Below are 144,179 nucleotides of genomic sequence, written 5' to 3'. Positions count from 1 at the left end.
GGAGAGGGGAATCTGAGCCGTGAGCCCTCATCCAGAGCCTTAGGTTGGGCAAAGTGCCTTCCTGCCAGGAGGTAGGACGGCCCAGCAGAAAAGCGGTTTCTATTTGACAGTAGGTAATCAAGGAATCATGTTTAAAGGGCCGAGTAACTGAATAGATAATTTAGATGACCAGTCTCTAAACCTACTTCATCAAACCCTTTCCCCTGTTTCTGCTGAGTCTCTTACCATCTGAACTTTATAAGGAAGTGGTGCTACTCATGACAAGAGGCAAGTATGAGAAATGGATGTGATGGAATAAAGAATAATGGAAGTATCATTGATAGCAGCTTTGTCAGAAGTAGTTGTGTAAACCACTTAATTTCTGTTTCCTCATCTGTAAAATGGGGATAGTGATAGCACCTGTCTCCCAAAGTTGTGAAGATTCAGTGAGATAGCCTAACTGCCATGCTAGCTGTCATGATTTCCAATCCTGCCATTAATTATATGGAATCTTGGACAAGTTATTCTACCTTTTTTTTTAGGTCCCAGTTTCCTTCTCAGGAAAATCAGAACATGTTAAACTAGCTTTAAGATCCCTTTTAGGCTCGTCTGAACTAATTTTTATTGTGAACTTAAAATTGTCAAAAAAACATTTCAAATTACAAAGAAGGATAGGGAAAGAAGATCCTATCAACAATATTTGACTTAGTTTTTATAAGTAATTCAGTGCTTTAAACCTTAGATAGAAAATGCCATCTGCATCCAGAAAAAAAAAGAAAAATCATTTAAGAAATCAAGCTTCTCTTACTTATTTTTCTTACCCAGGTTTTTCTAAATAAATATATATTAAGTTTAACAAGAATTGCTCTGTTTGTGCCCCCTTCAGTATTTTATTTATTTTTTTTCTCTTTAGGATTGGAAGGGGTCTTGGTGGCCACCTACTCTCACTGATAATTAAGAAAGAATTCCCTCTGAAACATACTAGAGAAGTGGACATCTTAGGTTTTGCCTGAAGACCTCCAGTGAGAAGGAGCTTTACTCTCCAATGCATTATATTATTTTTTTGGATAGATCTAGTGATATTGCAGTGATTAGGGAGCCATAATTTGCCTGTTTGAGCTTCCATTTATTTCTTCTAATCTAGGAAGAAAAGTGTTGATTAAAGAGAAGCATCTGGACTTCATCCAGAATAGTTATGCCAGATCAACTTCATTTTCTGTTTTTTTCAAGAATATTAAACTAGCAGATGAAGGGAAAGCTTTGGAAAGACTTTATCTAGATTTTAGGAAAGCTTTCAATAAAGTATCTTTAATAGTTGAACAGTTGTAGTTGAGAGGATGGAGAGATACAAATTACACTGTAATAAAATCAGATAAATTTTGAACTGGTTGGATTGCTGGACTTGTTCATTGTCAATTTGCAAAAGATTTCCAATGGAGTATCCTAAGAATCTGTACCCAGCCCTGCACTGTTTATTATTTCTATAAATTCCTTGGATAAAAGCATAGATGCTCATCAAATTTACAGATGACACAAAAATGGTTGACAGCTAATACACTAGATGATAGAGTCAAGATTGAGAAAGATCTTGACAGTGTAGAAGACTGGGATGAATCTAATAAGATAAATTCAATAGGTATAGTCTTGCACTTGGATATGAAAAATCAACTACATAAATATAAGATTGAATTTCAAGAAATGAATGACAGTTGTTCAGAAAAGGATCTTGGATTTTTAGTGGACTGCAAGTTCAATAAACCAACAGTGTGATGTGGCAGACAAAAAGGCAGATGCAATCTTAGACTATATTAACAGAGCCAAAGCTTCCAGGAGTAGGGAAATGATAGTACCACTGTATTCTACTCTAATCAGACCTAATCTAGAGTATTGAGTTCATTTATGGGCATGTTGATTCAGGGATGCTGAGAAGTTGGAGAGGCTCCAGAGAAGGGCAACGAGAACTGTTGAGTTCATGACTTACATGGATCAGTTGAAAGAATGGAGTATATTAATTGGGTTTTCCTGGATTCTTTCAAGTCTCAGATCAACTCCTACTTTGTATAAGAATCCTCTTCTACTTGTGATGAAGAGAGTCATCTACGGCCAAAGAAAGGACCATGGGAACTGAGTGTGGATCTCAGCAGGACATTCTCACTCTTTTTGTTGTTGTTTGCTTGCATTTTGTTTTCTTTACAATTTTTTCCTTTTTGATTTGATTTTTCTTGTGCAGCAAGATAATTGTATAAATATGTATGCATATATTGGACAACATATACATTTTACCATGTTTAACATATATTGGATTACTTGCTATCTAGGGGAGGGAGTGGGGAGAAGGGACAGAAATTAGAACTTAGGGTTTTGCAAGGGTCAGTATTGAAAAATTATCCCTGCATATCTTTTGAAAATTAAAAATATTTAATAATAAAAAAGGAAAAATAAATTCATCCATTTTTGATGATCAAAAAGAAGCCTCTTTTATTTCTCCTAGATGCTTGTGCCTTCCTTCTGAGATTATGTACAATTTCCATTATATATATCATATTTGTACAAAAATGTTATTTCTTCCATTAGATTGTGAGTTTCTTGAGTCCAGGTATTGTTTTTTCCCCTATCATTGTATCCTAGTACTTGGTACATAATAATCACTTTGTATACCTGTTGACTGACTGGTAAAGAGTCCAGTCTGTTTGACTGGTGGGGAATGTGAAGCTGAGTTTAAATATTTGAAGGGAGGCCATGAGGAAGAGGAATGTTTGGCCCAGAGAGCAAACCCAGGAGCAATGGGAAGACACTGTGAGGGGGTAAAGTTAGACTGGATGTCAGGAAAAAATTTTAATAATTAGACCTGAGTAAAAGTGAAAAAGGCTAGGAGGGTCAATGTATTCTTCTTGGGAGCCTTTAAGCCAAAGCTTGATGATCACCTGTCAAGTATGTTATAGTGGGGATTCTGTTTTGTATCATTTGGACCATAAGAGCCTTCCAATTCTAAAGTTCTTTGCTTCTGGGATCCTTGGGGAACAAATAGAACAAAGTTGATCCTCGTATGTGATATCATTTGAATACTTGAAGATAACTTTCATAAACCAATCAAGTACAAGAGTATTTCTCCAGCCCAAGCATCCTTAGCTCCTGCCAGTGGTCCTCATGTCAGCATCCTGGTTGTCTTCTGCTTGGTACTGCATTAAAATTTTTTTCAAAGCATGTGAGTCTCTCAAATTGATGGCATTGGTCTCATAGATGGTGAGGATGAAGTTATGTTTTCTTCAAGCACCTACATCTCACAGAACCACATACAATTGTCATATTATTCTCCGATCAATACATATGAGTGTAGGGAGTATAGATGATATGGAAGGTGATATCTAGAGGGAGGATTTTGGCCCTATTTTCACCAAAATGAAGTCTCAAAAGAATCATCTCAATTTAATTCAATAAAAGCTTGCCACAAAAAATTCCAATAGACTTGTGGTGGAAAATGTCATCTACATACAGAGAAAGAATCCTGGAGACTAAACGTGGATTGCAGTATATACTATTTTTACTTTTGTTTTTCGTTCTCATGAGAAAATTAGAGCATGTTTTTCTCTCACAACATGACTACTATAGAAACATGTGTAATATGATTGTACATGTATAACATATATCAAAATTTCTGTCCTGGAAAGGGGGGGGAAAATTAGAACTCAAAATTCTACAAAAATTAATATTGAAAACGATCTTTATATGTAATTGAAAAAAATAAAATACTCTTAAGAATGCTAAAAAAAGAAAGGTTTGCTACTCACCTATTATGTGCTAGGTACTGTGCAAGATGCTAGAGATACAAAAACAGACACAAAAACCCAATTCCTTCTCTCAAATTGCTTAGACATTCTATTGGAGCAAGGCAGATAGAGAGCTAATCTTGGAGACAGGAAAGTCTGAGTTCAAATTCTGAGTCAGATATGTACTAGAAAAGTCGCTTAAAATTCCTTAGCCTCATATATAAAATGGAAATAATAATAGCATCAATCTCGAGATCATTCTGAAGATCAAATGAAATAATATATGCAAATTACAACCCTTTAAAGCACCATATATGTGTTGTGATGATGATGATGATAGTTGGTGGTGTTGATAATAATGACAATGATCACAATTACAATAATGATGATGAACCAACTTATCGACAACTAGGACAATCAGGAAAGATTTCCTGCAAAAATTGGCAGCTGAGCTAAGTCTAAAAGGAAGCTAAACAGGAATATTTTGGGTGGAGTATATTTTATAGTTTTCTATATTATTGCTTTCAGATTTATGGTTAACCCATCTGACAAACGCAGAACTCTTTAAAGTGAAAAATTACACTTCAAAAAACTATTTCTTTAGGCCTCAAAAATTGGATGTTAACTTAAAAGAACCACGGGCAATGGGACACATGCCAATCAAGAAAGTAATCTAATTCACCTTGCTGCTTAATAGGTCCCTTTTACTTAAGATCTTACCATAGCAGTGGGTTGCTATATTCTTTCTATATACCTAGGGCCTCTTCTCTCTCATTAAGTATATACAAACACTGAATGCCTTTCCACCTATGGGGAAAATCTTTGTTAGAATAAGAAAAAAACGCTATATCTTAACAAACAACATAGACCCTTTTGTTTCCTAGATTTCTAGTGCCCGGGCCTGCTTTGAAGAAGGCTTTGTTTCTATAGCTATGGTCTTGCACAGATAGGAGAGAGAGAACAGATGTTTTTATCAGATTACTTTTATCAGTTATTGCTCAGAATAGAACTGAAATATAAGCTATACATTAGATGACATGCCAGGTTGTCCCCTTATCATAAGCCTAGATTTATTTGTGTGGGCATAAATATTTCAAAACTCCCTTTTGTTTGAATCCTTATTTCTTGAAGCTCTCTTTCTTTCTGTGAAATCGTTTCTTGCAAAGAGACCTAAATAGTCGGGAAAATAAACCCTACCCTTCAAGAATGTAATAGTTTTTATTAGATTTTTTCTTGCTATTCAAAGGTGGGTCAGCTAAATGGTATAGTGGATAGAACACAAGTCCTGAAGTCAGGAAGACTCATTTTCCTGAGTTAAAATATGGCTTTACACACTTACTAGCTATGTTACCTTGGTCAAGTCACACAACCCTGTTTGCCTCAGTTCCTCATTTATAAAATGAACTAGAGAAGGAAATGGCAAATCACTCCAGTGTCTGACAAGGAAACCCCAAATGGAGACACAAGGAGTTGAGCATGACTGAAATTATTGAATAACAACCACAAAATTCAAAAGTAGAATTATATTAAGTAGAAAACATGTATAATTTAATAATATGGATATTATAAAAAATTAATGTAAAAGGTTCAAACCCAGGTCATCTGACATCAAATCCAATACTCTTTTACTATACCATTTTGTCTGTTTTTGAGGATGAAATTGTAAAGTCATTTTGTTTTTTTGTCCTACAAGATAGACCCACAGGTTGTACTTGTGGATTATGGGTCACCAATTAGCAAAACTCCTAGGAATTCTATTTAGCTTCATAAGAACACTTTTGAGCCCTGTTCTTAAACTCACTATTGTGGGTAGCATGGGAATAATAAGGCCCTCCCAAAATATCCAACTAATCTTGAGATTTATTGAATTTGCCAGCAAGACATATGTTCCCCAAATGAGTTTACACGGGACTTATATATTAAACCAAAAAGGAGAGGGAAGGATCCAGACAAAAAGGCATTGAGAGAGGGTGTTGTAAGAGCTGGATGATTAGATAAGATGTTTATTAATCTGAGTAATTAATCTTATTTCTGGAATTGGAGAATTGTTGAAATATTCCAAAATCAATAGTATCAGAACTGGATGTTTTTTATGGATAGGTCTTGGGGAAGGTGAGGGTGACCAGGATAGTCTTTTATTGATTAGTTAAAACTTAGTACAAGATGGAGAGAGTTGTGCTCAGTTCCCCAAGATGGTGGGAGTTGTATTCAGTTCATGATCCCCACTCTCTATATGTCTGTGTTTGGTCTAGCCGTGGACAACTGTAAATACTACATCCAACAATAAATGTAGCTTCAGATAAATTCATGTGGGGGATGCTTGAACTTTTTTTTGGTGTATTGGATGCACCATACCCACCTACACACACACACACACACACACACACACACACACACACATATACACACACACACCATCCATTTAAAAAGAATTTGCTACTAAATGGTGGGGGAAATAGATATTGAAAGTCGATTGCCTCTGTCCATCCAACTCCTAAGCGATGATTAGGGGGTCAAGAATATACTTGGAATATACTCCAAGTATAGAGGACACTTGATAGAAGGCAGGTAGTTGGATGATACCACTTTAAATTCTTGGAAAGTAGGTCAGTTTGGTTAAAAGTAGAAGTGTTTGAAGGAGAATAATATAAAATTAATCTGGAAAAGTTAGCTGGATTCATGTTATAAAATGGTACCACCTATACTACGTTTAGATTTCTTTAAAATTCCTCATCATATCTCCTTCCCCAGGAAAATCATTGTTGGGAAATCTCATTATGCTCCAAGTTTGAGTCTGCCTGATATTTACATTTCATCAATACCCTCTGTCCTTGTGACTGGATCCTTTTGTGGAATCCAGAGCCTCTACTTAAAGAAAGGGGTCAGTATAGTTCTCCTCCCCAATTCCCATCAGCTACACTGCTTTTGAACCTCTTGGAAGTGCTCTTCCCCACACCCTCAATGTTTTTCAGCTTTCTTTTCTGTATTATCTTCTCTTGGTAGATTGCAAACCCCTTTGACTGTCTTCATTTTTATTTGCATTTGTATCCCTAGCACTTAGTACAGTGCTTAATAAATATTTATTGATTGACTGGCATGCTGGAAAATTTCTATTTTATTCTATAGCAATAGGAAGCAAGTAAATATTTTTGGACGGGGAAATGACATGATCAGACCTGAATTTTGGAAATAATTTTGTATTATTGCTAAATTCTACACTTTCCACAGGAAATCCTTACTGATTCTTGAAGTTGTTCATATGTTGGTGGTCTCTCCCTTCTCTATATCTATTGATCATAAAGGACAGAGTGCTGGGTTTAGAATTAGAAAAGTCAGAGTTCAAATTCTGCCTGTGAGACTAGTTTTGTGATCTTAAGAAAGTCACTTAATTGCCCTTAGTCTTGGTTCCTCATTTGTAAAATAGGGATAATAATTTTGACACTGTTTTTAACCCAGTGATTTTGGATTGTTTTGGCAGTGATTTGAAGAATAGATCAAAAAAAGTAGAAGAGGAAGACTAAAGAGGAAGCTATTAATGATGATAGAGACAATATAGAGCTGATAATTAATGCAACAGGAACTGCTGAGATCACCAATAATGTGTAAAGATTGAGGAACAGAAGTCTTAAAGCCCTGGGGGACATCCAAACTTGATTAAGGATGACCAATGTCTAGGGAATAAGACTAAAAAGTATTGATTAGACATGTAGGAGAGAAACTGGAAGAGAGCGATGTTACATAAGCCAAAGAAGAAGAGAAAAATCAAAGTTGAAGGGTTGGTCTATAATGTCAAAAGCTTCAAAGTGGTCACAGAAATTGAGGACTGAGAATAGATCACTGGATTTAGCAGTTAAAAAGTCACTGATAATCTTAGAATGAGCAGTTTCAGGTTTGAGACAGAGATGGAGACAGACACAGAGACAGAGACAGAGTTGGAGACAGATACAGAAACAAAAAGTGACAGAGACAGAGAAAGATAACAGGATCTAAAATTCCAAAATGATCTCGACAGTCTAGAAGACTGGATTGAATCCAATAAGATGATATTTAATAGGGTCAAATGTAAAGTCTTAGGCTAAATCCAAGAAACTGACTTCATGAATAATACAAGCAGAGAGATAGGGAGGCAGAGAGAGAGAGAAAGACACAGGAATTCAGAGACAGAGTCCCATGGGACATAGAAAGAGATAGGAAGAGAGAAACACACAGAGAGACAAAGAGGTAGAGAAAGACAGAGATGTACAGAGAGATAGAGATAGAAACAAAGAGGCAGAGACAGAGAGACACAGAGAAAGACAGAGAGACAGGGAGAGACAGAGGAGGAGAGAAAGGGAGAGGCAGGGAGGGAGAAGAAGACAGAAAGAGAGAAAGAGAGAGACAGAGACAGAGACAGATTCAGAGACAGAGAGACAGAGACAGAGACAGAGACAGAGACAAAGGAGAGGAGAGAGGAAAGAGGAGCGGGAAGGAGGGAGGAAGGAGAGAGGGAGAATGGTTTAGGGAGCACTTTTCCATAGGAAAGGGGGAATAGTAAGGTCAGAGAGAAAAACTACTTCCTATGAAGTTGAAGCAAAAAAAGAGAAGACAATGGGGGATGCTGCTGCTGAGATGTAGAGTGGAGTAGAGACAATAGAGAATAGCCTAGGAATCAGTGGATTTTGGTTCCAATTCAGTTTTCTGTTTTAGGGGAAATGATCTTTGAACGGGAACGAACAGAACAAAAATGGCTGATGAGTTGATACTCTAGACAAAAAAGGAGGTAGTAGGAGAGTTTTTTACTTGGATACTGAAGGAACTATCCAGAGTGATGGCTATGCTACCATCAATGATATTTTGAAGACCTTGGAGATTATAAGAGATACAACAGATTTATAGAAGAGAATATATTGTCCTAATTTTTCAAAAAAAGGGAAGATAATAGAATTTGTAAATTGTATACATATAAACTTGACTTTGGTTTCTGAGAAAATTCTAAAACATATTATTTAAGTTGTGGTCAGTGATTTAGAAAAGAAAATGCAAAATGATCATAAAGAGATGACATGACTCCATCAAGAATAAACCACAGATTATTCTAATTCCTTTTTCAGACTGTTATTAAACTGGTGGACTAAGATAAATAGAGTTTGCCTGGGATCTAACAAAAATTTTGATAAAACATTTTAGAATTTTCTTGTGGAAAAGATGAAGGAATGATTTGTGCTGGATTATAGTATAAATTGAATGATTTGGAGCTATGTGAATGGCCACACTGAAAGAATATTCACTAATTACTTTTTGTTGTCTTGGAAGGAGACCTTCAAGTGAATACTCCAGGGATCTGTATTTGGATCTATTCTATCTATCACTAAAATTAATAAATAAATGATTTGAATAGAGGGATAGATACAAACATTATCACCTTTACAGAAGAAATAAATTTGGGAGAGATTGTTTACCCACTAGATTTTTGGGCTGGAGCCAAAATGGTCTTGACAGGCCAGATGATTAGATTAATTCAATAGAATGATATTTAATAGGGATAAACATAAAGTCATAGGCTGAGTTGAAGAAGTTGGCTTAATGAATAGAAGGTTGAGGATACATGGGTGGACAAGAGTTCCTTTGTCGAAGATTGAAATAGGAGATTTAGAAGACTAGAAGCTCAAAATAAATCAATAGTATCAGGAGCATTTAGATAGAACAGTTTCCATGAGGAAGAGGCAAATAAAATGATTGTATTATTTCTTGTGCAAAGTACGTCTAGGTTATAGTATTAATTTCTTCCACATATTTTAGAAAAGTCATTGATAGTTGGAAATTGTCCAGAGGAAAGCAACCAGACTAGATAAGGACCATGACTGAGCAACATGGGGATATTTAGCATAGAGAAGAGAAGACTTGAGAGCAATATAACTGTCTTCAAGTTGTTAGACATATTCTGTTTTGTCTCAGAAGGTAGAATTAGGAGGAATGGTTGCAAAGTTATAAAGATAAACATTTATTCTTGATATCAGAAAGAAAAACAAATTCCTAACAATTAAAAATATTTGAAAGTTAAATGACCTGCCTCCAGAAGTCAGAGGTTCCCTTTCATTAAAAACTAAATTATTACTCCAGTAACAATATGTTTCTTTTTTGTATGGGGTGGAACAAGATATCTGGCAAAGTCCCTTTCAAACCTAAAATTTTGTCAGCAAATATCCAATTTGTCTATAGTGTATATTGAATAGGTGGAAATAATGTTTAATAAAGTAAAAAAGTAGGGCATTACTACTTATTTTAAAAACACTAGGATGTCTTTGAATGCTAGGAAGAGAAATCTGAGCTGCTTGGGACACATTAGGGAGCCACTAAAGACTTTCTGAGCATAGGATCAATGAACATACTTCATCTGTGTATAATTTCAGTTCTGCAAATAATTCTAACTCTGCTACTCTCTGGGTGACCTTCATCTCCATGGATCTCAGTGCTTTTATTTGTAAAATGAAAACTGCTGGATTAGACGCTAAACGCTCTTAAAAATCTATGAGACCTCCTTCTACCCCCTCACCCCATCCTAACCCTTTCCTTCCAAGAAAAGATTTTTTGGACTGAAAAAGTCCCAGACTAAAAGAGAATGAGAATCCTTGATTGACGAGGGGAGATGTGTGTGTGTGTGTGTGTGTGTGTGTGTGTGTGTGTGTGTGTGTGTTGACTGTGCATATCTAAGTAGCAGAAATGGAAGCCCAAAGTGTGTTTTGCATGATGAACACACATCAGGAATGCATTTTACAGAGTGTTTTTCATCTTGAATTTACAAATAAAGTCTTCTGGAGTAGCATGGAAAATGTTTGCCATTTTGTTTAACATTTGATTGCCTTAACTCCTATAAATACAGCCTATTTTTCTGCTTAAAATACTGAATGGAAAACTCCCTTGTATATTGTTGGTCTATTATGGAAATACTTAATCAAATGTGTTAATTTGGCTGCAATGTCATTTAAAGGGAAAAAACTGTGAAAATGGCTTTGGAACATTAACTTTAGTTACTTGAAGAGTGCCTACTTTTAAAAAAATACACTTTATATTCAGATACATTTCTATTAATTTAGAGAAGACAATAAATAGCTGAGAAAATAGACTTTCTTTTGAATTTTTATTTTTGTGTATGGTCATTGTAAGTGATAGCTTTTGTTCTCTTATTAGTTTTTATTCTTCCTTTGTTTTAAAACTTAGACTGACATCTAGCTTTGAAAATGATAGTATGCTTTATTTTCCAAAGATGGGGGATTCCTGATAGTGCTGTTTAGTTTTGTACTCTTTGTATACATTTGATAAATTTTAAATTTGTGCTAATTGGAATTATAGGAACTGGAAAAAAGAAGAATCCATAAGATTATTTTTGGTATTAAAATTTTGTTAGCAAATATTTATTGGGAGAGCTAATATTAAAGTAGATAATATTCTGATCTTGTACAGCTACCAACTGCTCCTTTGTTATTTTTTTCAGTTGCACTAAATTGTAGTCTCTTAATTTTCATTAGCTTCTGGGTAACTTCCTTAGAATTTTTAAGACTCTTGATGTATGTGTAATGTCTCTGGAATTAGATGTTTTGCCTGGAAAGGGGGGAAGTGGAGAACGGGGAGGTGTGGAAAGGTGATTATAATTTCCTCTATATTTCTCTCAGTACCTGGGACAGGGCTGCACCTATAAGTAGCTTATAATTGATATGTGGACAGACTTAGTTCCCCACAGACAGAAAATCTTGTTTGTGGAGGGTAACGCTGTCTATCTTTTTCTCCCAAGATCATTCACAGCTTCAGAGCTGCTGATGTGGGGAGTCTTTGACAAAGGAGTCTCTTTCCATTATGACAAGAAGCACATGATTTTGTGTGTGTGTGTGCCTGTGTGTGTGCCTGTGTGTGTGTATGTGTGTGTGTGTGTGTGTGTGTTTATGAGCCTGGCTCTCTCCCAGCTATATTTGAGGGCTTTTTGCCCTTATTTATGCTCTATTTGCCTTGTGTTTTATGCTTTGGGCAAAGAGATAAATCTAGTCAGGTGAGATAGAGCCTGCCATAAAGGAATTATATGCAATTGTATTTTATATGTGGGTTTTACTGTCTGAGAAGCATGTCTAAGAAGGTGAGACTGGAGTCCCATTGAGTATTCCTTTCCTTGAGCAAGTGACCCTATGGCCTTATGTCTCCTTTCATTGAGTTGCCAATAGAACTGATTGAACCTTTTCTCTTTTATGAATCTGGAGCTAAGGTTTTCAAATTTCCATAGTCCTGGGCCCCGCCCCCCTTTCTCTAGGATACAGTACGCATTACACTGTCCTTTGGCTGGTATGACTATAGGAACATCTGATCCCTGCTTCAAAATTTTAACAAAAGTTTATTAAGGACCTGTATCTATTATCCTGATTATCTATTGTCCTGACAATGGGAGAGATAACAAGTTAGGTAAGAACTGGTATTGTAAAATTCTGTTATAACTTGACATATGCATTCCTAAAAGGCATTGTGCTTTGCAAAATCATGCAATAAAACTACAGGGTTTATGATTAAAATGACATTAAGTAGGCAAAGCTCACAAACTTTATCAGTGACATTTAAAAAAGGGATAGAAACTTAATTAAAACAGTAGCTTATTTTTATATAGCTAAAATGTTAAGAAAAACATTAATATTTGAAAAAGAAAAGAAAAATATTATTATAAAAAACAATGGCTATGTCTGAGGTTTCCAACAACTGGTTGGTAGTACTCACAGATGGGTTCCCATAAGCAAAGCCAAAGTTGGGCAGGCCAACACTCTGAGTTTAGGTGGTTGAAGGTCATAACAAAAAGATCAAGGATGGTCCAGACTTAGCCCTCTTCTGTCCACAACTCTTACTGTACTGAACAATAAATATGTTACATTACCCTAAAGTTTGCTTACCTGGAAGTTTGAGTCAAGAGGATTACAACTTGTAAATTATTCTGAAATATTGCAGTTTTTTGAAAAATATTTTTCAGGGATAGCTAGATGGTGCAATGGATAGAGTGCTGGCTCTGAAGTTAGGAGGACCTGAGTTCAAATCTGGCCTCAGACACTTAACACTTCCTAGCTGTGTGACCCTGGGCAAGTCACTTAACTCCAATTGCCTCAGCAATATATACATATATATGTTTCACTATTTCTCAGGAAGAAATCAAGCATAAACAAACTTGAAATCTGTGTACTGCTTAAAAGTTAAAGTTTCAATTGTGTTGTAACAAATTTGAATTTTTGAAATAAGCAGATGTAACTGTAATTCTTACCTTCTCAGTGCTTGCAGTCTAATGGGGAAGATCACACTTATGTAGTTATTGTAAAATGAAATATATTGTCTACTTCAGAAAGAGAAAAGCAATGCTCCATGTAAGGTTCAAAGTAAAAGGATCAGGGAACCATTCTTAGGAGAAGTGTCCTTTGAGCTGGTTCTTAATGAATAGCTTCTAATGATGCAAACTAAGGAAATTTTAAGAGAAGAACATTACAGGCCATTGACACTGATATAAGTAGAGGTTTGAAGATAAAGGAAAAAATGAGTTATTTGCCAGAGAAACTTGTAAAAATTTCTAGTCTCCTACTTTCCTTATGATTTTGGCTACATTGGCTTTGTTTGTGCAAACTTTAATTTCATAACACAGAACTATCCAGTTTGCCTTCCATGATCCTCTGTATCTCTTATTTGATCATAAACTCTTCCTTTATCCATAGGTCTGACAGGTATTTTTCATTTTTCCCCTATAATCTTTTATGTCTAAATCATACCCATTTTGATCTTATCTTGGTATATGATATGAGATGTTGGCCTATGCCTCGTTTCTTCCAATCCATTTTCCATTTTTCCAGAAGTTTTTGTCAAAGATGAATTCTTTCCTCCCAAACTTGACTCTTTGGGCTTAACAAACACTGGATTACTCTGGTCATTTACTAATGCATATTTTGTACCAAGAGTATTTCACTGACCAACCTCGCTATTTCTTAGACCATTCCAAATTGTTTTGATGATTACCATTTTGTGAGATAATTTGAAATCTGCTACTGCTAGGCTTGCTTCACTTTTTTTCCATTATTCACTTGATACTCTTAATCTTTTGTTCTTCTAGATGAATTTTGTTATTATTAGTTCTAGTTCTATAAAATAATTCTTTGGTTATTTGGCATGGTACTAAAGCAGCAAATTGATTTAAATAAAATTGTCATTTTATTATATTGGCTCAGCCTCCTCATGAGCAATAATATTTTTCTAATTATTTAGATCTGCCTTTATTTTGTGAGAATTTTTTTTGTAATTGTGTTTATATAGTTTCTCTGTGTGTACTGGCAGATAGACTTCCAAGTATTTTATACTGTCTATAGTTACTTCAAGTGGAATTTCTCTTTCTCTCTCTTTCTAGTAGGTTTTATTGATAATAGGAAGTGATACTCTTGAGTTTTAACAAACTGATTGGGGAAATTAAGGGAAAGAGAAGAGACAAAGATAGAAGCAATTTTTTTGGCATGGTTCTAAAATTAGTTTGATACAATAACAAGAATACTGTACTTGTAATCAGAAGATCTGGATTAGAATTATGTCCTATACATTTACTATGCGCATACACACACACACACACACACACACACACACATATTTATTGACCACATTTACTGGTTCTCTTGTCCTGAGAAAGTAATTTAGCTTCTCTGAGCTCCAGGCAATTTTCCAGGCAAAACTATAAGTTACAGTTGTGTAGCAACTTTCATCAGTGGATGGAATTCTCACACCAATGAAATCATAGACTGAATATAGATAAGACTTGAATCAAATTGTCTGAGAAATTGCCTGAAAGCTCAATATGAGTTCACAGTGTGATTTTTGTGGCCAAGAAAATTAATATGTTCTTAAACATAGCTTCTAGGGAAAAGGAGGTGATATTGCTGCTACAATTTATACTGGTTAGATTAAATATGGAGTGTCATATCTATTCAGTTTTCATTGCTAGAGTTTGAGAAGGGTTTTAGTTTTGGTATTCACAAATTATTGGTACCCTCAATACCTTCTGTTTCCTTCTCAATGGAGAATTGGAAGGAGGAGCAAAGAACTTCTCCCAAAGTCTTCATATAAAGAAGACTCCTAGGTCATCTCTTCCTTTCTCACATGATTGCACTATTTTGAGTTGGATTCTATCATTCTTCCTTTCTCACCCCAACCCCCGATTTTAAACTTCCTTTTTGTATTTTGTTTTCTTTCATTAGACTGTGAGTTCCTTGAACACAGAAAATGTCTTTCTTTTGCATCTTAGTATTCCAGTACTTAGTAGGCATTATGTACAAAATAGGCACTTAATAAATGTTTATTGACTTACTGAGGGTGTCTAAAGGAGAGCATCTAGAATAGGGAAAGACCTAAAAGTCATGACATAAGATGATTATGAAAGAAACTAGACATGTTTAACCTAGAAAAGAGAAGACTTGTCTTGTCTAGAGAGGTGGGTGTGATACTTATAAGTTGTTACTTGGAAGAAGGATTAAGTACTTTCTATTTTGTTTCAAAGGAGAGAGCTGAGATCAATGGGTAGAAATTGCAAACAAACAAATTCAGGCTTGTTGTTAAAAATTGTTTTTATAATTAGAATTGGGAAAAAGTAAAGTGAGCTACTTAAGGAGTTAGTGGTTTTCTCATAACTGGAAGACTTTATAAAAGACTTGATGTCCAATTTTTTCTTTCTTTCTTTCTTTTTAGTTTTCAACATCATTTTTGTAAGATTTTGTGTTCCAAATTTTTGTCCATGCCTGCCTATATTCCCCCACTCCTCAAGACATCAAGCAATCTGATATAGGTTAAACATGTGCAATCCTTTTAAACAGATTTCTACATTTGTCATGTTGTGCAAAAAAAAAAAAAAACCCAAAAAATAGACCAAAAGGGGAAAAAAACCACAAGAAAGAAAAAGCTAGCAACAAACAAAGGTGAAAATACTATGCTTTGATCTCCATAGTTCTCTTTCTACATGCAGATGACATTTTCCATCTCATACCTATTGGAATTGTGTAGAATCACCACATCGCTGAGAAGAACCAAGTCCATGACAGTTGATCTTCACATAATCTTGCATTTCACTCAGTATCAGTTCATGTAGATCTTTCTTGGCTTTTCTGAAGTCAGCCTGCTCATTTCTTACAGAACAATAATATTCCATAACATTCTTATACCATAACTTATTCAGCCATTCCCCAACAAATTGGCATCCACTCAATTTCCAATTCCTTGCCATTATGAAAAGAGCTGCTACACACATCTTAGTGCATATAGATCCTTTCCCTTCTTTTATGATTTCTTTGGGATGCAGACCCAGTAGTGACACTGTTGCTTCAAAAGATTTGTAGCCAATTTTATATTGGAAATAATTCCAAATTGCTTTCCAGAATGGTCCGCTCATTCACAACTCCACCAACAATGGTTATGTCATAGACTGGATTATTTGGGGGAGATAGATTGGATTAGAGTAGATGACCACTGATATTCTAGTAAACTGAGATTTGGGGATTACCATTGCTGTTCCTGCTGTTCTTCTCGCATGATTTTACATCTCTCTGACGGTCATCCCTCATGCCTGGAATACTCTTTCTCCACTTCTTTGTCTCCTGATTTCCCTGTTTTCTTCAAATTTCAGATAAAGTTCCCTGTATATATTTGTTTTCATGTCTTCCACATTAGATTGTAAGCTCCCTGAAGGCAGGGATTTTTTTTTTGTCTTCTTTTGGCAAATCCAGAGCTTAGTATAGTGCCTGGAACATACTAAGTGCTTATTTATTAAATGTTTATTGAATTGAATTGAACCTTTTAGAATAAACCTTTCCTAATTTTATTATTAAACTGAATTGTTTATTAAATTGAATTCTTTATTAAATTTAGATGGACCTTTTAGAGGAAAACTTTCCTATTCTTCCTTTATCTTAGTACCTTCCCTCTTGAGATCATTTTCAATTTATCCTGTTCTATATACTTACACATCATTGCTTGTATGCTGTCTTTCATATTACACTATGAGATTCTTAAAAAAAAAGGATTTTTTGACTAGTCTTTGAATTCAGAGTTAGCACAGTGACTGGAAGATAATAATAAATTCTAGTTGACTGATTGGACTTCAAAGCTCAGCTCAGATGTCAACTGTACTTTGAAGCCTTCTCTTCACCTAATGGATAATATTATCTTCCTCCTTAAAGCACTTTTCATTCATGTCTCTGTGTACAAGTTTTATTCCTCCAATACATATTTATATATAGCTTCTGGAAGGGAGGGATGCCTTATCCCTATTGACTAACAAAATATCAGGCACACAATAGGTATTTAATCATTATTATTGTTTGTGACCCCAAACTTTCCTAGTGAGCCACCAGCTAATGCAATGTTGTTTTGCTCTGTGTGGAAAACATGTAGATTACCTTCCTTACTCCATTCACTCCAAACCAACTCACTCACTCCTCTTCATAGAAACATTTATACATCTTAACAATAATTTTCTGAGGATAGATTCCCATTGTTGTCCCATGCAAAAACATCTTTTCCATGATTTCAGTGAAGATGCCAGGAATTTCTGGTACATTCAAAAAGGAGGAGAACATTATGGCAGGACAATAGAAAGAAATAATCTAGAGGCAGATAGGGCCCCTCTATGTTTTTGGTTCTGTGTTTCTTCAATAAGTAGGGCTTCAGCCCCAGACTTCAGAACCTAGGCCCTTACTTTTAGATATTTAGGCTTACTAGCCTCTGGGTTCTCTATCTTAAGATACTCAAAAGAGAAGTTGTTTAGTAATAGCTGCCTTCAGATGCTTTTCATTCGTCAAATCATATAAGACTATTGGACATCTCCATTTATTTTTTAGGTCTTCAGTCTACTCTGCAAGCAAGGGGCAATTCCTAAACTCTGCTGTTAAGGCAATTTTTCTTTTTATTTAACCTAAATCTCTTGTTATGTAAATCAAACCTTGTTCCATTCTCCATGGGAATGGAGAATAGCTCTCCTCCATGTTACTATATCTCTTTGTGCATTTTTGAAGGGATGTCCTCAGTTTTCTCTAACTCCAGATTAAGAAAAGAATTTGTCAAGAAAGGATGGCAAGCCTGTCAAGATCTCAGCTGGCATTTTCTCTTTCCATGCTTTGCATTCTAAAGATATTGAAGAACTGGAAATTCATCTCTTCCTTGGACAATAAATTAAAGAAAAACATGTGGTGGTGCTGGACTGGGACTGAGGATTCAATAGTTAGACTTCTTGTCTGGGGAATTGCTTTATGAATTTTTTCTACAGACGGAAGTGAGTAACTTAAGAATATGTACAAGTAGGGTAATACCTTGTGGCCGAATGGGGGAATTGTGACTTGTTTTTTTCCGAGCACAGAATAAAGCTCTTCTTTTATGCTTCAGTGATCTTAAATTCCAATTTGTTTCATTTCAGTTTTCTATGGAGATATTTATCCCAAAAGATTGTGACTAAAACAGGAATTAATAGTGGGAATATTTTTTGTTATAGGGAACTGCCAAAGAGTAAATTCCCTCTCCCATTACATATTTGCATCTCCTCTGAAACTTCTAGTCTCAGTTGTTTAGAACTCTGAGAAGTTTAGACTTAGCCAGGATCACTGAGGCAATAATATGTGTCTAAGACAGTATTTGAATCCACATCTTCCTGAAACTCTGCCTCTATTTGTAGAAAATAGCTTAAAGAAAATGATCAGTGATACAAAAATATCATAGTACACTTCTAGGCACATTTTGGGACCGCCTGGCCACAGAGAGAGCTGGACAGAATTGGGGAAGCCAGATGTCAGCCAAGATGACTGATCTCCCAGACAAAAGGGCAAATGTCCTGAGAAAGGTTCGGCCACTGAATTGCCCCTCATGCCCTATTTCACTGCAGGTTGACCCACCTGGTAGCCCTTCTCATACTCCTGCCCATCAACTTCATGCCAGCCTACAAACAGTGCCAGATGCTGGGGAAGCCTCCCTCCTGTACTGAGAAGACCAAGTTTGCCTCACAGATGCCTGCCAGTGTGTTTGCAACATTTGGATTGCACAAGGTGTTACAAGGCAAACATGTTTTTATTGAAATATCTCTGCCCTCCAGCGTATTTATTTTATTTTATTTTACAAGATTCAGCTTCCTGCTGATCTGCCAGTGAGGGAAAATGAGCTTTTGAAAATAGTTTCCTTTTTTATTTTTAAGCACTTACAAAAGGATATTGGGGCAGCTGAGCCAAGTGATGGGCAGAGTCCAGAGTCAGTATTGTGCAAAGATAGGGGAATAGATGAGGAGTTAGGAGAAGGGAGTTGTATAATTTACTTTTTCTTTGGGGTTCCAGGTATTTAGTCTGTAAAATGGGGAATTTGAAACAGATGATGCCCAAGCTTCTTTCCAGCTCCAATGGACTTTGTGACTATGATCTTCTAAGCATAATCATTTTTTCCATTTGTCTAGAAGTAGTTGGGCTCTTTTGGAGTTTCTAAAAGCCATTCTTCTTCTGGGAATCTCTATGTTTCGGGATGTCAGGAAGATTCTTATTTCTTTCAAATAACAGAATATGAAATCAGACAAATTTGATCCATCCTATTGAGGTTGGCTCCAATTCAATTACACAACAAGTAGTCTATGGAGATACTACTTTCAATACCATTCTCAATAATGACCTTTTCCCCTCATATTTACATAGTACTTTTATTTTATATCTCTTTAATGCACTTATGATATATCATTATGCATTTTGTAATCTAATCTATGTATTTTTCTTTCTAATGTCTAACCTAATCTGCTCTTTTCCATCCCCTATTGCAGTCTTCATCAATTTCCTCTTGCTCAGCTTTGCCATAGTAACATTCTAATATTAAAGAATTATTGCTGGGCCAGGGGACTAGGCCATTAAACTCTATCCCTTTACCATTAAGGTGATCCTCTCATTAAATTCACACATGTAGCCAGATCAAGTTTAGTCTTGGAAAAACCTAGCTTCTAACAAGAAAGGTGAGGTCCACTTTACTCCTTATCTTTGGAGTATTCTGCCCTCTACTTTTTTACTCTGAGCAACTAGGTGGTCACTAGTTAAAGTGCCAAGCCTAAAGTCAGGAAGACTTATTTTTCCTCATATACTTACTAGCTAAATTATCCTGGACAAATCATTTAACCCTGTTTGTCTCAGTTCCTTAACTATAAAAATGAGCTAGAGAAAGAAATGACAAAGCATCTCTGCCAAAAAATTCCCCAAATGGGGACATGAAGAGATGGACACAACTGAAAATAACTGAACAACAGCATTCCTGGTGCTCAATACTTTTTATTTATAACTCATAATATTAGAGTAGTATTTATAAGAAAATTACTTATAGTTTAGGTATTAGCTAATGTCGAGGATCTCTTTTAAAAAGTAGAAGTGTGCTTATTTTGCAATGTGAATCAGATATGACACTGATATTTATTTCCCATGCACAAAAGAAATGTTGAACACAAGACACTCACAATCACATTTAACATAAGTGAATGGTAAAAATTGACACTAAGTACTGTTATGCTCTGACAGAAGGTTTTTACTTACAGCTTTCATGAAGCTGTTTCTAGGATACATTGATTAGGGATTTTGCATTTCACCTCAAGGCTGTTATCTCCCTCAAAGTCTATGTTTTCTGGAAAGTCAAAGCAGGGATTGAACTCCTCCCTCTGCCAATAGTATCCTCTCCAATGCAGGAACTTCCCTTGCCAACAACCAGATCCACTTGGTTGATCCATAACCTACAAAACATCTAACACTCACAAAATCACCTTCGAGCCCATATTCAGTCATCTTGGCACTGATAAGTCATTTACTTAGAAAGAATAAATACAGAAAATGATATGCTGGGCTTGTTTAGGCAGCCCATGAAATTTAACTGCTTTGTGATCAAGGCTGAATGGCAGCCGAGTAGTGGATGGAATGAGGTATTTTTCTTTCCCCCTCATAAGAAGTCTAATGGAAAAAAAATCTACCACCATGAGAGAACAGAAGGAAAAGAGTGATCTTGAGGTAGTCATTTAATTTTTAAAGTCTTATTGGGTCATCAGATTTAACTGAGTTTCAATTAAGGATTGCAATAAGGTGTTGCTTGGTCATCTCAAAGTGCAAGTCTTTTATTCTTGAATCATTTGTGCTGGGAAATATCAGACTTCCTCATCTCCAAGTGCTAACCCCCACAAAACTGTCATGAATCTCTGATGAGTTGGAAGCAAGTTAAGATTCTCCTCACACCCTCTGAACAAACCTCCATTAAATTAATAATAAGCTAAAATGTTCATATCAATCAATAAGCATTTATTAAACACCTATTTTTTTCTAGTCATTGTGCTAAGCTCAGAGATATGATTAAAAATTAAAGGATCCCTGCCCTAAAAGAGTTTATTTTCTATCTATATAGAGCTTTAGAGCTTATAAAGAGCTTATCTCCCAACTTTGAGAGGTAGGTCTTGCTAGTGTTACTATTATTTTCACTTTGCAGAAATTCAGATAGTGAAATTCAGAGGGGTTAATTAATGAATTTTCCAGGGTCACTGATAATAAATGATTTAACTAGGATTCAAATCTAGATCTTAAAGCACTAAAAATGGATTATTATGATTTTGGCTGTTATTATTACTGGGACAGAACAAGTCAAGAGTATATAAAGTGGCACTGAATAATAATAATACCAACAATATATGTGCCAGGCAGTATGGTCATAAGAACATATTCCATTATTATTGTTCAGTTGTGGCTGATTCTTCACAAATCCATTTGAGAAAGGCAAAGATACTGGGATAGTTTGACATTTCTTTCTCTGGATCATTTTATAGATGAGGAACTGAGGCAAACAGGGTTAAGTGCCCAAGGTCACACAATTAGGAAATGTCTTAGACTGGACTTGAACTCAGGAAGTGGTCTATCTGATTCTTAACCCTACCTAGCACTGCACTACCTAGCTGCCATTACATTTATTGTCTATTAGTGATGATGATGATGATATACAGTACCTACTGTGTTCCAGGCACTGTGCTAAGCAAATGTTTATGCAAAATTCTAACATACAGGTTTAAATACCAGCTGGATTAAAGATTTATAAATTATACAATACAGTGCTATGTGAGGTTTGAAGGAGGAGATTTTAAATGAGTGGGAAGATTAAGAAAGGAGGAAGTGGGAAGGGAACATATATTTATTAATCACCTGCTATATTAATCAGACATTATACTAAGAACTTTATAAATATCTCATTGTATTCTCACAATAAACCTGTGAGGTGGGCATTATCATTATTCCCCTTTTTACAGCTGAATCAACTGAGTCAAATAGTTGAGTGTCTAAAGCAGAATTTGAACTTCCTGACTCTAGCTCCAGAGCTTTATCCACTGAGTCACCTAGAAGAGAGAGGCTATTGGGCTTTAATAGATTCATCAGTTGCAGAGGAGAAGAAAACGTATTCTAGGCACTATATGAATAAAAGCCTAGAGTGTGGAAAGCTCAATGATTATTGGGAGTGGAGAGAAGAGAAAAAAATTAATCCAATCTTTCTGAAGCAGAGAATGTGTGAAAGATAAAAATGTTAGGTAAGGCTAGACATAGGGTAATATAAAATTGTGTCCTTGAATGCCAAAAAGAGGAGTTTGAACTACTAGGTAAATAATAGAATTGGTTTTAAAGCAGAAAAATTATAGCTGCATTGAAGATAATGAGGCATGATGCAGGGGTTAACAGAATCATGAGAGTAAAAATTTTCCTCTAGGATCACTTGAGAAACTGCAAGCTCATTAAAGAGTATGATATAGGCAAATACAAATTGGTTGTTTTACCCAACAATTAATTTTTGTGCTGTAATTATATTTATACAGTCAGCTAGACTATAAGTTTTCTGATGACTAGGGGTTGGTTATATATTGTTGTTTAATAATTTTTCAGTCTTGTCTGACTCTTTGTAATGCCTTTTAGAATTTTTTTTAGCAAATATACTGAAGTTTTTTGCCATTTCTCTCCTCAGCTCATTTTATAGAAGAGGAAACTCTAAGGCACACAGATAAATGACTTAGGGTCACACAGCTAGTAGGTGTCTGAACCCAGATTTGAACTTATGTTTACTTGACTTCAGGCTAGATACTCCATTCATTGTACCACCTAACTGTTCTAGGAGGTTGTATATATCCAAGAATTAATTATCTATTTTATAATTGTATTGATGTAGTTTGCTAGACTATAAGTTATCTGAGGGTATTTTTCTTATCTAAATTTTGTCTTCTCCTTTCCCTGTGCTCTGGACACAGCAAAACTGAATAAATGAAAAATGTTAATTTAATTTCCCTGTGTGAATATTCTGCCTCACCTATTAGGTTGACAAATACCTAAGAAAAGGACTTAAGTCTCATCCTTAATGATAACTTATATTGGTACAGTGCCTTCTAGTTATTTCAACTAAAAATTCATATTTCTTTTTCATTTAAACTTTTCAATAACCTTCTGAGAGTCACTAGGATAATAACATCATAGAACCACAGGTGTAGAGTCAAGAGAGACCTTAGAAGCCATCTGGTTCAACCCTCTCATTTTACAGATGAGGAAACTGAGGCACTAAGAAGTTAAAAACCACCCATAAAAGATTCCAAAGCAAACTGTTAACAGATCTAGGTCTCAGATCCAGGAGAGTTGACTTTTTCATTTTGCATGAGACTCAGATGGCTGGGGGCTCTTCAGGGCTTGAATGACAGTCATTCTCTTGGCCTTAACCTTCATCAGCCCAGGAGCTTCACTAACTTATCAAAGCAATTTTTCCCCTATGGTCCTACATATAGAAGCTACTTATTCAGTGGTACTGCCTGGGAGCCTAATGCTCCGTTTTGGCTGCATTAGGGGAACATGTGAGTTTTCACAGCCTGAGAATGGGGGTGGGGGTGGCTCTCAGTGTGGAGAGAATTTTTCACTTAATGCTTCTTCATTCCTGAAAGGAGCCAGCTGGCAGGCTGAAACGCTCCTCTATATTCATGGGCTCTTCAGAGCAGCTCCTACTGCTGCCATTGTGTGTATGTGTGTGTGTGTGTGTGTGTGTGTGTGTGTGTGAAACAGAGATACAGATGGAGAGACAGAGAGAGAAAGAAAGAGAGGAGGAGGAGGAAAGAGAGACAAAGGCAAAGACACAAAGACAGGGAGAAACAGGAGGGGGGGAAGAGAAGGAGCGAGAAGGAAATGAAAGAGGGATGAAAGGGAAGAAAGAGAAAGAGAATAAGAGAGAGAGACACAGACATGGAGAAACAGTGACAGACAAGAGAAGGAAGAGACGAGGAGAAAGAGACAGAGAGATAGGAGAGAGACAGACAGAGAGAGAGAGGGAAAGAGAGAGTGGGGAAGAAAAAGATGTATAGAGGGGAAGAAAGAGAAAAAAGAAGAGAGAAAAAGAGACAGACATAAAAGAGACAGAAAAAAGAATAAAAAGAAGAGATAGAGACAGAGACAGAGAGAGAAGGAGGAAGAGAGAGAGAAAGAGAGGGAAAGAGACAGGAAATACAGAAAAAGGGAGAGAGACAGAGAATGAATTGGGGAGAGAAGAGAAAGATGAATAAAATATAAGACTAGGGGGAAGGAGAAAAGAGAGAGACTGAAGTAGCAACCTTATGGGGAAAGTCTGAAAGCTCCTCCTCCTAAGGAGACACCCCCACATGAATTATTTAACCTCTGTTTGCCTCAGTTTCCTCATCTGTAAAATGAAGATAAGCACTATATATAAATGTTAGCTGTTAATATTATTACTAATTAAAATTACTAATGGCACCTATTCCTATTGTTGTGAGGATCAAATGAAATATTCCTAAAGTGCTTTACAAATCTTAAATCAGCTATATAAAATGTGATAAGAAACTAGGTAAAGTGTTGTGGGCAGTTAGGTGGTACAATGAATAGAATGCTGGCTTTAGACTCTTGGATGATCTTACTGTATATATATAACCTGGACAAATCACTTAATCCTGTTTATCTCAGCTTCTCATAAATGAGCTGAAGAAGAAAATGGCAAACCACTCCAGCATCTTTGCCAAAACAAAACAAAACAAAACCAAAAACAAACCCTAAATAGAGTCATGAAGAACTGAACACAAATGAAAAATAAGTGAATGCTGTCTTGTTGTGCTTGGATTGATTTCATTCTTGATGAAAATGGGAAGACCTTGCAGGGCTATGTAACCCTCTTCCTCTGTCAGAAAGAAGCCATTATCAGATAATTCTATTATCAATCAGATAATTCCCAGACTACCTACAAAGGAAATCTCTAGCAACCCCCATTGTTCATCCCCCAATCTGGGTATCTTCGAACAACCTTTTGAGACATTGATAAGCATATTTTTAGACAGATTGGCTAACTGATCTGCCAAGTGTATTCAATCTGGCTTGATTCTCCTACCTCTGAACTCCCTGGCATTTCCTCTACTTCTTGATCCCCCTCCCTCTGAGTTTCTGCCTTTACTTCTATGGTCTCACTAAGAGAAACCTTAAGGATAAATTTCCCCTTTAAAAAATCTGCTTGTGATGAAAATTTTTCCTAGGTTCTCTTCAAGACTAAGCCCACTATGAGGCACTCCCTTTCTTTTCCTCATAGTGCCTTCTTTCTAATGGAGCCATTCTCCTTACTCTAGTTTAACTAGAGTCAGTTAGGTCAGTCTAGTCTGCCAGATAATGGCTTTCTCCCCTTTCATAGAGTATTTCCTTTCTCCTGGTTAATTGTGAGTTCCCCTGGGGAACGTGTCTTTTTCCTTAGTCTAACTATATACTCTCCCAATTCTTTTTCATATTTACCATTCCTGGTATAGATTTAATCTCTTCATTTTGGCTGTAACCTCTTCTCTTAGATAAATGTACCTTTTGTCAAAGAGAATGGCCAATGTGAATTTATCACGTTTATTTTGAACTAAGAATTGCTATCCCAGCCACATGACATGGACTAAGTTTACTGGATGACCAAGGCACACAAAATAATGTGATATCTTCTTCTCTGAATGCCATTCTTAACAATTTTTCAAGATGTCCATACATTTAGGATACAACCATTAACTTGCATCTTTCATAGAGTAATTTTTTTCTTCTTGTTTTTGGTGAGAATAATGAGGAAATAAAGAATATCACCAGGATAATACTTCATGCCATATTCCAGTTTTATTCAATCATACCCTTTTCTAAAGAGATTCATTACAAGGCCAGAAATATTTTTTCCTGAGGCAATTAAGGTTAAGAGACTTGATCAGGGTCACATAGCTAGGAAGTATTAAGTATCTGAAGCTTGATTGGAACTCAAGGTGATCCTGACTTCAAGGCAACTCCATCTAACTACACCTAAAACTAGTAGATTAAAAAGAAACCTACATGGATAAAGCAACATGAAATGAGCCCTGAAGTCAACTTTTCAAAACCAATTTGGCTAAGCCTGTATGATAATGGAAAGACCACGGGATTTGTAGTCAGAAGCTTCGCTTCAAAACTCACCTCTTTTCCTTGCTAGCTAGGGGATCATGCACAAGTCACTAATTTCTCTGTCCCTCTATTTCTTCCACTGAAAAAAGGAGTTTGAACCAAATGAACTCTAAATCCCTTGATCCTGGGGGCAAGGGTATGGTTCAGGGCAATTCCTTATTGGTAGAAAAACAGAAAATCTTAACTATCCATTAGAGGGGAGGGGAGCTGGGTGGGACAAAGAGAGCAATCTTGGTAGGTGGAAAGAAGAGAGAGAAAACTGCTAGCTTCCTATGAAAATTAGTTTTGCTATCTAAGTGGTAAAGACAGTTGTTTCTATAATGTTGAAAGACTGCAAAAGCAGTCCTGCAGGGTTCTATAAAGTGTGAACTAGTGGGGCATAGAAAACTCTGTCCAGATTCTATTTAAGTCACTGGTCAGTACTTGTTAAGCTTAGCTCTCCAGGAGTAAAACCCTAATTGACCTGCTTAATTATTTTCAGGAGTTTTTCAGTCATTTCCAACTCTTCATGACTCCGTTTGGGATTTTCTTGGCAAAGATTCTGGAGTGGTTTGCCATTTCCTTCTCCAGAGAAATGAGATTAGAGATAAGAGGGATGGGGCTTATTGCTGACTAGCAGATAGCACAAAGGACAAGGGAATGAGATCAAAGTACATACTACCTGTGTTTGATGCTTCTCCCAATAGACTCATTACACATATCGGAAAGACAAGCAGGACTAGAAACAATGGGGTCACTTGGACTGATTCAGCACAAATTTCAAACATCTTCTTAAATTGGGGACAGATCTCTATCTAAAACACTTTTCTAATACATGATGACAAAGAGTTACTTGAATTCAGTAATATTTTAAGATGAATTCATGTTTTATTAATCACAACTAAGTATCTGGATCCATTTGAAAAATAATAATACATCCTTCCCTCCCTTCTTCGCAGAGATGGGGGACTATGGATGTGGAACGCTGCATATATTGTCTTACTTGATGGATGTATTGGTTATTTCTGCTGAACTGGTTTTTTTCTTCCTTTAAAATTTTTTTATTCTTTGTTATAAAGTATGACTCCTTGAGAGGGAGACTGATTGGAGAAGATAGGGATGTGTCAGGAAACAAAAGTCATCCTCTACTCTCTGGCCATCTCTTAAGTCTTGCGGCAGGGAGATAAATCTTTCTGGGTGCAATCTCCTGCTCCACATGGGTAACTGCCTCTCTCCCATCACTCTTTATCCCCAGGTCGTGCTTCTCCATTCTCTAGTTACTTCCTCATGTCCAACCTTGCCACAGGGCATTCTTGGGAAGGGACCCCCAACTGGTCACAGCACTGGAAGAGATCTTGCCATGTCTGGACACATGAGGCGGCTGTGATTAGTATCTAGGCGTCTGTGTTCTAGTCAAATCAGGTGACAACTCAGTTAAATGAGGCTATGAATGGGAGCACTGAACTCCTTGGAGCAGTTCCCTCCTTTCCTCTCTCCCCAATAGTAGTAAATGCATTGACGATCTTGCCCATTTGTGAATATTCTGCAAAATAAAGCTTGTTTATTGTCATTGCTTCAGGCTAATATGTCACTGTGCCAAGATATCTTTGTACTCTTCCTTGGAATCCACCAAATTCATTAAAAAAGTACCTTTTCTCACACAGAGTTCTTCACCTTAAATCCTCTCTCTGAACAGTCCTGCTCCCCCTTCTCCCCCAACCTCCATTCTGGAGTCATGAACCTTGATCAAATTAACTCTGCTATTACTGTTACTGAATGAAGGGCGTCTTTCTTTACTCTTTAGCCCTACTCACCAAGTCTCAACTTTTCCTTTGAAAGAATCTTTCTCTTCTACAACTTTCCTTTATGTATATTCCTCCCCGGCTTTATGATGCAAGTTCCTGGTGTATAAGGGTTAGATTTGCTTTGCTAATTATTCCCTAAATGGTTAGCATAATGCTTGGCACATGGTAAGTCTTGCTATATACTTTTTCATTCATTCATCCATACAAAAGCAAAATTATCAAGAAGGAAGTTTAAAAGAAAAATAATAAAAAATTTAAAATATTAAAATAATAAAAAATAATGAAAAAATAAAAAATAAAAATATATGTACATATAAATGTTGTACGTATATATATTTATAGATATGTAAATATCTATAAATATATATATATATCTTAGAGCTATATAAAAATCCATATTGAGAAGGCTTTGTGCCTTTTGGCTTCAAGGACCTTTCACAGTTTTCCCTCAGTTCCACCCCCATGGGTAAATGACATGAATTAGGGATTACTGATCAACTTCTAAGTGGATCGCTTACTTTGTGAATTTTCATACTTACTTTGTGAATCATGGTACCAATAATCAACTAACATTGATTGAAGCTGACTATGTGCTAGATAGGGATTCAAAGACCAGAACTCAAGGAGCTTACATTTTAATTATCACAACATAATCCACATGGCTACACAAAGTTAAAGTCTATGAATATAAGGGAACATTAGTGCATTGTAAAAAAAATTATGGAATGGGTTGCTTCAGAAGAAACTGGGAAGACCTCTATGAATTAATACAGAGTGAAGTAAGTAGGACTGAGAGAATAATTTATGCACTGATATCATTAAATAGAAAAATGACTCTGAAGACCTTAATACAAAGCAAATTGTGAATCATGATTCTGGAGTATCTAAAATGAAGCACCACCCATCTTCTGCTCAAGAAGTAATGAACTTAAAATACAAAATGAGACATATTTTTGGACATGGTCAACTTGGGGATTTATTTTGCTTAACTAGCCATATTTTTTAAAACAGATTTTCTTTTTCATTTAAATTGTTAAGTGGGAGGAAGGAAAAACAAATGTTAATCAGAAAAAAAATTTAATTAAATTAAAAAGTAATTAATATTTAATGAATTGTCTGTAATAGAGAAGTTTTGCCCCTGGACAAAAAAAAAAAAAAAACAGCTGACCCAGTCACTTGAAAAAGAGACTATTTGATTTTTATCTTCGTAGTCTAGAATTAGCATAGTGTCTGACATATAGTAGGCATTTAACAAATGCTTGCTGATTGCTTTATTTTTTAATAAGAAGCGATTCAAGACTAAGGACTGGTTGGTTGGTGGCTGTCTATTCTTGAAGAGGACCAAACTGATGTCACCATGTTGGACTGTGTCCCACTGTGGCTGATCAGACATTAAGAGCTCAGAAGGCTCTACCACAAGTTGGGGACAGATAGTCCACAGGAACATTTGGAGTGGAGATGTCTCTAAATTTGCTCATTTCATATTTCTTTTGAGCTAATGCAATTCTGCTTTGCTCATAGAACACAGCATCTTCTTTGAGTAGGGCGCGCCATGTTGGGCAGTCCTGGGTCATGGCACTGTCCATGGCTTCCCAGATGTGCCATGTGAGTTTATAGACTTTCAGTTTGGTAGGCAGCCTTATACCTCTTCTTTTCCATACTAAGGTTAACTACCTCTGAGGGAAGGGATGGGGATATTTCTAATGCCCCTTTCTTAAGACCCTTGGGCGCTAGAGTGATCAGTGATATTCACTCCTTTTATTTCCTTCTCTGTTCCCCTGGATCAGGGCTACCCATTTCCTTCTCATTCCACATTGGACAGTTAAAGCTGATTCCTTTGTCCCCACAAAATAAATGTTAATGGGAAATTGGAAGCTCCAAGGAAAAGATCCTACTACTTGGAGCATGGTGTTGGAGATGAACTGATTTTTCCATATCTAGGAAACTTGAGACATGTCTCTCTCCCCCTAGACTATGAAGGGAAGGGTAGCAGGGAACCTCATCCCCAGGATGAGACCGCATGGCTTTTCTATCACAGAGGACCTCTGGAGGGCATTTAGACCCTTTCTTTGCTGTCCACAATGATGTCTCCTGAAATGATCCTCCTTTTCTGTTTCTTAAGTATTCTATGAGTGCATTCCACAATTGTCCAACCTAATGATGTGTTTCACTGCCGGAACTTTGCCTTTAATCCAAGTACATTCTGGGTAGAGGAATAGTATGGTGAGACAGCAAACTGAACTTGGAGTCTAAGGACTTGGATTCTAGCTAGGTGATCCTAGGTAAATCAATCAAGTTCTCTGAAGTAGGTCTCTAAGACTTATCTTCTGTTATAAATAATAACAGTCCATACTGGTAGACTGATAACATAACTGACTCTCTTCCCCTGTCAGGAAAAAGTCCAGCTGATTGTCATCAGATATAACCAATTCTCAGACTATAGGTTTTGTATAGAGTGATTGTGAAGATGGAATTCTTTTGTCTATTCCCCAAACCTCTGCATACCTTTAAACAACCTTTGAGATATTGATTAGCATATATGTAGACAAATTGGGACTTGGTCTGCCAGGTGCTTTCCATTCGGCTATTTGATCCTTGCTTTGAGTTTGGCCTTTACTTCCTTGGGTTCCCTAAGAAAAATCTCCAAGACTATTTTTCCTCTTTAAAAGATCTGGTTATGATGAAGATCTTGGCTAAATTCTTTCCAACATTAAGCCCACCTTCAGGTTGCTCTCTCTTTCCCTCCTCATAGAGTCTTCCCTCTAATGGTGTCTTTCTCCTTACTATAGCTAATGATTAATCTGCTCAACTCCTTTATGGATCTAATGTGCCAGTCAATGGCTCACTCTCACCTCACAGAGTATTACTTTTCTCCTGGTTAATTGTGAGTTCCCCTGAGGAACTTGTCTTTCATAAGCTCTCCCACTCTCTTTCATATTTACCATTGATGGTGTCTATTGTATCCCTTCATTTTGTCTGTAACCTATTGCCCTAAATAATCTATCTTTTGCCAAAGAGAATGGCCACTGTGAACTTGTCACATGTTTATTTTGAACTAGGAATTGCTAGATACCTCATCGCTGATACATCCTGAGTGGCTCTTTCTTTAAATGAAGTCATCTCAGGAAGAGAGCACAGCACAACACTATTCTGCTTAACCCAAACTCCAGGCTTAGGGTAGGGCAGCGGACACCTTCTCTGCCTTCTGGTGCACTTAACTTGGGAGAGGAAGATGAAGTTGGGTTTCTTCCCCTCAATTTACCTGTTAGGGTAAAACCTTCCTCCCTCAAAAGGAGAAGCCAGAGGAATTGGGTCAAATGGGGGGGTTCCTCCACCCTTTTTCCACTATGGCCATAACACTGTTCCTATTCCTGCATAGGACAATAATCTTAGCACTGTGTGCTTGACTTTCCTAGCCAGAAGAAATAATATCCCTCAATTTAGCTCCTTGGAGATATGAGAAATTATAGTGTTTATGGTTCTAGCTTACTCTGAGTATGTCTTTTTCCTCCTAATCACCTGCTCCTTGGTGCCTGCCAGATTGATTCCTAATTTTCATGCATTTTTTAAGTAACCAGCTTCTTTTTAACTTCCTCAAGGGTGGAAGAGATTGTCAAGTCCATTAAGCATTCTTTGAGATGGAGGGAGGGAATCAGGGAAACAGTCACAGAGATGAATGGCCTCATAGCCCAGTGCCCAATGAACCTTGATATACAGTGACACACAGAGGCATCTAGGGGCCTTTGTCCTTCTCCAAACTCATTCTGCATCCCATCTGTCCTTAAGATTAGATTCTACAAGAGTTCTGGGTAGGTGCCTGGGGAGGCTGACAGGCAGACTACTGATGATTTCTTATTTTCTCCTTTTTCTGCATAGTCCCAGGTGACCTGAAGCCCTTGGACATCTTGACTCATAGTGTTAAATCCCTGGCAGGGGAAAGGAATACTAGTGATTAAGGAGAGTCATTAGGGCCTGAGGAAACTTCTTGGAGAAAAAAAGGCCAAGTCCAAGGTGTTGAGTTTTTCCAAGAAAAGAGAATAAATGAGAGTTAATGGCTGATCAAACTAAATTTCATGGGCTTGCTAAATCCAAAGGGTGGTGTGGGAAGTAGAATTGGAATTCTGAGCAGCTGTCTAAAATTAGAAAGTCAGCTTGGATTCAAGAACACATTGTGGAGGTGATGACTGAATTGTACATGTCCCATACAATTTTCTCATTCAATACTTTATAGTTTTTACAGGCTAATCTTACCCCTCTTACTCTTGCTATGTTAAAACTATGGGCCTGAGCAAGGGGAAAGAGATGATAGAAGGGAGTAAAGAAATGTTGTCTAGGTTCATCCACTTTGAGCATTTCACTATGGTTGAGAAGAAGCCAGAGAGAAAGGATTTCATTTTCGTCTCTTAGGAATTGCACTATTCTCTAGTTGTTTCAGATCTCTTTGGGAAATTTTCTTCCAGCCTTCTTGGAGGTTTGAAAAAAATCTTCAGCACTTAAGATAGGCTTATTTTTCAAAAAGGACTTTAATTCTCATTCCTGGCAAAATTCTTGAATTCAGTATTAAAAGAATATGAATATTTAGAAGAGAACCAATGATCAGAAGGAGTGGATGTAAGTTCATCAAGAACAATTCTTGTCATAGTACTTTCATTTCCTTTTTGAACAATAGACTGATCCTCCATTGAAATCCTACTCAGGTGCCTGCTCATGACATTAAAATATTGGTTTTCAAAAAGTGTACTAGAAGAGAACAGACCCTGGCAGATTTTACCATATTGGAAAGGCTTTGTGTAATGATGTTGAGAAACAAATCAAGTCTAACACAGAGGAGACACTTTATTGACAGCAGTCTAATTACCTAATGCTGAAAGTTTTATGGTCACAGCAACCTTTGAAACAAGGAAAATTATAAAATAATCACTGATACTGAATTAGTCCCCTTTCTATTTTGCAGGGATGGTAACAGAATAATGGGAAAAGGATAAGGAGATGCTGGGGATCATATAATTTTTAGATTTTCAACCAATTTGAATTTGATGTATTGATACTTTAAATATGAGATCATTGTCCAGTGATCAATGAGTGGACTTTTGTTGGAAGAGTTGAATAATATTAATCTCGACATGCTCTAAAAAGCAGAAGAAAGAAGGAAGTTGCAATAAAATGGAAGACTTGTTTACAGGTATTTCTTAGAGAGGCAAAGAAAGAAGTTGGCACAATAGTGCTTATATACCCCCAAAGCTACAAGAAATATAATTTCATAGGATTTTTGATTATTATGTATTCCAGTACTAATGATAAAGGCTTGAAAAAAGTCATGGAAATAATTTCAGTTTTGTATTCAATAATATATTACACTCTTACCTTTTCACTACTGAGTGAAAAATGTATAGTATCTGGGATCCCATTTTACTTATTATTTAGTGATTATGAAAGATCACTTGAATAGAACAAAACACTGTCTCTAGTTATCTAGTTAACTGTTATCTAGTCACATATTGAGATCGTTCATAGTTCAAGATTGGAAGATATAACAATAGAAATGACCATTTGCAATAATCCGTTGATAATAAACATCTGGAATGTCCAAATTAGCAGGGAGGCAGCTAGAAGTTATGGTGGATACAGTCCTGGACCTAGAGTCAGAAAAAACTGAGTTAAAATGTAACCTCAGGTATTTATTTGCCAATAAACATTTATTAAGCATCTACTTAGAAAAAGGAGATGTAATCTTTGCCAAGAAAACTCCAAATGGGATCATGAAGAGTCAAATATGACAGCAACTACTGAAAAGCAATTGTTTATTGAATTGAATTAATTTACTGAATACAGAAGGACAGAATTTTATTTTAATAAATGACCTCTAATAATTGGTGAAGTCCTCTATGTTCCAATTTATTGATAACATTAGGTTGATTACTTGAAACTCCAAGATATCACAGAGTCTCCTGGAAGAGATCTGTAATCATTTAAAGAAGTTTGACCTATCCATCAAATAAGAAAGTTGAAATGCCTCATAAAGCAGAGGGAAGTACAAGAAAGAACAAATGGAGTAAAAATGTCTCACAAAGTATGGAGAGGCAGAATCTATTGCCCAGATTTTAAGATGTATTTGAATGGATGCTTTGCAGAGAGTGACCTTTTAGAAAACTGTATTCAAAATTCCCATAGGATGAGCAAGCACGGATGAGTTGGGATCTATTCTACATCTTTGAAGAGAATTTTTAATTGATATTATCACAGATCCATGTGAGTACCTGGGAGATAGACCAGAGAAATGAGACCAATAGAGAATCCCTGAATTTCAGTGAGGCATTTGTCAGTCCCTCATTATATTCTAGAGAATTAGATAAAGATGTATAAGTTGGTTATGGGAAAGTGGATTTAAAACCAATACATTAAATAGAACCAAAGTAAGTTGACTGAAAATGGAAAGTTGAAGGACTTTGTCCTTGGCTTCAGTCAGTTAATATTTTCTTTGATGAGTAGGCCGAGAACTGAAATGATCTGTATATGGAGTCTGTGGAGGTCATATAGCTGGAAGGGATACAGTGAATGATAGAGATGCAAGGAAACCCTGACAAGGCAAGGTAAGTAGAATTTAATAAGATAAAATTATAAAAGGATATAGGTAAAGATTTGCCCATGGGGTTACCCCAAAGTCAATTACATTTTAATTTAAAGCTATACAATTCTGAAGATACAAAAACATTAAAAATAGTGCCCTGTCCTCAAAAAGCTTATATTATATTGAAGGATGTAAGCAGATAGTAAATGTGCATGTGTGTGGAGGGTTAGTGCATGCCTAATTGATTCTTTCCCATCCCCAAACCCAGTTGAAATTACAGAAGGGAACAGATTACAGAGAAATGAAGTGATAAGGTGTTAAATGAAGTACAAACCTTGTGGGGGGTGGGGCACTATTTTCTCTTTGAGAAATGTGCAGAAAACAATTTAATTCTATTAGGGAATCAATTAATTGATTCCTTGATGTGTAGCTATACCCTATGGCTCTGAAAAGAGAGAGAGAGAGAGAGAGAGAGAGAGACAGAGAGAGAGAGACAGAGAGAGAGAGACAGAGAGAGAGAGACAGAGAGAGAGAGAGACAGAGAGAGAAGAGAGAGAGAGAGACAGAGAGACAGAAGCAGAGACAGAGAGACAGACACAGAGAGACAGAGACAGAGATGCAGAGAGAGACAGAGACACAGAGAGACAGAGGGAAAGACAGAAAGAGAGACACAGTGACACGCAGAGAGACAGAGACGGGGGTAGAGAGACAGAGAGAGACAAAGACACACAGAAATAGAGAGAAACAGAGACAGAGACATGGAGAGACAAAGAGACTCAGAGACAGACACAGAGCTACAGAGAGAGACAAGGACAGAGGAGAATAAAGGAGAAGAGGAGTGGGGAGAGGCTTAGTGTAGGGATAGGAAATCGCTTAAGAACTATGACCTTCTAAAAGTACAAAAGAAAGCCAAGTGTGGTTTCCAGGGAGAAAAAGCCCTAGCAATTGGAAGTTGAGCTATGAAGAGGAAAACCCCAGTGAACCTATGAGTGATCTGTCCAGTAGAGACATTGCACCCAGTAGGCTGCAGGACCATCATAAAATTGGAAGTCTTTAAGTTTTAGCCCATTACCAGGATGCTCCAAGTCTGTCCCTATGCTTCCCACTGCTGTTAAATATGGGAGAGAATGTATCCCACGTTCCTAGAGAAAATATTTTCTTGCTACTGCTCTTACTGTACCATATTAGTAAATGTCATTGCTTTGAGGTAATTGTGTTTACTTGTTCACTAGCAATGACAAGCATACTACTGGGGACTTGTGACCTATTGTTTTAGAAGAATAATTCTCCAGAGAATATCCTAGGATTTGAGAGTAACCCTACCATGGGCATTGAATTCTTGAATAGAAATAGGACTGGGATAGCCCAGAAATATTACTTAAGAATAAGATAATTTGAGAGGAGAGAGAGAGCGCTCACAACTGAAGGATCATATTCTTATAGGAGGTGACCTCTGAAGTGAGCATTGTATAGGAAACTAAAGACTTTAAGAGGTGCAATACGGAAAAAAAATTATTCCAAGGTTGAGGGACACAGTGGACAAAGGCACAAAGATAGGAAGTGAAAACGCTGAGACCTGGAGACATTCAGTTGGTGAATTAATTTGGAAGATAAAGTGCTTGACCATGAGTAGTATTAAATAGATATGAAAAGGTAAACAAGAGTCAGATAGTGCAGGACTCTAAATGACAAGCTTAAGAGTTTACTATATTTTGTCTGAGAAGTAATAGGGAAACAGCAAAGATTTACAGCAGAAGAGTGATAGACTTGTATTTTAGGGAGTTTATTTGGCAGCTGTGTGGCAAATGGATTGGAGAGAGAAGAGAATTAGAGCAGGGAGAGCAATTAGAAGGTCATCATAATGATATATGTGAGAGGTGTTGATGGCCATGTGAATGGAGGGAACTGAACAGATAAGAGAGATGTTGTGTAGGTAGAATTGAATGGGCAATTGTATAACTACAGGATTGGAGAGAGGTAGCCAGAAAGCAATTAATGTGAAAAAGTGAATTGAAATCTCATTATGAGTCAGCAGTAAGAAAGAGCAGCCTAAAAGCTAACCAAACCTTGTACTGATGAATGGAAACATAGAGGCTAGAACTAGTCAATCAATCAACAAATATTTATTAAGAACCTACTATGTGTAAAAAGTTTATATTCTGGTAATGGAGACAGGAATACATATATAAATACATATCAGCATAAATATAAAGTGAATGAATAAAGGGGCTTATAGAGCCTTCTCTCTCAGTTCTTTAGCATCTGTTTTATCTGTCAAATAGCCTTAATATTTTACTTCACTGAGGAAAAAACAACAGCAACAACAATGATAACAATGACAGCAATGATAATGATGACAATGACTTCCCAAAAAGTATATTTTCTACCCAGATGAATGCACCATTCTCATTCATTGGCAGTATCTTTCCCTATTCCTTTTTCCATATACTGAACCAGTTTCTTTCAGATATCATCAGTTCATGCAGAATATTAAATTGATTTCATCTCAGTTCAAGTGATCCTATTTACAATTCATTGATTTTGCCCTTTAACTACTTAAGTTATCGTTCTTTTTCTCTGAACTTAGTGCAAAAATTCAGATGGTTCATAATGAATTAAGTTTAGATATCTAGTTCTCCTGATAATCACTGTTCAATTCTTGTGTCAAGGAAATCTGCTTTCCTTGAGGGATTCAGGTGAACAGAGGGAATTTGGTCTAATATCTCTTCATCACCAAGCTATCTTTCCAGGATGACTGGTTTGCTCTCCAAACATGTCTGGTTCTGTCTTTTAAACTTACAGATAAACTCAAATAATGAACTTTTCTTACTCATAGCTCAGGAAGAGGGGCTGTCACTAGCCTCACATTTTCAGTTTCCAACCACTCATATTGTCCCCCATGTTATGTAATCAACCATGTTGTCCTCAAACCCATGATGTCAACTATCCAGTTTTGGTTTTTGTTCTAACATGATAAAAATGAGTTAAATATTCGTCTCAGGATCTTTGGCTAGAAACCAAAGTAGGCCATTTGGCTAGAAACCAAAGTAGGCCATTGACCCATTATATTGGTAGGTATCACCCCTGTTAATAAAATGCTATTTTGCTTGGAGAAAAATGTGCCTCAGTTTACCTTTATCGAATTGTCCCAGTTTACCTGTGTTTTTACTTACAGTTTTTACTTTTACTTTACCATCGTATTTTAGATTCATAAAATTCTAGAACTGGAAGGTATCTTTAGCTAAACTATTTCAGCTCCTTCATAGCATCATAGATCTGCAACTGGAAGTAACCTCTGATTTCGATGGATTCAGCCTTCTCATTTTACAGATGAGGAAACTGAGACCCCAAAACATTAAGTGACTTGCTGAAGATTACATGCCTACAGAGTAGCAGAGATGAATCTTTTGAGTCTTTTGGTCTCAATCCAATTCAACAATCATTAACTCCTTCTACTCTACCATGATTGCTTCTTAGACTTTATTTCCTTCCCAGGGATATATTCATAGGTTTCAAACTACATCCATAACAATATATCATTATGGGGGAAGAGAGTAGTCCTGTAATTTCCTTGATATAAGGAACTCCCAGAAGAGCAGACTTTCTCCAGTGAAACAAATTGGTTCCTACCCTCTCTAAAAATTATAGTCCTAGATAGTTGGCTAGAACACTGAGAGTTTAAGTGGTTTGGATCATTAAGTGTCAGAGTGGAGCATGATCATAGGTTTTCCTGGATCCAAGTCCATTTCTCCATCTTTTACTTCCCACTATCTCTACATAGAACGATACTCAGATATCATTTTCACCAACAGGCCTAGAAGGGACATTTCTTCATTTACCTTTCCTGAGCAATAGCTCATAGGATCATAGACTTGGAGCTGGGAGGGACTTCAAAGGTCTTCATCTTTTTTTTCAACCATTACATTTTATAGATGATGGCATTGAGATAGAGATAACTTGGTCATAGATTATAACAAGGTCACAGCAGTGGTCAGTGAAAAAGCCATGACCTGAATTATGTTCTTTTAACTTTAAACCCCGTGCTATCTCTATTATACATACTTCTTACATATTTACTTTTTAATAGAGGTCTAAGGTGCTTATCCCTTACCGAAAGACTGAATGATGGAAATTTTAGATACCAGTCAGTCAGTTGAGTGAATTTTTTAATACTGGTAGGAAGTCACTTGGTACTCTTTCAAACCAAGTAAATAAATAATTGATTAATTAAGTAAGTAGAATTAAGTGATAAATTAACAAAGCAAATTAAACAGATTAATCAGACAACATAAATAAATAGATGAATAAATAAATAAATGAAGTAGTTTCCTTCCCTTTAATATGAACAATATAATTCTGCCTAAGATAATAGTGTCATCAATGTGATCAAGGAGAAGAAACCATACTTGCAAGAACAAAGGTCAAAGTTGTGAGAAACCATTTTAGTTGATGCTTCTATGTTATACAATAGCCTTCAGTAGAGTAAAAGACACTAGGAATTATCACCATCACACAGCATGATCATGGTTCACTTATAGTCTCTCTTTAATTCTATTTTACATCTGTTGAATGAATACTATGATGGCTGGAGAAGACTATCTGCTTTTGGTATAACTTAATTCAATTCAATAAACATTTATTATACTATGTCTTACATAGTTATGAAGACCAAGATTGTATCTTCTCTTGAGGAGCCATTGTACAATATTATACACGATGTTAGAAGTTAATTAATATGCAGGATGCATCAACAAGAAAGATACAGATTTAAATACAGAAATAGGTTCTTGTGCTTTGAGATCAATGGATAAAGATATTGAGTTATGATTCTCATAAATGAGAATGGGGAATAGGAGGCAAGGCAAGGGAAAGGCTATGTTTCTAGGGCTTCACCTCCTTTGCTCTACCTAATAATCTAACAAATTGTCAGTTCTATGCAGTAGCATCTGTGGTTGTCTCTAACTACTTCTCTCCCCCCTTCCTGATCATCCCAGGCAGGAAGTAGACATAAATCATGGATGTCACCTGGAGAGAAGGTAGAAATATAATGATGTACCCCAGAGGTTCATTTTTCAAATTTGTAAGAGCAGAGATTGTTTACAAATGAACAAGCTGTCTTGCCTTCAGTTGTGGGTAATAGTGGCCAGTGGGGAGATGGAGTACTCACAGGCATCTCAGTCAGATTTACAACCCTCCGCTTCCATTGGCTAGTAAATAAATGGGGGCAGGGGCAGCCAATGGCTGCTGATATCTAGCAAGCAGGTGAAGCTTCCCTAGGCACACCGAGGCTGGAGTGAAATATTTGAAATATATTGGAATTGCCGAGCTCCTGCACAAGTTATTGCTTCCCTAGCCTACAACAATGCCCTCAAATTATCCTCAAGCTTGACTTCATGAATTGGACTATTTGGACATTTCTCTCATAAATCGTAAGGTTGATTTTTTTTTCCTCCTCCATTTTTCCTAACTCCTCCTGCCCACAACAACTGTTTCTCCATCTTTCCCTACTTTTCCCCAATAAAGCTGAGGGTTTCTGCCCCATTTTACTGAGAGGAGGAGTCTAGAATAATAATTGTTCTCAGAGTGCTTTGCTCTCCTTTTTCAAATACAACTTATCTTGGCTTTTAAAAATAATTAAATTAATTACCCAACAATCCTAGTCAATCTTGTTCAGGGTGCTTAGTTACTTTCAGATGCCAACAGTCTAACATATCTGAGAATAACAAAATTCTGGAGCTAGAAGATACCTTAAAAGCCAAGTATATCAACATCCTCATAGAAAAGATCATCAGCTTGTGGGCAGAAAGAATCCCAAAGGTTTTCTAGTCTAACCCTCTCTTTCTGTAGAAGAGGAAGCTGAAGTTAATCCAACTCAAAACACAATAATTAAGCACCTATGTGCTAAGCACTGGGAACACAATTAATAAAAAGAAAGACAGTGTTTGTTCTCAAGGAACTTAAAATCTAAAGGGAGAGACAACACACAATAGAAGACAGGAAAGTTGAAGGATTGGGAACAGGATACCAAGGAGTACTTGGCTATGGGTCTTCTTGTTCTGTGGAGTTGAAACCAAGAAGAGCAGCAGATGCAAAATGAGTGAGCTCAGTACATTATCTGTCTTCTATGGAGTTTGGTATTCTACTCTCCGCTACCTAATCAGAAGGTAGAGAGATGGGATGGAAGTAGTGTCAATCACGTCAACAGCAGGGTGGCAAGGTTAGGGGTGATGAGCTTATTCTGGGAGGGCCATCTGTTCCATGGGCTGAAAACCTGTCAAGGAAGCAGATGTAAAGTAACTTGTTAAAGTCACAAAGCTAGGAAATGGCAGAATAGGGTCTTCTGAGTCTTTTGACTTCTATCGAAGCCAACAATCATTAGCTCCTTATACTCTAACATTGTTATTTCACAGATCATATTCCCCTACAAGAAATGCAGATGCTAAGTGAAGTAAGTAGAATCAAGAGAACATTGTACACAGCAACAACAAGATTATGCAATGATCAACTCTGATGGACGTGGCTCTTTTGAACAATGAGATGATTCAAGCCAGTTCCAGTAGGCTCATGATGGAGAGAAGCATCTGCATCCAGAAAGAGGACTATGGGGACTGAATGTGGATGACAGGATAGTATTTTCATCTTTTTTGTTGTTGTTTGCTTGTTTTTTTCTTTCTAACTTTTTCTTTTTGATCTGATTTTTCTTGTGCAGCATGAAAAATGTGGAAATAGGTATAGAAGAATTGCACATATTTAACATATATTGGATTGCTTGCTGTCTAGGGAAGGGAAGGGAGAAAAAATTGGAGTATAAGGTTTTACAAGGATGAATGTTGAAAACTATCTTTGCATGCATTTTAAAAATAAAAAACTATTTAAAAAGAAATATAGTTATAATCATATAATCTATAATTCATAGAAATATATAATAATAAGGGAGGGAATAGATGTGTTTTCTTTGATAAGTGTGTAATTGTGTAATAATATGTATTTTCCATACCCATTGTCTTTAGTTTCTTTTGAAATTTGTCGCTTCTAAGGATAAGGTGGCTATTTGATTGAATTAGTGTCTCCTTGCAAAATTCACTATTCTGGACCCTCAGCCCTAACTCCCACATCTACCAAATGTCTCTCTTATGGGATTGGATGGAAGAAAGATGTTCTTTTGCTTCCTTAGAAAGCAGGGCATCCTAGAAACATTGTTGAATGTCTGGGCGTCTTAACAGTTCACACCCTTTCTCAAATCCCAAATTTTAATTTCCCACTTCTGATTCACTACTGCAAAATGCTGAGACATTGCCTGAACTCAGGTAGTTTATGATCTAAAACCCTAACAAGGTTTTTAGGTGAAAGGAGACAAATTGCATCCAGTCCCTTGTTTGTGACACCTTTTGCCTTGGATGTCCTCTCCTAAGGTCTCACTTGCTTTTTCTAGATTGGTTTACCAACTTCTCTTGATTAAGATAGGTAGCTTGGTGGGAATTGTGAGATGTAAATTCTAATTCCAGGTTTTTTTGACCTTAGTGAATGACTTTAGGTAAGTTCTTTCTCTATGAAACTTAATCTCTCTCTCTCTCTCTCTCTCTCTCTCTCTCTCTCTCTCTCTCTCTCTTTCTTCGTCTCTCTTTTTGTAAAATAAGTAAATTAGATTAAATGATCTTTCAACTATAAATTTTTATGATTTTATTTTTCTACAAATGATTACCTGTTCTTTACACTCCTCCTGACCCCTCCCAGTCAAAAATAAAATTCTATCTAATATCAATCTTTTCAAAAAAAATTGAAAGGGTTTCTAGAACTGACTTGTGGGGCAGAAGAGGTCTTCTTTCCAGCTCCTCTGAAATATGTATTTTTCTGAACAGTATTTTGAACTAAGAGGGGAATTTAGGCCTAGGGAATTTAAGTGACATGCTCAACATTGAATAAAGAGGAGGACAGCCTGTGGATATTCCAAGGAGATGATTATCTACCATCTCTATCCTGTCACCCTGCTATGTTCCTATCTACTCCATTATAAGATTTGTTCTCAAACTCAGAGTTATTCATCCTAACATAAAGAAGGTCCAATAACACCAGATTAAACAAGCTGCCATCTTACCTGCAGGACTTGTATTTTTCTAATATTAATTGGGGGAAGCTTAGAGAAGACAGAGACCAGATCTGATGAGACATAAGTGATGTTAAGGAGAAAACAAGCTGTGATAATGGAACCTAACTCCCTGGTCACCAAGATAGCAGAGTTTTCAGATAAAAGTTAAGTGGGTTCTTTGCTTTTAGAGATTGCAAATGGCTGCTTTGTACTGAGGGCTCTATGACTAGAGTTCACAGGAGGTCTTGGTGTACCCCTACATTTTATTGCATTAATGACCCTCTAAGCTTTGGTAATGTCTTAAGTGTGGGACTTGGAGTCCCATACATAGGACTAAAATAATAACACATTTTTATTCTCCTTTAGGGTTTAGAATAAGTTTTTCTCACAAGAAACAACTTGGTAAGAGGGCCAGTACAAGTGATATTTTCCTGATTTTATAGATGCAGTCAAGAGAGATTAACAATAGCGAGCATTTATACATAAAATTTTAAGGTTTGCAAAATTTTATTTATAAAATTAAGTTAATATTTATATTAACTCATTTTATCTCTCAGAAATCCTAGAAGACAGGAGCAATTATTAATCCCATTTTTAGAATTAAGGAAACTGAAAAGGACAATGGTTAAGGTTATTTAATCAGGGTTTTCAAGTCTAATTAACATTCTAAGATGAGATGTGAACTCAGGTTTTCTTGACCCCAGGTCCAGCACTCTATCCATTGTACTGTCTACTGCCTAGGTTAAGTGACTTGCCTTGGGTCACACAATTCATGGAGTAAGAACCTGAACCTAGCCACTAAATTCCTATTTCCCTAGCTTCCTACTATATTATGCTTTCTCTGGCAGTAGGCAAAAATTTGGGTTTCATATATTCCTTCAACCCTCAGCTTACTGGACAAAGAGATCCTGATAATACTTTCCCCATTTCCCATCTTCACTTACCCCTCTTTCTTTCTCCCACTTGCTACCCTCTAATACAAATATACTCCCTAAACATGCTCACCTATGGCTTGTTTGTACTATGAGTATCTATGGTTCAGAAATATAATGGTTTAATGTTTTGATTCTTTTGTTTCTGTGTATTGTAGATTTGTCTACATGTCTGTCTTCAATTAGCTGTTCCCTGAAAGCATTTCTCTTTGGACAATAGCCAGCACCATGCTATGGACAAAGAGGAGCCTAAAAACAGATTTCCGAAATTCTTTCCCTCTTCTCCCATTTTGCTCTCTTTATACCTTTTGTCTTGGGATGAAATCTTCCTCAGGAAACCACAAGGGCAACAATCTCATCCTTTCAAGGGGAGAAGCCTGGAATTACATACCTAGAGGGCCAGGAAATATTTGGGAAAGTTTGCTGTCTCTTGCCCCATAAGTGAGTTCTATTCTTCCTTCCTTATTCTTCAGTTATAAAAGCCTGGGGCTCAAGTTTTTCTAGGGTGAGGGGAATATAAAGCAGGACATCTAGAAAACCAGCTGCTGCTCCAACCTTCTTGTTAATATTCATGCAAACCTGTCCTTCCTCTTGCTCTACATTTAATGGTCTGTTGGGCAGGCTCTGGAGAAGGCATGTGTGCATTCTGAGCCAAAACACCCCAGAAACACCTGACTGAAAAGCTGAAAAGAGTGGATCGGGCCACAGGCCTCTTTCCAGACCCCACTCTGTCATTAGAAGGGATGAGAGGCAGGCAAGCTCCCTGGACTGGGAAGGGCTGTCTCAAGAAGGGGCCAGTAGAGACCTTGGCAACTACAGGTCAGCCACAGACTTCATTCACTACAGGAAAGGCTGTTCCTCAGAGAAAGATGAAGAAAGAACAGTCATTTGTATTTAGTTCTGGGGTCTCTGCTCCTCAGAGACAGAGAGGGAGCAGATTTGGAGGCAAGACATTCTCTCCCCAACTCTTATCTTCTAATCACAGGCTGTAAGCTTAGTGATTTGTATTTCCTTGCTTGTGCTTTATTTGGGGGTGGAAAAGGAGAGGAAGTTACAAGCTATAGATATATATGCATACATATATAGTCCTATATACTCATGCATCTAGGTGCACAAATGCCACATGTACACCTAGAAAAGGGAACTAGGTGGATAGAGCACTGGGTTTGGAGCCTAATTGGGATTTTGCTTCAGACTCTTACTAGCTGTGGCAAACCCCTTATCCTCCATTTATTGATCAGAGTTCTTGTTGTTGTTATTGTTTGCCCTTCATTCTTGAAAAGGAAATATTATCGAAGAGGTGATCAGACCATGACATGAAAGGGAATTAGATTTCAGGGAGAAGGAAATCCTCCTGGGAAGGAAATGGCAAACTATACTAGCATCTTTGCTAAGAAAACCCAATAAATAATATTGGTGTGATAGAGTACTTTGGGTCACCAAGAACTGGACATGACTGATTGAACAACAACAAATAGGCATAAAAATATACACACATATAATTATCATATATATATATATATATATGCTTATATACAGAGAGAGAGAGAGACAGAGACAGAGAGTCAAAGACAGAAAGAAACAGAGAGGCAGAGAGACAGAGAGAGAATATGATCCCCCACTCCCATAATACAATCTTCCTGATTGGTTAAGAGTAAGCCATTCATAGAATGAATCAAGGAGTTTCAATTAATGTGGCCAGGCATGAGTATTCTGGAAAAGAATCTCTTCTGTATGATGAAATGTCCATATAGTGGATAGATCTAATTCTTGACATCAGGGAACCAGGGTACAAATTCTACTGAATACTTGTGGCCAATTTTTTTTATTCCTTTTAGAATCTTAGTTTCTTATCTATAAGATGGGGATAGAGATAGCCAGGATTCACTTCTGGAGTAGTGAATGATAGCAGACAGTTCTCAAAGTCAGAAAGACCTAGATTTGAGTCCCACCTTGGACATCTATTGATTGTGTTATTGAACAAATTACTTAATCTCTTAGTCCCTCAATGTAATTTTCTAAAACTACAAACTTCAGAGAAGGTAACCTATGTAAGCAGAGCAAGTTTTTCATTAGTGGAATAGCAAGAATGTTTCCTTCATTTCTTTTTTTAAATAGAGATGATAATATTCATATTTTTTTACTTCACAGGGTTATTGTAAAGCAAACACAAAACTAAGTCTAAAAAATTTTAGATTTTTAAAAATCTAAATAAAAATGTGAGCTCTAATGAGAAAACTGGACTTTGGAATTAAAAAAGATTTTTAAAAAAATTGTGAAGTTTGAAATTGTCTTGAATTAAGTAAATTTCTTTTTTATATATTTCTGATGACTTTACCTTTGTATACTATTTTTAAAATTTGTATAGTCCTTTTCCTTTTGTGATTAAACATTAGAAAATGTACTCTGAGGAAATCCAGGTGACAGGAAAAACAAGAAGAGAGCAGTAGAAATTGGAAGAGTCACTGACGAGCAGAGCTAATATCTGAAAAAAGAAGGAATGGGTAATCAAGGATTGGGTGGCAGCAGATTTTATTAACTGCAGAAGATAGGAGAATTCATGGTCCAGAAAGGCATGAGAGATTATAGTACTTTTGTTGATGAGAAGGCTTAGAAGGATGTTTGGAAACAAAGGAAGGTTCCGGGATCATTATCAAACGTGTGCCTGGAGATAGTGTCATGCAGCCCTTTAGAATATTCATTCTGTAACAGAACTCTGCCCACAGCTTTCTCTTCTCTTCCATTCCTCAAAGGTTCTCAGCAGCCTCATCTACTTTTCTTCAATTTTTCTGACCACAGAAGAAGCAACAGCTCTACTCTCCAGTAAGGATTATTTCTGCTCACATATTTCATCCTCTTCCCTCCCATTTCCCCCCAAAACTTTATTCTGATAGTTGTTTTCTCTTTCTCCTACTTCTTCCTCTTCCTCTCCACTGGTTCTTACTCATTTGTTTACAAACTTAAAAAAAAGATTGTGTGATTTTATTGATGTAGCACTTTCTCTACAACTTGAGACAAAGTTCTACAGAGTTGCTCAGAGAGGCAGCATGATATATGGTGAATCATTCTGCATCAGGAAAATTTGAGTTCAAATCCTACTTCTACCATACACTGGATGTGTGTCTATAGACAAATCATTTGGCTCCATGTAATTCTCTGTTCAGAGGCACGCTTTAATATCTTCACATGTAAAATCGATATTATATGGCAGTTTTCTCAGGAGGAGGGGTAGGAAAGAGGGAGAGAATTTAGACCTACAAAATGTAAAAAAATGAATGTTAATTTTTATATGCAATTGGGAAATATTTAATGAAATAAAATATATTTACAAAAATAGAAGTATACTTAAAATATTTTAACTTTTCAATCCTATTATTCCCTTTCTTTCCTTAATTTTGCTACTAAACTTCTCTAAGACGTTGCTTATACCTGATAACCCTCCCAACACATTTGCTTTTAAATTCTTTCTCTTTATCCACACTCACAACCCTTCTCTTGTCCTCACTAGTGAGTTTTTGTTCACTGGTGAGCAATTATTTCTCAGTCACTATATTTATGGCCTTTTTTTCCTTCTTTTTAAATTAAAGCTTTTTATTCACAAAACATATGCATGGATAATTTTTCAACATTGACCGTTGAAAAATCTTGTATTCCAAAATTTCCCCTCCTTCCCCCCATCCCCTCCCCTATATGGCAGGTAATCCAATACATGCTACATATGTTAAAATATGTTAAATCCAATATATGTATACATGCACAAGAAAAATCAGATCAAGAAGGGAAAAATAACTGAGAAAGAAAACAAAATGCAAACAAACAACAGAAAGACTGAGAATACTATGTTGTGATCCACACTCAGTTCTCACAGTCCTCTTTGGGTGTAGACGGCTCTCTTCATCACAAGATTATTAGAACTGATCTGAATCATCTCATTGTTGGAAAGAGCCACATCCATCAGAAATTATCATCATACAATCTTCTTGTTGCCGGGTACAATGATCTCCTGATTCTGCTCATTTCACTTAGCATCAGTTCATGTAAGTCTCTCCAAGCCTCTCTAAAATCATCCTGCTGATCATTTCTCATAGAACAATAATATCCCATAACATTCATATACCACAACTTATTCAGCCATTTTCTAATTGATGGGCATCCCTTCAATTTCCAGTTTCTTGCCACTACAGAAAGGGCTGCCACAAACATTTTTGCACATGTGGGTCCCTGTGGCCTTTTGTTCAATATTCATCTGCCTCTATAGCTTTTGACATTATTAATCATTTCTTACCACAGTCTTCTTTCCTCCCTTGACTTTAGACATACCTCATTCTCTTAGTTCCTTTCCCTAACTCTAATTCAGCAGTTCTCAAAAGGTATACATTGGCACATTAAGTGCCCTGAGTTCTAGCAAGGTGCACCGTGAATTCTATGAAACTTACACTTGGGATCACAAACACGTGTGTAGATGGGAGCATCCGGACTCTCCTATAATGCCAGTTCCTCATCATAAAGAAGAATACTGTGCTGTGAGTGGGGTGAGGAGGGTGTAATGGCTTTTACCTACTCTGTCTCTATCTCCCTGTTCTTTTCATGCCCCCTTAATGTTTTCTCTGAGTCTATCCTTGGCCTTTATTTTGTCTCTTTATATACTCTATCCATGCTGTTTTCATTTGCTCTCATAGTTTCAGTAACTGCCTCTATTCAGATACCTTCCAAATTTATATTTCTAGTTCTGATAGTTCTTTGGAGTGCTAAGTCCACATTCCCAAATGCCTACAGGACTCCTGCCTACCTGACTACTTTGATGTCTTGTTAACACTTATGAATCAACATGTCAAAAACTGAGTTTATTATTTTTCTCTCTAAATCTGTTTCTTCTTTGAACTTCACTATTCCTGTCTGTTATACCTTCTGGTGTTACTTATTTCTAGGATTATAGATATGACACTGGGAGAGACCTCAGAGGCTATTGGATTCAGCCCCTTCTTTTTAAGGATAAAGAAACTCAGGCTAAAAACAATTTAATGACTCATCCAATGTCACACAATAGTAGGCAGCAGAGGTGGGACAGGAATCATGATACTCTGATTCTAGAGACAGTTTCTCTCCCCTGTGTCTTGCTATTCAACATTTGGGGATTAGGCTTCTCTCTGCCACACATTTCATGTCCAATAACTTATCAAGTTCTAATGCTTTTTTTTTTTTACTTCTACAACAATTCTTGTATCTATTTTTTCCTCTATGAACCCACTCCCATCATCAGAGTACAGATCCTCATCACCTGTCAGGAGTAGAGCCTCGTACCAGATCTTCTTGCTTCTCCTCTCTATCTTCCTTCAATCTGGCCTTCTTGTTGGAAAATAAAATCTTCTTCATGTGTAGATCTAGTTATATAACTTTTTTTGCTCAAAAATCTTATATCTGCCCACTAATGAGATCCCTGAACACACTTTCCTTTTGTTTGAATTATTTTCGTTTCTTACTATACTAGTTAAATTTCAACCTGTCTTTTAAAGCCCCTGGTTCTCCCTACTGTCAGTAGAGATTTCCCCCCTCACATCTCAAAACACCTTTCTGATGAACTTGTTATGTAGCATTGTATATTTCCTCAAGCAGTCAAAACTATACTCTTTTATAATATTTCCTCAATGAATAAAATAATAATAAGAGCAAAGTATCCACCAGGAATAGCTAACAAGGGACCCTCAGGACCAGAGAGAGATAGATATTGGATTTCTATTTAGTATAAACATTTACTTTTTCCAGATTGGCCTAGGATTTTGCCATATGCTGGAGGAGGATAAACTGTGACTCATTTTCCCATTTGTATGGGTGGGGAAAGTTGGATGACAAGATCTGAAAGATCTCTTTACTATAGAATTATCCTTAAGTTAATCATAGTACTACCTCTCTCATAGTTCAGTGATTAGAAAAGTTGCAGATGAACTTATGAAGCAATCTAATGATTGGATATATTAGGTTTAGGGATACCACTAAGGGGGCATCCTTGGACATGCAGATGGTCACCCCTTCAGTGCTCAGTCCCATCTCATCCTCATCTAATCCATTTAGTAAGTATGTTGGGAGAGAAAGCTCAAGGTCAAAACTGAAACCAACATCTTGGGAAGACTCTATGGTTGTCATAGGAAATTGTCTTCAAATGAAATGAATGAGAAATATGAGTGTACAGAGTAGGGTCTTAGTTGGGACTCAGCATAAGTGAGTTAGTTTACCTGAAACTGCAATGGAAAAGTATAATCTATGTCCTGACTGGAAGATGCGTCTATCTGAAGCATTCTCCATCTTCGGAGAAGTTCAAAGCCAGGGAATCTGTTACTGAACTGAGACCAGAAGAAAGGAGAATTCTAAGCCCTTTGGTTCTTTCCTTCGCTGCTTATTTGTTCTGCAATCTTTATCTTGAGCCTTTTTTCTTAGTCATCCGATACCTGATTGAATTAAAAAGGAAAAATCTATTAAAATGTGCATAGTGGTATGTGGTCCATGAGTGTGAAACCCTTCAGAATTGTTCCTACACAGAAAACTCAAGCCACAATTTTACTCTAAATTGTGGAGCTTGAAAGTCAGAAGTTTACTTTTGTTAAATCTCTTTTCTCCCAAAGGACAAGGGGCTATTTTCCTTTTCCACTGACTGTCAATTGTGCTAGTCTTTCCATCTCTCTGAGTAAATCACTTTACAAGTAGGCACCACAGCCCTGTGGATATCAAGCAACTTTAAACCTGCACTAAGATGTCTGCAGAAAGGAAATACTTCTTCAATCTGAATGCATTGCGCCCTTCAAATGTTGTTTCCAACCAAGATACACTTAGGAATCTGGAGCAATGTTGCACCCAGATTATTAAGTGGTTTATTTCTGATATAATAAACAATTGTAACAAGACTTGATGGAAGCAAAATATACTTTGTAGTCTCTTGATGGTATTTTGTTAAAATGGTTAAAAGGTGCCAACAGGAATTTAAAGAAAATGTTGGATGTTCCTAGATATAAATGCTCTCCTTCATTGCTTGTAGATTGCTGCCATTTAGGGCAAATGTTTATTTTTCAATTTATACCTCCAGGAAATGTTTCCCTCAGAAAATGGAATAATTGACTGGAAAGGTTCCCAGGGCTGTGCCTTGAGCTAGAAGATTTTCTTCTTCTTTTTTTATACACTGGTTCCCCATTCTATGGGGAAATCCAGGGTATGAGTAGTCTTGAGGAAATCAGTGATAGACTTGCCTGCTTCACTGGAGAGTCACCTGCTCCTTCCTAGTTTTAGGTAACTTCAGACCCATATGTACTTTCCTATAGAGTCTATTAGTTTTGGGACTTACAGAAATAATTACTTATTTCCACACAGATTATTTAGCCCAAGGAAGCCATATTTTGAGTCATTTTCCCCTGTTATTAGAAATAAGATTGAGAAAAAAAGACCTTAGAACCTTTAGAAATGAATCCTACTCTGCAGTCAATTCAATAATGGCCATCATCTTCACCAGGTGTAAAAGATCCAAAAATAAAAGCAAAACAATGTTTATCCTGAAGAAGCTTATATTCTACTGGAGGGAAAGAAGTTGGTTTATAGTAAGTCATTCCAAGAGAGATAGGGAGTATATATGACCTCCCAAAAGGATAAAACATCAATGTCAGTTTAACATTACAAAATTGGGAAGCTATTTGACAAGAACACTACCACCTGTGCAAGTACCCACAAAGATGCTTGGATTGCTACAGAGTGCACACCAAAAAGTGAGAAACAGGTCTTCAATTAGACCCTTAATATCTTCAAGAAAACAACCCGAGTAAATAGAAGCAACTAGGTAGTATAATGGATAGGAGGATAAATTTCTAGTCAGGAGAAATCTGAGTTTGCACTCTGCTTCATATAATACTATCTTTGTGACATAGGCAATTGTTTTAGCATCTCTTTCTGCCTCAGTTTTCCAATTTTGTAAAATAAACAGAATCTATTTCATGGGGTTATTGTGAGGATTTAGTTTATATATATATATATATATATATATATGTGTGTGTGTGGGTGTATTAGTTATTATTACTATTATAGATATGCTAAATTAAGGGGATATTCAAGAAGATGATTTGGGAGAAACCAGAGAAAAAATAATATTCTTTATTCAAGGTTCTATTTCCCAATGTCCAACCCTGCCACAGCTGAGCCTTAGCAAGTGGAGAAAACCTTACTTAGATGAGCATGAATTTGGTGGTTGGGAATAGAAAGAGGAGCAAATTGAGGGATTTCCATCCATATGCAGGGCTATGGTTTGGAAAAATACATTCTAGAACAGTTGAGGTGCTAAATAATTCTGTCAAATGAGACTTCTGACTGGGAGCTAAGACTTAAGATAACATCCAGGAGGCTGACTGAGAGAAGATTCAGAACAGGGTGGTGAAGTCTACTAAGAAATTAAACCCATCAAATCCATTCACCTAAAAGCCAGTTGAAAATCATTGGATATTATTTCATTTATAGTGTCACTTCCCAGTCATCTGAGAGTCTGGCTTTTGTCCATAAAAGCCCCTAGGTCTGCGGCTGACTAAGAGATACTCAAGAGGAGGAAAACCAGGGATGTATATAAATATGCAGAATAATGTTTTTAACTGAATGGAATAAAATACATAGGGCTACAAACAAAACTTATTATGTTGAATTGCAATTTTCAAACTATGATTTTTAAAAGCCAAGTTCCCAGACCTTAGGTTAAGAGCTTTTGATGTGGAAGAAATAGAGGTCAGCTAGAGAGTAGGCAGAAGAGCTGATACAGAGTTAGATTTTGATCCCTATTGAGGGTGTATAGAAGTGCAGTATTGACTAGAATGACCCACTTTCTTCAGCAAATCTGCCCTTTGTTTATTACAATAGTCTCCCATATTTCCCAGTTGTGCTTTGTAGTTTAGGAAAAAAAAAACAAAGAAACAATTTAAACGCCCTAAAAGAAGTGTAATGACTGTTATGGAGTTGGTGGAAGGGATTTGATTTCTTCCACGGGTCAAAGTGAATGGGATATATTTAATCTATAAGAAAATGATGGTGGCTAGTAATCTGTAGGAGGTAGGGTACCAGTGACTTGATTATAATATAGAGCTTGCTAATAAAACAGAAGTGAGAAGGGTCATATAGATTTTTTTTCCCGTGGTTTTGATGATTTAATATCTTTTTCCCTTAGATACATGTAAAAACAATTTAAAAGTTTTTTTTTATTTTACTTCTAAATTATCTCCTTCTCCTTTCTCTCATTGAGAAAGTAAGCAATTTTTTATACATTCTACATGAGTTTGATATGGGCTTGTAGAGACACATATCTACTTTATTAGTAGATAAAGGACATGAGCAATGTGAGGCTCTTTGCTCTGTAGGGCATCACATTTAGGCTTTGTTCTAAACAACAATGGAAGTATTTTTGGTTGAAATTCCATTAAATTTTTGATATTTCCTTTTCTCTTTCAGAAACTGAATTTAGAATTGGAAGGAATTTGGCCTTCATACTTACTATCTTTGTAACTTTAGAAAAATCACACAATCTTTCTGGGCTTCAATTTTTTCAGCTGCAAAATGGCTTAGACCACCACTGAAGACTTCTCCAGATTTAAATCTAATGTTCCTTTCATCTTTCTTTTTCTTGCTGCCCTGTCTAATGAATTTGATTTTACTTTGAGAAATGTGTGTGAGAGAAGGACTTCAGATGGTTTAAAAAAAAACCCAAACAAACAAACAAACAAACAAAAAACCACCCACTTGAGCTGATGGAAGCCTGTATGGCTCTTTGAGAGGTTTGACCTTAGAAGCTTGTGGAATAGTAGAGCAGTGTCTCACAGCCACCTCCAGTCCCTGTCTTGGTCTTTTCTGGGAGCAGAGGAGAGGATGATGAAAGAGAACGATGAAAATGCAGAAGATGCATTCTAGTCTAAATGCATCAGGCATTCAGCAAGGAGTAGGGCTGAGGGTAGAAGGTAAAAGAAAGCTAATTTGAAGAGAGTTGAAAAACTGGCTGCATCAGAGGAGCTGACAGAAGTCACCAAGAGCAACTCTATCAATTTTAATGGGCTCTCTCAGATAAAATCAAAGTCATCAATTAAGACTTGGTGCTAGAAAAGGTATGATAATACTCTCAGTGGACCATTCAGAAAACCTGAGGAGAGATTGAAAGAAGGACTTAGGAAGATTCTATCTGTTGTATATTTATATGCATCCCTGTGTCTCCTTTCATTGAGTGACTTTTATTCAGCCTCAGACCCAAGGGCTTCTCTAGGCAAAAGCCAGACTCTCACATGTCTGGGGAGTGACACAGCATTCATTCCCCTCACTGTTTCAAGCATGTGAAATGAGAAAACTTCCATTCATCTTCACTTGGCTTTTAGATGAACTGAACTGATGAGTTTGATTTCTAAGTAGACCAGGGACTTTTTGGAGGGAACTTGAAATAATATTCTCCAAATCAAAAAATATTAGAGTTGGAAAAAAAATCTCAAATCAACAGGTATTTGCTAAATATCTATTATGTGTCAGGTACTGAGCCTGTAGAGATTTTTAAAAAGGCAAAATTAGTCCTTGCTCTCAAGGAGGTCAGTTTCTCACTGGGGAGCCAACATGTAAGCAATTTTGCACAAAGAAAATTGTAGAATAAATCAGAGAACCTTAAGTGAAGGAAGGCCCTACAATAAAGCATAGTTAGAAAATATTTCTTTTTGAAAATGGGATTTTAGCTGGGACTTTGGGGAAGACTGTAAAAAAAAAAAAAGTTATGAGGACTACCAATAAAAATGCCGAGTCAAGAGCTGGAGTGCTTTGTGCATGAAGCAGTCTGGAAGATAGTGTCAATGAAGAACAGAATATGTAGAGGGAAGTAAATTGTAAGAAAACTGGAAAGGTAGTATTGAGGTTGGAAAAGGTACCCCAAAATTGGGGGCCCCAGACCAGTGTCCTGAGGTATCTCAAAAGAATTTACAGGCCTCTTTAGACACAGGGCAAAATTTATTGTAATGTGTCTCACACACACATTTCTCAGAGTGAAATCAAATTCACTAGACAGGCCAGCAAGAAGAAGAAAGATGAGAGGAACATGAGGTTTAAATCTGGAAAAGTCTTCAGTGGTGGTCTAAGCCATTTTACAGCTGAAAAAATTGAATCCCAGAGAGATTATGTGATTTTTCTAAAGTTACAAAGATAGTAAGTATCAAGTATCCAGTTCTAAATTCAGTTTCTGAAAGGGAAAAAGAAATATCAAAATGCCATTACAAAGCAGGCTGGAATTCTAAGAGAATTCAACTGAGGAACAGAAGCAAAGCCATAACATTTATCCAGCTCTCACTCATTGAAATGCTAATTCTATAGCTCAGTAGTGGTCTCTCAGAATTTGGTTATCACTGAAAAGATTATCACTATTGTCTCAGGAGTTTGGTCTGTGAGACAATCCTGAGGCCAGAAGCTATCTGACAGCCAGCAATGAATTGAGGAGTGGTTTAGTCAGAATCAGATGGATTTTTGTTCTTTGATTGGGATTGTGGGAAGTCCCTGAGGTAGACTCTAAAGCCAGAAGATTTAGGATTATTGATTTATTGTTAGAACAGAAGCCCCCCAAGATCAGGGGACCTCAAAACCACAGCTATATTTCCCTAGAAGCTATACCACATTAGTGGCAAGGTCTAGGTGGTCAAGGGCTTTAGCAGCCAAATAAGGATTTTTTTTTAAAACAAAAACAAACAAGTGATAGAAAGCCTTTAGAGTATGCTGAATAAGAAAGTCACATGGCAATACTTGAGCTTTAGGAAGATATCAGCAATCATCTAGGCTGGGGGATTCACAAACTTAAAAAAAATTCAATAACTATATTTCTTTTTTAATTTCATTTTTAAATTTATGGAATAAAATAAATATTTCCATAACATACTACAATAAAAATGATTGTACATGAAATTGCAAATTTATTATGTACAACTTGCCATTTCTTTAAAATATGCAACATTGATGGAGAGAGCCATCTGTATCCAGAAAGAGAACTATGGGGACTTAATGTGGATCACAATATAATATTTTCACCTTTTTTGTTGTTGTTTGCTGGCTTTATTTCTTCTTTCTCATTTTTTTTTGATCTGATTTTTCTTTTACAGCATGATAAATGTGGAAATATATTTAGAAGAATTGCACACTTTTAACCTATATAGAATTATTTGTTGTCTAGGAGAGGGGAATAAAGGGAAGAGAGAGAGAAAAATTTGAACACAAAGTGAATGTTGAAAATTATCTTTGCATGTATTTTGAAAATAAAAAGTTATTATTAAAAATTAAAAAGAATAAAATATGCAAAATTATCATGTAATAATTTTCTTTTTTTTTTCATCCCCCTTCCTAGAGATGGCTACCATCAGAACAAATAGTTATGTGTATGTGTATGTGTGCATACACACATATACATATATGCAAAATAAACACACATTTATTTATCAGTTCTTTCTCTGGATGTATATGGTGTTTTTCTTAATATGTTTTTATAATTAATTTGAGTATTAAATTGAGTATTAATTTGAGCAAAATAACTTTGCTCAAAGCCGTTCTGAAACCAATATTGCTGTTACCATATACAATATTTTCTTGGTTCTGCTCATTTTGTTCTTCATTATTTTGTTCTTTCCATATTTTTCTAATTCATTGAGGCATCACTTCTTATAGCATAGTAACATTTCATCACAATCATATACCACAATTTGTACAGCCATTCCCCAATTAATGGGCATCCCTGCAATTTCCAATTCTTTGCAACCACAAAGAGAGCTGCTTTAAATATTTTAGAACATATATGTCTTCCCTTTTTCCCTTATCATCTTTGGACATAGACTTAGTAGTGATATTGTGGGATCGAAGGGTTTAGGTAGTTTAATGACTTTTTGGTCATAATTCCATATTGCTTTCCAAATGATTGGATCATTTAAAAATTCCACCAACAGCTTATTAGTGTCCTAATTTTTCTACATTATTTCCATTACTTGTTACTTTCCTCTTTTATCATTTTTGACAATCTGATACATATAAAATGATATTTTACAATTATTTTAATCTGTGTTCCTATAATCAGAAATGATTTAAAGCATCTTTATATGTCTATATATTATTTTCATTTTCTTCATTGCAAAACCACTTGTTCATATCCTTTAACCCTTTAGCAATTGGGGAACAACTTACATTCTCATAGATTTGACAAAGTTCTAATTACTATTTGTGAATTTTTCTCCATTTAATTTTTTACTTAATATTTTCCTTCTCAGCCTCTCTTTTTACTTATTTCTATTACTACTCCTTTAAAAATTTCTTATCTCTTCTCCCCCTATTCTTCTAATCTTATTCTACAAACCCTTTCAAAGATCTCTCCCTCCATTCCTTTAGTTCAGAAAACTTCTTACTCTGTTCAGATGTACATATTGTTTCATCTTCAATTCAAATTACCATTACTAGCCTTCCAACCCCACCTGTTTTCTCTGTTCTTCCCTTTATGCTGTATTTTTAGGAAATAATTACTCTTTTTCACTTTTTCTTACCCAATTTGAAATCTGTAGTTGATTTCCTTCGTAATCTCATGTATATTTTTTTCTTTTTTAATTATTAAAGCTTTTTTTTTAATTTCACATAATTTTCAACATTCATTCTTGAAAAATCTTGTGTTCCAAATTTTTTCTCTCCCCTCTCCTCATCCCCTCCCCTAGACGGCAAGTAATCCAATATGATGTTAAACACTCACAGTTCTTCAATCATGTATATTATTTTACATATTTCAAAGGCAATTAGGTGATATTATGACTAGAGAGTCAGGTCTAGAGTCATGATGACCTGAGTTCAAATCGAGCCTCAGATACTTAGCTGAGTGACTCTGTATAAGTCACTTTTTGTATGACTCTATTTCTTCTTAAAATAAGAGACAATAACAGCATCTACCTTTGCCAGATTGTGAGAATCAGATGAGATAATATTTGTAAAACTCTTAGGACAGTGACTAGCACATGTAAGTGCTGTATAAATGATGCTATTGTTTAATTGTTGTTTGGTCTCGTCTGATTCTTCATAACCACATATCGATCATGATATTGGAGTCATTTACAGTTTCCTTCTTTAGTCCCTTTTGCAGATGAGGAGACTGAGGCAGAGTTCACACAACTAGTAAGTGTCTAAGCTCAAATTTTAATGTGGGGAAGATGAATCTTTCTGACTTCATGCTTGAATTCTGTACACTGTGCCACCTAATGTCCATATAAATGTTGTTACTGTTAAAAGGGATCCACAGGCTTCCCCGGACTGCTAAAAGGAGGATCCATGAACTGCTCCCCAACCAAAGAATGTTAGGAATTAATTCTTCATAGGTGCTCGTTTTGACAACACATATAATAAAATTGGAAAGATGCAGAGAAAATTAGCATGGCCTCTGGATAAGGATGACACACAAAATCATAAAGTATTACATATTTTTGCAACAATTATAGTGACATAAGAAACAGAAAATATCAACAAAAACTTACTAAAATGAAAAAGAATACTCCTGATAGGTCAATCATGTCATTTAAGGATGAAGAGGCTGAAATCCCCAAAGTAGGCTGGTCATGGGACCAGAATTTGAGAAAATGGAGGGCTTTTGGATGTCCCTGATGCCATGTTTCAAGACAGAATGGGCTCACCACGTGTACTGGCCAACACTAGTTCTCTGAGGAGAGACTGAGAACTAACTGGTTGCAGTAGCACTGAGACTTGGGCCAGTAGCTCATCCTTGGTCCCAAGGAGAATATCTGTGCTTGTGTTTATAAGGCTTTTATGAGCCCTAAGACTCACAGACTTAGAGGTGGAAAGGTCCTTAGTAGTTATGAATTCTGGTATCCCCCCAAATTTGCAAATGGAGAAACTGAGGTTTAAGGAAGTGGGATGATTTCCTGAAGTGGTAGGAAGCAGAGTTGGGATTTGAACCCAGGTCCTCTGCCTCTGGGTCTAATGCCAGCAAGGTAATGTAAGTTCTAACACCATATTAAGTTCTAGTCCCCCAGCATACATTGGTCCTGAAGCAGATATCCTTGGGCAAGAACAGGTATACTCACATATGCAAATATATCTACACCTATGGGGCAGGTCACACACACACACACACACACACACACACACACACACACACACACCCTGTCCCAAATGTCTCCAAACTTTCTCTATTTTCTTAGTTTCACTGATCTGTGAAGAGAAATCACGGCTGTTCCCCAGCCCCTCTGCTGTAGATTCCCAGGCAAATCATGTTTTATTCTATTCCTGTTTCACTCCAGAGTGGATATGTTTGATTGTGCTGCTTTGCTCCAACTGAATTTCTATCCGTTTTTCTATCCTGCGATATTGAATTGTGAGTCCTCTCTGAAATGTGCTGATTGCGGAATTGAGACTTCATGCTCTGACATTTAGAGGAAGCTTTAGACGTAAAACTGTTTACAAATTCAATATTCTCCGGGCCTGAACTCTCAATGTAAGAGGTATCACATGTACATATCATTTGGCGCCCAGATGCAGAGCACAGTGGTGATTTTAGGTATTGGAATGATTTCTTACACAATCACTACTTGTAGCACCAGCAACAATAGTGGCAAGGACCCTGAGTGATTGATCTTGGCTATTTCCTCATCCAGTATGTTGACAATAGAATCCAGACATGTGGTGGTCAACTGACCTTTCATACAAACTTTTCCTATCTTCATATCCTTCTTGCCTTACTAGTGATTCCCAGTTGTAATCCTTTAACAACTAAGGTAAATCCTTTACCCTAGGTCATCCATCCAGACCTTAAAGTCCTACCCCTACTTTGAACAAAAAGTCCTACCAGCCCACATTGACTTCTCTTTCCTGGGAACTCATAACTCTTTAGTCTGTTCTGCTCATCTGAAAATTAATCCTGTCCTGCCTTGGGACACCTTTTTGCATTGTGTCTTGTTTCATTGTTATGATTTAGTTTTTTTTATGTATTTATTCCTTATCTCTTCAACTTAATTATATGCCTCCAGAAACATGAGATATGCAAAATTAGAGACATCTCCACCCCAAGTGGACTATTTGTACCTGACACGTGGTGGAGCCTTCTGAGTTCTTATTGGTCTGGTAAGGCACAGTAGGAATCACTGTACCTTGATTTGCTGTAGTGATATCATTTTGGTCCTCTTTAACAGGAAGGACGATCACCAGTCATGATCTTTGAACTCTGAGACCTTATTATCCATCTTTTAAGCTTCTATAGTCCCACGCATACACCTCTGGAAGAGGTGGGTTGTATCATTGAAATCAATCAATCAATATTTATTAGATGTCTATGATGATGCAGTTGATATGATGGACCCAGAAGATACAAATATAATGATATATATTATATAATAATATAATGTAATATATATATATATATATAATATAATATAATCTTGCCCTCAAAGAGTTATACACTATTGGAGGAATGTTACAAGTTCATTGATAAGTAAATATAAGACATATGCAAAATAAATAAAACTGATTTAGAGATAGACACTGACAATTGAAGGAGCTAGAAAAAATCTCTTGAAAAAGGGGCTCTGTAAGGAAACAGGAGTTCTAAGAGGTGGAAATGAGGAGAAAGAACATTTTAAGAATGATGGACTATCTATGGAAAGGTACCAATGTCTGAGAATGTCATATGTAAGGGAACGGCATGTAGGCTGGGTTATCTCAAACTTGTGTTATACAACAATGTCTTAATATAGACTTAGAAATATTTGGGATACCAACATCCCATAGAGCAACTAGTGCTATAGTGGATAAAGTGCCAGGCCTGAAATCAAATTCTGCCTCGGAGACTTACAGCTCTGTGATTCTGAATAAGTCACAAATCTGCTTTTTGCCTTGGTTTCCTCATCTGTAAAAATAATAGCAGCTTTCTTTAAGGGTTGTTGAGAGAATTAAGTGAAATAATATTTGCAAAAAAAAAAAAAACCCAGCACTTAGCATGGTGCCTGGCACATATAGGTTCTATAGAAATGCTTATGTTCTTCCCCTATAATAAAGCCAGAACACACATTAAGACAATAAAGCGAGCCAGTTTTATTGAGAGGAGAAACTCACAAAATGAGGGAGAATGAGGTCCTGGATGGAGTTAGATGCCCTATTGGAGCCTTTGATGACTCTAGGGAGTAAAGTCTTTTGGGATTTTACAGAATTTTTATCTGGGTCTAGCAGGATCAGACCCTGGGGGGAGGAAATGAGGCACCTGGATCTGGACACTGGTATTGATTCACTCTAGTGGGAAGTGACCAAACTGGAGCATTGATAGATACTTGCTATTAAAACTCTATATAGCTTTAGGATATTTCTGCTGGTTTCATTCAATTTTCCTGTGAGGGTGTTTTGAATTTTTCTGAGGTTTCTTTGTATCTGGGGATAAGGAAACCTTTGGGATCATTATAGATAGGAAGTAATCTTTAATCACTCTGAAGAAATTATCTACAGTCAGACTATAAAAGTCTTTAAATTCTAAATAAATGAGACTATAGTTTATCCTAGAGACAATAGGGAGTCATTGAAGTTTATTGAGCAGGAGAATAATATGCTCAGACCTAGAATTTAGTAATATAAATTGGCAGCTGCATAGAGGATGTATTGGAGAGAGAAGAAACCACAGGCAGAAAAACCAATTAAGTAGCTATTTCTATAGTCTGGACATTAGGTGATAAGGGTTTTAATTGAATTGGTAGCTATGTGAATAGAAAGAGAAAGAAGGATAAAAAAATGTTGTGGAGATGTAATCAACAGAACTTGGAATCTGATTTGATATGGAGATAGAGGGAGAGTCAGTCAGTTATTATTAAACATTTATTAAGTACCTGCCATATTTCAACTGTAAGGAGAGTAAAGATTTGAATAAGTCTGTTTTGGATGTGTTGAAGTATCAGATGCCTATGTATGTGTCCAACAGGCAGTTAGACATCAGATGAAGGAGTGGACCTCAGAAAACAAATGGGGTCTGGATATTGGTGAATATCTTTCAGATGATATTTGAACATGGAACTCAGAAACTTACTGAGTTTATTCAGACATGTTGGAAGAGAACTTTGACCAGAAGAGGTGTCATGAAAACCCAAATAAGAGATGTGTCCAGAAGAAGGGAGTAGTCATTAGTGTCAAATGCTGCAGAAAGGACAGTAAGGGTGAGGATCAAGGAAAGGCCATTGGAATTAGCAATAAAGATTTCATTAGTGAGGGGAGGATAGTTTCAAGGAGATGGTAGAGATGAAAGTCAGAAACAGCATCTAGAGCAAAATCAAGGGAAATCCTTCCTTGGGAAAACAAGTAGGATTGTATTGTGTATGAAATGGCACCAAATTACTATCATGTGAAGGTCTGGCTAAATATGGCACCTCTCTTGAAGATGACAATAGTCTAGTAATGACTGGTAGCAGTGATCTTAATAGGTTAAAAGACAAGGATTTAGAGGTGGAAAGAACCTTAAAAGTCATCTGGTCTAATCCATATACAAAGCTTGAACCTTCTACATAAAATTGTAAGAAATAGCCATCAGTGTAAAGATTATAATTGCTAATAATGGAAGAAAGAAGTTCTCTTTATCTGTATATTTCTGTGAACTCCAATGAGTTCTCATGGTCGGACTTAGACTTTGCCATTTGGAGGCATAAACATTTTTAACTTCTCAAAGGATATTAGCAATGACTGTTTTTTAAATTGACCCTTAGAAGGGGTCAATGAAGGCTAAGGAAATAAGAAATAAGGAAACATTGAATCAGTGGTCAAATTGAAATTTAGTTCTTATCTCTGATCTCCTAGGCTGGCAGTTTAACAGTAGGAGTTCAACACTAAAGATAAGAATTTAATTTATGGTGCAGTTGATTGGAGCTCTTTATGTGATAGAGTAGTCCCATGCATATGTTACAGGCAACACCATGTAGGTCAAGAGGAAGGGTATAGCTAGAATCTTTTACAATATTAGTTATTCAATAAATCCCTGTTGGGTATGTTTACTGTTCTCTCACACTATTTTCCTTTATGTAAACGGATGGTTATTATAGTCTATCAATATCTGGGGGTCCCCAAGACCCTATTGGGGAGATTTGTAGGGTAAAAATTATTTTCATAATAATACCAAAATGTTATCTGGATACTAAAATATCCCTCTTTTTCCAGTTTCAAATCTGTATGAGTCTGGATTTTCTTCATATCCTTTAAACAAAACAACATATTACAATAAGTTGAATGCAGAACCAGGTTTGCAAAGCCACATGTCTTCTATTAAGTTAAACATACATAAAACAATGCCAGTTTTCTCACTAATTTTGGGCAAAAATATTCATTTTTCAGAAAGAAATTATGTTAACATGTAATGAGTTTATTGTTATTTAAATGAATTAATATATAAATATTTTTAAATTGTCCATTTAAATTTCTCATACAGTAAAAATTTGACAAATGAGACTTAATATAAACACAAAAAGCACATAAAAGCTCTTTGATGTCTAATAATTTTTAGGATATTAAAACGTTGGAGTATTGCTGATTTAGACTACATCAAAGCTGGACTTGGACACTCACCTTTTTTTGATCTTTCTGTGTCTTTTCCTACCTCCATGATTTTATTCATAATATTCCCTATACTCAGGACTCACTCCTTCCTGAAATTTACCTATTGAAAATACTTTATTCCTTCAAGGTATTGTTGAAGTACTATTCCTCAAAGGAGTCTCCCATAGGCAAACTTTTTCTTAGCATTTTGAATCTGTCTTATGAAGGTCTTATATTCAAATGTGAATTATAGCTATTTGAATTCCTATCTTCTTTACTATATGGGAAGGTCTTTGAGGTTAAGAAACTTGTCTCTTTCATCATTGCATTCCTAGCACCTGGCACAATGCCTTTCCGATAGGAGGCACTTAATAAATGTTTATTAAATTGAGTTGAAATTATTGAAAATGAATTTAATTAATTCACAATGAATCATTTAGGGCACCAGAGAACACCCTGAATTAAGTTATTCCTTATTTGGCAAACCAGCTGCCACCCCTTCCCCCAACCATGTGACAATCTTTTGTCACACAGACCAGTAGAACCCCCCCTCCTTGAGTTCATTTTTACTCCTCTTCAAGGTACACAAAATAAGACATTTCCCCATATGATCAGTAGTGCATATACACACACATACACACACATTTTATATATATAGTAGGACTAGAATGCATATCATACAGAAACTTACCAATAATTCTGCAATGGCTCCTTAATGGTGTTTGACAAAGAGCTGCTGGTATTGTGGTATCACCCAAGAACCCTATTTGTTATTCTCTTCCTCTTGAAATAATTTTGTGTTATTTTGTTTGCTTTGATATAAACCTGTGATTTCACTGGGGCATTGAATTCCCAGTGTGGAAACCACCTTCTCCAAAGCTGTTTGTGCAACTTGCCATCTATTCTGTGGGTTTTATACAATGTTTGCTCCAGTAGAATATAAGCTCTTTGTGGGCATGGAGTATTTTCACCTTTCTGTGTATATCTGGTATTTAGAACAGTGTCTGGCACATAGTAAACATTTAATAAATTCTTGTGGACTAAGTGACCAACTGGCTCTTTATCCACTGTGTCTTGCTGCCTCTCATGATTTTTGTACATATTTCATTTAGCTTAACTATATACAAATTGTGTCCCCTCTAGCAGAACATAACCTTCTTGAAGCAGAGACTGTATCATTTTGACTGTGTTATTGATTGATTCCAAACATGCACCAGGGCTGGCCTTCACTTAGTTGACTTGTCCTGTTTTTACCAGGAGTTATACTTTCCCTCTGGTGGAGTCCAGAGTCCCTAAGTGAATAAGTGCTTGGGAGAAGCATTACTGATTAGTAAACAACGCTGACTTTTATCAGTTTCTTCTTTTTTTCTAATTCCCCCTTTCCTATCTTTTTTATTCACTGCCTACTAACAGCAATTGTTTTAAATCAGAAAAGTACATCAACAAAATGTAACTCTTATTAAGAATGTCATGTTTCCTCTGCGAGGGTCTCAAACTTCTTTTTATTTTTATTGTTTGCTCTCACCTTGGGCTCCCCAATCTAGGAATGTGGAAGCTTCTGATTTTAAAGCATAACTTCTTCCAAGATGTCTTCATCTGACTATTCTACGGGTATTCCACTCACCATGTCCTAGATGTAGCTTTTCATATTCTCCTCTCTTTTGCAATCTCTCCTCTATCCTGCCACTGGGCCAAATTCCCCACCCAATGCCAAATAAACAAAGTACATCCTGATTTTTCTCCCAACCTCCGTATTTCAATTTGAAGTTACCGAGATCTGAACATTTTGGAACTTCCTTCTCCTTCCTCACCTGGCTCCCAAACCTAAATAGTTGCTAAGTTCTGTCAATTTTACCTCTGATATATTTTCAAATCCATCCCTTCCTTTCTACTCTAACTATAAGTGACCATCAGTTTTTGATACAAGTAACATGTTCAGATTTGTGCATTAGGAAAATCACTTTGTCAGTTAGATGGACGGTGCATTGGAAAGAAGGGAGATGAGTTAAGGAGACAATCTGGAGACTAAGGCAACATTCTAGGCAAGAAATTCTCAAGACTTGAACAAGGATAGGGGCTGTGTGAGGAGAGAAAAGGAGAAAAATAGGAGAGATGTTGTAGACCTAAAGCTGACATGACTTGACATTACTGGATATGAGAATGTGAGTGAAAGAAAGGCGATGGAGGTAACTCTAAAGTCTGGAGCCCAGTTGACTAGAGGAATAATGGTGCTTTGGAGGGAAATAGAGAATTTGAGAAAAGGGTGGGTTTAGAAAGAATGAGTTATATTTTGAACATAATTAGTGAGAGACATCCTATGGGACATCCAGTTAGAAATATCTAATAGGAAGTTATTGATGCAGGACTGAGTTCAGGAGAAAGACTTTATTATGAATGTAAGGAATGATAAATATGATGAACTTAGAGAAATATCAGGAGACTTATATGAGGTGATGAAGAGTGAAGAAAAATCAAAAGAATAATATACACAATGATTTTAGTAATGTAAATGAAGACAGAACAAAAAGGCAAAATAAATTTATATCAAGTACAATGGATGATATTAGTATTATACTATCAAAATTCATGCACACAATTCCTCAAATCAGTAAGTAGAAGCATGATGTTACAAGTAGAAGATGATAGTTACTTATAATGATTCATTAGATGGCTTTTGTAAACATTTGGGAGCAATGCACCTTGTGGGGGAGAGGCATTGTCTGGTTGCTTGTATGAGTCTACAAAATTAACCAAAATTGGATAAACTTTAAAGTGCTAAATAAATGGCAGTTATTAAAATTTTCCTAAATTACTTCACATTATCCTTTTGCACATATACCATAATGTGTTTGCCCTTTTCTCAACTTAACTATTTCTTCTGAGGCCAGTATCATCCTTCCAGTCAACATCCAGACTGTTAGTCATTCTTCTTTTGCACCCTTCCCCTGTCTCCTCTCTTTGCAGCTGAGCCTAATCTCTCTATTTGGAAAAAAATATTCTCAATACATCTCTACCCATGGAGATCCTTCCCTTTTTTCAGGACCCAGCTTAAATAACACCACAGATTTTTCTTGATTATAAGTAAAACTTATCCTTGCTTCCTAGGATCTGTCAAAACTCTCCTTTTGATCTCTCTTATATACATCTCATTCTAACTTGTATCATTATTATTTCTGTGCACATCTCAACCTCCTAGTAGTCTATAAACTTCTAAAGAAAAGGTACTGGACTATTTCCCATCTTCATATCCCCAGGACAAACAAAATATCTTGCACATAGTAGATATTTAATGAAGATTGGCTGATTTGAAATGAAGTTATATTTAATAACAAGGCATCAGAGGTAAAGGTCCCACAGCCCTCTCCAAATTGAAGAGTTGTCTTATTGGCTGGAAAGGAATCTGGCCTATTGATTACTGGGGTGCTGTGGATGAGAAACAAGAGCTATTGGAACCATATACAAAAAGCCTAGTACTGAAGACACACTGTATAAAAGTTACCCCATTCTGAAGGTAAGAAACCCAGTGGACCATGTCTACAATCCCTGGGTGAAGTAGTTAGAACAGAACGAAAAGTACTGACACAACTGAGAGATCTTCAGAAACTAGATATATAAATGAATAACAGAATATAGAATCTTAAATCTGGAAGGGGTCTCAAGGGTCATTAGAGCAAGACTGAGCCCATTGTTGTCTGACTCCATATCACCTAGCAGAAAGCAGGGCTCAGAGAGAATGGAACATAGAACTGTCAAGTTTTAGGAGGGAGGGTTGAGGGAAAGAGAGGAAGAACTAAGTGGGGTAAGTTCTGGCAATCCCCCAGAGCTTGGAAGAGCAGAGTAAGGGGAACTGGAAGGAAGGATGGTAATAGTAAAATGGAATGTAGAGGAGAATGTACATTTAAGATAAACTTTGCCCTGGGCAAACTAAGGAATGACTCCATATTTCAAGGGATGAGATAAGGGCCTCAGGCTCTATACAGTACATCAGGGTACAGCTGGACAAAATACAGTTCTGCCTTTCTCCTTCTGTTGCTTTGGGAAGGTGCAGAAGGAGGAAAAAACTGTATGTTTGGGGGAAGGCTCAGGGAAAAAAAAAGATTTGTTAAAAGGAACAACCTAATCTCATCCCTATCTCTACTAGGTGCCTTGGGCCCCTTAATCAGGTCTTAGTGTTTAAGGATAGAGAGAAGGGACCTGACCCTCTGCTAGTTTTTTTAAAACTGCTCTGGCACATTTATCTTTTTTTTTTCTGAGAAGCAATTATTCCAGTTGAGCTGAGGCTGTCAGGAGGAGGCAGGGAATGAGAAGGGTCCAGAGGTGGCTGGTTAACTGGATCTTGGACCAAATTAAACTGTGCAAAGACTGTCACTGAAGACGTGAGGTTTCCATAGAGCAGATGGGGTAAGACTTGCACCCACCTGGTGGAGTTCCTGGACCAATGCCTCTCTAGGACCCTGAAGAAAATACTCTCCAGTGGTGCTTTTAGAGGAGACAGAGGGGAGCTTCCCCTGTGCAATCAGGGCTTATCCCCTAGGCATTACCTACAAACAGGAACAAAAAGTTCCTGACAAATGGAGGTTTGCCTGGGGCTTGCCTCATGTAGGACTTTGTTGGGAACAGTTGGAGAGGAGGATTGACATCCTTATTGTCATAGTGTACACACAGGGCCCAACCCAGAAGTATGGAGAATAACGTAGACTGATAACCCTGTAAATTAACTAGGAAGAGGGGGAAGAAAACATTTCACTCATTTTCAGTTGTGTCCAACTCTTCATAATCTCACTGGGCCTTTTATTGGAAAGACACTGGAGTGGTTTGCCACTTCCTACTCTAGTTCATTTTTTTTAATAGTTAAGAAAATTGAGGCAAACAGAGTTAGGTGACTTGCCCAGAGTCACACAGTTAGTGATTGTCTGAGATTTGAATTTAGGAAGATGAGTCTTCCTAACTCCAGACCTGATGCTCTACCCACTTTGCCAGCTAGCTGCCTAGGAAGACAATAGACATACAAAAAAGCCCCAATCCAGAGACCAAATGGCTATAATTTCCCTTTCTGATACCCCTCCTTTCCTTGTTGCTTTTCCCTGTCAACTCTCCCCCAGTTAATAGATGGTTTTAGCCCATCTGGAAGGACAGCACTCTCTGAGAGATTAATTTAATTAATTTTACATTAATAAAGAAGGAAGGGACTGGAGATGCTCTCCTTCTCTTTGGCCCTTTCTTCACCCAGAAATGAGAAGAAAGGAAAGAAAAGGAGAGGGAACGAGAAGCAGCTGTGTTAGTGATGAAAAAACAAGAAAACTCAAGACATTGCTAAGCAGGATTCCTCTTCCAGATCTAGCCAACAGATTTTAAGAGAACTTCCATTTTCTGATGCATCCAGCAACATTCAATATAATTCAGAGAGAGTGATGCACATAGAAGTATGAGTATATGTTTGTCCATACACGAGTATATACACACACATGTACATGTGAGCACTGTGATCTATTCTTCATTGTTTAGTCTACTTTGTGCATAGCTTATTATTTCCTGTGATTTCACTGACCAGGAATCACACACAACCCAATCATTGAGTAATCATTGGCAAGTATTGTGATCTGCTGAGTTACAAAAGAAAAGCAAGAAAAAAAAGAAAGGAGAAATCAGATGAGTGTTTCTCTTGGTGAATAAGATACGATCTTCCTCAATAATATAGAGCCACCTGTCTTCCCCAGTCCCTTATTGCCAGTCATTCATCCCCAACCTCAACTCACACTGATGTATAGAATATAAAAACCCCAGAGGTCAGCAGCCTGGACCTTTGGCAGGTATCCTGTAGTCTAACATCTAATAGAGCTATAGATAGTCCTTAGGCTGAAAGGGAATTTAGGACACATTTCCCCATCCAGGGACTCTGAATACTCACTTTTCCTTTTTTTCCCCCTTTCTTTTCATTTTCTCTCCTGACCCCTAATCCCACTTGATTTATAAATCCACAATTCCCTAATGACCACTGAGACCAATGCAGTAATTCCCTGGGAAAAGAGAAAGGAAAGATAAAAAGAGAGACTTTCAGGGCTGGTTTTGGAAGCAGGTTTTCTGCAGGCTGGCTCAAATTGTGTACTGGAGTTGTGGGTGGGCATGAGGATAAAGAACTGTCACTATGCCTAAAGGATAGGCATTTCTGGAAAGCTGGTACCCCAGTTCCCTCACAAACATTTCTTGAATTCTTCCCCAATGGCAGAACCATTGAATTCCCACGACCCAGTTATTCTGGCAGCTGAGGTTTCACTATCCATGGGATACCGCTGGGATGTAAGACTGATTCTGTTTCATTCTGCCAAGCTACAGGGGGAGAGGTCATCTGCTATAAAGTAATATTTCCCTCTCCAAAAATTGTGGGTTCTTTTATAATATATTTTCCTATAGATGAAATTTTTAAAAAAAACATCGATTTTAGAAATTCATGTTCAGACTGAGTATGGATTAACTTGTACTAGGTGAGGATTAATGTGCACTAAGCGAGGTTGCATTAATTTAATAGGTCTGTGGGCTGATGACAGGATGTGTGGATTAAAGAGGACAACAATGAAAATGAAGCTTTTGGAGAAAACAGGGTAGAGAAAGTTATATAATTTGCTGCAGGCTGAACTTTTACAGTAGCATCTGGAAAGAAGAATATTAAATGACCAGAGGTAGCTGCAATGACTTGAAAGGAGGATGTTTTGGTAGCAGAACTGGGCTTGAATTAAGTCAGGAAGAACAGGATTTTTTGAACAAGACTAGTTTGAGGAGAGGGACAATGTTTTATCTAAACTTTGTCTCTCTCTCAATTTCTAGAATGGTGCTCCATATACTTTCTAGATTTTCATGGATCTATGATCTTATTAACAATGGATACTCTCTCATGGTTTAGATTGTAACCCATTTATGCCTATGAATCCTTAGCTAAGGTAAGTTCTAAGATATATCTTACCTTAGTATATCTAAGGTAAGATATACGGAACTTACATATTGTAAGCATTTGCTTAATGTTTGGTGAATTACTTTGTCTTTGGACATTGTCCTATATAATGAAAACAGAAGTAAGTTCAAGAGAGACACTGAGGAAATAGACCAATTGTAAAGCAAGTAGACACTAGGGGAAAAAAAGGAAGGGAACAATTATTTATTAAATATATATATTTATAATTATATATATATTTACATATATATTTAATATAATTATACATAATATATAATTATATTAAATATATATACAAACACACATATATACCCAAACACATATGATTATGTATACATTATATATAGTAGATAGGCTCTCTATGCACTGCCCGTCTAGCCGCCTAGCTGCCTCTAGGATAGCAATTTGTTCTGATAGCCATGAAGGCAGCAAAAGCAGGTGCTTAGAACTTAGTTACATATCAAAGATGTCAAAGCCATCCACTGCATCTCAGGCCATTGCCAATTGTCTTGACTTCTGTCTTGCTACTGGACTTCAATGACTCTGGAAGAGAGAGTGAAGCTGATGACTTTGCAATTCTGTTTCACTTAAATCCAATTTATGTGCAAGTCAAGATATCCCCTTGTGATGTGAGTGGTCCTCCAAAAATGAAGAACAAACCACAAAAGGTTCTTCTAGGAGATGGCTAGCCCAGATCTGTTACTCTATGCATTTCCTAGGTTCTAAGCATTATAAATTGAGAGCTGGAAGGATCCTGGGAGATGGGGGGGGAGTGACATGGACTCCAACCTCTTCCTTTTGCCAGTGAGAAAACTAGGATGCTGAGATGTTAAGTGACTTGCCCACTTGCTGTTGCTGAGACAGACAGACAGACAAGAATAGTTGGGAGGGGTGGGATCCCAAGTGGATTTCAGAACAGGCCTTAGGGTAGGGAACCTCCACACAGAATGATTATTTTAAACCAAGTCCTTTCCCATACTGTGTTATGTTGTGACAACTTCATGCCATGTGAGCATTTAGGTAGAGAAAGGTGTTATGGAGATGAAAGGGATGTTGCTATGGCGGGCTCTGTCTGTCCACATCACACTTGGGTTTCATGTGAGGGATGGGGAGAGTTAGGGTTCAGATTCTGGCATCTCTATAGCTTCTCACTGTATGGGGTAGTAAATGGACACTTGGAAGGGATTAATAAGACCTTCTCATCCAACCTCTTCATTTAAGGAACCCAAAGTAGAGAGAGATTGAATGAGTTCACAATGAGTTCAGGATCGCATAGCTAGTAAGTATCTGAGTTTGAACTAATTCACAGTCCAGTGTCCTTTCCCTTCTGTGACACTTCCTTTCCTTTGGGAGAAGCTTTCCCCATTCCTGTGGAGTTAAGGCTTTGGCTGCAGCCAATTATAACCAGGACAAAGAGATAAGGATTTTGTCCCAGAGGACTGAAATTTGGAGATCTTCAAAGCACTTAATGTCTATCATCACTGTGGAAATAACTGAATTTAACACCTATTTAAGCAAGAAGGATTACTTAAAGTCAGAAGCTATATGATAGAAAGAGTGCCTGCTCTGTAATTAAGCTCTTCTCAATGTTCTCTTTGTCTTGAGCATATTTTTCTACTTGCCCAGGGCACAAAAATATTCGTTATGGCTCTGCTATTGACTGCATCTGATCGCTGGGGTAATTCTATATCTCCACAGAGAAGAAAACTAGAAGATATAACTGTAGCTGCAAGAGCTATGAGGCACAATCAATCAATCAACAAGCAAGCATTTATTATGTTCCAGCTCTGTGCCATGCACTGGGGGTACAAAGTCTGAGGAAACAGCATGCACACACGTAGTTATATACAAGTTACAGATGATTCCCAGGGCCAGAGGCCAGCAGCTCCAGGATAAAGAACAGCCTCATGTAGAAGGTAGTGCTTGAACTAAGCTTTGAAGAGAACTAGGGATTCTCAATGGAGGAAGCACATATTAGGCCTCTGTAAAGGGATAGAAAGAGGAGATAGTGTTAACAAAAAGTTGGATAGTACAGTACGTACAGGGAGAAATTATTACTAATAAAGTAACAAAAATAATAATTAGTATTTACATAGCACTTTAAGGTCTACGAAGCTCCTTACATGTATTAACTCACATAATAAGGATGATAGGATCAAAGAATTAGGAATGGAGGATTTTTAAAAAATTCAACTTTTATTTTTTAATAAAGCTGTTTATTTTCAAAACACATGCATAGTTTTCAACATTCATTCCTGCAGAACCTTGTGTTCCAAATATTTTTCTCCCTCCCTTCCTCCTACCCCCTCCCCCAGATGGCAAGCAATCCTATATATGTTAAACATGTGCAATTCTTATCCATAATCATCATGCTGTACAAGAAAAACCAGATCAGAAAGGGGAAAAATGAGAAAGAAAATAAAATGCAAACAACAAGAAAAGTGAAAATACTATGTTGTTATCCACACTCGGTCCCCATAGTCCTCTCTCTGGGTACAAATGGCTCTCTCCATCACAAGATCATTGTAACTAGCCTGAATTACCTTGCTGCTGAAAAGAGCCATGTCCATTAGAATTGATCATTTTATTATCTTGTTGCTGTGTACAATGTACTCTTGGTTCTGATCACTTCATTCAGCATCAGTTCATGTAAGTCTCTCCAAGCCTTTCTGAAATCATCCTGTAGGTCATTTCTTACAGAACAATAATATTCCATAATATTCATATACCACAATTTATTCAGCCATTCTCCAACTGATGGGCATCCATTCATTTTCCAGTTTCTGGCCACCACAAAGAGAGCTGCCACAAACATTTATGCATGTGTGGGTCCCTTCCATCCTTTATGATCTCTTTTGGGATACAAGCCCAGTAGAGACAGTGCTGGATCAAAGGATATGCACAGTTTGATAGCCCTTTGGACATAGTTCCATATTGTTCTCCAGAATGTTGGGTCAGTTCACAATTCCACCAACAATGTATTAGTGTTTCAGTTTTCCCACATTCCCTCCAAAATTCATCATTATCTTTTCCTGTCATCTTAGCCAATCTGAGAGTTATACAGTTTTCTTAATTTGCATTTCTCTGATCAATAGTGATTTAGAGTGTTTTTTCATATGACTATAAATGGTTTTAATTTCTTCACCTAAAAATTGTCTGTTGGGGGGCGGAGCCAAGATGGCGGAGAAGACACATGCGTCTTTCTAAGCTCTTCTCTTACCCTCTTTATCAATATTATATCGAGCCTCAAAAATAGTCTTGACTGCTACAATTCGTAAAGATAAGAAGTAGAACAACTCACCAGCCGAAAAAATCTGCAGTCTCGCCAAAAAGGTTGGTTCCGGGGCCAGGGGAGATCAGGCCAGACTGGGAGAGAAATTAGGTTCCGAGGAGAGTCTCAAACCGAGGGTGAAGGCACAGATCTCAGCACAAGCGCAGCCCCAACCCGCAGTAAGGGGCTTTTCCTTGGGGCAGTTGTGATCCTGCACGGCAGGAGGACGCAGCCCGGGTTAGCCTCCAATCTGCGCAGGGGGGAGCTCGGCTTGGGGCCATAGAGCTTTTCCAGGGCCGATTTGCATCAGGCAGAGACGCTGGGCAGAGTTTGTGGCTGTCTGCGTTCTGTGGTCAGCTGCTAATACTCACAGTCCCACAAGAGGCTCCGGCCTGGGCAGTGACACTTTCACCACTTAGTCTCTAGCCGAGGGCAAGTGATAATCCACTCAGCCCTACTAAGCAGTTTGATAGCTCGGCCAGTGCTGAATCCACCTCCTGTTGGGGGAAGGGAAAACTCTCACACAGAGCACTCCCATACCTTGGAGCCGGAAATCGGTTTACATCTCTCCCTATTCTGCAGAGGAAGCTGGTAACCCCCTTGCCTAGGAGACCTACCCTAAAGGCTTTAAAACATGAATAAAAAGATGAAAAGAACAATCGACAGCTTCTATGCAGAAAAAGAGCAGGTCAGCAAACCTGAAGAGACCTCAAACAGCAAAAATGCATCAGACTGTCCTCCTTTACATAATGCTCTCATAGAAGAGGCCATTAAAAGTCTCAAAAGAGAGTTAGAAGATAAATGGGGAAAGGAAAGAGAAGCCTTACAAGAGAGCAACAACTTCCTGAAATACGAATTGGAAAAGTTAAAAAATTCTCAGGAAGTGCAGGGAAACAAAATTAGTGAATTGGAAAAAGAAAATAATTCACTAAAAAAAAAAATTAGTGAAATGGAAAAAAATTCCACAGACCAAAACAATACATTCAAAAACTCAATTGGACATATACAGAAAGAAGTAAAAAAAGCTAATGAAGAAAATAATTCTTTAAAAATTAGAACTGAACAAATTGAAACTAATGATTCATTGAGACAGCAAGAATCAGTCAAGCAAAAACAAAAAAATGACAAACTGGAAAAAACCATGAATTATCTACTTGCAAAAACGACAGACTTGGAAAATAGATCTAGGAGAGATAATCTGAGGATTATTGGACTTTCTGAAAACTATGATGAAAAAAAGAGCCTAGATACTATTTTACAAGAAATCATCAAAGAGAACTGCCCAGATGTAATAGAATCAGAAGGTAAAATAGGCATTGAAAGAATTCATCGAACACCTTCTGAAAGAAACCCTAAAATAAAAACCCCAAGGAATATTGTGGCAAAATTTCAGAACTATCAGATTAAGGAAAAAATTTTACAAGCAGCCAAAAAAAAACCATTTAAATACCGAGGTGCCACAATAAGGATCACCCAAGATCTGGCTGCCTCTACATTAAAGGAAAGAAGGGCCTGGAATATGATATTCCGAAAGGCACAAGAACTTGAGATGCAGCCAAGAATAAACTACCCAGCTAAGCTGAGCATTTTCTTCCAGGGAAGAAGATGGACATTTAATGAAACAAATGAATTCCATTTGTTTCTGAAGAAAAAACCAGAACTAAACAAAAAATTTGATCTCCAAGAATAGAACTCAAGAGATGCAGAAAAGGTAAAAATAACTCTTGAGAATTGTATTTCTGTTGTGGATATACAAAAAGAATACATGTATAATTTGATTGTACTGATATAACATAAAAAAGGGAAGTAGATATGGAAAAGGGATGATGGCAGAATAAGGTGGGAAGGAGGGATAAAAAGAGGGAAACCACATCCCACAAAGAGGCTAAGGAAACTTATCATATCTGAGGGAATTTAGAGAGGGGGAGGAACATTGTGTGAATCTTACTCTCATCAGAGTTGGCTCAAAGAAAAAATAATTGACATTTGTTTTAGAGAAAATTCTCTCTCGCCTCATTAAAAACGGGGGAGAGGAAAAGGGAAAAGAAAAAGAGTAATAAGGGAAGGAAGGGGGAAAGACTCAAAGGGGGGGAGGGAGGGATTATAAAGAGGATAAGTATCGTGATACAAGAGGGGTACATAAGTTTAAAAGGGGGAAAGAGGGTTGGGGGAGGCAAGAATAAGTAAAGCACAATCTGGGGTTATTAGGATGGCAGGAAATACAGATTTAGTAATTCTAACCGTAAATGTGAATGGGATGAACTCCCCCATAAAGAGGAGGCAGATAGCAGACTGGATCAAAAGTCAGAACCCTACAATATGTTGTTTACAAGAAACACATTTAAAGCAGGGGGATACATATAGAGTAAAGGTAAAAGGCTGGAGCAAAATCTATTATGCTTCAGGTGAAGTCAAAAAAGCAGGGGTAGCCATCCTTATCTCAGATCAAGCAAAAGTAAAAATTGATCTAATTAAAAGAGATAAGGAAGGAAACTACATCCTGCTAAAGGGTAGCATAAACAACGAAGCAATATCAATATTAAACATATATGCACCAAGTGGTATGGCACTCAACTTCCTAAAGGAGAAGTTAAGAGAGTTGCAAGAAGAAATAGACAACAAAACTGTAATAGTAGGAGATCTCAACCTTGCACTCTCAGAATTAGACAAATCAAACCACAAAACAAATAAGAAAGAAATTAAAGAAGTAAATAGAATATTAGAAAAATTAGGTATGTTGGATCTTTGGAGAAAATTGAATGGAGATAGAAGGGAATATACTTTCTTCTCAGCAGTTCATGGAACCTATTCAAAAATTGACCATATATTAGGACATAAAGACCTCAAAATTAAATGCAAGAAAGCAGAAATAGTAAATGCTTTCTTTTCAGATCATGATGCAATAAAAACTACATTCAACAAAAAGTTAGGGGGAAATAGACCAAAAAGTAATTGGAAACTAAACAATCTCATCTTAAAGAATGATTGGGTGAAGCAGCAAATTATAGATACAATTAATAATTTCACTCAAGATAATGACAATGATGAGACATCATACCAAAATTTGTGGGATGCAGCCAAAGCGGTAATAAGAGGGAATTTTATATCCTTAGAGGCTTACTTGAATAAAACAGAGAAAGAAAAGATTAATGAATTGGGCTTGCAACTAAAAAAACTAAAAAAAGACCAAATTAAAAACCCCCAATCAAATACTAAATTGGAAATTCTAAAATTAAAAGGAGAAATTAAAAATATTGAAAGTAAAAAAACTATTGAACTAATTAATAAAACTAAGAGTTGGTTCTATGAAAAAGCCAATAAAATAGATAAGCCTTTGGTAAATCTGATTAGAAAAAGGAGGGAGGAAAATGAAATTAGTAGTCTTAAAAATGAAAAGGGAGAACTTTCCACCAATGAAGAGGAAATTAGAGAAATAATAAGGAGTTATTTTGCTCAACTTTATGCCAATAAATTTGATAACCTAAGTGAAATGGATGACTACCTCCAAAAATATAGACTTCCCAGACTAACAGAGGAGGAAGTAAATTGCTTGAATAGTCCCATTTCAGAAAAAGAAATAGAACAGGCAATTAAACAACTCCCTAAGAAAAAATCCCCAGGACCAGATGGATTTACATGTGAATTTTACCAAACATTTAAAGAACAATTGGCCCCAATGCTATATAAATTATTTGATAAAATAGGGAATGAAGGAGTCCTACCAAATTCCTTCTATGACACAGACATGGTACTGATACCTAAACCAGGTAGGCTGAAAACAGAGAAAGAAAATTATAGACCAATCTCCCTAATGAATATTGATGCTAAAATCTTAAATAAGATATTAGCAAAAAGACTACAGAAAATCATCTCCAAGATAATACACTATGATCAAGTAGGATTTATACCAGGAATGCAGGGCTGGTTCAATATTAGGAAAACTATCAATATAATTGGCCATGTTAATAACCAAATTAACAAAAACCATATGATCATCTCAATAGATGCAGAAAAAGCATTTGATAAAATCCAACATCCATTCCTATTAAAAACACTTGAGAGTATAGGAATAAATGGACTTTTCCTTAAAATAATCAGCAGCATCTATTTAAAACCATCAGTAAGCATCATATGTAATGGAGACAAACTGCAACCATTCCCAATAAGATCTGGAGTGAAACAAGGTTGCCCACTATCACCGTTACTATTTAATATTGTATTAGAAACGCTAGCTATAGCAATAAGAGCTGAGAAAGAGATTAAAGGAATAAGAATAGGCAATGAGGAAGCCAAATTATCACTCTTTGCCGATGACATGATGGTATACTTAGAGAACCCCAGAGATTCTGCTAAAAAGTTATTAGAAATAATCCACAACTTTAGCAAAGTTGCTGGTTATAAAATAAACCCACATAAGTCATCAGCATTCTTATATATCACTAACAAAATCCAACAGTCAGAGTTACAAAGAGAAATTCCATTTAAAGTAACTACTGATAATATAAAATATTTAGGAATCTATCTGCCAAGGGAAAATCAGAAACTTTATGAGCAAAATTACAGACCACTTTTCACACAAATTAAGTCTGATCTAACCAATTGGAAAAATATTAAATGCTCTTGGATAGGGCGAGCAAATATAATAAAGATGACAATATTACCTAAACTAATCTATTTATTTAGCGCTATACCAATCAGACTCCCAAAAAACTATTTTAATGACCTAGAAAAAATAACAACAAAGTTCATATGGAAAAACAAAAGGTCAAGAATTTCAAGGGAATTAATGAAAAAAAAATCAAATGATGGTGGCTTAGCTGTACCAGATCTAAAATTATATTATAGAGCAGCAGTTACCAAAACTATTTGGTATTGGCTAAGGAATAGATTAGTTGATCAGTGGAATAGATTAGGTTCAAGGGATAAAACAGTCAACAAATATAGCAACCTAGTCTTTGACAAACCCAAAGATCCCAGCTTTTGGGATAAGAACTTACTGTTTGATAAAAATTGCTGGGAAAATTGGAAACTAATATGGCAGAAACTAGGCATTGATCCATACTTAACGCCGTACACCAAGATAAGGTCAAAATGGGTTCATGACCTAGGCATAAAGAATGAAATTATTAATAAATTAGAGGAACATAGGATAGTTTACCTCTCAGACCTGTGGAAGGGGAAGGTCTTTATGACCAAAGCAGAACTAGAGATCATTACTGATCACAAAATAGAAAATTTCGATTATACCAAACTGAAAAGTTTTTGTACAAACAAAACTAATGCAGACAAGATTAGAAGGGAAGCAATAAACTGGGAAAATATTTTTACAGTCAAAGGTTCTGATAAAGGCCTCATTTCCAAAATATATAGAGAATTAACTCTAATTTATAAAAAATCAAGCCATTCTCCAATTGAAAAATGGTCAAAGGATATGAACAGACAATTCTCAGATGAAGAAATTGAAACTATTTCTAGTCATATGAAAAGATGCTCCAAGTCATTATTAATCAGAGAAATGCAAATTAAGACAACTCTAAGATACCACTACACACCTGTCAGATTGGCTAAGATGACAGGAAAAAATAATGATGATTGTTGGAGGGGATGCGGGAAAACTGGGACATTGATGCATTGTTGGTGGAGTTGTGAACGAATCCAACCATTTTGGAGAGTAGTTTGGAACTATGCTCAAAAAGTTATCAAACTGTGCATACCCTTTGATCCAGCAGTGTTACTACTGGGATTATATCCCAAAGAGATTATAAAGAAGGGAAAGGGACCTGTATGTGCACGAATGTTTGTGGCAGCCCTTTTTGTAGTGGCTAGAAACTGGAAACTGAATGGATGTCCATCAGTTGGAGAATGGCTGAATAAATTGTGGTATATGAAAATTATGGAATATTACTGTTCTGTAAGAAATGACCAACAGGATGATTTCAGAAAGGCCTGGAGAGACTTACACGAACTGATGCTGAGTGAAATGAGCAGGACCAGGAGATCATTATATACTTCAACAACAATACTAGATGATGACCAGTTCTGATGGATCAGGCCATCCTCAGCAACGAGATCAACCAAATCATTTCTAATGGAGCAGTAATGAACTGAACTAGCTATGCCCAGAAAAAGAACTCTGGGAGATGACTAAAAACCATTACATTGAATTCCCAATCCCTATATTTATGCACACCTGCATTTTTGATTTCCTTCACAAGCTAATTGTACAATAATTCAGAGTCTGATTCTTTTTGTACAGCAAAATAATGTTTTGGTCATGTATACTTATTGTGTATTTAAGTTATATTTTAATATATTTAACATCTACTGGTCATCCTGCCATTTAGGGGGGGGGTAAGAGGTGAAAATTGGAACAAGAGGTTTGGCAATTGTTAATGCTGTAAAGTTACCCATGTATATATCCTGTAAATTAAAGGCTATTAAATAAAAAAAAAATAAAAAAAAAAAATAAAAATTGTCTGTTTATATCATTTGAGGAATGGGGGGTTCTTAAAGGGTTAGCTAGATCATTTTATGGCTGAGGAAAATAATTCCTAGAGAGTTTAGATGCTTTGTTCCAGCCACAGAAATAGTAATTGGCTGGTTTGGGATTAGTTGAAGGATTGGAATTTGAACCAAAATCCTCTGAGAGAAAAATCAAGCTTCATTCTCATTGAACCAGAGATTGTTTTCCAATAAAGACAATTTGAATGAAATGGTCAGGATCACTCAGTCTGTTCTCTGCCTGATAAAATGTCAAGAGACATTTGATCATTTTGTTCTTGTTGTGGGCTCCAGTACTAGGAAAATGGCTATATCGATAGGTCCACTCTGCCCACATTAGGGGACAAGGAAGTGAAATGGGTCCTATCTTTAAGGAACTCTCAGCCTCACTCCAGAGGTGAGCAATGTACAATAAACATCATAAGGAAACAACTACACTTCCTATATCACTGTCCCCCTTCACATCCCTAGTCCTTCAGTCCACAGACTGGAGTTCTTCCAATTCAGGGCCACTCATGTTCTCAATGGTAGAACCCCAGGCCAATTTTCTATTGTCCTTTCTCTGTTTTTCACCAAGAAAATAATCAGTTAAAGCATATAACAAAGTGAGTTTGCTCACTAATCACTAAAGACCCATTGCCCAAAGGAACAATTTGTGTCTCACAGGGTTAATACAGGAATCTGTCTGTCGCTGGAGGAGGGGGATCCTTCAGGAAAGGAAAGATGAGAAATATCAGAGAGGAGAGGGAAGAGTAGAGCATCTGAGGGAGAAGGAGCTTCGCCCCTCCCGTCTCCCTGAGAAGGCTGGGGAAAGCTAGCCAGCTCCAGAGCCTCCATTTCCTTGCTGTCAGATCCTATTATCCTTCCCGTGTTCCATGATGTGGAAAGCAATCTAATTGGGCCCCCAGTGCCCAGAGTGAGTTGTGGTGTCAAGCTGATGAGAGAAATAGAAACATGTACAGCTCTTGTAACCCAGCCTTTAAGTTGCAGTAATGAAATTCACAGGTTCTCCCCATAACTGTGTAAGCTTTCCTGAGCTAGGAAGAACCTGGCAGTTACCCCCAGCCCCCACGTTCAGACCCTACATTTTCCTTATTTTTACATTTCATTAAATAGACAATTTCTTCATTCCCTGTTAGTAAAGGGGCTCAGGGCAGTTATGTGAGGACTCCCTCCTGAAATGGAGAAAAATTGGAACCTGAGCTGATTCCCATTCGTTTGTGACTCCCAGGGTTATTTTTGCCACTGCCTCTCTCAGGACCCACGTAACCTTGCTGTCACTGTTGATTTGATTTTGCTGAGTGATCCCTGGCAGGTTCCTGAATTTGTCCTCCCACCAAGCCAGGGTCCTGAGGCTGAAGGATTTGTCATCACAGAGCAATGACAACCTACATCCATGCAGCATGAAAGCTCACCTCCAAATTTATATTAAGGGCAGAATTCTTGGAGACTGAATGGTATTTAGAGCTCTGTAATTTACCATCAAACCCATCCCCCTGAGCTCTAATGACCCTCCACTTCCTACATCACCACCTCTCTTCCCTCTCCAATCCTTCAGTCCACAGATTGTTTGGAGTTTCCCCAGTTCAGAGTCACTTTTTCTTGGTGTTATGACCCTGAGTCAGGCCCTATAATTGAACTCTCCTATATGTGTTTTCTTCTGCATTTAGAATGGAAGCTCTGAGAGCAGGGACGATACGATTTTCTGTTTGTCTTTTCATACTTGGTATCGAGAAAACAGTTAATAAATATTTTTCCAGTCCATTCCAATTCCATCCTATTGTGATAACTGAGTGAAAGGCAAAATGATCTTATGAAAATAGTGATGACTTTAAGAGTCAGGAAAGACTGAGGACATAAATCCTGACTGGTTCTTCTTATTCATATAGACATGAACCGTCTCCCCCTGAGACTGTATTCTCATCTGTAAAATCATGTTATCTGCTCTATAAGGTTCTATTTTTATTTTTTAATGATGAAAGGATTCTGAAACCCTTAAAGTGCTCAACAAATATGTTAATGATAACATTTTCAACTCAGATCCTTTGGAATACAATCTCCTTTGGGTCTCATTCCCATAAGCCTTTGTGGCTATTCTCTACTTGCCATCCATTCTAGCAGTAGAATTTCAGATCAATTCTGGGCAGCCTGGTCCTATAGCAGCATGGCTACTCTTTAGGCACTCAGCAAACCAAAAGATCACTAGCCATTCTCTCTACTGTTAAACTCTCTGGTACCACTATCAAGAGAAGAGAGCCCATTCTCCCCTAGTTCCCAAGGCCTTTGCCCTCCCCTTTGCTCGTGGGCCACAACAAGAATGGTAGAACCAAATAATGCTGGTAGCTCTAAGGGTGGATTCATTACCCAATTAACTTGGCACAGGTTAACATAACAATCAGACTCTTGCTTCCAGTTTAGCAGATGAAGAGGAGTCACAGGGCTCAGTAGAAGGCAAATGGTAAGTCTTGCTGGTCCCCTATGTTAATAGCTCTGCCATACTTGCCATTCTCTCTTTGCTGGCCCATTCTTACTTGTATCCCATATGACCAAGGCTTTGTCTTTTAATTCTCTTGGTCACTAAGGAAGCAAAGCCTTTTCTGTCTGGATCCTGATTTTCCTCAGTGCTGCCTGAAATTGTCCTCCAATGAAGTCATCTCAAACCTCCCAGAATCCTCCGAACTCAGCCACTGACATTTCCTGAATCTGCCTCTCCTTTATTCCAGGCACACAGCGGGGCTTCACTGGTTTCTCTAAATCATTCCTGCTTTCAAGACTTTTTTGGGAGCCTACATGTGTGGTCAGTTACTACGCTTCTTCCTTGGCTGCCCCCCATGCAGCTCTAGTGTCTACATCAATCTTCCTGTCTCCTCGGCAGCATCCTCCTGTTTTCTGCATACTCCATTTCCCTAAGGAGAAAAAAACTGTCAATGTTGCTTTTCATATTTCTGAGCTATTGAAACTCTGCCTTGCATGTTGGGTCACTAAAGCCTTAGGAGGGCCATGACTCACATTTCATATGCCAGCTCCTTATCTCTTAGCATTAGTTTTTGACTCTGCTCATCACAACGACAGGTCATAACTGTGTGAATAATATTAGGATAAAAGATAAAAGCATAATAATAATAACAATAATAAAAATAATGATAAGGCATTTACATGGTACTTTAATACTTAGAATGTGTTTTCTTATTCTATAAGGTAAGCAATAGTAGTATTGTCCCCATTTTACAGGTGAGGAAACTGAACCTCACTGATTCATTCCCACTGGCTCCAGATGTCAGAATTAGGAACAAGCATTGGGCAAGGATTGCAGAGAGACAGGTTATGGTTTGATGGAAGAAAAAATTTTTCTGATAATTAAAACTCCTTAAAAATGAAATGTTTTCCTTGAAGTCCCAGTTTTAAATATCTTCTACAGAAAGTCTTTGCAGCTCCCTCAATTCTAGTGCCTTCCCTTTCTTGGTAATTTCAAATTTCTTCTGTCTATGTCTTGTTTTCATGTGTTGTATCCTTAACATTTAGCACAATATTGTATATTGTTGTTGTTGTTGTCCAGTTATATCCAACTCCTTGTGACTTCTTTTGGGGTTTTCTTGGCAAAGAGGTTGAAATCATTTGCCATTTCCTTCTCCAGCTCATTTCACAGATGAGAAAACTGAGGCAGACAAGATTAAATGACTTGCCCAGGTTCACAGATCTAGGCAGTGTCTGAGGGCTGATGTGAACCCAGGAAGATGATTCTTCCTGGCTTCTAGGCCTGGTGCTCTGTCCACTTCACCACCTAGTTGCCCCTATGTGCTGACACATTAGTAGATATTTAATAAATGTGTACTGACTATTTGCCTTGGGAGGTAATGGGTTATTTCTCTTTGTTTGTAAGTCTGGATACAGAATCTGGATGATCATTCAATTATGGGTTTTTTTGTGCTATAATTTTAAAACAAAACATTCTTCATTTAGTGGAGAGAAAAATAAAAGAGAGAGAATTTTTCCATGTAACAGGAAAACCAGAAAGGTGGGTAGTATTTCCATTATATGTACATTTGCCTGGGGGGAGAATGCTAACAGGAGGGCAGAAGTTGGAAAGATTGGAGATGGCTCACATCTGTCCTTTACTTTGCTTCCCCTAATCCCATAAATGGCTATTTAGAACATTTGTAGCTCATGCCTCTACAATTCCCCTTCCCATCCTTCCCTATAATTGAGAAATATCCCCAAGTAAAGGGACGGGCCTGTTTGGTAACCTAGGATATAATTTCTGCCTTCCGTGGGAATTTAGAACAATGATGTGGAAGGGGCTTTTGATGCTGTGGTCCCAATGGCAAGAGCAAACCATCTCCTCCCTCCTGTGCTTCTGTATAAACTGGACTTCTGCAGCCAAGGAGGTGACTACGATAAATCCAAAAAGCCTGGCTCTGAAAGTTTGCTATTTTGGCCTGGAGAAGAGAAGGCTGAGCCAACCTAATATCTCTCTTTAAGTATATGCAGCATTATTATATCAAAAATATTATACCAGCTGTCTCCACCTCCAGTAATGGCCAAACTCAAGGAACTACATTTGAATTGCAGCCAGAAAGATTCAGGCTTCAGATAGGTGGACTGTATGGTCATTGAAACAACTTCTAAATCAGAGATTCTTATAGGAAAACAGTTTGGACACAAGAAATGACTTCCTAAGGGGAGGATGCAATGGGGATACTTTCTTTCTCAGGCAATATTTTAACTGGAAAGTGTTCTGAATTTGGAGTCAGAAGACCTGGATTTGAACTCCAAAGTGTCTCATTTATTATATGCCCTTGGGTCACTTTTTCAGGCTTAAATTTTCTCATTTGTAAAATGAGGGTGGGGTGGGGTTTAAATTTCTTGACCTCTGAAGACTCCACTAGCTCTACATTTATGATTTTTTGAAATACATAGAGATATTCACTTGAAGCAGGGGACTGAAAGCAGGGAGAATTTCAGTTCTTCCTCTGTGATTGTGTGAAAGCAGGTAGATTTTTTCACTCCTAAACACTGTAGATGTCTCCAGAGGGCTCTTCTGTCTAGCAGCCCATTGGTGTTAGCATTCATTGTCCCTGCTGGAATCCCCAATCTTCTCTACACCACACTTTTCCAACTCCCCTAAATGTGAAACTGCTCAGGTTGATTTGCTTCTTGTTACTTCACTGGGGAGCAGATGAGCAACACCCTCGATTTTCACTTGTGTGTTTGCTTAATATTTTATGTGTCCCATTCCCTTAGCATCTGTTCACTGAGAAGAAGAGATGAGGAGAATGTCAATACAAATATTTTCTTAAGAAGGGGGGAGAAGAGGAATAAGCAAAAGCAATTTCAGGGTTTACTGAATATGATATTTTTGTTTTGCTATATTTATTGCATATTGGCTAGGAAATCAGAGAGAGAAACTCGTTTCTGTCTTGACAACTAAATGCCAGTCTCTTATTAACCTGCAACTAGGTGGAAGGGACAGGTAAGTAAATGTGGTAGAGAAATGTGTTAGGAATCAGGAAGACTCATCTTTCTCGAGTTAAAATCCAGTATCTGAGCCATAATATCTGTATGATCTTGGGCAATTCACTTAACCCTGTTTGCCTCCATTTCTCATCTGTAAAATGACTGAAGAAGGAAATGGCAAAATATTTTAATATTTTGCCAAGAAAACCCTAAATGTGGTCCCAAAGTGTTGGGCACAATTGAATAACACTTGAACCTGCAAGGAGTTAATACCTAGGGAGGAGGAAAGTTGGATCCAGTTCCTACACTCCTAGTCATACCAAAAGACCTGTCTTACTTTCAACCAACTATTGAATTGAATTGTTCAATATTTCTAGACAGAATATAATATAATATAATATAATATAATATAATATAATATAATATAATATAATATAATATAATATAATATAATATATAGGACAACCCTAGATAACAGAAACTAGACCTGATTTCTGGATGACTCTAAAGAGGTTATTAGAGAAGATCATGGTACCTTAGATAAGCAAACACTGACTACAGGAGGCATTGGAAGACACAAAATGATCTCATAAAGTTAGAAGGAACCTGGGAAGTCTACAAGTCTTTCATTGTACAGATTGTTGTGATATGGGAGCCACCTGACAGTGGCTACTGGAGGTCTAACTCAGACCTGTAGAATGGATCTCTTCATGTGAGAGGATGATGATGATGCAAGGAGACTGAGAAGCAGTTGCTGTTTTCTGACCTCTCTCCTCTTCCCTCTGCCTCCAATTTATCTCATTCCCAGTATGCAACACCTGTGTCAGCAAAGGCTGCCCTGCAACTCCTTCAGATGTTCTGATTCACAGCTGTGGAGGCTCTCAGAGAATTGGCCTGTCCCTTCACTTAGGCAAGGTCCTTAATACATATGAAAAAACTGAGACAAGGAGAGGTTAGTTTCCCCAAGATCACATAGGTAGGGAATAGCAAAGATAGGATTGAACTTGAACAATATTAGAACTCTTCTCATTACCCCATATTGTTGTGAATTAAGTTTTCGGAACTAGGCTGCCTATTTGAGCTGTGGGAAGCTATTTCTCTGTGAGGGAACTATGAAAAGGAGAGGGTGTGCCAGTCTAGGTTGGGTTTGTTCTGGAAAGGTTAATAATATAGAGGTGTTCTTTATTTCTGCATCAGAATAGAAAGAACCATTTTTGAAGTCTGAGGAACTGAATTCAAATGTTGGCTCTCCTCAATACTATTTGTGTGACCTTGGACAAGTAGCTTTATCTTTTTTTTTAACCTCAGTTTCCGCATCTATAAAATGGAAATAATAATGCTTTTGCACTGCTTGCTGCTTGCTTTTGTGTGAAAAGGCCTTTGTAAAGTATTATATAATGAAAACTATTATTACCATGAGGGGATTGAAGGCAATTTCAATAGTTTTGTGATGAAAAGTGGCATTTGTATCTAGAGAGAGAGTTCTGGAGAATGAATGTGGACCAAAGCACAGTATTTTCACCTTTTTTGTTGTTGCTATTGTTTGTTTGCTTGTTTTTTTGCTCATGTTTTTCCCCTTTTGATCTGCTTTTTCTTGCCCAGCAAGACGAATATAGACATATGTTTAAAATAATTGCCCGTGGTTAGTCTTTATTGGATGTCTTGCTGTCTTGAGGAGGGGGCAAAAGGAAAAAAAAATTGGAACACAAAGTTTTGCAAAGGTTAATGCTGAAAACTATTTTTGCATATATTTGGAAAAATAAAAAACTATTTAAAAAAAGAAAGCTATTGTTATGATTAGGGCTGAGTTGGTAGTTTATTGAGAGAGCTGGCCCTTCCTTCTGGGGATGGAGTATTCACTCACAAGAAACATTTCCAGTAGATGCAGAAAAATCATAGGCTTTTTTGCCTTCTTTCTTATTTCATGACCCTGTGAAAGAATGGAACTAAGGGTTTTTCCCAAAAGCACATTTTGGAGGGGAGTAAGAAAGCGTCCTGGCAGCTGATAATCTCCACTCAGAATCTCCCACATGACAGTGTGGAACTTAGATCTTTAATTAGCCACAATTAGGTCAGCATGAAATTAACAAAGCTTTTGGAACAAATGATGTTCATTAATGAGTTTGTACCTAGGAGATTTGTAGAGACAATCGAGATCAACTTAGTACCCGGGTATGGAGTGTACAGATGATGCACTTACTCTGCTGAGGGATGCATCTTCTAATGCTGGCAGAAATTACTTGTTCAATTCTCAATTATTTGCATAATCCAGTGACTTGATGCATAGAGAGCTGTTCTTAGAGTCAGGATTGGAGAGTCCCTGTATTTGATCCAGGTCATATTGCCTATGTCACTGTAGACAAGCCACTTTGACTTACCTCTTCCCCCCACCCAAGTTACTGATGAGTTAATTGCTGATTTACATCAGTGGAAGTGATTTTTGTACATAAACTCCTCATACAAATGAAATGACAGGTTAAAACATTTCTCCCTGAGAAAAATGGGAGTTGGGAAAGGGAATAAATATTTACATAGCACCCACTAGGTGCTGGGCACTGTTCTAAGCTTTTTACAAAAATTATCTCATTTGATTCTCACAACAAATATGGAAGGTAGGTGCTATATTATTATTCTTATTTTACATTTGGGGAAACTGAGGCAAACAATAATTAACTGACTTGTCCAAGGTCATATGGTTATCAAAGGTCTGAGGTTAGATCTGAACTCAGATGCTCATTATTTGAGGTATTGTGCTCTATCCACTGGACTTTAAGCTGATGGAAAATGTGGCTGCCATGTGGGTTTCCTAACATTAGATAATTATAACATGCCACAGTTGTCAAGGGTTCTAAAGATCATCTGGTTCAATTCCCCTCATTTTTGAGTTAAATAAACTGATATCCAGAAAGATAAATTGTCTAGATGCAGGGGTCCTCAAACTATGGCCCGCAGGCCAGATGCAGCAGCTGAGGACATTTATCCCCTTCACCCAGGGCTATGAAGTTTCTTTATTTAAAGGCCCACAAAACAAAGTTTTTGTTTTTACTATAGTCTGGTACTCCAACAATCTGAGGGACAGTGAACTGGCCCCTTATTTAAAAAGTTTGAGGACCCCTGGATGAATTCAAGAGGTAAGTTGTCCATTGTCACACTTCTGTGATAGGGCTGTCAGAGCTGGGATTAGGAACTGGGTCTCCTGAAATTCAGTCTCATTTTTCTTCTACTATTTCATAAAGCCCAAATAAAGACTTTCTGACTCAGCACTCCTTGAGCATGTAGTGACTAATGGTGAGGGTAAGGAGGTGATGGGAGATGGGGCACATGAAGGAAGAAGCCAGTCAGAGGTTAGCAGTTTAACATGGATAATTGAGAGTGGAGCAGCTCTTTGGGATGGGTATCTTTAAAAGACTCCCTTCTCCTTGTGTTCTCATTCTGATTATAGAAATTTGTGCATGACATTACGAAATCTTTGGTGCTTGAAAAAGTCTCAGAAGCTGAGATATTAAATTCTGGGCCTCCAAACAAAGAATTTTGATAATTGGAGAACAAAGAAATTCAAGAGAGAGTTTTCCTATTCCTTTCTTCAGAAGATAAGAAAAGTCCTCTGGACATTGCTGAAGACTGTTGATCTGAGCCTAGCTATGGAATAGCCCTGCACCTGCTAACTCTTCTAGATGGGTGACTAATTATACATTCTTGAAGACTTCTTTGGTTGGAGATGCCCAATTTCTTTTGGCAAATTCTCTGAGAATCCCTGGTAGGAACTTTTCCCTGGTCTTGTCAGAATTCTCCAGTTTGGAGTTTATGTCCATCTCTTTCTCTAGACTAGGGGAAAAACAACAACAACAAATCTACAACTTTTTCTCCTTCCTCCCCTCTTCCTTTATTACCTAATAATCACCTTTTTTGATAAATAGTATAAAGTCACTGCTAAAACTTGGTTTCTTAGCTTGAGAACCATTTTTTCCTATGCTAGCAGAGAACTCTTCTCCTTTTTAATGCTCTCTTTCAAACTCTGCAAAACCTTCAAGGCCATTCTATAATATTGGGACCACTTAAAGCCAATTGGAGTACAAAGCCTCTGCCCCTTGTATCTTAACTCTACCACCAATTAAGTAACCCTTGCCTGACTCCGCAGAGGACAGATTGCTTTATAAATTCTTAAAAACATATTTGGAACTATCAGAGTGATCATTATAATACATTATTCAGTCAGTTAGAAGTGCTTTAGGAAAAAAAAAACAAAAGAAAACCATGAAATATATCTTCATTGTAAGTACATCTGTTGTTTCTTGCAAACGATTAGCTGTCACTGAATCATCAATTTTATTTTATTGTGTGGCTAAGACTATTTGTTCTAATTAAGGACCATGCATGAAGCTAAACAAACTTGCCTTGTTTTGTAGAAACGAAGCTTTCAGTCATCCTTTGTTTACCAAATCATAAATGTGCTTGATAAGAGTTTTCCCTTGAGTTATAATTCAGAAAATGAGAATAAGAGGAAGGAGGTATTTCCAAGCTAGCCTTGTAGATAGGTACCAGCCCATTGAAACAAACCCAGGTCTTCAAATGAATGAACTGATAATTATTTCTTACCTCTTGGACTACATTTGGTATTTATGAGAAGTAGCTATTTATAAGCAAAATGTTCCTGATAATCAAAAACCCCCTTCCTTTTTTGCCATTTGCTACCTCACAGACCACCTGAGGTCTGGAGTGTGACTATGATTTATATCATGAAAGCTGAGTGCCAGGTGTGAAGCAAGGATTGTAGAAAACACCGGCTGGGAAAGGATCTGGCTAGTGAAGCTCCAATTTTGCCCTATGTCCTGCTACCCTAGGAAATGTATTTTCAATTGACAGGCCTTCATCCATCACATACTATGGTAATGAGAAAAAAGAAGAAAAGGAGGGGATCAGAGATGGAGAGATGGAGAAGGAGGGGTTATGTTGAGGAGAGGGAAAGAGAGAGAAGCAGCTCTGATTGAATGACTACTATATAGGGAGAGATTTGAAGGGAGAACTGAGTAAAATAAACTAGAAGGGAGAATGCTAAAGAGCTGAGAATGTATAGTTTTCCCTATTATTAATATATTACTTAACAAGGGTAACGAATGGAAAACAATAATAGAAATATATGTATGCCTTAATCCAACTGGCCTGAATCAGTATGAGGCTATTTTTCAATGCTCCTCTTCCTCCTTTTGATATGGTAGCCTCTTTTTCTTTTTCAATGATCCTTCCGCATGTGACAAGTATCCTTTTACTGCCTAGGTCCTATAAGTGTACACCTAATCCCTATCTTTTTCTCCCTAATTTCTCCCTAATCCTTTTTCTCCCCACTCACCAGACTTGCTTTCCCCATCCAAGTTTCTTCATTTTCCCATTCTTTCCTTCAGGCTCAACTTTTGTCTGTGACAATGGGCAATTATATTAAGTTAAACAATATGTTTCTCCTCCTAGAGAACCAAATGCCTTAACCCAATTACAACGTGCAAACTCCTTAAGAGGGCCCTCCGGCAGGGAAGCTAAGATTTGTTTCATTTTATAATTTTCTTTTTTATTGTGAATTTAACAATCACACAAAAAATAAGCATTTAAGTATATTAAGAAGAGAACTGTATATGAAATCATGAACATCTATTAGGTACATTTTTTTTAAAGAATATGTTAAATTTAGCAAAGTAGTAACAAAATTGCAGTTTGTTTACATTCATCTTTCTGAATTTCCTTTTATCTTATTCTGTATCTTAAAATATTCTGTTAATGATATTTTCTCCTATTTTTCTTTTGTTTTTCCATATTTATCATTTGCTAACTAATTCAACTCTCTCCCGTAAGTAGAAGTCCTCTCTTGTAACAAAGATTCATAGTCAGATCAACCACATCAATACCGGCCATGTCTGAGAAAGTTTGTCTCATTCTGTACTCTAGTTCATTGCCTCCCTGACAAGAAGTGGGAGGCTTGCTTCATCATTCATTTTCTGCAGTGTTCTGAAGTCTTTTGTCACCCTGAGGTATTGAAGCTGCTGGGCCCACAGGGGCTATTGTACTGTACCCATTCTCTTCTCCACTAAAGGGCCTCTTAGCTTGGGAATCAGGCATGGCTGTAATCCAACCAGGTTCAGTCCAGCAAGATCTCAGCCTCTAATTGGGTTGTGTAGAGGAGGCACCTTTTTCTTAAAATCTTGGCTTAATAGTTACCACTCCCTCCCTCAGCACCCAGGGGACAAATAACTTAAAAACTTATATTTTCTAGTGTTTCTCCAAAAGAAATGCTAAATACAGAAGAATCCAAGTTCACATTTGATTAAAACAATCTACAGTAGCTATGTCCCAGGCAGCTGATATTTAAAAGTTATTCAAACATAAAGCAATTTGTAATATTGCCAATTAGGTATTTTATGTTTCACCTTGGCTCTACACTGTCTAAACAATTCCTGGTATGTGTCGGTAAGTAAAATGGTCAAGCTTGCACTAATTCTCTTATTTTGTTGTTCTCTGGAACAAAAGCTTCCCTTGCCATCAGTTTGATCTGCTCAGTGAACTAGAAGTCTCCAGACTCTTGGGAGGTCACCCCCATGCTTAGAAATATCTGATGTCTGATCACTTATTTAGGAAATGCAATGTAGAAACAAATGACCAGGGAGTCATGCATAAACTTATTTAGTTAAATTCATGTTCCCATTCCTGCACTTTTCCTTAGTTTGCCTTAGATTCCTCATCTGTAAAGAGAGCTGGAGAGGGAAATGGCAAACTATTCCTCTATCTTTGCCAAGAAAATGCCCAAAAGATGGATAGAATCAGCTATCATTGAGCAACAACAACATGGACTACCACATGACTAGAAGCATGCAGAAGTTCTTCATCTTCTATATATCCAAATACTAAGTCTCTGTAACTCCCAGAAGTTTCCAGGTAAGCTCTGGGCCCAGGCTCTCAAAGGTAGCTCCTTTGTGGCTGTTCAACTTGTTATACTTTCAAAGATATTTTCCTTTACATTATTGTGGTCATCATAAAAATGATTCTTTCTGTTTGCTCACTTTACTCTATATTACTTCATAGAATTCTTACTGTTTCTTTAAATCCTCTATATTGATCATTCTTCTTCTTATCCCCTAATTTGTTTAGTCAGCTATCAACTAATGAGTGCCCATTTTATTTCTACCTCTTTACTACAATAGAGATTTTTGCTCAACATTTTTGGGCAGGTGACTGGAAGACATATATTTGGTAAAGGTCTCTCAGGAACTTGTTGAAGGGAAGGACCTTGTGGTATGGAGGTTATTTTTATTCATCAGATCTATATCAAACCATAACCAGTTAGTCAACATGTCAAAAGTCAACAAACACTTTTAAAGTCAATCCTATATACCAAGCACTATGTTAGATTTTGAAGGGGACAAAACATATGCATATGAGACAATTAAGAAGTTATAAAAAGAAATATGTGATGAAGTGTCCAAATGAGAGTGTGGCAATAATTGTAGTCATAGAAGTATGATCATATAGTAATAGTAGGATCTCATAGGAATAGGAATAGTAGTAGTAGCAGCAGTGATGGCCATGGTGGTAGTAGTTGCAATAGTAGTGATAATGATTTACAAAGATATTATGGTTTAAAATATGCCTTGATCACAACTACAGGAGGTAGGATAAGTTATTACAAACCTTATTATAAAAATGAATAAACAGGTTTTGATGATTGAGTGACTTTGTTGTTGTTCATTCAATCACTAATGTCCAATTCTTCATGATCCCATCAACCCTAGCATACCAGGTCGTTTTATTCTCCATTATTCCTGAAAGTTTATTGTTTCTATGTTTGTGGTTTCCATGACATCAACTTTCCATCTCATAATCTGCCTTTTTTAATCTTGTTATTGTCTTCAATCTTTCTCAACATCAGAATCTTTTCCAATGAATCCCACCTTATTATATGACCAAAGTATTTAAACTTCAACTTCAGTATTTGACCTTCTGACTTATATGAATGAATTTCTTTAAGTATTGACTAATTTTATCTCTTTACTGTCCAAGAGACTCTCAAAGTCTTCTCCAGGATTATAATTTGAAAGCATTCATTATGCAATACTATTTTTGCTTATGGTCCAACTATCACAGCCATATGTTGCACTGGAAATACCATAGTTTTGACTATATAGACCTTTGTTAACAAGGTCATGTCTCTGTTATTTAGTATGTTGTCCAGATTTGCCATATTTTTCCTTCCAGAGAGCAAACATATTTTAATTTCATGGCTGTGGTTACCATCTGCAGTGATCTTTGGGCCCCAAAATATAAAATCTGACACTATTTCCATTTCTTCTCCAGTTGCCAAGATCTTAATTTTTTGATGTTATGTTTCAAGCCAGTTTTCATACTCTCTTATTTCACTTTCATCAAGAGGCCTTTTAATTCTTTACTTTCTGCCATCAGGATGGTATCATCTACAAATCTGAAATTATTGATAGTCCTCCTGATTTTTGATTTGTCCAACCTGGCATGTCATGTGATATACTTTGAATATAAGTGATATGAATAAGTTGATAATATGCAGATTTGTCCTATTTCTTCTAATCTGAAATCAATTAGTTCTTTTTGAAAAAAAATTATTATATTAAAGTTTTTTATTTACTAAACATATGCATGGGTAATTTTTCAACACTGACCTTTGCAATACCTTCTGTTCCAAATTTTTCTTCCTTCCCCTCATCCCCTCCCCTAAATGGCAGTACTCCAATGCATGTTAAATATGTTAAAATATATGTTAAATCCAATATATGTATACATAGTTATACAACTATCTTGCTGCACAAGAAAAATCGGATCAAGAAGGAAAAAACTGAGAAAGAAAACAAAATGCAAGCAAACAACAACAAAAAGAGTAAGAATGCTATGTTGTGTTCCACACTCAGTTTCCATGGTTCTCTCTCTGGGTAGAGATGGCTTTCTTCATCACTGAACAATTGGAACTGGTTTGCATCATTTCATTGTTGAAAGAGAGCCACATCTATCAGAATTGATCATCGTATAGCCTTTTTGTTGCCATGTATAATGATCTGGAGACCAATCAGTTCTAATTGTTGCTTGTTGTCTGATATACAAGTCCCTCAGAAGATGAGTGAGATGATCTAATACTTCCATCTCTTTGAGGAATTGCCACATTTTGTTGTGAATCACTCAGTCAAAGGCATTAGTGTATACAGTCAATGAATCAGAAATTGTTTTTTTTCCCCCACAACTCACTTGCTTTCTCCATAATTCAGCAAATATTGACAATTTGGTCTCTATTTCTCTGCCTCCTAAAAAACTATCCCACTCTTTGGGTAATTCTCCATTCACACATTGCCCAAGGCTAGCTTGCACAAATTTAAACATAACCTTGCTGGTATGAGAAATGAGTACAATTGTTCTGTAATTTTAACATCCCTTGGCATTATCCTTCCTTAGGATTAGGATATAAACAGATCTTTTCCAATCCAGTGGCCACTGTTAAGTTTTCCAAATATGCTGGCATAGTGCATGCAGCATCATGTTTTAGGATTTTAAATAACTTGTCTGGAATTCCAGTACCTCTCCTAGGCTTACTGTTAGCAACACTTCTTCAGGCCTGAATTCATTCTCTAGGATACCTAGCTCTATATTAGGAACCACACCTTGTTAAGATCTTCCTCAGATCTTTTGTGTATTCTTGCCACCTCTTCTTAGTCTTGCCTGCTTCTGTTAAAGCCCTACTGTTTTTTTCTTTTATCCCACATAAAACATGCATGAAACATTCCTTTGATATCTTTAATTTTCTTTAAGTGATCTCTTGTCCTTTCCATCCTATTGTTTTGTTATATTTGCATTGCTCATTTAAGAAAACCTTATGTCTCCCAGACATTCTCTGGAATTTTGCAGTCAGTCGAGTATCTTTCCTTTTCTTTTTTCCCTTTTGCTTTCCTTCTTTCTCAGCCACCTTTAAAGACTCATCAGAAAACTATTTGGCTTTCTTGTTCCACTTGTTTCACTCTCTCCTTCTGAGTCATTGAAGTCCTGTGCCAAGGTATAAGTCAAAATAACTGGCCATTCAGTGGGTGACTATCTAGCAGATCTAATTCCTTAAATCTATTCATCACCTTCATTTGACTCTACTTTAACCTTTGAGTAACTTGCTTATGGTTAAAAAACTAGTGTGCTCACCTCTCAGACTGTGTAGGATGATAGGAAAAGATAAGGAGGAGTGTTGGAGGGGATGTGGGAAAACTGGGACACTGATACATTGTTGGTGGAGTTGTGAACAGATCCAATCATTCTGAAGAGCAATTTGGAACTATGCTCAAAAAGTTATCAAACTGTGCATACCCAGCAGTGTTACTACTGGGCTTATATCCCAAAGAGATATTAAAGAAGGGAAAGGGACCTGTATGTGCAAGAATGTTTGTGGCAGTCCTCTTTGTAGTGGCCAGAAACTGGAACTGAGTGGATGCCCATCAATTGGAGAATGGATGAATAAATTGTGGTATATGAATGTTATGGACTATTATTGTTCTGTAAGAAATGAGGAGCAGGAAGATTTCAGAAAGGCTTGGAGAGATTTACATGAACTGATGCTAAGTGAAAGGAGCAGGACCAAGAGATCATCATATACTTCAACAACAACACTATATAAGGATCAAGTCTAATGGAAATAGCCCTCTTCAACAATGAGAGGATCCAAATCAGTTCGATTTGTTCAATAATGAATAAAACCAGCTACACCCAGTGAACGCTGGGAAATGAGTGTGAACCACTACATAGCATTTCCTATCCCTCTGTTTTTGTCTGCTTGCATTTTTGATTTCCTTCACAGGTTAATTGTACATTATTTCAAAGTCCAATTCTTCTTGTGCAGCAAAATAACTGTATGGATATGTATATATATATATATATATATATATATTGTATTTAACATATACTTTAACATATTTAACATGCATTGATCTACCTGCCATCTGGGGGAGGGGATGCGGGAAGGAGGGAAAAAATTGGACAAAAGATTTTGCAGTTGTCAGTGCTGAAAAATCACCCAAGAATATGTCTTGTAAATAAAAAGCTATAATAAAAAAGTCTAAGAGTAAAAAAAAAAAACTAGTGTGCTATAATTGAGATTAGAACACGTCTCTTGGCCTTAAGTTCAAGCTCTTGCCACTACTAAACCATGTAGGATATCTCAAATGGTAGGAAAAAAGAGTGTCACAGAGTTTCATAAAAAGAATAAGTTATTTGACTGCACAAAAACAGTCAGGAGGTACCAGGACTCATAAAAAAAGAGAATCCTACCAATTTAGAAAGACTTTGAATACTGTTTGACCACAAACTGTGTATCTAGGCAAGCTACTCAATTTATACTTGGAAACATTCCTAACCAGAAGGTTGAATGCCAGGATGTGCATTTTTTGGCCACAATAATTCATAAAACTCCTTAGTAAGATACTGAGGGGACAGCCCTATATGTCTGTGACTCCAGTGAAATTATAGATCTTTTGATATATTGGAGAAGATCAGAATTGCAGAATTTTGGAATCCAGGCAGAAAGAATTTAGAATTTATCCTGAAGGCTATGAGGACATATTGGAAGATTATGTGCATGTTGTAGTTACTCATTATATATCCAGCAGCTATAATGCAAAGACTTTTTCCAAGGTCAATGGGCTTTACCAGAAGGCCTGGCCTTGGCCTGTGCTTCCTGGCTCACTTTACTAGCTGTAACAAAACTTTGGGGACTGTGAGTTTATTGTGACATATCTTCTCTGATCAGAGGTTTTAAAACAGAGAAAAAAAAATCCTATCATTTTTGGGGGGGGTCTAGACAGACCGTAGGACTTAACAAAGTGAACACATTTCTCTTTCTTTGTGACTTTGGATGATAATTCAGTCCATTCTGCTCCTTTAAATTATTGCTGTGCTTTAAGGCTCCCATGATATCTCCAGCAAAAGAAGTGAACTTCAGTCTCCATGGAACAGTCCCAAGTTGATGATGCCAGAAAATCTCTGTGTTCAGAATTTTGATGGCAGCAGGCTCCAGTTCCTTTCCCCTCTGTAACAGGGGCCAGTCAAAGTCCTTCCCCGGCAACGAAGGGCTTTTTTTTTTTTTAGGGATGGAGGCTACTACTTCCACTCCTCATTTCAGCATCAACTTGTTCCTCCAGTCTCAACCAAATGGCTTGAGGGTTCTGGAAGTTTTTGCTTCTTTTCTGTGTTATAGAAATAGAACTGTATCACCATTCTGAATCTTTTCTCTTGCCTTCTTTTCCCTTTCCTACCCTATCCTGTGCTGACCTTTTTCCTCCCTGCCCTTCAATTTCAATACACATTTTATTGATGCTTAATCACTCACTAATATACTGTTGGTGGAGTTGTGAAGTGATCCGATTATTTTGGAAAGCAATTTGTAACTATGGCCAAAGGGCAATCAGACTATGTATACCCTTTGATCCAGCAATACCAACCACTTCTATGTCAATATCCCAAAGAGATCATTAGAAAGGGGAAAGACTTATGTACCCCAAAACGTTTATAGCACCTCTTTTTGTGTTTAAAAAAAACACTGGAAATTGAGGGTATGCTCATAAAATGAGGAATGGCTGAACAAGCTGTAGGATATGAATGTAATAAACTATTACTGTGCTATAAGAAATGATAACAGGTGGATTTCAGAAAAACCTAGAAAGACTTGCCTGAACTGATACAAAGTGAAGTAAGCAAAACCAGGAAAACATTGTACATAGTAACAGCAACTTTGTGTGATGATCAACTAGGAAAGATTTAGCACCTCTCAGTTATACAATAATCCAAGAAAATCCCAAAGGACTCATGATAGAAAATACTATCCACATCGGGAGAAATAACTGATAGACTCTGAATGCAGATAAAAGCATACTGTTTTCACTTTATTTGGGGGGCTGTGTGTGACTTTTTCCCTTTTGGTCCATTTCTTTTTTCATGACTAATGTGGAAATGTTTTAAATGATTGCACATATATATCCTACATCAAATTGCTTGCTATTTTAGGAAGAGGGAAGGAGCAGAGGGAGTGAGAAAAATTTGGAACTCAAAATTTTGTAAAAATGAATGTTAGGGGCAGCTAGTTGGTGCAGTAGATAGAGCACCAGCCCTGAAGTCAAGAGGACCTGAGTTCAAATTTGACCTCAGACACTTAACACTTCCTAGCTGTGTGACCTGGCAAGTCACTTAACCCCAATTAACTCAGCAAAAAAAAAAAGTATGTTAAAATTTTTCTTTACATATAACTGGAAAAAATAAAACAAAAACAATTACCATTACTTCCCAATAATCCTTCACTACTTCTACCATAGAACCCTCCTTTGTAACTCTAAGCATGGGAGTGAAATTGAGTTAAATATAATGATTCTTCCAATAATATTTAAAGTGATTATCTTGGTGGCAAATAATTGAAAAATGTGTAGATGTCTATTAATTGGGGAATGACTGAATAAGTTATGGTATATGAAAATAAAGGACTGGTGTTGTTCTTAAAAATGATAATTATAGAAAAGTCTGTAAAGATTTACATGAACTGATACTGAGTGAAGAAAGCAGAACCAGGAAAACATTATACACAACAAGGTTGTGTGATGACAAAGTATGATAGATTTGGTTCTTCTCAGCCATTCAGTGATTCAAGGCAATCCCAATAAATTTTGGATGGAAAATCCCATCCAGAAAAAGACCTATGGAAACTGAATATGGATCAATGCACACTATTTTCACCATTTTTTCTTTCTCATTGTTTCTTTCTTTTGTTCTGATTTTTTTCTTCCAACCTGACTCATATGTAAATATGTAAAAATGAATGTACATGTATAGCCTAAAAAATAAGTAAATAGATATAATTTTTAAAAACTTAACTGATTACCTTAATCAGGTAGGAATACCTCTTTTGAATCACTTAATAAATCAAGTACAAGATGCAAGTCATCCTTGATCAACTTGGGAAGGAATAAAAGTCTTTGGATGAAATGGGATCATTGCAAATGAAGTATATTAGGATTGGTTAAAGAATAAGCCATACTTTATAGATCTTGCATAAAATAAAACCAATTTGAACCCAGGATCTGAGTGTCTTCAAGGCTTGTTCCAGTCAAACTTTTGAGAAAAAAAGTGTTTCCTTTCCTTCTTTACCAAAAGATTTCCTTGAAAACTTCAAAAGGTCAATAAGATTTAGAACCTTAAGCATTTTATAAATATTCTTCAAACTTCAGTGACTGGTAGAAATGTTTACATCATTAGCTAAGGATAAATAAGAAACACTCCAACAACCACAATTATATCTTTCCCTAATATCTCCAAAACTTGAGTCCATGTTCTCATACTCTGTGTGTCTCGTGGGGGAATGTGCCTTTAGTTTAAAGGAATATTTTATACTAACTGTTCTTACTATTCCATCTTAATAAATGGTCCTACTAAAAGCTAGTTAAGTTTGTCTAGTCAGTGAGAATCAAAGCACACCCATGTGGTTTCTTGAGTTATAGCAGTGTAGAAGCTACTCCCAACCCTTCTGGTTTATCCTTAGAACATGACTGTTCTTTGAGAGCAAAAATTGGTTGTTTTTTGTTTATTTGTTTGTTTTGCCTTCAATTATATCTCCAGTGCTTAGCACAGTGATTGCGGGCATATAGTAATAATACTTTAAAAAACCCAACATGTTTATTAACTGACTGGCTGAGTCAAGAGGAGAGAGACTAGTCATTTTATTAATCAGATCTGTATAAACTTTCATTGTTATTTTCCTTTATTATAATATAGTAATTGTGCAAGTATTATCCCCATCTTAGAGATAAGGAAACAAAGAGATGATATGTCTTGTCCAGAGACAGTCATAGTGGAGCTTTTAAATATTATAGCCAGGAGGATGCTTGAGCTAACTTGAATTACTCATCAGAACTGTAAAATTTTCAATATGAACATTTTTTACACCTTGAAAATTGACAAATGCTACAAATCATGACTTAACTTATTATTTTGTTTATTATCTAGCCTTAAGAAAGTGATGGAGAAAATGTTAATGCAGATTAAACTTAAAAGTTTGTCCTGCATTTGAGCCAGTGATTAAACCTTTACAGCATACCTGTGATTATAACCCAGATATGACTATAACCACTGTCTTTCCATTATATTATAACATTTCTTCTAGTACACAAGGTATACAGTTAGATGAGGGGAAGGGATATGATGTGAATTACTTGTTTGTAGAAGGATGATCAAGTTCTCTATGCTCTAAGATCAAATACTAGTATTTGGGGTACAAACTGTCTACTATTAGCTTTTCTAGTATATGCCTTATTAAGGTACATAAAATAAACCTTTCTCAAAAAAGAAGCAAGGGTATTTGGTCAAATTTGCCCAAGATTCTTACATAATCTTTGACATAGATTCCTGTGTTACCTACTTAACTATTTACATATGTGTGATCTCCTTGAGTATCCCTTAGAAGGACATCTGCCCATACCAAAGAGTTCCTGGAAAGTTATACTCCAACTAGGGTGGTGAATAAGTGTTCCCATGACATTTCTCTGTGCCTTTGAGTTTGATGAGAAGGAAGATGAAGTGAGGAGGGTGGTAAGAGAAAGAGAAGTCCATCCCATCTCCAAACTCCCTTTCCATAGATAAAAGATATATATGTTTTGAAATACACCTCCCTTGATATTTCCTGGTCTGGTGATCAGAAAGCAGCAGAGAAGAAAAGCAGACAATCAGGTCAAAATAACTATGTGCTATGGCTCTTCTTGGTAAAGACATGAGGGAAAAGAGCTGGAGGCGGGGAGCATAGAGACAGAAAAGATGGGAGAAGGATAGAGGGAGAGATGGAGAGAGAGTTAGAGACAGAGACAGAGGGAAGAAGAGGGACAGGTAGGAGGGGGAGAGAGAGGAAGAGGGAGACAGAGTAAGGGAAAGAAAGAAGGAGAGGAGGAAAGATAGTTGGGAGAGAGAAGATGGGGGAAGGCAAAGAGGGAAAGAGAACATAATTGGAATAATATTATAAGAACCTTATTTGAAAATAGTGTGGGAGCTGTGTTGGGGTATTGCCACAAGATGATAATGTCTCCCTGACAAGGGAGAGAAAGAAAGAGCCTGATGGCCTAGTTTGTAACTGGAATCACTTAGTGTTCTTGCCATCTGATCTCTTGAATCATTTAATGAAAGGCTGGGTCTGCCCTGATGCAGTCAGGGTGTGTTGCAAGGGGGCCCAGGAGGGAGAGGAGAAGCTAGAAGAAGAAATCAGGCTTATTAACGTACTATTGGGAGTGGGGGACAGGCTGTAGAACTGAAGGCCCAGCTTGGAGTTCAGTGAATTCCTTATCTTACCATGTTCCCCAGCATTCTGCCTCTTGAGCTTAATTATATAATGGGTGCTTAATAAATGTTCCTTGAATTGAAAATTTTAATTAGATGGTTGTCCTTTTTTATTATATAGATATTACCGGCAATGGTGGAGGTACTGGATTTTGAGTTAGAAAGCCCGGGCTGTAGTTTGGGTCTGACATTCATTATATGGCATAATGTGCAAAATTTTGATCTAGAGTAAGAGGCATCTTTATTAAAATGCTACCTTTGATAATTATTAATTATGTGATTTGGGGCAGGTCATTTGTGAAGGAAGTTAGATGAGAATGTCTTTTAAGGTCCCCTTTAAGATCCATCCCTAAATCTATAAGTCTATGATACTATGAACTATGAGTGTCTGAAACTATGTGTGAAGAATGAATATGCTCAATATAGAGGAAAGAACACCAGACTTCAAGTGAAAGGGCCTAGGTTCAAAGGTCACTTTCACCCCTCAGAACCTCAGTTTTCCCATCTATAAAATGGAGGGATAATAATAATCCCTATATTAACTATTTCATAGCATCTGTATGAGGAAAGAACATCATAAACTGTAAAGCACTAGGGAATTTTATCATCCCTTGCACCCAAGCAATTTCTTCTCAAAAGCAAAGTGAAAGCAACAGCAGCTCCTGAAGCAGAGAGGATATTACTTCTTGACTCATATATTGGGTTTTAATTTTAATTGCTCGCCTATTGGGCAATTCTTACTCATAAAAGAATAAACCCGAGGGAAGGAGGGAGCAGGCGGACTTGGAGTAGCCATAAAAGTTGGATGCTGGTTTTCTGCCAGTAGGATGGAGTCTAGAGGAACAGACTTAGCGCAGGTAAGAGAAGGGCACTATCAGAAACAACCACATAAAATCTGCCGTAAAACATCCCAAAATTTCACAGAGGGTGTCAACCGTGTTCAAGGCCTAAAGCTCTCCTCACACTGCCCCAAGCTGAGCATAAGAGCTATGAAGCTGTGTGTCAGGATTCTACATGGGCAACTGGTTTCGCCTGTTGTTAGTGCCTTTAAATCATCTTGCAGAAGAGTAGAGTGTATGTGTGTGTGTGTGTGTGTGTGTGTGTGTGTGTGTGTACCTCATTTTCCTTTTCTTCATTTTTGACTGCTCTCAGGGGTAGTCTTGGCAATGTTGTGATGTATTTCCCAAGGAAGAATTGTAACATGAAATTTATGGGTTTATTGTGAGTGATTTTTCCTCTCTCTGTCTCCATCTCTGTCTTTGTCTCTCTCTTTCTCTCTTTTTTTTTCTCTCCCTGTCTGAATCTGTCTCTGTCTCTGTCTGTCTGTCTGTCTCTGTCTGCCTCTCTGTCTCCGTCTCTCTTTTTCTCTCCCCGTATCCTCCTATATCACAGAACTGTCATTTGAGGAATGGTCCCTAGATTGTGAATACAGAATTTAAAATATATATATATATATATATATATGTATTATATTTTTAATTTATAAAATAAAATAAGCATTTCCATAGCATGGTAGAATAATAAAAAGATGATTGTGCATGAAATTGTAAATACATAATGTACAATTTGCTATTCCTTTTAAATATATAATAAATTTATCATTCAAATTTCTTTTTTCCCCTTTTTTTCCTTCCTTCCACTCCTATGTTAGATATGGCTACCATTAGACACAATATGATTCAGAAGGAGGATTTTAGTTTTCCTTCTCATCTACTTATAGCAGATGAAACCTACTGAAGTAAAAAATGATTGATAGACTTGTATGAATCAAAAGACAGGATGATGCAATGGGAAAGAGCCCAAGATTTGAGTCAAAATTTTTCCTGCCATTAACTAGGTGTGTGATATTAGGGAAATCATTAGACTTATCAGGGTTTCAATTTATTTATTTCAAAATGGGGATAATAAGACTTGTTTCCCTTCCTTAAAAGATTGAAAGGAGGAAGAGAGACATAATGCATGTGAAACTGCTCTGTAAAATATAGTTACATGAAGATAAAGTATTATTCAATCAGTATGTTTTTAAATGATCAGTCAAAAAATATTTCTTAAACTGTGACTGTGTGCCAAATGCCATGCTAAATGGTGAAAATACAAAGAAAGACAAATGACAATCCTTGCCTTCAAAGAGCTAATAATCTAATGGAGACAACACTCTAGAAACTATGTATAAACAATTTTTATACAAGATAAATAGGAATTTTAGCTGGGGCTTAAAGAAAGCCAAGGAAGCCAGAAAGTAGAGATGAGGAGGGAGAACATTTCTAGAATGGGTATAGACAAAGAAAATGCCTGGAGCTTAGTGATCAATTACTGTATTATCAAATTTAGCACGATGGCTGACATCATTAAGTACTTAATAAATACTTGTTGCCTGATACTATTATTTGAATAAAACCCATAGACAATGACTGGCTTCAGGTCCAGATCTATTCCAGAACTTGAAGAGACTGGGAAAAGGGGAAAGGTATAATTTTCACTGGGAAAAAAACAAAAACAAAAACCCAGAGAGATATAAGGAGAGAGGGCAGAGAGACATAATTTTCAAAATGATGCTTATTTGTTTTCTTGTCCTTCCTGTGATTGAAGTCCCTGAGTGAGGGAGAGAAATAACTTATGATCCAGGAAATAGAAATACCTCCAGACTCTTTCCACAGGTCATTATTTAGAGCTGATGATACATTTCAAAAAGGTTGAGCTAATCCTATTGGGTGGTGGTCCCCACTACTTCAGTTATACACAATAAACTTGACTGAGGTTTTCTCTGCCTAAGGAGTCTTGGAAGTCAAATGAAAAGGGTAAAATGTTATTTTGCATTAAATGTATTTGATTCTGTTAAGCTCTTGTTTTTGTACTCCAGAGTCATGGCAGATCCTGGTAATATAGTTATCCCTTTCACATCATGGAGAGGGGAGGGAAGGGAGAAATAGGAAAGGAGGAAGTTAGGGGCATGGTGCCATCCTACACACTCTCCTAGTGATCTGGAAAATCTGCACAAAATTTTTTGGCTGGCCCTTCCTTTGTATCAAAAAAAAAAAGACTGATTTTTTTTTCCTTTCATGGGGTGTTTACAGTACCTTAGTGCAAAATTTGAATTAAGTATTTGGTTATATACTCTTGTGTCATCTTGGTTGGTTAATTGTTGTCCTTCATTCCCAAAGAGGACCAAAATGACATCACTCTGCTGGTCTTCATGTGTGCTCTTCAGCTTCCACAAAATTATCAAAAGTTTCACATTTAATTTCTTATGTCAACTCAGGATATTTTGAAATCATCTCCAAAAAGTTTCATCACGGGAGGGATAACTGTATTTCAGTCTCATCAATTTATAGACCACGAGTTACATGGTTGTGCATTGTATGTGTGTGTATGTATCTATGTATGTTCTCAAACTGGGTGGAGTGGAGGGTTTGTGTTTTATTTTTCTTTGTTAAATCATTCAGATTTCTAAACTTTAGAATAATTACTGTTTACACTCATTTTCTTGCTTCTGGACTTCTGTGACCCTGAAAGACAAAATGAAACTGAAGACTTTGTATAGCTCTGGCTCATTTTAAATCTAATTCATGAATTAGAAGTTACCTAGTCCAACTCGTGCCTAAAGCTCTGATTTCATCTACAATACCCCCCAATTAAGAAACAGAGGATTGTTTGAAAATCTTTATGAAACTCTTATTACTTCATGAAGTCGTCCATTCCCCTTTTGGATCATTAAGATCATCAGAAATCTGTCTCTTTCTATGGATAGGACAAGAGTTCATGACAAAATAAAGGATAGAAGGAATCACAGAAAACAAAATAGATAATTTTGATCACATAAAATTAAATAGTTTTTGCATAAAAATGCAAGACTGCTAAGGGGAAGGAAACTATTGGGAAAAATATCTTTGCAGCAAGTTTCTTTCATAAAGGTCTCATTTGCAAGATATATAAGGAAGTGATTCAAATGCATAAAAATAAGAATATTCCCCAAATGATAAGTAAGGGAAGGATATATATGTACAGGTAAGTTCTTAAGAAAAAGCTATTCATAGCCATATGAAAATAAGCATTCCAGAATCACTAACCTTTAGAGAAATGTAAATTAGAGTGAGTTTCAAAGTTTACCTTATATCCATCAAATTGGAAAAAATAACAAAAAAGGAAAATTACACAAGTTAATAGGGATATGGGATAACAGGCATATTGATGCATTATTGATGGAGCTGTGAATAGTTCTATCCCATATGGAAAGAAATTTGGAATTATGAATAAATGTTACTAAATATTGAATATACTTTGATCCAGTTGTACTACTACTATTGGACCTATAGCACAATGATATCAAAGAAAGAGGAAACATTTTTCTAGCTTCTATTATTGAATTAGCAAAAAAAAAAAAAAAAAAAACCACACACATACAACCATCACAAAACCCTGGAGCCTAAAGAAATGCCCATCATTTAGGGAACAGATGAGCAAATTACGATATATTAATGTAATAGAACAATTTTATGCTATAAGTATGAGGGAAAAGATGGTTTCAAAGAGATGTGGGAAAACTTGCATATTGAATGAAGTGATCAGAACTAGAACAGTTTATATTATAATGTCAACATTATTAAAATGAACAATTTTGAAAGTCTTAAAACTTAGATTAAGTGATCAACAATGATTCTAGAAAACTGATTAAGAACACTGTCTACCTTCTGATAGACTAATACACAGAATGAGGATTGCATTTTTGGATGTAGCCAAGGTATGAATTTACTTTGCATGGCTGCACATAATGCAATACAGCTTTCTTCAACCCTTCCTTCACCTTTTCCTCTCTTGTTCCCTCCCTTCTTCTTCTGCTACTTTCCTTCTTTCTTCTTATCATTCCCTCCCTCCCCTCCCCTCCCTTCTTTCCCTCCTCCCCTTCCCCCTCCCCTCCCTCCCTCCCCTCCCCTCTCCTTCCCCTCCCTCTCCTCCCAAAGGACCAAAACCAAAATCCTATATTTGGTGTATTCCTTCATAACCTCCCACCCCCCTATTTTCAAGCTTCATACACCTTATTATACATTATATGTTTCATGACCTGGTAACACTATTCTCCTTATTCCTTAAACAAGACACTTCATATCCTGATTATAAGCATTTTTATTACCTGCACCTATGCCTACGCAGTCTCTTGACTTACCAGGATTCCTTCAAGTCCCAGCACAATTCCTATCTCCTATAAGATGACTTTCTTCTATCTATTATTTATCTCTAATTTTTCCTGTATATAATGTTTTTATACATTGGTGTTTCAATGTTAATCTATTTCATTAGATGAGATCGTCATTTTTCTTTCATTGTATCTCCAATGCTTAGCATAGTACCTGGCACATAGTAGACACTATGTTTATTGACTGATTGAATACATCTCCATAGTTGCAAAAGGCATATGATCTGTTTCTCTTCTAATTTTTGTGGTGTTATTTTTAATATTCAATTCAGATACCCCTTTTGACTTTTTTGTGCTTTCTGGTGAAAAGTGTTGGTCTAAGTCTAATCTCTTCTATACTGTTCTATGTTTCTCAGAAGTTCTTATCAAAAAGAGATTTATTTCCAAAGTAATTTATATTTGGAGGTTTATAAAACATTTTTATTGAGTCCCATTATTTCTGACTCTCCTTTGTCTAATCTGTTCCATTGATCTATTTCTCTATTTTTAAACAAAGCCAAATCGTTTTGATGACTGCTGCTTTATAACATACTTTGGGGTCTGCAAGTGCTGTTACCCTTTTATTCTTTTCTTTTTTTGATTATTAAACTGTAATATTAAATATTTTGTTTTTCCAAAGGAATTTTGCTATTAATTTATTGAGCTTTGTAAAGTATCACTTCAATAGTTTAATTAGTATAACATTGAAACTGTAAATTAACCTTGGTATTGTAGTTTTTATTATATTGACAAGGAGCATCTCTGAGCAGTATATATTTAAGTTGTTCCATATTTTTATAAAACAATTTTAACATTTGTCTTTAAATTTTTTGAGTTCTAGTTTTTCTTCTTTATCCCCATCTACAATTAAGAAACCACATGTGAAGTTATGCAAAACATTTCCATAAAAGCCAAGTTATAAAAAAATGTTTATCTCATTGTTGGTGGAACTGTGAACAGATCCCACCATTCTGGAGAACAATTTGGAACTATGCTCAAAAAGTTATCAAACTGTGTATACCCTTGTTACTCCTGGACTTATATTCCCAAAGAGATCTAAAAGGAGGGGAAGGGACCCACATATGGAAAAATGTTTGTGGCAGCCCTTTTTGTAGTGCCAAGAAACTTGAAACCGAATGGATGCCCGTCGATTGGAGAGTGGCTGAATAAATTATGGTATATGAATGTTATCGAATATTATTGTTCTGTAAGAAATGATCAGCAGGATGATTCAGAGAAGCCTGAAAAGACATATATGAACTGATGCTAAGTGAAATGAGCAGAACCAGGAGATCAACAGCAACAACAAGATCAACTCTTATAGATGTGGCTCCCTTCAATAATGAGATGATTCAAAGCAGTTCCACTTGTTCAGTGATGAAGAGAGCTATCTACACCCAAGGAGAGAATGATGCGAACAGAATGTGGGCCACAACATAGCATTCTCACTCTTTCTTTTGTTATTTGCTTGCATTTTGTTTTCTTTCTCAGTTTTTCTTTTTCTTCCTTTCTGATCTGATTTTTCTTGTGCAGCAAGATATCTGTATAAATATGTATACATATTGGATTTAATGTGTATTTTAACATATTTAACATGTATTGGACTACCTGACAGCTAGGGGAGGGGGTGGGGGGAAGGAGGGGAAAATTTGGAACAGAAGGTTTTACAAGGGTCATTGTTGAAAAAATTACCTATACATATGTTTTGTAAATAAAAAAGCTTTAATTAAAAAAATAGAAAACTTTATATCTCCCATCTAATGAAAACAAATACCTTCAAGAAAAATTAAAAATTAAAAAAGAGAGAGAGAGAGAGAGAGAGAGAGAGAGAGAGAGAGAGAATGCTTCAATCTGTATTCAGACACAATCTGTTTCTTCTCTGTGTTATGGATTCAATTTTTCATCTTAAGTCCTTCAGAGTAATCATGTATGATTGTATTACTGAGAGTAGAAAAGTCATTTACAGCTGGTCATCCCAGAATATTGCTATCACTTTGTATATAGTATATTTCACTTTGTTTGCATTCATGGAGGACTTTCCAGGTCCAATTTGTAATATTGCCAATTAGGTATTTTATGTTTCACCTTGGTTCTACACTGTCTAAACAATTTCTGGTATGTGTCTGTAAGTAAAATGGTCAAGCTTGCACTAATTCTCTTATTGTGTTGTTCTCTGGAACAAAAGCTTCCCTTGCCATCAGTTTGATCTGCTCAGTGAACTAGAAGTCTCCAGACTCTTGGGAGGTCACCCCCATGCTTAGAAATATCTGAGTCTGATCAGTCATTTAGGAAATGCAATGTAGAAACAAATGACCAGGGAGTCATGCATAAACTTATTTAGTCAAATTCATGTTCCCATTCCTGCACTTTTCCTTAGTTTGCCTTAGATTCCTCATCTGTAAAGAGAGCTGGAGAGGGAAATGGCAAACTATTCCTCTATCTTTGCCAAGAAAATGCCCAAAAGATTGATAGAATCAGCTATCATTGAGCAACAACAACATGGACTACCATATGACTAGAAGCATGCAGAAGTTCTTCATCTTCTATATATCCAAATACTAAGTCTCTGTAACTCCCAGAAGTTTCCAGGTAAGCTCTGGGCTCAGGCTCTCAAAGGTAGCTCCTTTGTGGCTGTTCAACTTGTTATACTTTCAAAGATATTTTCCTTTACATTATTGTGGTCATCATAAAAATGATTCTTTCTGTTTGCTCACTTTACTCTATATTACTTCATAGAATTCTTACTGTTCCTTTGAATCCTCTATATTGATCATTCTTCTTCTTATCCCCTAATTTGTTTAGTCAGCTATCAACTAATGAGTGCCCATTTTATTTCTACCTCTTTACTACAATAGAGATTTTTGCTCAACATTTTTGGGCAGGTGACTGGAAGACATATATTTGGTAAAGGTCTCTCAGGAACTTGTTGAAGGGAAGGACCTTGTGGTATGGAGGTTATTTTTATTCATCAGATCTATATCAAACCATAACCAGTTAGTCAACATGTCAAAAGTCAACACTTTTAAAGTCAATCCTATATACCAAGCACTATGTTAGATTTTGCAGGAGACAAAACATATGCATATGAGACAATTAAGAAGTTATAAAAAAAAAATATGTGATGAAGTGCCCAAATGAGAGCGTGGTAATAATTATAGTCATAGAAGTATGATCATATAGTAATAGTAGGATCTCATAGGAATAAGAATAGTAGTAGTAGCAGCAGTGATGGTGGTGGTGGTGGAAGTAGTTGTTTTTTGAGAGCATCCTACTCATTATTTCCCATAGAACAATAATATTCCATCACAAACACATACCACATTCCCCAGCTGATGGTCATCCCCTCAATTTCCAATTTCTTTTTCCCTGAGAAGAGAATACATATAGCTCATTAGTCATTTTCCTTTTTTTTAAAATCTCTTTTGGTATTTATGCCTAGCAGTGGTATTGATTTGACTTAAGTCAAAGGTTATGCATGAATTTATAGCCCTTTGGGATATTCATCATATCCTTTGATCATTTATCAATTGGGGTATGGCTCTTATTTTTTATAAAATTTGACTCAGTTCCCTCTATGTTTGAAAAGTGAGGCCTTATTAGAGAAACATTTTGACATTCTTTTGCACTTACTATTGATAACTGTCACCCCATTTATTCTCTCTCCTTTCACCCTGTCTTCAAAAGTGTTTTGATTACTCCCTCCCCTAATATGCCCTCTCTTTTATCATTCTCCCCATTTCCCATATTTCATTCCCCTCCTATTTTCCTGCAGGGTTAGATAGATTTCTATACACATATTGAGTAAGTATGTTATTTCTTCATTGAGCCAATTCTGATGAGAGTAAGGTTCATTCACTACCTCTTTCCTCTCCTTCTTCCCCTCCAGTGTAAAAGTTTTTTTCTTGTTTCTTTTTTATGGAAGATAATTTGCGCCATTCCAATTCTCCTTTTCCCTTTCTCCCAGTACATCCTTTTCCACCCCTTAATTTCATCACTAAAAAAAGATATTATCCCTTCATATTCAACTCACACCTATATCCTCTGTATATATATACTCCTTCTAACTGCCATAATAATGAGATAATTCTAATGAGTTAACAAGTATCAAACTCCCATGTAAGAATGTAAATAGATAAACCTTATTAAGTTCCTTATGACATCACTTTCCTGATTACCTCCTTATGATTCTCCAGAGTCCTATATTTGAAAATTAAAATTACCATTCAGCTCTAGTCTTTTTATTATGAATGCTTAAAAATCCTCTTTTTCATTGAATGACCATCTTTTCTCTGAAGGACTTTACTCAGTTTTGCTGGGTGGGTGATACTTGGTTGTAATCCTAGCTCCATTGGTTCCTTGGAATATTGTATCCCAAGCCCTCTAGTCCTTTAACGTAGAAGCTGCTAAATTTTGTGTTATCCTGACTGTGACTCCTTTATACTTGGATTGTTTCTTTCTAGATGCTTGCAATATTTTCTCCTTGACCTGAGAGTTCCAGAATTTGGCTATAATATTCCAGGGAGTTTTCATTTTGGATCTCTATCAGGAAGTGATTGGGGGATTCTTTCAATTTCTATTTTACCCTTTAGTTCTAGAATATCAGGACAGTTTTCCTTGATAATTTTTTGAATAATGATGTCCAGGCTCTTTTTTTTTATCTTGACTTGCAGGTAGATTAATAATTTTAAATTATCTCTTCTGAATCTGTTTTCCAGATCAGTTGTTTTTCCAATGGGATCATTCACATTCCCCCCTGCCTATTTTTTCTTTTTCTTTTTTTGGTTTTGCTTTATTGTATCTTGATTTTTCATAAAGTCATTAGCTTCCAATTCTAACATTTAAGGAATTATTTTCCTCAGTGAGCTCTTGTACCTCCTTTCCCAGTTGCCCAATTTTGTCTTTTAAGATATTCTTCTCATTAGCATTTTGTGTTTCTTTTTGCATTCTTCTCAATTCTTTTCCTAATTTTTCCTCTATGTCTCTCTAACTTGATTTTCAAAATTCCTTTTCAGCTCTTCCATGGCCTGAGCCATTTTTATTTTTCCTGGAGGCTTTGTATATGACTTTGTTTTCTTCTTCTGAGTGTGGTTTTTGATCTTCCTTGTTACAATAGAAACTTTCTGTGGTCAGAAACTTTTTTTTTTCATTTTCCTAGCCTATTACTCGGCTTTTAAGGTAGGGCTTTGTTAAGGTAAGGCTCTGTTTCTAAATGGAGAGTCCACTGTCCCCAGCTTCAAGAATTTTGTGCAGCTGTTTTCAGTGATCTTTTCCAAGAATCTGACCACAAGCACTGTTTTCTGCCTTGAAGCTGTTAGACATATTCCTGCCCCACTGTAGCTATAAGATCTAGTGTTCTAAAACAACAGAGTCCTGATTTGCTGATGCTGGGGCTGGAGCTGCCCTGGCAAGGCCTGTTTTGGGACTACATGCCGCACTCCCACTCTGGTACCACAGACTCTCTCCACTAACCTTCTAAGTCCTCTTTGGAGTCTCTGGGCTGAGAGGTCTGGAAGCACTAGGACTATGGCTAATTCATTAGCTGACACCAGGGCCCAGCCAGGCTGTACCAGGAGTGCATGCTGGACTCCCCCCTGCTGTCACAGACTTTTTCTGCTCAACTTTTTAGTTGCCTTCAGCTGAAAAATGTGGTACAATGTCTTTTTGGGTGTATTTATGCTCTAAAATTTATTTAAAATCACTATTTAAAGGCATTTAGAGAAATTTGGGAGAGGTGAGGGAGTTCCTGCCTTTATTCTGCCCCCTTGACTCTGCCTCTCTAGAATTCTCACATTCTGTTCTATTTTCTCATTCTTGGTAATGTTTTGTTATTTCTTAGTCTCTTATAGCTTCACTGGCTTCCGCTTGCCTGATTCTAATTTTCAAAGAGTTATTTTCATCTTTAAGACTCTGTATCTCCTTTTCTAATTGGTTGACTTTTTTCCCTTTAATCTTCTTGTTTTTCTTAGATAGTTTTAATTTTTTTCTTCAGTTTTTCCTCAGTGTCTCTCATTTGATTTTTGAATTCTTTCTTTGAGTTCTTCCAAAAATTCTCTCTGGATGGGAAGCCATTTCACATTACTCTTTGGAAGCTTCTTTCACTATAGTGTCCTCCTCTGCAGATGAATCTCAGTCTTCCCTGTTCCCATTATATGTTTTAATGGTGGGTTCTTTCTTCTTTGCCAATTCATTTCTTTTTTTAATAAGAGATATTAGTTAGTACCTCTGATTAGTAAGTTAGTAAGTACCTCTGATCCTGGGGTTGAGGGGATGGTGCTTCTAGCTTCCCTTCAGCTCTCCCCTCTGACCAGGAACTCCAAACCAAGACCTCCACCTCCTGCAGGTGCCCACAGCTAGCAGTGTCCCTGCCCTGCTGAATTTAAGGGGGTGTGCTGGTTACTTTTCTCCCAGGGCTATGTCTCAATAGCACAGTAGAAACTGGCATTCCCAATCAGCCAAGGTTCACTATGTCTTCCTGGACTCAAACCCAACTCCACAAGCAGTCCAGGAGATCTAAGTCTCTGTGGTTCCTACCTAGGCTCCAGCCATACCTAGGTAGCCCCTGAGGGCCTCACTTGATATTTCTACTGAGCTAGCATGAAGGTGTTTGCATTTCAGACAGGTTAATACCAGTCCCTGGTCTTTCTAAAGATCTTGTCAAGTTGTATCAAGAGGACCCAGGTTCTGCCCCAAGTTTTCTTGGTTTTTCACCAGTCTGTGTTCTCCCTGAGGCACAAATTTGTTCTTGCACAAATTGGAAATGAGGAGAGCTTGAAGTTTACCAATCTGTTGCACCATCTTCCCTGAATTCTCTAAGGAAGCCATCATCAGCAAATAGAAATAGATTTTTTTTCTGTTGCCTATTTTTACACTTAATTTCTTTCTCTTGTTTTATTGCTATTGTTAGCATTTCAAGAACTATATAAAATAGTAGATAGAGTAGATAGCCTTACTTTATTCTTGTATTTATTGGGAAAGTTTCTAGTATATCCCCATTGCTTTTGGTTTTAGATAGCCATTTTTTATGATATTTAAAAAAGATTCCTCTAAGCCTATACTTTTTAGAATTTCTAAAAGTATAAATAACTGTTGTATTATATCAGAGGGTTTTTTGAACTTAGTGAGATTTTATGGTTTTAGATATTTTTATTTTTAGCATATTTATATTGATTGTTTTTCTGGTATTGACTCACTCTTGCATCCCTGATCTGTCCATCTTGTTCATAATGAATAATTTTGTATCTGTTCAGTAGGGTTTTAAGATTTTAAATCAATACTTATTAATGATATTTATCTATACTTCCTCTTTGCTTAACTCTTCTTTGTTCTAAAATTTGAAACTATATTTGTTTCATAAGAGAATTTGATAGACTGATTCAGTTCATTAATCTGCTTCTTTTACATTTTGCTAATGTATGTTTTTAGTTAAATTCTTTTCCTTGATGACTGTTTTAGCTGCATCACAGAAATTTTGGCATGCATTTTTGTCTTTCATATAATTATTAGCTGTTTTTATTATTTATTCTTTGACTCAAGTGTTATTTGGGATTTTGTTATCAAATCTCCATTCAAGTTGGTATCTTTTATTTGTGCTCTCTGAAGTGATTACTATTTTATTTTGTTATGACCTGTGAGGAATATGTTTACAATTTCTATCTCTTTACGTTTATTTGTATGATGTCTTATTCCCCAATACACAGCCAATTTGAAGTTTTGTGTAGTAATAAGAAATAAATATAATCTTCATTAGTCTCTTTGAGAAAATAATGTAAGTCTTTCAACTCTAGTTTTTCCAGTAATTTATTTAGTTCAGTATTTGTGCTTCTTTCTTCTAATAGTCACTGTTTTATGGATGGAAAAAATTGAAGAAATTGGCCTGATAAATCCTAAAAGAGCAAAGCTAAGCAGTGTTTAAGTAGCATTTAAGTAAGAGAGATGCAAAACTATTGTTATTAGCTTTCAGTGAGAACAGAACCAGAAAAAGGAGACTAAAATGACAAGAGAAATTCAGCTATAGAACTTCCTGACTTCCTATACAGTGAACCCTCATGGTGAGATAATACAAAGTAGATAACATGTCCTTCTTTAGAAGTCATTTATGAAGATGATAGATAGAGTCAAGGACAAAGGGGGAAAAAAACCCCACCATGGCCTCTGATGCTCCTTCTAGGCTCAAGGTCCAAAAAGCAGCCAATAGAGGCATACGATGAGAAGAGATGGCAGGATCCAAACATTTTAAAAAGCATATTTGAATTTGTATAATTAATTTACTTAAGATTTATACCCTGCTGACTTCTAAAAGGACTTGAAGCAGCTTATAGATTAAAATGATATTGAACTGGGCTCAAACTGAGAGGGAAGATTCAGATTGGGAGCTGAATTTTGTCTGAATTTGTTCCCTCAGCTCTGGGTCTTTGGAGGGGTGGAAAAGGCCTTGTTTACACACCTGTTTGCCTTTTCCTCGCCAGGCTTGTTACCAATACCGACAGGGCCACATGTTTCCCCCATTAATCCTCTCCCTTTTTGCCTTTTAATCCCTCTTTGGGAGCTGATCAGCAGGAAGCAGGCTCATGCTAAACTTTTCTGTAATGTTTCTATGGAAACCATTAGCTCTCTGGCAGGTTCTCCAAAAGGCTGTGAGCCATGGGAGCCCCTTCATAATTGTTGTATTTATACACCTTGGAACCCTGTCCCTGGACACTGGTGGATCCCTATTACTGGTTTCCTAGGCAACTATCCTCTCCTCAAGGTGGACAGGGACAGATACCTGCAGAAGAACTGGTTCATTGCTCGTCCCCTGCTACTTGCTAGGGGCAGGCAGAACTGGAAGCATATACCCTTCGCCCCAATTAAAAGAGACTGTTCATTTTGAGTCCATTCCCAGGGACAGTAGCCAACTGGATGTCAAGGCTGGAGGCCAGGAGAAGGGGGACTGTACTTTAATTGTATAAGGTTCACAATGTTGAAGATGACAGCTTGCTGAACTTGAAAGGCTACTAATTTTAATGCTCAAATAGTAGTTCTCAATTTATCTAAAGAGGTGCTTACTTTAATTTATGGTTTTCCTTTTAGGATGCTTGGGTGCTATTGGGTATTGAAACCTCAGATATTAAGAATTAAATAACAAAAAAATTCTAGCATTAGGATGAGTCACAAATATCTTGTTTTCAGGCAGAATGAGAATGCTCTTTCCCCCTTTCTTTAAAATCTCTTCAAAATTGTCATTAAATTCTAGGAGAATATCTGACTTTATCTTATAAAAGATTTTTTAAAAAGTAACTCATAATATTTACACAAATATTCAAATTTCAAGTGAGTTGATGATTTCATCAATAGGGGTATTCCATCCAATCATGCTGGTGGTAATATATCTACAATTGCTAATTTTACATGACTCTTATTCATATCTTTTAATAAGTTTGTTACATAGGGTCCACCCCAAGGGTAGATGCTTAGCTATCTCTCACCCTGTGACCCAGGCTATTTTATCTTTCATTCATAAATTTTTTCAATGACATTCTTTCCTGTCGGCCTCTTCATAATTATTTGTTTGCAATATTGTACAGTCAGCTCAGACTAAATGATCATCTTGGTTGACCCTTGAAGGATCCTCTATTTCAGTCCTTCAGAGATAGCAATATGACAGCACATAGAGCCATATAATAACTACAGAGGAATGTCATGTTGAAAATATAGACCTTTTCTTCAGGGAGAATTTTAGGATCTTTAGAAGAATGTGTCAATTTCCCCAAATCAATTTATTCTGCCTTTCTCTTTCTGCTTACCTCTGGATAAGCTCATTATCCATTTTCAGATGTTTATATATGCATATGTGTGTGCATACATGAATGGATGAACTCTATATGTTGTTCATTTAGCTGAATATCATAGTCTAGACAAAGGATATTTTCATTCATTTGGTTTTACTGTGTGGAAAATAAGGCTAAATTTTTAATAGTGATTATGAATTTCATTTAGAAAGCTCTACATGTTTGGGGGCTTGATGTCATTATAACCATGTCATCCACAAATAGGGACAGCTAAAAAAATCTAACCATATTTTGAGAATCTCTCATTGACTTAGTGTCTCCTCTGGATCTCCTCCATGACAGTTGCAAGCATCTTTGATGCTTCATTATTGAAGATCAGAGGGATATAAAATAAAGTTATTTCTGTTGTTATATTTTTCAAACCATATAATTGCAATGCATGCAAGGTCATCTTATTGGAAAAGGGCCTTTAAGTTAGTATTTTGTTATCAAAACAAATATGGTTTTTGGTAATTAATAAATAATAAATACAAGATCATGCATTTTTTACATATTTCAATCAAATTTGTGATGGTAAAAATGTGGTTCACTGTGAAATAACACTTCAGAAAACATCCTTTCCCCTTCTAATACTTTGTGACTTTGATGAATATATAGGTCATTTCTATAAACATATTATATTGATGGGAAAATAGGTGCATGGTTCAGAGCTGATTGATGTTTTTTTATTTGGTGGCTTTTTTTTCCCGTAATTAGAAAGCCTGAGATTTTCAATAATATTGGTATCTTCTCCTACATAAGACACCTTGAGAAATGATCTGTCAGCAACCTCAAAATTGTATTGCCTCCAGCATAGTTATTTTGTTTATATTTGGTCTAAGCCAGCTGCTTTTCCTGTCTTTGTTTCTTCAATGTCATTTCCATTTTCTCTATCAGCACATCTCGAGCTATGCATCCAAATATGGTAGTTCTCCTCTCATTGATGGTGAAAAGAGTTATATTTCCAGATCTTTTCCATTTTCTATCTTTTGACTTCCTTTAAGTTTTATCCTTAAATGTCCTGGAGAGATTTTACTTAATTAGGTCTCTTACCAAGCTTTCTGTAAACAATTTTCCTCTTGTGTCTGTTTTATGAGATGATATTATTTATAAGATTGCAGCATCCTTCCATAAAAATTTTTGCAAATTAGTTTAAATTCTAAATAAATGTTTAAATTGGCTGGCATTTCTCTCCACTTGGAAAGTTAGTCAAGTGTTTCCTGATTAAGACTCTAGTCTTCTTGTTATGGCAATTTATTTACATTGTTTAAATGATATGAAATGTAATGGGTACCTCATATGCTTTTTGTTTACATTTTTGTCATTGATAATATTTAAATAGGTTAGGTTAAAGTTCTTTTAATTGTCCACCCCATCCTTCCCCCCCCTCACTTACAATTTTTCTATTAACTTTATTTTATTTTGGATCTTTGTTCTTAAAAAAAATGATGGCTTTTCTGCATACATATAGCTGATTTGAGAACGCAATCCACATAATAATGGAAACTTTCCTGTCCATAATGTAATCAATTTCATTTTTGCAATGTTAGTTCATCCTTACTATCCTCAAGTGCTTATAATTCTTTTCTGGAAGAAATTATTCAAGATGTATGGTTAAGAAGCTTCTTTGTAAACTAAGAATCTCCAGTCTCTTTCATTCCTTATTTCTGAACCATACCTCTCAATGTTTTTGTTGTTTGTTTGTTTGTTTACAATTCTTGCCTATTCACAATTTTAAATTTATAGAATATCTAACTCAACACATGGTCGTCAAGAGTGAGCCTAGTTTTCTCTTGATAATATGATTATATGAATCAAAGTAAATATTGATTTAGTTAGAAGGATCTTACGGAGTTCTCTACTTCTTCATCCTCTGCAACAAATATTGGCAAGCAAGCTGCAATTATTTTATGGCAGACTTTCATAAATACTGACTAACACTATCAGAAAGACAACCAAATGTTTCGTGAAATGACATACTTGAATACATGATAAAATCAACTCCACTAAGTACTTTATTTGATGCTCCAAGAATTTGCAAACCATCCTCTCATTCAACTATTACTTCCTTGTCTTTTGGCTTTCTTTGTATCAGTGATATCATGATTGATATGACTTAGTTTTTTAAGTAATATGGCCTATTGGACAATGAAATCACAATTAGAATAATGATATCAGAATTCTTATGTGTAGATGATATAAAAATAATAGGATCCTTGGCACACTCTACCCTCATTTCTTTAAGTCTTTTATTATATTTGAAGAAGTGAAAGGGTACTCAATAGGACTAAGGACCACCATATAGTTTTCTTTCTTTCAAGTTTTCATGCTTCATAGCACCCATATAACTAATTAACAAGTGGACAGCCTACTGGTGATGTTTCTGTCTACTTTGCCAAGTTGATCCAAGCATTTTAAAAAATGAAGGAGGAATACAGTTGATGAGGGAGTGATTTTTGAACTTGCAAAAGATGATCTTATAGGTTTTTTCAAACTAAATAGAAAAAGAAAAAATAATTGCCATTTGTACAACAGAACATGAGAGGATTCAATACATTTCAAGGCAATATATCTTCATTTCAAGAAAGCCTATATAATAAATACTATTACATTGTGTTCAGAGCTTTCCATCTTTTTTGTACTTCCTTATAGGTTTTCTTTTGTTCTCTGCTATGTTCTTTTTATTATGTTATTATTTCTCCTTTCTCCCTCTCCCAAGGTATAATTAAACTCAGATACATACACATACACACACATACATATACACACATTTAACCCCCATACACATCACATATGTGTGTGCATATACACACACATATGTGTTGTGTGTGGGGGTTAAATGTGTATATATATATATATATATATATATATATATACATACCTGTATACACAAACATGTGTATATAGGTATACACAAACATATGTATGTATATATGTGTATATAGAGCCATACAAATATACATTCATATGCATCTATGTAAGACCATACTTTGTTGTCCTCTATTTCTTTTATGCTATTTATTTAAAAAAACTTTTTATTTTCAAAATAAATGCAAAGATAATTTCCAACATTCACCCTTGCAAAAGCTTGTGTTTTAAATTTTTCTCTCTTTCCCTCCATTCCCTCCCCCAGACAGCAAGTAATCCAATATATGTTAAACTTGTGTAATTCTTCTATACATATTTCCACAATTATCATGCTGCACAAGAAAAATCAGATCAAAAAGGGAAAGATGAGAAAAAAAACAAAATGCAAGCAAACAATAACAAAAGGTGAAAATGCTATGCTTTGATCCACACTCAGTTCCTACAGTTGTCTTTCTGGGTATAGATGTATCTCTCCATCACAAGATCATTGGAACTGACCTAGATCATCTCATTGTTGAAGAGAGCCACAAACATCAGAATTGATCATCATATAGTCTTGTTGCTGTGTACAATGATCTCCTGGTTCTGCTCACTTTACTCAGCATCAGTTCGTGTAAGTCTCTCCAAGCCTTTCTGAAATCATCCTGCTCATCATTTTTTACAGAACAATAATATTTTATTACATTCATATACCATAATTTATTCAGCCATTCCCCAACTGATGGACATCCTCTCAGTTTCCAGTTCCTTGCCACTACAAAAAATGGCTGCTACAAACATTTTTACATATGTAGTTACTTCTCCCCCCTCCCTTTTTTTTATCTCTTTGAGATATAGCCCCAGTAGAGGTTTGTCCTCTATTTCATCTGAAAGTAGATGACCTCTTCCTTTATAAGTCCAAGGTTTTCCACATTTTTCTAACTCCACTAACTCATCATTTCCTACAACACAGCAATGTTCCAATCTTATATTGTCAAGTTGTTTAAGATTTTCTAAAACAATACTGATAAATATGGCTGACATATAGTGTAGTTTCCTTATTTTTCTCTTTTGATTAAATCTCTTTTGGTTCTAACTTTGAGATAAATGATTATTACTCCTGCTTTTTTACATAATAAATCTATCCCCTGATCTTTATTTTGTTTGTGTTTATCTTTTATTTTCTATCTATACTGACTGCTCTGATTTACTTCTAACTACTACCTTTTCCTCAGATTACTTAATCCACCCATCCTCCAAGGATCCCTCCCTTAACCTCTTCCTACTCATCCCTCTTTATTCCCATTCCCATTAATCTTCATATGTTATCCCATTTCCATTAATTGACAGATCCTAATCTTATTCCACCACCTTTATTTCTTTATACATATAACAGATTTTTATTTCCTTCTAAATGTATATCTTGTTCTCTCTTTAATCCTGATCTGATATGAGTAAGGTTCCTTCTAAAATTTCCTCTATTGTGTTCTTTCCCTTCCTATCCTCTTACCCCTTTATTTCTTTCCAAATTGAGAAGATATATATATATATATATATATATATATATATATGCATACATACACATTTACACACACGTATATATGTATGTATGTATTGGGCCCTCTTTAATCCATTCCTGATGAAAGTAGGGTTCCAGAATTACCAGCTCTCTTCTCCCACCTAATTTCTGTGTCAGTTCTTCATTTTGTACTTCAGTTGTATAAGATATTCTTTTTACCTTTTCCTACAGTTTTACTTTTAAAAATCACATAATACTCAGCTACTACCTCAATCTTTCTTTTGAACAAATGCCAAGCTTTAGACATACAGTTTACATTTCTATATACAAAGCATAAACAGTTTATCATTGTTGAGTCCCATGTAATTAGTCTTTGAAGCTTACTTGATATTTTTCATGGATCTTGTATGTCAAATTTTCAATTAAGTTCAGATTTTTTGCAACAAAACCCTGAAAGTTTAGCAATTCATTGAATGTCCATTTTTTTCCCATTCTGGAAACTATGCTGAGTGTGATATTTTTGGTCACAACCACAGTTCTTTTGTTTTTTAATATATAGTGTTCCAAGACCTGGTTTAAAGTAACCACTAATAGGTCTTATGTGATTCTAACTGTGACTCCTCTGTATTTGAATTTTATTTTCTTATTGTTTGCAATATTTTCTCCTTGACCCATAGGCATCATAATTTGGCTTTAATGTTCCTAAATGTAGGATCTCTTTCAAGTGATGATTGGTGGGTTTTTTCTATTTCTACTTTTCCTTTTTATTCTAATACTTCAGGACAATTTTCTTTATTTTATTATTGCCTGAAGATTTTTTTTTTTGGTCATAGCTTTCAAGTGGTCTGATTATTGATCTTATAGTTTTAAAAGGCATTAAGATTTTTCTTTTTTTTCTTTTCCTTTAAAATTAATGACTCTTTTATTGGCATGGATCTACAATTAATAAAATTAACTTTTTTAATACATTATCCTTTTCCTGAGTGGAAAAGGATTGTCACTGTCTCTTCTGCCTTACATGCATTATGAGGGGCTGATAGATATCCCTACCCAATATTCAGAATAAAAAGCAATTCATTCTTTAATAAACTATCAGAGTATTTGAGTAGAGAGTACTTCCATATTTGATGGAAGTTAATTGTGTATGTTTTAAGAATTACCTGAAGTTGACAAGACTATTAAGACCATTTAAGTTTCTCTCTCTTGACCTTATAAGCAGGTCCTAAAAATTAGAGAAAGATCTTTTTATATCAAGTTTTATTAAGATCAAATATATCCTGAACTGGAGTCATAAGTCAATAGAACCCAGGTTATGACATTAGAGGACATGGATTTGAATCCTCACTCAGTCAAATACTACTTTTATTCCATACCAAGTTACATTTCTGGGCTTTGGTATTCTGCTGCTATAAAATGAAGGGATCAGATTAGATGGATTTTGAGGTCTCTTCTAGTTCTAAATCTGTGATTTTATGCTGAGTTGGGGCTTGTGAAAGAATAGAAGACTGTAAAGAGGAGTTGGTATTTCTTTGAATTTTGTTCTAAATTGTTCTAAATATATCACTTGCTTTATAATTAGTAATTATGACACCTTAGTGCAATGCCTGCAATATATAGCAAAATGCTTTGCCATAATGGTTACTCAATAAATGTATATTATGAATAAATATAAATTAAATTAACTTAAATTTAATTTACATCAACTAGCCCTCTTTTAATTTAAAAGTATAATTGTGTGGGAAATAATGTACTACACAGCCTTAACTCAATTATCTATGTATTTACTCCTAACCTAACCATAAGATTTTAACCTAGGAACTACCTGGTGGTCATCCCATACTTTTCAGTCTTGGTACTCAAGAAGAAATATATAACTTTATATATGTTAGGCTTGGAAATCAAACTTTTGAAAAGATAAAAGTGAAGGTGAACATAATTACCAAAAACTGAAACTTAATGGGAACTCACATCAAGATATGAGATGACCTCTCTGAGCACCTGAGAATAAAAGGTCTCTGTTTTGTGTGCAGGTTGATAAAAAGGCAGATGTTTCTAATTTAAAATGAGAATGACAGCAACTGGTTATCTCCTTCAGAAAGAGATTTTCTTAAAACTCTCCACTGTCTGGCTCTAACTTATTTTCAGCCTTATTTTCATATTTTTATCCTTGTATACTCACCATTTCCTGTGAAACTGAAAAACTAGATACTTCCCAAACTCAATTTTCCAACTCTAGAATGCTTTCAACTCACACTCACACAAGCAATTCCTATGTAAGAATATACTTCCTTCACCTGTCTACTTTCCAAGTTAATTTTTTTCAAGGTTCAAGTCAGATGCCACCTCTTCACTAATTTTCCAAATGTATCCTTCCAATAAATTCTAAGTTTTTCCCTAGAAGGAGTTGTTTTCGTTTTGTTTTTGCATCTCTAATACATAGTACTGTGCATTGTATATAACAGGTATTTGATAAATGTTTGGTGAATTATATTCTGTTCTCTACTTGGGCAAGTTTTATTATTGTTATTACCGCCCCTCTCAATTCCACCACCCGCTGCCCCAGTGCACAGATATATTTCCCTGATTTGTAATCAAGTAGGTTTCAAAACCCTTGTACATCATGACTTTCCTCATTGTTGTTTCAATATATGAAGATTTGGCATAAAAAATTAAATGATAATTTTGGAAGAGTTTTGCAGAAGCTGCACATAACATAAAAAGGACAACAGATGACACAGAAAAAGTTTAGAAATCCAGAAATACATAAAATAGATGTATAGTATTGTATAATATCAACTTTTTATCTTAATACCATAATAGTTTAGACTTCTTCTCTAGTTCAAAGGGAGAGCCAAAAAATATTATATAGATTTTTCAGATTGCAAATGTGCCACACCCCTAATCCCTGTGATGTGGAAGATATAACTGTAGTATGAGAGGAACAAAGAGAGTACTATAGGTAAGCTATGAGTAGCCCAAGCAGCAATTAACATTCTTGCTTTTAGATCGAAATGAGACTTACTAGAGCTCACTATTGTGAGGCAAAGAAAGAAAAAGAACATCCCAAATGAAAATCACAGGAATTTTAGAGTTAGAAATTAGATTAATTTAAAGCTAATTTATATTAATTAGTCCTTTTAATCTAAAATTATAATTGTATGGGAAACAACGTATTACATACCCTTAACTCAATTATCTGTGTGTCTATATATGCTTATAACCTAGGAACTACCTGGTGATAGTCCCATACTCTGAAGTCTTAGTTCTTAAGAATAAATACATAGCTTTATGAGTGCTAGACTTGAAAGTTAAACTTTTGTATAGATAAAAATGAAGGGAAATCTAGTTTAATGAATTCTTTTCTGAGAAAAAACTGAGTCCCAGAAAAAAAATGATTTGTCTATGCAACTATACATAGTCTAAAATTGCCATTAGCCCTCTTCCTCTTCATTGTAATTTTCATCATCATAATAATAACAATGGTGCTTTAACATTTACAAGATATTTGGATTTTTTTCCCATTTATTTTCATACATTATTTCACTAGATATAACAGCTCCATAAGGTAAATCTCAATCTCGAAGATATTTAAAATAATTTTTTAACTTATAACTGGAAGAACAGGGATTCCAACCTAAAACTCTTGTCTGCTAGAATGATGCTTTACCTCCTACTTCAAGTTGTGGGAACCTCCAGGGTCATAATTATGAAGATAATAACATTGGCCAGCCCAACTTCACACTCCACACAGAAATCACCTCTACTACATTTTTGATTTACATTCACTCTCATGAGTGATAATAGGATTTTTCGTGTAAAATGTATTATATTTTATCACATTGTATTATCACAATTATCCTGTGATTTAAGTGATACAAATCTTATATTTTGGAGCAGGAGGGAGGTACTTGAGGTTAAAGTGATTTGCCCAGGAAGACACAGTAGGTGCCAAATGGCTGAAGCTGCATTTGAACTCAGGTCCCCCTCCCTCCAGGATAGATGCCCTATTCACTGTGCCATCTAGCTGCCCTAGGACAAATCTTAATATTTCCATTTTACCCAATGAGAAAAGGCAGATATAGAGATGAACTGGCCACCAAGGTCAAAGAGCAGGGAATAGCCTTGGATTTTTGTAGTGGGTCATTTTCAATTGGGTCTGACTTTTGTGACCCCATTTGGGATTTTCTTGGCAAAGATACTGGAGGTTGCCCCTTTCCTTTTCCAACTCATTTTACAGATGAGGAAACTGAGGCAAACAGTTAAGTGACTTGCTTAGGATCACACAATTAGTAAGTGTCTGATGCCAGATTTGAGTCTTCCTATCTTGAGACCTGGTGCTGTGGTCACTATGTCACCTACCTACCCCTGTGAGTCCTAATTTCCCAATTCCAAATTAGAGGTTTTTGTCAGGACAATGGACTAATTTAAGCTACCATGATCACTTCCTCTCTCTTCAGAGAGAAGAAGAAGCCTGGGATATTGGATGACAGACCTAACAAAGCTTCAGAGAGCCCAGGTCCCTCTTCCCAACCTGTACACAAACAAACCCACCCTTAAACTAAAAGAAAGGGCTACCATTCCAAAGGTGTGGGTTGTTGGGAGGAAATGCCCTAGCCTTTTGGATAGAAGCTACAGAAAGTGATTAGACATAGGACCTGAGGGAACTCATCTGCTAGTTCTTTCCAGGTCCATATAATTATTTTACCACCAGGTATTCTGATCTGTCAGAATGGTAATTTGAGAAGATCTGGGACTGCAAGAGAGCTTAGACATCAGGTAGTTTAATCCTTTCATTTTATAGATGAGGAGTAAAAGTCTAGGATGCCTTGCTAGAGTTCACACATACAGCAAATAGCATAGCCAATATTTGGACCCAAGTCTTATAGTTATCCAGTATTCTTTACCCAACACAAAGTTCTTCTCTGGAGCTGTCCAACTTCCATGCTCTCTCCTGTGAAAGGTGTTTTTATGCCAGTAACCCTTACAAATAAAGCTGTTCCCCCCAAAAAAATGAGATGGAAAGGAAATAAGCTGAGTCTGTCCAATTCAGGACAGGTAAATGACCTCATATGAATCTCCAACTAGGAAGGAAGGAAGAGACTTGAGGAAAAAACTTGGACCTTTGCCTGGAAATGTTAACTCAGACCTCTCCTTCTTCAATGCATATAATCCTCAACAGTTTTCTGCTTCAGGCTTCCAGCTTCAGATAGAGGTCAGACATACAGCTGGTGACTTTCCCAAATCTGATTACATAGAATAGAGATTTGCCACAAAGCTTCAGATTTCAAAGTATGCAAACTCCAAAAGTAAGAGGTCTTTCATTAAGATCACTCTACAACATCATATGGACAACTAGGTAGCAGAGTGGAAAGAGTTCTGGGCCTGGAATCAGGAGGATCTGAGTACAAATCTAGCCTCAGATCCTTATTAGCTCTGTGGCCTTGGGTAAGTCACTTAACACGGATTGCTTCTATTTCCTATCTGTAAAATGAACTGGAGAAGGAAATGGAAAATCACTCCAGTATTTTTGCCAAGAAAATCCCAACTGGGGTTACAGAGAATAGGACAGGAATGGAAATGACTGAACAACAATAACAAGCAATTAATTAATCATTCAATAAGCAAGTATTTTCCATTCCTGTTCTGTGGTGACTCGTACTTTCCATTCAGGAAGATAGCAGGAAATAGAGATTAGGGTTCCTAACTTCATAGACGATCTAATGAGAGTCTAGGGAGCTAGGAAGACACTGAGAAACAGGGGAGAGGAGAAGCAGAGTTAAAGGGGTTAAAGTCTTAAGAAACAAAATACTTGTCCTGGTTTTAGTCACTTGTGTGAACCTGAGCAAATTCCTTAACTTTTCTGGACCTTGGTTTCATCTCCTGCACAAAATATAGACTATAAGACTGAGATAATAGAGTTATATGGTTGAAAATTGGCCTAAAAGCTGGATACAAAAAGAAGTTTTTAATGATTCACTGTCAACATGGCAGGAGATAGCGAATGGATCAGAGATCTAGGTGTGACTTTGTCCTGTTTAGCATTTTTATCAACGATTTTGATAATAATATAGATGACATGCTCATCAGATCTGCAGATGGCACAAATTGGGAGAAGATAACTAACATAACAGATTTCAGATTCAGGATCCAAAAAGATATATAATAAAGTGTTGGGATAAACCTAATAAGATGAAAATCAATAGAGAAAAATGTAAAGTTTTACAGTTGGGCACAATTAGCTACATGAGTACAAGACCAAGGAGTCATGATAAACACTTTAGAAGTGGGCATTGTTTCATTGGAGGGTGGGGTCTTTTCCCCCATTGTCTGCAATAGTCTTTGAAACAAAGTACATAATAAATGCTCTTTTATTGTTATGAAAAATCTGAGGATGTTAGTGGACCTTGAGCTCAGTATGAATCATCAATTTAATGTAAGCAAACCAAAAAAAAATTATTTAGAATTTGGACTGCATTAAGAGAAGGGATAGCCTCCAGAAATAAAGAGGTGATATTCTATTCCACCATCATCAAACCTCATTTAGAGTAACATCTTAAGATCTAGGCATCACAGATTAATAAGGACATTAATTAAGTGGAAGGTCCCCTGAGCCTTATAGTTCGGTAAATACAGGATTTTTGTGAATCAGAATTTAATCTCTAGCTGAGTTTAGTTATAGGATGTTTAACTAGGTTTGGTTCTTTATGAAATTATGATTCTGTTTAACCAAATTTATTCAACTGTTATGACATTGAAGGAAGCATGAGATTATAAATCTATCTTTTTAAACTTTTATAGCCTAAAAGAATGTATAGGATTGCAATATGTAAGAATAATATTTTCTGTCATTGGCATAATTTTGTCTATTAAAAATATATTAAAACCTCTTAAGAATCTTAATTTTTGTTCAGGATTACTTTTTCCTCTGATGAGCGAATCTGTGCTCAAGCATGATAAACCTAGATTTTTGAGAGGGAAAAGAGAAGAAGAGAGACAGATAGACAGACACAAAAGCACACACGCACACACACACACACACACACGGAAAGACAGAGAGACATTGAGAGAGAGACAGCGTCCCCAGAGGAAGTTAACCAAGACTGTGAAGGATCTTGAGTTTAAATAATGAGGATCAATTGAAAGAATTGGGACGTTCAATTTGGAGTATTGGGATAAACCCAAATAGCACATGATAGTTGTCAAGTATTTGAAGGGAGGTGATGTGGAAGGTTTAGATTTGTCCTGTTTGGTCCCAGATTGCAGAACAAAGAGCAATAACTGGGTGGGAGTTTCAAAGCAACAATTTTCCACTGAACATTAAAAGAAACTTTCTAACAATTAAAGTTGTTCAGAAAGGGAATGTGTGGGATACTCCTTCTTAGACACCTTGAAGTAGATTCTGGGATATATAGTGGGGATTCTTTTGTCATATGGGTTGGACTGAATGGTCATTGCAGTCTCTTCTAAACCTCACATTCTGTGTTTCTATGAGGCTTATGAAATTATCTGTAGGGTCCCCTGTGAAGGAAAATATTATGAGTCTAAGAGGTAACATACTATAGTTGAAGAGTATTGGGTTTGGATGCAGGGGATTTCAGTTCTGGTAATGTGTGATGTTAATTGAAAAAATCTCCACCCTTTCTTGGGCTTGAATTTTTCCTGTCTACAAAAAGAAGTATTTGAATTAAATAATCTTTAAAGTCCCTTCTTGCCCTAAAATTATGATCCAGTGATTCTGAAAGAGGGGGGTAAGAACAGAGAATGATTTAAAAACATTCTCTCTCTTGTTTTAGGAAAATCCTCCTTTTTGTTCTATGAACCTACAGATAAATGCAGGCAAAAGGAGTGACTGCACATTGGTAAAGCATGCCTGGAATATGAATCCAAAGAGTAACTTCAGTATCATAGCATTGGAAATGATTTTGGGGGCCATCCATTCTAGGCCTCTCTCTAAGGCAGAGATCTCCTGATAAGGGATCATTGAACTTCTGCTGCCCTAAGAAAATGCAGCACCAGAGTTGGCAAGCTAATGGAGAAATGGAGTCTCTATATCTTGAAAGGATCTTAGAGATCATCTAGTCTAACTTCATCATTTGATATATGAGGAAACTGAGGCTCAGAGAAGGAAGTTATTAGCCCAAGGTCCCAAGGTTAGTAAGCATCAGAATCAAAACTCAAATTTAGGTTCTCCAATTCCAAATTTAATTCCCTTTTCATTCACTACATTTGGTTTCCTCCTTCCTATCCTTCAATTCAGTCTTTAGCTGGTTTCATTTGAATTGTGAGTTGGGTATGGAGAGAATTATTTATCTGTTTCCTATTGTGCACTGGTCCCCCACCACATGGCCCTCTCATCTCCTCCTTGTTCTGTGCTGTCCTGGCTCCACAGGCCCCATTAAGTTTTAATTTACCCATCTTCACACTCACTGGCATCATGTTTTATGAGAGCATTATCCTGAGATGAAGGCTTGTAAAACAGAGGGTTTTGAAGTAAAAATAAAAGAATACTCCGACCTAATATGCCTGCCAAAATGGGATTTAAAACCCGTTTCACAGCAAGCTGTATGCTATTGTGAATGTTACTGCAATTGGTATTTATCCTGGACTTAACTCGCAGCTCCAGCCTAGGGCTGGGACCGAGGGGAGGGAATCAGATAGACTCTTCCCAGATCCATGAATATTTGGGTGAGTTCTGGAAACCCATCTTGCCAGCTGCAGCTGGGGTTGGACGACCTCCCCAAAGCTGATTGGGCACATCACCAAATTCAAGGCAGCCAGATCAAGCTTCTAGGGGCTCATATATCTCCTATTGCATTTCCCACTATACAGAGCCTACTCCCAAATCTGGGCAAGTCCAAAGAGTGATCATCCCAAAGAGATATTAGAGTTTCCTCCTCTCCCCAGCACTTTCCTTTCCCTCAGGCACAGAGATCCTGGCATCTACTGACTGACCATTTGACTCTACTTCTACCAAAAGGAGATTGGATCACAGATTTCAAATATTTGAAAGACCATCAAGGGGAAGAATGATTTAACTTGTTCTACTTGACCCAAACAACAGAACAAAGAGCAATGACTAGATGTTTATAGACAGGAAAATTTTGGCCTGATATCTAGGAAAATCTACCATAAAGCTAGCATTCTTCTAATGAATGGGTTATCTTGGAAATTAATGAGTTTCATGGTACTAGATTTGTTGCAGTAGCAAAAAAGTGAATAGAGATACATGGTGGGGGCGGATGTTGCAAAGAGTATCCATGCTTGGGGGAAGAATTGTACATGGAGGAATTCTGAGATCCCTTGTTGAGCTGAGATTCTGTGAGTTTAAGACTGTCCTTCTCAAGGATGATCTGTCTGTATTTTGCTGATAACAAAGGGAGGATAACTAACCATTGGGTATCTTCCAGTTATTCTTTTCTCATTCTGGACTGTCCTGAGTTGCTCAATTTTGTCTTCTGGCATCCCTGAGGTCTGGTTTTTGAGCTCCTGTCTTATCTTCCAGACTTTATTCTCTACCAGATGTTTTCAGGACATCCTAATGCCTTTTTTTCACCTCAGTCATATTATGGTTCTTAAAGATAAACACCTTCCCTCCTTTGCAATGTTTCCCTTCCCAGCATTAGCATTTTAAAAGAGAACACATGGGAGGGGGGATCTAGGTGGCATAGTGGATAGAGTACTGTGCTGGAGACAGAAGTACCAGAATTCAAATCCAGCTTCAGACACTTACTAGCTGTGTGACCTTAGGCAAATTGCTTTTAAAAAATAAAAAAGACCTATGGAAGAGAGCAGTGTTTGATACTTAGGAATTAGTCTGTAATGACATTTTAGGCTATGGAATTCCTAAGGAAAGAAATATTGTGGAGGGGAGGTAGGAGGGAATTTATAGAAGTGAGATGGAATGATATTGGAAAGAGCTCTGAAATTAAAGTTATCCATTCAAATTCTGACTCTGCTACATGAGACAGCTACTTGGCACAATAGATAAAGCCCTGTTCTTGGAATCAGGAAAAACTGAGTTAAAATTCAGCTTTAGTCATTTATTAGCTGTGTGACTTTGGATAAGTCACTTAACCCGTTTGCCTCAGTTTTCTCAGTGAATGTGTCACAGTGTTTGTGTGAATGTCACTAGGTATGACTGTGTGCCACCATCTAGGGCTGATCATACGTGCCATGGTGTCTGTGCCTGTGTGTGATTGTGTGAGCCATTGGACCGGCTGGTGTCTGTGTGTCTGTGTGTCATGGTGTATGGTTGTGTATTGTGTGTTTTGCATATGACACTTTGTGACTATATTGTGCCTGTGTAGACCAGTATTCTCAGTTTTGCTAATTCATTAGCATCCCAAAAAGAGCTGCAGAATGGGGAAGGCCATGGAGTGCAAGGAACCAAGGACAGAGTTGGTGGTTCATGAGAAACGCTTAAGGAAAGGAATAAGGTGGTTCATGGGGAAAGAAAGAAGGGAAGAAAGCTTCACTTCTTTGCTTAAGGAACCCTCGAGATACCAACTTTATCCAGAAAAAAGACCAAATTGTCACAGTGAAAGGTGTCCTCTAATATGGAACTTAGAGAGCTACCTAAGTGTGTATTAGAGGGATAAGCATCAGCAGTACCTGTAATAAGAATGATAATAGTGCCCACTTCCCAGAATTGTTGTGAGGCTCAAATGAAATAATATTTGTAAAACTGTGTCTGGAACATCATAGGGGCTGTATAAATGCTAGCTATAATGATGACTATTTTTATTATGACTCTATGAGGTTGGGCAAATCATTTAATTTCTTTAGACCTCAGTTCCTTCACATATAAACTCAGGAAGTTAGACTAGATGTTCATGGAGTTCCCTTCCAGCTGTAGATGTGACCCTGGGATCTTTGTATCTTGCCTAAACATCCGTGAGGCTCTCTTTGTGCCCAGCCCTGCCCTTTAACATGCTACATGTTCTCAGCTTCCAGGCTGCAGTTTCTCTCTGTCCTAGGTCCTGACCACTGGCATTTCTGCATTCTAAGTAACAAGCATCCTCATGGTACTATTCTGACCTCTTCTTAGCTTTCTCTCACTGTTTTCCTATAGCAAACCTGTCTTAGAAGGATTTCCGATTCTTGAGCTACCCAGGCAGGGGGCTTTTATTCTTGGTGGGGGGGGGGGCAGAAGCCAATCCTTTTGTTTACCACCTTCTCTTTCTAACAAAGCTGCTTGCTGGCTCTGCTCTGACGTCAACTTCTTTGTACAAGTCACCACACAGGAGACTGCTGATTCCTCTGTGTGTGTGTGTGTGACTCTAGCTGAATGTGTCACAGTGTTTATATGAATGTCACTGGGTATATCTGTGTGCCATGATCTAGGACTGATCATACCTGTCTGTGAGCCCCTGGACCTGCAAGTGTCAGTGTGTTTGTGTGCCAGGGTATGTGGCTGGGTGTGCCAGTCTGTGTCACCATGAGTGTATAATGATGAATGCCATTATGGACCTATGTCAGTGTCTCTGCTGGTATGCACATGATGATTCCCATATGTCTCTGGCTTTGTGATGCTGCTGAGGTGACTCATTACTATATGATAGTGTATTTGCATGTCCCTATTTGCTTGCGCACACACACATACACACACAAACACATACACATATATCACTTTTTGTCTATATTATGGCTATATGTTCCAGTATAGGGTCAGTATATATATATATATATATATATATATATATATATATATATACACATATATATATATGTATATATATATATATATACATACATATACATATATAGATATAGATATATTTGTATGACTTTGTGCCTATATCTTGGCTGTGTGTCCCAGTATACTATATCAATATGTGTGTGTGTGTGAATGTGTGAGTGTGTGAGTGTGTGTGTGTGTGTAAAACTTTGTGGCTGTGTGTCCCAGTATACTGTATCAATATATATAATGTCTCTCTCTCTCTCTCTCTCTCTCTCTCTCTCTCTCTCTGTGTGTGTGTGTGTGTGTAAAACTAAACACACTATATTGTGGCTGTGTGTTCTAGTATACTTTGTGCCTATATTGTTGCTGTATGTCCCAGTATACTGCATCAATGTATATACTGTATATGTGTGTGTATGTGTATGTGTAACTTTGTGCCTATATTGTGGCTGTGTGTCCCAATATACTGTATCAATATATATACTGTATATGTGTGTGTATGTGTATGTGTAACTTTGTGCCTATATTGTGGCTGTGTGTCCCAGTATACTGTATCAATATATATAATGTATATGTGTGTGTGTGTGTGTGTGTTTGTGAGTGTGTAACTTTGTGCCTATATTGTGGCTGTGTGTCCCAGTATACTGTATCAATATATATACTGTATATGTGTGTGTATGTGTATGTGTAACTTTGTGCCTATATTGTGGCTGTGTGTCCCAGTATACTGTATCAATATATATAATGTATATGTGTGTGTGTGTTTGTGAGTGTGTAACTTTGTGCCTATATTGTGGCTGTGTGTCCCAGTATATTGTATCAATATATATAATGTGTGTGTGTGTGTGTGTGTGTGTGTGTGTGTGTATAAAACTTTACACCCATATTGTGGCCCCAGTATACTGGGTCACTGAACATATCTGTTATCAGCTAGTTTAATGTATGTGTGTCAGTGTGTGTGACTGATTACATGGGTCAGTGTTCTAGAGAGGGACACTCTGTCTGTGTGTCCTTTCCTGTGTGTGCCTGTGTGCTGATTGTGGGTGACTCTGGGTGCATGTGGCTTCGTCCCCGTGCTTATCTCTGGGGATGTGTCTGTGTGTTTGTGCACAGTGTCTATAGGACGTCGTCTCGGTGGGCTGGGCTGTGAAGAGCCTCTTGGATGTTGCCAGATGGCACCGGCACATGTATCAGTGATTCCTGCTCTGGCTCGACAGGACCAGACTTGTTAGTCTGCAGCGCCATTTGGTAGGCTAAGGATTACACAGCTAGGATCACCCGCCAGGTTTGGCAGGGGTTGCAGACACATCTCTCTGGTGGCTCTGTGTGCATGAAGGAACCAGTGACAGCGTGACGGGGATCTCTTCTCAGCCTGAGCCCCATGGCCAGGGCTTTCGTACTGAGCCAGCAGAGGCTTCTCTTCTGGGCTATCTGTGGACTTCCCATCTAATCTATCTTTGCAGCTAACTCAGCAGCATCCCAAAAAGAGGCATGAAGGAGAGAAGGTCACGGGGTACAAGAGACCAAGGACAGAGTTGGTGGTTTACAGGCAAAGGAGTGAGGGAAGAGGGAAAAGGCTTCACTTCTTCCTTTGAGGAACTCTCAGAATAGCAGCCTCACAGAACAAGGGTCAAATAGTGAAAGGATAGAGCTTAGAGAGCTACCTAAGTATGAATTAGAGGGATGGGCATCATCAGTACCAGTAATAGGAACTTCCCTTCATAATATAACTTTAAGGCAGAGATCCTTAACATGCTTTGTGTCCTATGTATCTTCTTATAAGTAGGAGAATATAAGAAAGGGCCTTTGAATCCTTTCTTAGAATAAGTTTTTTTAAAATTAATAATTAAAGGAAATGCTAAATTTCAGTTAGAGAAGGGGTTCTTAACTTGGGCCTAGAGACCCCCAAAGGATTTATGAATAATTTTCAAAAAACCTGAAAACTTGAACAGGAAAAATGAAATTTAAATTTCAATATAAATGATTCCCTCTATAATTCCATATATTTCATTTTATACATTTAAAAACATTATTATTAAAAGGAATTCATAGGATTTGCTAGATTGCCAAGGTGGGTATCAATAACACAAAACATTGGGAACCCTAAAATAGAGGCTAGTAAAAATAGATGAATAAATGAATGAACAAATAAATTAAGAGAGGGAGAGCTAGAGAGAGAACTAGAGAAAGGAGGGTAGAGAGAAAGAGCACAAGGGGGAAAGCATCTGTATGCATGTACATGCATAAGTATATGCACATAAAATATAAAAATATGTATACATGCACTTTTTTTCTTATACAAGTTCATAGACCTCCAAAATCTACCCCCTTTTGGGGGTTTGTGGACTTTAGGTTAAAGACCCATGCTATAAGATTTAAAAAAGTATTTCCTCAGAACAATCCTTTGAGTTAGATAGCACAAATATTATCTCCATTTGTATAGAGAGAGAAACTGAGATTCCAAGAAGGTAAGAGACTTGTCCACAGTTACAAGGCCAATAAATATCAGAAAAAGGGCTTAAGTTTAGTAATCCCTTTACTCTATGTCAAGTGTTCTTTCTACTACAATTCTACTGGTATGTATGTATATATGTTTATATTTGTCTAGGAGTTTTCTTTTCCAGAGAAATGGATAGAGATTTACACATGGATCTGTCCCAAACCAAGATGATGTGAGCTAGAAGCCCCCTTCCTCCACTCCTTCATGTGCAATATGGATCAGTGACTATGATCACAGAACATAGAATTTCAGAGCTGGATAGGGCTTTAAGATTCAAGTTTAACCCACTCATTTTAGAACTTAATCTAGAGATGAGGAAGACAAGATTATTTACAAAATCTGAGTCTGAACTATAATCAGAGCTCAAATCTCATGACTCAATGCAAACGTTCCACCACAATGTTCTGCCTCACCTTGAGGGTGTATCCATCTCTCATAAAGGAAACATCCTACTCTCCCCCCACCAATGTTTATACCATGGATAAAAATGTATTAAAAGAGGAAAGAATGGGAAGAGAGGGAACAAGATGGTGAGAATGCCAGGAAGGCACTTCACATACCTACCTAAACTTCTTGACTATCCCTCAAAAAAGAGTAGAACACAAATCAAATGCTTCCATTCCTCCAGGAAGCCTTCTGTGATATCCCTCTCCTTCCCTAATTTTTAATGCCCTTCCTCCTCAAATGTCACATAGCACATTGTTTCTAAGATAATTGTAGTGTCATATAACAGTGTGTGTTATAATTATCTACATTAAAGGTCAACCCTATTAGACTGTAAGTTCCATGAGGTCAAGAATTATTTATCTAAAACTTGTTTCTCAATGATCTGTGCAGAGTGAGAAATTGGTAAATATTTGTTGAATAAATGGATAAGTAAATAAATGAATAAATTAATGGAACATTGAGAGGTGATGGGGAACAAATGAGGAAACAGGTTCAAAGAAAGAGAATCAATGAAGAAGAGAGTTGGTTGAGATATATAAACTGGATCCAAACTCTAAGACAATGATATTATAAAAATGTATTTAATTTTAAATTTATGGAATAAATGAAATAAAACAAAATAAAAATACATAATAACCTACTATAATAAAAAAAGATTGCACATGAAGCTGCAAATCTATTAGGATACAATTTGCTATTCCTTTTAAATATATAATAAAGAAATTATAATGCCATTTTCTTTTTTTTTTCTTTTTCTATTTTCCCTCTCTTCTCCCAACCTCCCTGTCCTAGAGGTGGCTACTATTGGGCACAAATAAGTGTAGAAATATAAAATTATACTAGACATACTTCTATTTATAATACTTGATAATTTTATTGATAAAATGGTGTAGTGGGAAACGCACCATCAGAATAAATCTGTGTTGATACTAATTTTATTAGCCGTGTGACCATGAGAAAATAAGGCATAGAAAATTGGACCTAAGTTCAAATTCTTCTTCAGACAGTTATTAAATGTGTGGTCCTGAGCAACTCTTTTAACTGATTTTTACCTCAGTTTACTCGTCTGTAAAATAGGAACAATAAAATTGCTTATCTCCCAGAATTATTGTGAGGATCAGATGAGATAATGTTTGTACAGCACTTAGCATATAACCTAGCACATAAAAAAATGAATACATGCTTATTTCCATCCCTTAATTTTTCTGAGCTTCCATTCTTCCTCTGCAAAAAGGGGATAGCAGTGCCTGTAGTATCCACCTACCTCATTGTCTTTGTGAAGCTCAAACAAGGCATGTGAATGAAGGCAAAGCTAAAAGCACTTCATAAATGTCAACTACTATTATCATTATAGGATCAAATGAGACCAAACATGCCCAGCTCTTTTTAATCTTGTTTAAGCACTTTAAATGTCAGCTATTACTGTAATGATTACTGAGGTCACTAAGGTTCAATCTGCAGAGAGCTGAGTTCTTCCAGGCTCAGATTTTGGATCTTTTAGGATCACAGTATTGTGTGGGAGTGAGGGAGGATCAATGAGGAGGAAGGCTTTGGAACAGCATTCCTTTTCTATCTACAAGGTAATGTCATAACATGCAAGTGAGTTAGATTTCAATAAGGGAAGGCTGCCCAAGGTCACCTACCTCACTTTCCCCTCCAGAGTCATCTGGGTCCAGTGACATCACCTAGTGATGCTATGGTCCTTTTTGAGAAGGAAGAACAAACAGCAATAGCAATCTCTTCTTACCCAGCATGACTTTGTCCCTTGGAGAACTTACATGTATTTTATCAGCACTACCCAGTTGGCTATCCCTGGAGACAAGTGGGAGGCAGCCAAATATGAAAATATAATCCACTTTTTCCACTTCTTTTGAAACTCTGGATAGGAAGTCCACAGGTAGCCCAAAAGAGAAGCCTCTGTGGGCTCAATACTTTCCTTTTAAATGCATTCAGGGTATTCAGCTTGCTATAAAAAATAGGAATCTTGCCCTTTTATCTCATTTTCCCCTAAACATAGCATGGGGAATCTTCTGAAGATATTACCAGAGAGCCAGAATATCAGATTTAGAAGGGGAGGATGTAAGTGGTAAGAAAAGAGATAATAACTGAGGGAGGTGGGGGGGGGGGGAAGAAAACAATTTCATTTGGTAACTTTCACTTTCAAATTCTGCTCAGAATTTATCCTTTTTAGGAAGTTTAATAGAGAACCATAAAATCTGAGAATTGGAAAGAGCTTAAGTTGGTCACTTACCTCTGTTTCTCACTCAGGCCAGGCTACTTTTAGCTATTAAGCTCTGATATTTATATAACCTTTTGTCATCTCATATGTTCTTCCCAGCAGTTCTGTGAGGGAAACATGGTTGGTCAGTACTACCACAAGTCCATCCAGACTCCTATGTATTCTTCAAGTGATTTTCCCAAAGTTCAAGTCCAATTATGTCATTCCATATTTAATAAACTTTAGGGAGTCCCTATCACCCGCAGGATTAAATAGAAAATTCTCTGGTTGGCAAAGTCCTTGTTAGGTAGAGATTCACGCCCTTTCCAGTCTTCTTATACTTTATTCTCCTACTTCTACTCAATATGTGTTCCTTGATCTAGTGATACCATATTGTGTGTGTGCGTGTTTGTGTGTGTGTGTGTGTGTGTGTGTGTGTGTGGCTTCTTTGTTCAATAGGAGCTAAATGGAGCAGTAGATAGAATGCCAGACCTGGAATCTGCAAAACTTGAATATCACCTCTGTTTCATCATTTGTAAAATGGGAATATAATAGCACCCATTTCCCTGAGTTGTTATAAGGATTAAATGAGATAATAATTGTAAAGCACATGGTAAATAATATACAAATACTTATTCATTTATAAACTGAATGAACTGCCATTGTTTTATTCCCAGTCCCTGTCTTTTACTTTTCAAAACTCACACATAGTCCTGATCCTGATATCATCTCTCTCTGCCCTCTCTCTGTGTCAGTTCAGGAGGTTGAAAGGGTAGTTGAGTTTTCCAGAATGATAAGGATACTCATCAAATAATTAGACAGAATCCTGTTCCACTTATATTACTCCCTATCATTGAGTTGTCATGAAGATCAAAAGATGCAGTGCATGGGACCTATTATAAAGGTAATCCCCTATATAAGCATATCTGCGAGATATTGTGGGTTCAGCTCCAAACGACTGTAATAAAAATAATATTGCAATAAAATGAGTTGAACAAATTTTTTTGGTTTCTCAGTATGTATAAAGTTGTTTTTACATTATATTCTGGTCTATTAAATATGCAATAGTATTATGTCTTTTTAAAAAGTACATACTTATTTTGAAAATACCGTATTGCCAAAAAACGCTAACTATCTGAATCTTCAATGAATTCATCTTTTTTCTAGTAGAGGGTCTTATCTCGAAGTTGTAACTGCTGACTGATCAGGGTGATGATTGTTGAAGGCTGTGGTGGATGTGGCAATTTCTTAAAATAAGAAAGCAATGAAGTTTGCCAAATCGATTTTCTCTTCCTTTTATTTGAACACTAAGAGGCCATTGTAGGGTTATTAATTGGCTTAATTCCAATATTGTTTTGCTTCACAGAATAGGGAGGCTTGAGGAGGGGAAGAGATGAGGAACAGTTGGTTGGTAGAGCAGTCAGAACACAGACAACATTTATCAATTAAGTGTGTTATATGGGTGTAGTTTGTGGCATCCCAAAACAATAGTAATATCAAAGATATCTGATCACAAGGCACCATAACAGATATAATGATAATTTAAAAGTTTGAAACATTGCTAGAATCAGCAAAATGTGACACAGAGACAAATGTAAGCATATGCCATTAAAAAATGGCACCCAGACTTGTAGGGTTGCCACAAATCTTCAATTTGTCAAAAACACAATATCCATAAAGTGCAATAAAATGAGTATAAATGTAAGAGGTTCCTTTCCCTAACCTATTATTTCATTGATCTATGAAATTTCTGGAGAGAAAAGCTCTCTACCAAAAGCTATATCTTTTCTACAAATGGTTTTGACGTTATCTGAAATACATAACACTTTAAGTGACTTACCTAGGATCAAAATGGTCAGAGGTAATTTTTTCTGACTCTCAAACCATATTGCTTTCTAACCATTATTCTAAGTAATTATTATTTATTTATTTTAAAGCACAGATTTCCCCTGGGAAAGATAATTGAATAATTTAGCAGCATGATTTTTGGCTTTCTTTCTCCTCTTTATCAAGAAAGGCAGGGACAAGGATGGAAGAAAGAACCTGGGAGTTGAAATGGAAGGAAATACAAGGGAGTGAGTGGTGAGTAGGAAGAGTTAAGGACAAAACTTAAGGACATAAGTCATTGGGGTTTTGCAAGTCATTCTCAGAGTGATAAGGGAGAACTAACAAAGTTGGTTCCAGGGGTCCAATGAACCAGAGAAAAACTGGAAGGGGGTTTGGAACTGGGTAAAGGGGGAAATCTTCTGTGGGGAACAAGGTTCTAATCTTGATTGCCTCTTAACTGTTAAATTTAGATACACAATAAGAATGGGCACTGCCTACAACTCCAATTTCCTCTCAGTTCCTGGCTCTATCCCTGCAATCATCATGTCCATTGCCCTTTCTTTGGGATTTACCCTTCTGTTCCCTTTAAGCTTAGCCTGTGTCCCATGGTTTATTTTTGACTGTTTTTCAGCTGGCTCTGCCTTTCTAAAGCTTCCAGGTCAGGGGCTCTCTCATCATCCTGTCTGATAATAAAGGCTATTTTCTGCCCTACAGGCATATCCATAAAGTGTAGGGAGAAGAGGTGCTGAATAATGGTAAGAGCCAGTGGGTTGGGCAGCCTGCCAGAGAATGGACACTGCAGCTGGCTGAGAACCTGGGACCAACGCACCCACATTCAATACCATTTTTTATCCATATCTGGCCACTGGACCCAGATGGCTCTTGAGGAGAAAGTGGGGCTGATGACTTTGCACAACCCTGCATCATTTAAATCCAATGCATTTACATGTCATGGCTTCACTTCCCTGATATAATGGTCCTGTTTGAAAATGAAGGACAAACAATAACATAGTTTCTTCCAGATCCAACCTTCAGGAAGTGGATCAAATTCTGATTCAAATTTTACAAACTTAGAAAAACAAACTCCCAGAGATTCATCAGGAACAAAGCTTATCTGTTCTTTAAAGCTCCTCCTGAAGGTGAATGTAGGGTCTGTTGAGAAGTGCTTGATGAATTGGGCTCAAACGATTTTTGTTGGCTTCAAAAGCCAAGCCATCACTGTCAAGGAGGTAATACTTACCCTTTTTACCAACTGAGAAAAATCAGCAACTGAATGAATAGATGAGATACCTTAATGCCATATTGCAAAATAAAATGAGAATGGCTAAAGGAAAAATGATCATGTTAATGGAATATTGCATAGCTATGAGAAACTGTGAAGATAAAGAATTCAGAGAAATATCAGAAGATTATATAAAGTAAGATCAACCAGGAAAATGAAAGATACAACGATTACAATAATGTAATAGAACAAAAACAACTACTAAACAGAATGGTGTGATTAAAATGACTGTTTAACCTATAGAAAAGCTAAGAAAATGCATTTCCCTTTCTTCTTTACCATACTGGAGAGCTATGGTTGTACAATATTGCATACACCATCATATTCAATAGATGTTAGTTGGCTTTGTTGAAGTGATTTTTTCCCCTTTTTTTCTCTTTTTGTTATAAAGGACATATTATGTGTAAGATATTATGTTAGGTACTAGAAATAAAAAAAAGACAAAAAGGAAATAGTTCCTGTCCCAAATACACTTATATTCTAGAAGATGTCATAAAGATATTTAGTATAGTGGAAATCCTATTTCTGATTCTTATTAAAAATATCACCATGAACAAGGATTTGAAGACAAAGGACTTTTATTCAAATCTTGTTTTTTTTTTTCAATTTTTTCAACTAAAAAAATATGGAATAAAACAAACATTTCCATAACATAGCATAATAAAAAAATATGATTGCTCATGAAACTGCCAATCTATTATGCACAAATTGCTATTCCTTTAAAATATATAATGAAGTTATCATATAAATTTCATTTTTTCTTTCTTCCCCCTGTCCCAGAAATAGATACCATTAAACATAAATTGGCATGTATATATACACATATAAATGTATACTTACATATATATGTAAATTTATACTATATATACTTCTATTTATCAGTTCTTTCTCTGGATGTAGATAGCATTTTTCTTTATATGTCATTTATAGATAATGTAGGTATTTAGAATAGTCAAAATGACTTATTCACTCAAAGTCATTCTTATAATAAAATTGCTGTTACTATATATACAATGTTTTCTTGGTTCTACTCATTTCATTCTGTACAACTTACTACCTATATATCTTTGGGTAAGTCACTTAATTTTCTGAGGTCCAATTTTCTCATAAAAAGGGGGCATTTTAAATCCTGTCAACTTTATTTATGAACATTGAACTTACCCATATAGTCCTGCCATGTTAACCTGACTACTGAACCACTTCTTTTTTATCCTTTTTCTGAGACAATTGGGGTTAAGTGACTTGCCCAGGATCATATAGCTAGGAAGTGCTAAGTGTCTGAGACCAAATTTGAATTCAGGTCCTCCTGACTTCAGGACTGGTGCTCTATCCACTGTATCACCTAGCTGCCCCCTGAACTACTTCTTAATTAGGGTGGCCAAACCACCCCCTCCCTATCCAATGTGGTTGTCTTTTTAAAATTATATTAATAACTCACATGTATGTAATGCTTTATTGAAGAAAATTATTTTCTTCACAGAATTCTTGTTAGATATTTACTGCAAGTATAATTATCATTCTATTACATTTGATGATACTGGATTTGAAGAAATCAGTTAAAGGGGATGCCCAATGTTACAGAATCCAAATTTTCTCGTTTCAGGTCCAGTGGTGTTATCATACCGTATTTTAAAATCTACTCAGAATAATTGAGATCACCTTAGCCCTCTAGGCAGGAAAACTACAGGGTAATTTTTCTCCATTTTCTTCACTAACCCAAATGGTAAAGACTACAGTAGAATGGGACTGAGCTTCCCAAATCAGTCCAGCTGGAGTGCTGGGGGATCTCATTAGCTAATGCTTCTAAAACTCCTTGGCTTCTGTGAATAGCAGGTGTGGTTGGCGAAACCAAGGGAGAGAATGAATGCACCATGCTCCCAAAGAGGAGGAAGAAGAAGAAGGGAGGGATTTCATCCATTTTTTATCTTGTCGAGACAAATAGGCCATCCCCCAACCCTCAAATCACTAATGAGACAAGTCTACTTTGGCAATGAAAGACCCATATTGATATTCTGTCTCCTGTGCTTCAGGTCACTGATAGAATTGCTTAGTCACTACTTTCATAAGGGGAGATATTGAGAAACTAGGGAAAGAATAAACTGTAGCCTGGTTTATACCAGACCCATTTAATCCTGAGATATTCAGAGTTAATGGAATTGCTTAGTCACTACTTTCATAAGGGGAGATATTGAGAAACTAGGGAAAGAATAAACTGTAGCCTGGTTTATACCAGACCCATTTAATCCTGAGATATTCAGAGTTAATGGAATCCTCAAGGGAGTGGGTTATATGAGTTGAGGAGAAAAGCACTAACAGTCTAGTTATATCTCCAGTTTTAACTCAAAATGATAAAATGTTTTATTGGGTTACCTAGTTTCTGGGCCTGAATTTCCAGAAATACCAGGCTCCTGACAAGCATACTTTTTAATGAGATAAAGGCAGGTATATTTCTCTAGTATCCACTCCAGAGCTGAGTTGTTCATAATAACATCCTTGAGTGTTAAAGTTAGAAGAGGGAGATGGGAATGACATAGATTAATCATCCAGTCCAACCACCTAATTTCTCATTTATCTCATTAAAAAGTATGTCCATTAGGAGTCTGGTCAAGATTGACTCCTTACTAACCAAATGAATAAGTTTAAAGGATCAGGGTATATAGCAACTTTGGAGATACCTGTCTCCTTAGTAGGGTATTTCTCCTTGTTCTGGGTATTTCATGCTATGGTAGAGTAAGCCTGAACATTTCTGTCCCCTAGTGCTGTGAATTGTATAGATTGTGCATGTCTGGGAGAAATTGGGCTAATTCTATAATAATCCCATTACATCGACCATTCTGAAGAAGGTCCCAGACAACATAATTTCATAGGTCTGGAAGAGTGTAAATATTTCTAAAGGAGGTGGGACTGGAAAAGTTGTGGAAGAAGTTCATTCTATCAATCTCAAATATCTCCCTCTCTTGGGAGGAGAGGAGAAATCTTTTTTTTTTTTTTTTTTTTTTTTTTTTTTTTTTTTTTTTGCTGAGACAGTTGGGGTTAAGTGACTTGCCCAGAGTCACACAGCTAGGAAATGTTAAGTATTTGAGGGTAGACTTGACTTCGGGGTTGGTGAGAGGAGAAATCTTATAGAACATGTAGAAAATAGACTCCTACCTGAGAGAGGAAGAAGAGTAGTATTGATTATTAATGGTCTTAGGATTTTGGGTGTTTTATAGTTGTTATCAAGCTACATAAAAT

The 144,179-nt window shown here is 36.6% G+C and overlaps 1 non-coding gene across 1 annotated transcript; it reads left to right on the top strand.

The window, feature by feature from the left end:
• Positions 1–57,945: 57,945 nt before the first annotated feature.
• LOC111719824 lies at positions 57,946–58,052 on the top strand. Its single transcript, XR_002769790.1, has one exon. It is a non-coding gene; the product is annotated as a U6 spliceosomal RNA (small nuclear RNA).
• Positions 58,053–144,179: the final 86,127 nt, after the last annotated feature.

This window comes from Sarcophilus harrisii, chromosome 3 (assembly GCF_902635505.1).
Source record: "Sarcophilus harrisii chromosome 3, mSarHar1.11, whole genome shotgun sequence".
NCBI lineage: Eukaryota > Metazoa > Chordata > Mammalia > Dasyuromorphia > Dasyuridae > Sarcophilus > Sarcophilus harrisii.
This window is presented reverse-complemented; position numbering and strand designations above follow the sequence as displayed.